The sequence below is a fragment of the Labrus bergylta genome, chromosome 10 (assembly GCF_963930695.1).
Source record: "Labrus bergylta chromosome 10, fLabBer1.1, whole genome shotgun sequence".
Lineage (NCBI taxonomy): Eukaryota > Metazoa > Chordata > Actinopteri > Labriformes > Labridae > Labrus > Labrus bergylta.
Genome location: NC_089204.1, coordinates 9,989,390 through 10,103,556, shown reverse-complemented (window position 1 = coordinate 10,103,556; position 114,167 = coordinate 9,989,390). Strand labels below are relative to the sequence as shown.

The 114,167-nt window shown below is 41.0% G+C and overlaps 5 protein-coding genes across 8 annotated transcripts; 4 read left to right on the top strand and 1 right to left on the bottom strand.

Annotated features, from left to right (window-relative positions):
- Positions 1-1,004: 1,004 nt before the first annotated feature.
- LOC109976060 (cullin-9) lies at positions 1,005-42,458 on the top strand. Of its 2 annotated transcripts, XM_020626277.3 has the most exons (45): positions 1,005-1,146; positions 2,920-3,618; positions 12,652-12,806; positions 14,722-15,327; positions 16,132-16,273; positions 16,361-16,551; positions 17,169-17,355; positions 17,430-17,654; positions 18,690-18,888; positions 19,564-19,765; positions 20,142-20,332; positions 20,405-20,601; positions 21,371-21,543; positions 22,486-22,574; positions 22,661-22,766; positions 22,842-23,069; positions 23,827-23,917; positions 24,086-24,257; positions 24,965-25,070; positions 25,219-25,314; positions 25,425-25,600; positions 25,817-25,950; positions 26,795-26,980; positions 28,318-28,347; positions 29,607-29,743; positions 29,938-30,120; positions 30,792-30,949; positions 31,069-31,267; positions 31,599-31,770; positions 32,087-32,232; positions 32,825-32,951; positions 33,605-33,810; positions 34,745-34,998; positions 35,917-36,034; positions 36,313-36,561; positions 36,644-36,784; positions 37,069-37,233; positions 37,676-37,839; positions 37,932-38,025; positions 38,204-38,278; positions 38,997-39,107; positions 39,212-39,329; positions 39,412-39,545; positions 40,081-40,172; positions 40,372-42,458. In XM_020626277.3, exons 1-45 carry the CDS (start codon positions 1,005-1,007, stop codon positions 40,592-40,594), a joined length of 7,989 nt encoding a protein of 2,662 aa, XP_020481933.1. In that variant the 3' UTR covers positions 40,595-42,458. The 2 variants fall into 2 exon arrangements, with proteins under 2 accessions (XP_020481933.1, XP_065815909.1); XM_065959837.1 differs by lacking the exon at positions 28,318-28,347 and having other exon boundaries at positions 1,012-1,146.
- Positions 42,459-42,928: 470 nt separating this feature from the next.
- Positions 42,929-66,482, top strand: si:dkeyp-121d4.3 (uncharacterized). Of its 2 annotated transcripts, none has more exons than XM_065959730.1 (21): positions 42,929-43,963; positions 44,157-44,207; positions 44,623-44,837; positions 45,077-45,119; positions 45,955-46,080; positions 47,218-47,322; positions 47,404-47,622; positions 47,987-48,133; positions 48,695-48,961; positions 49,735-49,953; positions 50,118-50,264; positions 50,359-50,601; positions 50,984-51,163; positions 51,266-51,508; positions 52,595-52,699; positions 52,887-53,024; positions 53,399-53,506; positions 54,216-54,253; positions 54,338-56,861; positions 57,182-57,287; positions 64,280-66,482. In XM_065959730.1, exons 1-21 carry the CDS (start codon positions 43,178-43,180, stop codon positions 64,330-64,332), a joined length of 6,063 nt encoding a protein of 2,020 aa, XP_065815802.1. In that variant the 5' UTR covers positions 42,929-43,177; the 3' UTR covers positions 64,333-66,482. The 2 variants fall into 2 exon arrangements, with proteins under 2 accessions (XP_065815802.1, XP_065815801.1); XM_065959729.1 differs by lacking the exon at positions 64,280-66,482 and adding an exon at positions 62,785-63,620.
- A 487-nt stretch (positions 66,483-66,969) lies between these two features.
- On the top strand, positions 66,970-80,204 carry znf318 (zinc finger protein 318). 2 transcript variants are annotated; one of them, XR_010667074.1, is made up of 12 exons: positions 66,970-67,359; positions 68,517-68,626; positions 68,785-69,328; positions 69,846-71,091; positions 71,570-71,676; positions 71,790-71,889; positions 72,134-72,465; positions 73,687-73,887; positions 74,087-74,180; positions 74,688-74,806; positions 75,811-79,855; positions 79,960-80,204. XR_010667074.1 is itself a non-coding variant. In XM_065959731.1 (11 exons), the coding sequence occupies exons 1-11, from the start codon at positions 67,123-67,125 to the stop codon at positions 78,757-78,759; spliced, it is 6,039 nt and encodes a 2,012-aa protein (XP_065815803.1). In that variant the 5' UTR covers positions 66,970-67,122; the 3' UTR covers positions 78,760-80,204. The 2 variants fall into 2 exon arrangements, 1 of the variants encoding a protein (XP_065815803.1); XM_065959731.1 differs by having other exon boundaries at positions 75,811-80,204.
- Positions 80,205-82,992: 2,788 nt separating this feature from the next.
- Positions 82,993-101,545, top strand: ppp2r5d (protein phosphatase 2, regulatory subunit B', delta). The gene is made up of 17 exons (XM_020626848.3): positions 82,993-83,124; positions 86,364-86,459; positions 87,888-88,065; positions 89,031-89,230; positions 90,589-90,699; positions 90,916-91,008; positions 91,101-91,231; positions 91,752-91,811; positions 92,334-92,442; positions 93,420-93,473; positions 93,624-93,794; positions 94,897-95,024; positions 96,404-96,505; positions 96,662-96,734; positions 96,863-96,910; positions 97,053-97,166; positions 97,257-101,545. Exons 1-17 carry the CDS (start codon positions 83,098-83,100, stop codon positions 97,392-97,394), a joined length of 1,833 nt encoding a protein of 610 aa, XP_020482504.1. The 5' UTR covers positions 82,993-83,097; the 3' UTR covers positions 97,395-101,545.
- Positions 101,535-107,545, bottom strand: mea1 (male-enhanced antigen 1). Its single transcript, XM_020626858.3, has 4 exons — positions 107,417-107,545; positions 105,462-105,823; positions 105,106-105,214; positions 101,535-103,679 (listed from the first exon to the last, which is right to left on the bottom strand). The coding sequence occupies exons 2-4, from the start codon at positions 105,810-105,812 to the stop codon at positions 103,498-103,500; spliced, it is 642 nt and encodes a 213-aa protein (XP_020482514.1). The 5' UTR covers positions 105,813-105,823; positions 107,417-107,545; the 3' UTR covers positions 101,535-103,497.
- Positions 107,546-114,167: the final 6,622 nt, after the last annotated feature.

Here is a 114,167-nt window from a genome sequence, read left to right as displayed (position 1 = left end):
TTAAACAATCTCTGAAAAGTTTGTTGCAGTCTTAGTTGCTTTTAGCCCATCATGCATTGTGTCTGCCACCAGGTCACACCAAAGAAAAATTATATATGCACTTATGAGTGTATGACTTTTTCTAACGTTTAAATTATTAAGACACTTAATGAAGAAGTCTCTGAAAATGCTTTGCAACTATTTTTCTAAAAAAATGTTTGAAGACATTTAATATTTGCTCCTTTCAGATATTTCATTTTTTTCACAACACGCACATGTTCTGTGATATATGGTTAGAACACCTGAAACACCAGCAGATATAAATGTGAACATTGTTCAGTTCAGTTGATGAATTAAATGCAGGTGTGCAGGTAGCAGCACATCTTCAGTAAAGTGACTGTCGACTTTTTGTAGATTTGAGACTTGAATTTTTAGAGGACAAAATAGTCACTTGTCTTCACAATAGCACAACAACTGTTTTTTTTTTTTAAATGAATAAAACAATAAATTGTGTGAACTACATCCTTATGTTCATGAGCAAGATGATTCCTTAGGGTGAACAGTAGAAAACAATACAACAACTTGAACTAAACCAATGCACACAACAAAAACGATGCAAGAATTGAATTTGTGTGAAGAACAATAATAATCAAGGGCAAAAAAAAAAAGATTAGTCTCAGCATCCAGTTTGCATTCAAATAAACCATTTATTCAGTCGCTGGTTGGTGTTTCTGGTTCATCTCATATTAACTCCACTCAGCCTACATTGTAGATGTCAGAGTTGAGTTTAAAAACAGAATAATGGTGCTCGTTTTATGTCATTATTTTCAGATCATTTTATTCCAGGACCTCCAGCCCATCCTGAATGTTACCTCCAACACAGCAGGTGGCTCTGTGTGCTCACTTTGCGACAGTTTGAGATCCTCCAATAAACAGTAAAGAAGAAAGAAGAAGAAGAAGAAAATGAAGTAGACGTAGAAGAAGAAGAAGAAACCCTCCGATGCTGCCCCTGTTACAGTGCGCAAATGCGCATCCAACAGTACAGACCTCCGGTGGAAAACGATAAAACAAACGTTACGAGGCTCGGAAACGACACGTCGGGAAGGAAAAGGAAACAGCGCGCAAAGGAGACGACAGAAGCGAGGGTTAAAGTGTGTGACACAGCAGGTAAGCCGGACTCTCCTGACGCCGTGTTGTTTATAAAGGGAGTGTGTGTGTGTGTGTGTGTGTGTCAGCAGAGCCACCTTCCTGCCTCACCACAGCGGATGTGTTGGCAGGCCCACCACGACTCCTCAGTGCTGTCATCCTTAGTTACTGTACACAGTATTAACCCCGAGAGGTGCCGTATGCTGTCGCTTCAACACGGAGCACTGAACTCCATTTCAAAACCTACTAATTAAGAGCAATGCAACACATAAAAGACACAATTTGACCTGTGACGTTGTAAACCTGATGTTTTCAGTGTAAGATGAATACACTCTTAAATTCGGCATGCAAATGACCAATCACACAGCACCTTATCGAACAGAAAATCCACTTTTGAAGCGGTTGTGCACGACAATATTACCCGATCTGACAGTATTGTGTTCAGCACGCAAGAAGGTGAAAGTAAACTTTAATCTCATCTGTACAAGTTGAATGCTTATCTAGAAAAATAAAGTTTAAGCGTGTGCGTGTTAAATTTGACAGTAGACTGCGGAGTCGCGTAAAGGTCCTTGATGGTTCACGTAAACAACATTACCTTAAATCTGAAGATTATAAAGTTGAATTTGGTGTGTCGTTCTCTCTACGGCGCCACCGAGGCGTGCATGTTGCTAGCTAGCTATTAATAACGAGTTAACCAGATGACAAGTCCTCTCTGAGCTAGTTAAGTCGCTGGTTATCGGGAGACAGACACAGGTGTAACACTACAGACGTAAGTAAGTTGTGTGTTATCTTGAAACGGAGAGAACAGTAATGACTGCTAACGTTAGCAGCTGCATTTAGCTTTCCTGGTGTGTTGCGTTCAGGTAGCATCACGTTAACATCAAGGGCCGGACTATTTACTGATATTTTACACTATTCCGAGTTCATTTTTCAACAAGATAACATTTATTATTGAGGCGTTAAAGTAAAACATATTTTTTAATACAGGCTGACATTTCCAACAATACGTTGTTTTTTTTTTTCATTTTTGTGCACACTTGTTATGAGGCAGGACTCAGTGGTCAGTCACAGTTTCATCAGATATTAGACTGACCCCTGGTGAAGCTAACTATCGTCACATAAACGCCCAGCAACACGTGTGATGTTCAGCTTTCACATAAAACAGATGCGGTGGCAAGTCCAGAAAGCGGAACTGTTTCTGGAAAACGAAAACGAAAAGCTAATTTTAGACCGTGAGACATTATGACTGCAGGTTAAATGATGGTGTCTGTATGCAGCTTAATAAGAGCAATTTGTAACATGCTGCAAGTTTCTCCACAAGCTTTTATTTTTCTCCTTTCAAATCTTCAAATTTCCAAATTGAAGTTCTGAAATCACAGTCTCAAATGGAGCCGTGGTTGAGTTTTCTAAGTGTATGAGCAGTGATGAAAGCGAGGGAGTTTTAGAAAACGAATTAAAGGAAATGTGAGAATATTGTGGAAAGAAATAGAGTGACAGTACCTCAAACTACTTTTTGTAGCTTAGGAAATGTATTTTGTTGAGACAAATGCAGAGACAGGAAATGTAGTTTTATGTCAAATTTAGGAACTGAAATTTGTGCCAAGAGTTTAAAATATTGTACACACTGATTATTGGCTGTTCCAGACCCTGAATCGAAATTAAGAAGACAATATAATATAACAGGATTTTCCTGCTGTAAGTTAAACTGTTCTGTACGGACATTATTAAATGTAAACTTTAATGTTAACCCTACTGAACATACAATCTTGTGTTTCTCCCCTGTTGTCTCATCAGTAACCATGGTGGGGGAGCGCCGCAATGGGAACCTGCTGGTCCAGCTCGGCCCAAAGCTGCAGGCTTATCCAGAGGAACTGATCCGCCAGCGCCGCAACCATGATGGCCAGACAGAGTACTTGATCCGCTGGTGCCTTGTCACCATTGATGATGGCTCCAGCTCAGGGGGCGGAGCCAGTGAGGCAGGAGGGACAGGTGGTGGCAGCTCTGGGGTAGGCGGGTCCAGTGGCTCCACATCTGGAGAGAGCAAACCGGAGAACATCCTAATGTGGATGTCAACTGAGGATGTATATGCAAACTGCCCCACGCTGCTGGGGAAGAGAAAAACAGACACACAACGTCCCCTGCAGCAGCAGGAGAAGCAGCTGGATGGCGAGTCATCAGGTGGAGGTCAGAGGAGTGGCAGCGAGTTTCCTTCGGACGTCACCTTTGATGAGGTGGAGCTGTCAGACATGAAGGAAGATGTGAAGAACCTGGTGTGTCGAGCCAGGAAACAGATGGCCAAAAAGAGTGACTTCTCCATCAGCATCACGCACACCATTCATGTGCTAAGCGCCTACGCCAGCATCGGCTCGCTGGTTGGTGTTTTTAAGGAGACAGGTGCCCTCAACCTGCTGATGGAGCTGCTGTGCAACAAGGAGACACAGACTCGACGCAGCGCTGGGAAGATGTTGCGAGCGCTTGCCTCTCATGATGCAGGTAACCACAAACTTTCAATTACAACACCACCAGGTGATTCTGCTCACTGATAAGCTGACAGTCTGTTTAAATCATCACTTAAACACAACGCTGTTTCACAGTTTAATTTCTTTACTGTTAGCAGTTGATTTAATTTTTCAACATTTTGGAAAAAATTAGTTAGAAGAGAAAATTGAGTGCTGGCTTAATGTTTAAAGTGGCATCCCACAAAGTGTCTTGTTCTCACAAGGAACAGTCCCCCATTAAAAACTTACGTACAATTTTATGTATGTTGATTCGTGAGCTCTAGAGATTCTGGTTGGTGGATTTTGTTCTCACCTTCTCGATTTCTCCACTAGAGGTAGCGCTAATATTTACCTTAATGGAATAAAAATTAGATTTTCCTTGATGTACGGCAAAACTATAATATTTGTCAGCGAAAAAAGATTTATCTAAAAATGAACGAATGTTTGAGAACAGGACCCTGAAACTGAAGTAAGGTCATCCAGAGCATGAAATAAAGTCAAAATGCAAAATTTGATCACATTTTTGCAATATTGTCTTGTTGACATTCGCATGTAGCTTCACCATTTCCTAAATCTTTCTGCTGATCCACATTAATTACACAGTACCTGAGGTTAGCTGGTGACTAGCTTTGGCGTAGTCTGAATGGCATTTGTTGAAGATGTTCATATTGAAATGGAGATGACATCTGGTTTTTATTGTGCAGCCTTGGTAAAGAGAAGAGGTGTCACTCTGTTGAAGTTGTTGATCTACAGAAACATTGGTCATTCAGTCCTGTCAGTGGTGTTAGAGAGTAGAGCTTCACTACCTCACAGATGATCTTTGATTATCCTCAAACACAAACAAACAACCGAATGAATAACATTGATTACTACCAAGTGATATGAGATTAAGTCCAAAGTGTTGAAACAAGCTGCAAATATACACACAACAAGTGAAAAGAGAAGGTCTCCAATTTTTTTTTGTGACTGTGTGCTAGCTTCAGGGGGAAGGAAATTCAGCTGATCAGCCTGTACAAACTATGGACATCCAACCCTAAACTGTTGCAAGCATTCCTCCTGCTTGCTGTGAAAACATGTCGGGTTTAGAAACATCAGCAAGACTCATCTGTTAATGTAATCTTCAGTATTCACTATAACACTGCGCGGGAATATGCTCTTATTCCCGCTCTCCCGCTGGACTTCTGACCATTACCACCCGCTCAACAAGAGTGTGTCACCCACTCCCACCCGCACCTTCAACGTGTGTGTCCAATCCCACCAACACCTGCACAAATTCTGACCATTCACGCTTAAACGTTAAGAATAACAAACACTTTGTTCAATCAAAGGAATGATAATATCCATGTGTTCACTTAAATTAAGAACCACTCATGACAGATACCTTTTTTCCATCCATCAAAACAAAGCTTCCTTCCTGAATGGAGAGAAAGTAAGGACAACACAGCAAGAAAAAGCAACACTCCCATCCTCACCGCTTGACCTTTGTGTGTCTTTTGTGGCTTCAGTTGTGTCTGATCTTGAAGCCTCACCTCTCAAATCCGTTCTGATTGAAAGTGTCCATAGCAACATTCTCTCTGCAGCATCTTGCTGTATGTCTGCAGCTGGATTCACTTCACTCCTGTGATGCAGCAAAAGTTGTCTTCAGACCTCAGTGCAGTAAATCTGTGTTTGGAATACAACTGAACCTGGACAGGCTATGTGTGTGTGTGTCAGAGGGAGGGGTCTTTTGATCCCCCTCAGCATCTCAACAATGCATAACATCTGCACAGAGGTTTGAGCTCAAATGACTCCACAATGTAGTAAAACCCTCATATTGTGTCTTCCCCATAGTCAACAATGAAGGGATGGATTTCATCTCATAGCGTCCAGTAATGTGACACCCTGATCCTCTTAAGTAAATGTATCCGATAACTTTTGTGCAGTCAAAGTGAAATGTTTATACCTGCAGTGGAGAGGAAGTTTGAAGTATTAATAGTGTTCTAAAGTACACTTAATGCATTACAACCTCTACACAAGATGTTGGGTTTTGTTCAAGTCCAGCCACTTTACATGCAGTGTAGATGAATCAACAAGGGATGTCCTGATCCAACCTTAAAGGTCGGGATCAGGGCCGATCAAATCTTTTTATAGTTTATTAATAGATTTTATTTTTGCAAATCTTTGATGCAGCAACAGAAGGAATTACACCATCTTCATGTTTAATAATAAAAATAGTTGGATGCATATAATTAAGTATTGTCAAGTTGTTTAACTTGTTCAACTAGAAAGACGTTTCCCACGACGACTAGTTACAAACCTGGATCCAGATTTTGGGCAAAATGAACTTGCTCTTTACTTCTCTAGTGTTGCTTCCACAGTCCATAAGTGTCTGTGTTAGTTGACCTCACTGACAGAGACAGAACGCATGAATGAATATTTAAGATGCTGCTAACTAGGGCAACAGGTTGAGCTGCTGACTCAGATGTAATTTGCTAGATGAGAAAGCGGTTTAACCAATCAGGAGCTGCATTGTAGGATTATGATGGAGGAGGTATCTATATTTTATGTGTTCGTTTATTTGGCATAAGTTGATTACAATAATAGATTTAATCACATTTGTCTATTGAAAATGTTTTAAATTATATTTTAGTCTTAAACGTTGAAGTTTTTATTGAGAAAACACAGATTTAAAATGAAACTTTACTGTATTTCGCTTCATGTTTGTACTGTTTATACACGTTAATACGTTAATAATAGAGTACTAAACCATTGATGTTTTCCATAAAACATAATTCAGCCTAGTCAGGTGGAAGACTGTAACTTGTTTCTACATGGTAAATGGACTTAAGCTTGTCTGGCGCTTTTCTAGTCTTTGACTACTCAAAGCACTTTTTACACCGCAGTTCACACCTACCCCTTAACACCCGTTCTGACACTAATGCAGAAGCTACTCTGTAAAGTGAAGTCCATCAATGAACTAATACATTTACACAACTTTAATGTGTGTAAATGTACAGTACTAGTCAAATGTTTGGACACACCTGATTTTCTCATATACATTTTGATCTTAAGGCTTATGCTTAAATGTTGAAGATGTGTTTCTTATAGAAATAGTGAAGTTGATGTATGTATGCATTTCTTTCCAAAACAAATTGAAATTGTTTTTATTGTTTCAATGTCTAATATTATTCTAAAATGTACAAAGTAATAAAACAAGAAAAGAAAAATCCTTCTATTAGTAGGCATGCCCTAAATAAAGCTCATAGTAGCTATATTATAGTAATACAGTATAATATACTGTATTATTGATAAAACTGTTACTGTTGTCTGTCCAGACTTTTCTCTGGTAGTGTATATGTACAAGTTTTACAAATTGAGTCCTCTAATTTGAGCTCCACTCAGGCTGTGCAACAGAATTTGGTTGTTTACACCTGTAATATCACAATAAACATTCTATTGTTCTATTCTAAAAGTTCAGACTTTGAGTTAGAGAATGGTCCATCATGTTGCCTTATAATGTAGACTGATTCTTTCAACCCGACTTATGTTCTTCCTTCATGAGTTTCACTCCTCTCAACCAGCTGTGGATTAAACAAAGTTTCCTTTTCTTTTCTTTTTTTTTACTTTGTCACATGTGGAGAAATCCTGAGCGAGTAGCTGAGAGTTTTACTCATGAGTCATCTGGGCTGGGTGAGAGAACAAACGCTCAAACTTCATCATGATACGTATTCAAACACACCCTATAAAGCCTGATAACCACAAATTGGAGAAGAACACTCACTCTAATTCATTTTTCTAGAGGTCATGAAGGCATTAGAGTTTGTGTTTTTTTTTTTGCTGAATTAGGTTGTCAGGTCAGGAAACCCCGAATTCAGAACAAGATAGTTTAAACCATTTTAAACTTGGGCAAAATCTGCAGAGGCAGATAAAGGCAGCATGATTGACTGCAACCTGTTTAGACTGCATAAAGCTAATTTGTACTAGTATTTGTTCATGGGGAGTTCTGAATAGTTTGGGACATTACATTTCACATTTATACAACATCTTTAGAAAATCTGCACCGTAAAGATCCCTGTGAAACGAGGAAACATCCAATTTCAGGTTTCACCTCGCGAATGGTATCTAGCCCCCAGATTATTTTGATTGTGATTTATCTCATTATTATTATTATTATTATTTAAAAAATATTTACTTTTGTGCCTTTATTTGAGAGATAGGACAGTGGATAGAGTCGGAAATCAGGGAGACAGAGAGTGGGGAATGACGTGCGGGAAACGACCACTAACCACTGCGCCACCAGCGCCCCATCTCATTATTTTCTTTAACAACACCGGGAAATCAGTGACAGAGACCAACATTCTCACCTCAGAACAGTTAGCATGCGAGCGGAGCAGTGCAGCAGAACCGTCACGGCGGCAACAGTTAGCACCCTGACAGTGGGTTTAAAAAAAACAACCTGTAAAGCACCATTTAGCTACAAAAAACATAACAACAGGCTTAGTACTTACTTGATGAATACTGGCCCACAACTCATTAAGTTCTGGATTTTATTGATGTCCCTGCATTGTATCCTCTCTCTGTCTCTCGTTATGTTATGTATTCTGTACAGGTTTAAAAAAAACTAAAAACTGTCTTGCCTTTTTTTTGTTGGCAAAAGGCTTAAGAAGAGGTGATTCTGGTGATAACTGTTGCTGCTGTGACGGTGCTTTGCTCCAGCACCAGAAGCTGTCGACTGTCTGCAGCGCTGTACGCATGCACACTGTTCAAAAGCGTCAATGTTTGTGTCTGTCACTGATTATCCTGGCGTTGTTCTTAAAGACTTTATAAGCAATTTTTTTTTTTTTGATCCAGCAGATGTCGCCCTTGAGCACCAGAACAACTCGCATTGTTGTGTTAGCATGCTAATGCTAGCGATCTTTATTATGCTCGTATCTTCACACTGCATATAAATTTACCCGAAATGAGCGCGATCTAGAAACACAGTTAAGCAGTGAGTACAGTATGTTATTCTTCTTTTCTCTAGCCAGCCGACTGGCCGTCCTGGCAATGTAAACAAACTGAAGATAGTACTCTGAAAACATCACAGACAGCGGGACTCGGGTGTTACACACATTGTAGACAGTCATGACTCACAGAGTTATTTTCAGAGGATATACTTGATTTCTGCTACATTTAAGTGTGAAAAATCACATATAAAGCCTTTAAGAAAATAATAAAATAAAGAATAGAAAATAATCTTGAAGGCCAGATATTATTGCTGCTGATTCACAAAACAATTTACTAAAAAAAGAGATGGGGCGATAATACCGCATACTGCGCTATTGAGCCACCCTGGATCACCGCGGTGGGAATTCCTTCACTGCGACAGCCATAACCAGGCCCATGAGCTCCATCAGCGCTGAGGCAAAACTGGACCAACAGAAAGTCTGTCAGATTCTGACAGAGGCAAGGACGGTCTCTTTTTTCTTTTTTATACTAGGAAACGACATCATTATCCAGAGCGGAGGAGGCTTTGTTTACTTGGTTTCCTAGAAACAAAGAGGCAATAAACAGGTTTGTTCATCAGGCTAAAGAGTTTCCATCAGACTGAACTGTTAATCCTTCAGAGTGTGTTTCATTCATTCAGCTTTCAGAAGCTTTGACTCTGTAGGTGCAAAGCCCAGCAGTCTCACAGAGGGACACCTGAAACCATGAGGCAGAACTGGACAGACACTCCAGAGACTGTTTTCTACAACAGTCAACACTAAAACATTGAACTTGTTTAGAACTTGAGTTTTCTTATAAACAAAAGTTTAGGTTTCTTACCAGAACTCACATTTGTCACAGATCTCAGAGACATTTAGACATTACGTTCCTCAGTGCGTGCTATCCAAAGTACAGATAAGAGATGATCCGCGTCTGATTTGAGAATGCACAGCAACAAGTAGAGCTGCAGCCTCTGCTTAGTGCTGCTGCAGTATTTTGGCAATACACACTCTCTGGATTAAATATGGCTGAATGACGATGTAAAATGTGTCCTCCCGAATAAGACTCTGAACTTCTTCTGGAGGCCATTATCTCTGTTTACACCGAAGTTTCTAAGCATGTGTGTATAAAAGAAAAGAATGGCATAGAAAGGTATTCTTGATATTCAGCTATGACAACATTGCCGCGTTATTCTCCCCAACACTCTTCTGTGGACTCGTCCTGAGTTGCATGTAACAGATTTAACACAATCCCACAGTGGACGGAGAATTTATTGTAAAAGCAGCCAAAACCTGCTTTACTGAGGCTTTGTTCGGACTCCAGACTGTCTAGATTTGCTTTTAAAACAGATCTCTAAGATGTAGAGATATCACCAACCTTTTTGCCGGTTGTAGTAGTAGCAGTAAGAAAAGCCCATGCTTATGCTGGAACTAGCAATGAAGGTGCCATTGAGTGTGTTCATGGTTACTTGTAATGTATCTGAAGTTCCCTTGTGGCAGCATAAGAACAGATCCAGCTTCTTGCCCCTTAAAAACTCACACTGATATTTCCCAATGGAGGGCAGATGATTCAAAAGACACTTTGAAATCTGAGTTCAGTGTCCAGAGCATCCCTACTGAGACCCGTTTGAAGAAATCTCATTAGAATGACCACCTTCTAATGCGGCTTGGATCTGTTTTCTGATGTTTGTTAGTGCACAGAGTTTTTACAAACAGTCTGGATACAGTCCAGATTTGTGCTGCCAGTCTTAATTAGACTCAGAGGCTGTTTGGTTGTGCTCAGTTATTTGACTAGAGTCAGCTGTCACATGAAGGAAGTTCACAGTGCTGCTTCATTGTCGTTCAAATGCTTCCCACGCTGAGAACAACCACCATGACTCAACAGTTTGTTATCACATCTCCAGGCCCACAGGGGGCGCCTAACTTCAGCAGGGTTAACAAGATCTCAGATTGCAGAATACATGAGTACTGATTTCTCTGAAACTAAGTCATAAAGAGTGTATTTGTGAGTGAATTCCTTTCCAGTATCTCTCTGTATGTTTCTGAATGTTGTGAAGGGGAGGTTTTTGATTAATGAAGAGTTAAACAACCTCCACAAGCATGCGTCTGTTGGATAATGGTGAGTGTCTTTTAGAGCTGGGAATCTTTGGGTGTCTCACGATTCGATTCGATTTCCATTCTTGGGGTCACGATTCTACTGAGAATATATTTTTGATTCATTGATCCATGGATTCAAAGTCTATTTTTTAATTAGTACATACTTCAGGATCTACTCCAGTCATCTGTGAGACTGGCTGAATTTCTTGCTGCTCCATTTGGCATGCTACTGAGTTAAAGAGCTAGCCTTAGCACTTGGCAGGGAATGGCTGATATCTATTTAAAATCTCAGAGAAAAAGAATCTCGATTTTTACATAACTCGATTTTTTTGCCCACCTCTAGGGTCTTTGCTGAAGTAGTTTTAGTTGTTGTGACTTTCTGTAAGACAACCATTCATAAAAAGAATAATCATTTTTTAACTTCAAACCAAGAGACAAATCCTGACATGTGATCTCAATCCACACGAGAGCTACCCATGCAGCTTCATTCTGGACCAGTTGCACATTTTGATATCTTTATTGATATCATCAATAAAGATATCTTACCTTAAACATATGCTCAAAGCTTGATTAATAAACCAGTAGTGATGGGAAGTTTGGGTCTTTCGACTCCCAAACGGCTCTTAATTTAGGATCTTTTGTAGCCTCATATTTTAGTTTAACTTTGCAAAAATTAACGGTTTGTGTGTTGAAAACCCTTTTTGCATGCATTTATTCTGTTAAAAAAGCAAACTCTTTTATCAAACTTTTTAATTGCACAAATACAAAAATGTAAATACAAAATAAATACAAAAAACTGCTAACAAATCCACAGCACAGAACCAGAATTCTTTAATCAAACATTATGAATGTCCTCAGTGCATGTTGGCCTTGCGAAAAATTAGATGCCTCAGCTTGGATGGGCTGATGCGATTCCTTCTTTCTGTAAGTATCTGCCCAGTGTTTGAGAAGATTCTCTCGGCAGGAACAGATGTTGCCACAATACACAGTCTCCCCTCCTTCACCAGGCGTGGGAAGACTGAGGCCTTGGCCTGCCACCATCCTCAAGATAGGATCTTACCTCCATTACAGCATCAGCTGTAGGATTTCTCCTAGCAGCATCTCCTGTAGCTCTTTCATCGAGGTTTAGACATTTTTGGTCTATGGCTGAACAAAGAGCTACAACCATTTCCTTTACTTTCTGCACGGTTACTGGCCATGCTGGCCAATCAAAACAAAGTTCTGCCATGAGCAGAGCTGGGGCTAACCCACTGTGTGAGCTAAGCAGTGAAAGGAAAAACTGGGAGCCGGCTCTCACTCGATGAGAGTTGGCTCTTCTGATTCACTACAAAGCATCGGCTCTCCGAGCCGCATCTTTTGAGCATGACACATAACTATAAACCAGTGTTGAAGTCATTCAGGGCTGCAGCTTGTATATGAATAAATGTAATTGTTCACAACAATCAATTCTATACCTGTTTGATCAGCACAGGATACACACACAGAAAAATTGTTGCTTTATTATGTGCAATAACATTGTTCAATATTACGATAACTTCTGATAAAATAACATCATTTGAAGACTATGTTTGCTATAGCTCCCGGTGTTTTTGCTGTTCTAAAAGTTTTACTCTATACCTTCATTTGAAACATTGTCCCTCCTGAATCCAAAAGAAATGCAAAAGGAGTTTGTTTTTCATCAGTATTGGCACCATGTAATCTGAGTGTAGCTAAGAGCTAGCTTGAGCATGGCCATTATACCCAGGCCTCAATACAACAGGTCAAATGTACGCATGCTGATTGATAAAGAAAAATTGTTTAAATAAAACAATTATACATATTTATAGCGATAAATTCAGACCTTCACCATGTATTCATTGTGAATGCTCGTACTGAGATAACAATGGAATTGCGATTAATCGCGCAGTCCTAATTACAGATTGAATATCTGTGGAGTGTTGATGCTGACATTGTGTCCTCCTGTCTGTCTGTGATGTGTTTGTCTGCAGGAAGTCGAGCCTACGTATTGCTGTCGCTCAGTCAACAGGATGGCATCGAGCAGCACATGGACTTTGATAACCGCTACACTCTGCTGGAGCTGTTTGCTGAAACCACGTCGTCAGAGGAACACGGTATCTCCTTCGAAGGGATTCACCTGCCTCAGGTGAACACATGGCACTGTCTTTATGACCTCATTCTGAACTGAAACCTCGTCTTAAAGGGTTATTTCACCCCTAATCTCAACTAGCTGAAGCAGTTTGCTGTTCATCAAAATCTTTTTTTTTTTTTTTTAAACCAAGCCGAACACAAACCCCAGATGATCGATTTGACACAACCAGAGCTACATAGAGAAAGTGCAGGCGCTCAGGGTCACATTTTTTCCTCTCTAGTCAGTGTTCTTGACGCACAAGAACTTTATCAATCAATCAATCAAACCTTATTTACATACCACCTTTCAAACAAATTAAATTGCAGTTCAAAGTGCTTTAAAAGAGTGCAGAAATGTTATTGACGAAAAAGTAGTTTATAAAATCATTGAGCTGTTATTTTAAAACTTTTTATCAATGCTAATTTAATTAAACCCCAATCCCTAAAAAGCTGAGACGTGTGAAATGTAAATAAAAAAAAAATATGATGATTTGCAAAATATTGAAACTCAATATTTGATTGAAAATAGCACAAAGACTACATGTCAAATGTTGAAAACTGAAAAATTTCAACATCATTTTTTTTGGAAAATGATGAATTTGATGTTAACAATGTTTGAAAAATAAATAAAGACACTTTCCTTTAATAACACTTTCTGTAACAACTTTTAAAGGGATACTTCACCCATTTGCATTAAAATTTGCCAGTGTGACGTCTTGTCAGTGTGATATCACTGATCTAAGTCTATTGGCTCGTTGTGGCAAGCCCAGCAGCTCATGTTGCAGGTCCGTTAACTTCTGTGGCACGCCCACGATATGCCGTAGCCTGCGGTAGCACAGTAGTGCTAAGGTGCTAATGTTTATGTTACCCTCGGACGGAGCCAAAGTGGCTGCATTCCCAATATGGTAAAAGGGGCGGGACATTTCCGAGAACCGTGCTGAGCGACTGACCAATTAGGGCAGAGCCGACAGACCGACCAATCAGATCAGACTTGGCACACGTGGGGACTCTGAACGTGGGCACTTCAGAGCCTTAGAGAGAGAGTCAGAAGCGAGCCGGTGCATGGAGCGGCAGTACATGAAAACAGACACTTTTTTCAAACTTTAGTTATTGTGAACATACTTTAGTAGGTACATAGATTAAATATATGAACCCCAAAAAGGGCATAATATGTGCTCTTAAAGCGTTGTATCATTAGAAAACTGCTAGTATTTTTGAATGGTCGTGCATCCCACTCTCATTATCCCCTGAGATGGAAAATCTTTTTAGTATTGCAGTATATTAGTATTTTTAAGTCTGAAAAGGAGCTTCCAGTGACGCAAAAATCGTAATTTTGCGTCATTGGAAGATGTTTCGGTTAGCGGGGTGAAACTACAACGCTAGTTCCTCATATTTTTGACCACTGAAGCTACAGACCAATCACAGATCAGTGGGTCGGAATTCACTCCCAGAATCGGAACTTAACGTCCGCCATATTGCTTGGAAGCTATGCAAACAGGCTCTATGGAGAAAGCTGATAATGGTTGTATGTTTGCATGGATTTATTTGGGGATTCCTTGGCAAAACAACTTAATATCTTTACTACTTTAGTGTTGGTCTCATTCTTCTGTCAGTATTAACCAAAATAAGCCACTTAAGAGATTTAAATTATTACCTGTATGTTTCCATAGTAACTGCAGTTAAAGAAACATGTTAAACATCTAAGCCGAGCTTGAAATCCACTGGATGGAAACGTTACAGAGTATTCAGCTCAGTTCTCATGTAGACAACACAGGGTCAGGATGAAGCAGGAAGCAGATGGAGGTTTTTTTCTTTTCTTGTGGTAATAAGTGTGTTTGAGTGTCATCATTATAGCCACATACAGAGTGTGTATGTGTTTGGAGCTACAAGCTGCTAACACAGGTTGTTTGTTGATATCTGTTAATGCTTAGATTCCAGGGAAGCTGCTGTTCTCTCTGGTGAAGCGTTACCTGTGCGTCACATCTCTGATGGACAAACTCAACACGGCAGGGGTGGAGTCTAACTCTGACAGACAAGATGCAAGCCCCTCCCCTGCCTCCTCCTCAAGCACAGCCCACCAGACAGAGCACCTCCGTGTACAGCGAGAGTTTGACTTCACCATGGCCATGGCAAACCTGATCTCAGAGCTGGTACGCGTCATGGGCTGGGACCGAAACCGACAGCCTCTCGATGGCTCCATCCATCGCTCTGGAGGAGGCGGGATCTCTGGGGAGGAGCAGGGAGAGGAGGCTCGACCTATCCTTAGATCCATCTTCCAGCCTCGTTTCTGCGCCTCACCTGTTGTTCTCACCAGCAGCTCTGCTGTAGCCGCTCCTGCTGCCTTGCAACATAAGAAGAAGCCAGGAAACGGATATAAAACACGCTCTGAATTCGCCAGCCGTTCAGCCTATGTTGAGTACGTTCAGGACAACCTGAAGAGTGGCATGATGGTGCGCATGCTGGAGGACTACGAGGAAGCAAGCTGTGGAGATGAAGGAGAGTTTCGCTACAGCAATGATGGCTCGCCACCTGTTCAGGTGAGGGACAGAGCTATGATACAATCTTTTAAAATAGATGTTGTCATGGGAAAAGCAGTGGGAAAGGGTCAGTGTGCATTCAGTACACAATGTGTTAAAACCAGGGTCCCCACAGATCCTTAAAAAGCTTTCAGTATTTGCAAATTAAAAATGAGTTTTTAATTTTAAGTTTTCCGCCTCATTGTGGTCAAATGTCTTAATATGTATTTCATGTTTGGCTGTTATGTAAGGATGTGAGTTCAGTTTGTTACTGGAGTCTAGACGGTCCCCTTTTTTCAGGTGTTAAAACAGTGAGCAAAATGTGCTGCTTCCTGTTTGAGGCTGCAGCTCCTCCTGCTGTCTGAAGTGTGGTAAACAATGATGAAGTTAGGAGGGATCAGCGTGTGAATGTAGTCCTGGCTCAGCTGCTTTATTGACCTTCCTGCAGTCTTCTAGAAAGCTAAATGGTATTGACTGTTCCATCAAATATTTCTGCAGTCAAAACTTTGCTGCAGCTTCATTAACACAACCATCCAACCACAACTTTATCTGGTGTTTGTTTGTTGAGAGTCAGTGGTGACGTTGCCATGTTGCCTCAGATGTCAGTGAGACATAATAGCTGTTCTAGGAAGTTCAGTTTTAGTTACTGATCCGTCAGATTGAAGGTTTTTCACAAATATAGACACTAAACACAGATTAATGAGACACAAAATCTAAATTTGAAAAAAACAAACTCAAATTCAAGATTGTTGAGAAAAAACATTTGGACTATTTGTGGACCCTGATCTGTACCTGATTGGCCACCTTTATCTGTGTTGTGTTCAGGTGTACTGGAACTCCCTGTCCAGGACTTATTGGGTCCACTGGCACATGGTGGAGATATTGGGCAGCAGCAGCAGCAGTCAGTCTGAGAAGGAGACACAGGAGAAGGCCTCCACCCTGACAGAAACCCTCAAACTTACTACAGGTAAGATCTGATCTGTCTGTCTGCCTACCTGCATTTCTGTCTATGTTACATCAGTTGTCATCATTTTGTCTCTCTGTGATCTCTCAGTGAGTCAGACATTCTTCTCAAAGCCCCCTGGGGGTCTGTACTCCTTGCCATACCTGTCTGAGGGTCTCCAGATGGAGTCGCTGGCTCTGAGCCGGGCTGAGTGGTGGGAGATCCTCTTCTTTATAAAGAAACTGGAACCAAAGCAGCAGCAGGAGGTCAACAGCATCCTGCTGCAGAGCCTTGACGACCAGGTGAGGATGCGGAAACCAAGACATGCCATAAGCAGCAGAATCAAAGCCAGCCGCTGATATGTTGATAAAAGTCTCCTCCTTTTATCATTTGAACATCACTTTTGACCCTTCCCATGAGCCTTCACATAATTTTTTCCTTAGACAACACTTAATTCTTAGCGTAGGTTATCCATTGCAAGTCTTGAAACCATTAACTTGGAATAAATTTAAAAAAAATTAACGTTCATTTTCTGTAAAATAAATTTCCAGCACATGTATTTTTTAAGCTTAGAAAGATGGCAAGATATTGACCTGAGACTCAAAAAGGAGCTCCAAATTTTTTTTAAACAATTCCGTGGTAGAAGTCCTTCACACCTTCGCCCATCACTTCAGAGCTTCTGAATGTTTTTCAAAGTCTTCAAAAGAGATGGATGTTTATCTAAGCTAAGATACTCTTAAAAAGGTTTTCAAAATTCTTAAATCTGAAACTCCAATCATTTTTTTATTCGGTCATAGTTTAGAAATGTCAGTTATCTTGTCAACTTAACTTAACTTAATTATATCATAAGAAATGATCATGATATACAGATGGATAATGTCTGTCTGTCTGTTGTCTCTGTGTCCTGTCTGTCCTCCAGGAGGCGGAGCTAGACGACTGGTCTCTGATTGGCCTGAGTGTTCACGGAGATGTGGCTAAGAAGCTGCTCCACTACCTAAAGCAGAAGCTACCGTCATCATGTCTGAGCGACTTGCTGTGCTCTCACACCTTCTGTAAGCACTACCTGCGACGAGGAGGAGGGATCCTGGAGGACGAGGAGCTGCTGGGTGAGGAAACAGACCGCTCAGTGTTTGTGAGGTAGTCTGACTGACCATGACTGTGACTCTGCTTCGTTTTCCAGCTGAAAGCTCTCTGGGCTCATCCGGCCTGGGAGGAGTTGGAGGACAGAACTCCTCCTCTTCATCGTCAGCCTCTGTCTCCTCTTCCTCAGCGATGGGCTCCGTCTCTAAGAAAGCAAAGAAGGAGATTCCTGCTGATTCAGGCTGCGGCAGCCCCGAGGCAGAGAGCGAGCTGCCTTCAGAGGATGACAGTAGATACCCCGAAGATCTGGAGGACAAAATGAAAGGTGGGGAACGGCTCTGAGGGTTCTGAAAAGGGCGCTGTAGCTACTGTCCGTCGGATAAAATGAAACTTAGTAAAGTTTCACTAACATTTAATTCTAGGCCTGGTCATGTCTTCTAAGATGGTCTTTGTTAGGACAAGACTTTGGTTGAATCCAGCCAACCTTAACTACCAATTTAAAAAAAAAGATATAAAACTAAACAAAAAAAGTTTGAAAATTGGAAAATGAAGAGGGCCCTACACCAAAAACAAGAGTATGCTGACTCCCTCGAAGCCCAACAGTGTTTCATATAAAAAGATACAATCCTCCTTTAAAGATCCAGCCAAGGCAAGAATTGATTGCCCTGAAGAAGATAGATTTAAAAAAAAAAAAGGCTCTTTAAAAACCCCCAGACTGGCAGAGGTCCTTCTCCATGATATCAATTTGTGGCGTTGGTGACATTGTTCTATATTTCTGCAAGATAAAAGTGAATCAATCATTTCAGTGACAACGATTTTGTGGAGGACAGCTCAGCTGCTGTTTTGGTGTAGACTGTCTGGGTGACTATGAATCTCCCCATAGAGACAATAGAACCAAGTAAAAGTAACTGAAGATTAGGGAACTGTCAGGTCCTGTGTCTTTTTCTGTGGCCCATGATGCTGTCCATGGTGCTGAAACGGTGATCAGAAAAGTTCCCCAGAGGACAGAGTTGATCAGGAGGAATGCTGATTCACGACTTAAACTAATTCACCGTTTTGGTTAAAGTGTATTCATGACCTTCTTTGTCACTTTGAATTGAATACACTGGAACATTTACACGCTGTCAAACTGGTTGAAATAGAAACAATCTACATTTAGACGAAACTCCTGCTCCTGACTGGGCTTAACATTCATACCTGCTATGAAGTGCAGCTGGTGTAACAATAATGTCAGAATTAGGGGAGAAGTTAGAACCAACTTCAGGAACACTGCAGGAATACTAGTCTGCAGGAGTTATACTGTGTCAGAAATATCCTGCTACATCTACATGTGTTTCTGGATGTCCTTTCCTCTCTTCAGTGTTTAATAACCCCCGAGTCCAGGGGAAGAAGACGATGCTGGAGAAGCTTGGGGAGGTGGTGGATATCCTGAAGAAAGGGGGGTCGGGCTCAGACCAGGCCCAGCAGCTGGCAGCCGTTCTCTTTATCACCAGGCTGCTGGAGGAGAAGGGGGGCCAGGAGAAGAACTCCATGAGGAGCGACTCTGCCCAGACTGTACGGTGAGAAACCACTGCACAGCGCTTCAGGGCAGTAAAAGGAGCCATAGGTAGTTCAATAAAGTATGGGAGAACATTTGGAGAACCCTAGTGTGATGTGTTTAAATTCATATAGAGCCGTGGTAAGTACAGTGTTTGCAGGGAATAGTCTGAGCGGGAGGGTGGATCTGGAAGTGACTAGTTTCCAGCAAATATACACACCCCTTCTGTGGGTATGTCAAGTGGCCTTGGATTGAACTACTTTCCAGGAAATACTCAAAGTTTATTGGTAGTTGTGTGTACGTTCACAGGGCCTGGGGGTAGTTCAGGAAGCATGGGGGTGTTGAGCAGACAGGTGGCCTCAAGGGTTGTTTATGGTAGTTAGGAGAGTGAGGGTTGTGTGAAACTACTACCTAAACTTTTTCCAGGCCCTCGAGTTTTGATGTTTTATTTTTTCTCAGTAAACAATGAAAATATTCCCCCTTCAGAGACCGAGTTTTGTGTAGCATACAAAGTCTTTTTCCTTTTATATCCATAAGTGTCCAGTTTAATTCATTTTGTGCCCAATGGAGGATTTGTATCTTCCAGTAAATACTGATTTGTATTTCTGGAGATTTGTATCTGTGACATAAAGAAGCAGACAACACTTAAACATTAGACTAAGAATGTGACCTTTTTTTTTTGCTTTGCTTCTGTCAGGGACAAGGTGCTGAAGCTGCTGGTGGAGCTGCTGTCCTCATCCTCTAAAGACTTGGTGATAAGTACGCTAAGACTCACTCACCTCATTATGCTCAAATATGAGTGGAGGGTGTCTTTCGCTTCTGAGGGAGGGGTCAAGGCTGTCCTGTCCTGCATGCAGGAGTTCTCCACAGTCACACAAGTCCAGCAGCTGGCGCTCGCTGTAAGTAACAACCCGCTCATCCTCTTAAATCTTCAGAAATCCATTTTGTGCTTTCAGTACTTCACTCAGTGCAGTGCTGCAACAGCACAATACACACAATTTCAGTTTTTTAATTTAACTTAAGCAATTGCAAATTCGAGATTGCACCAAGGAGTTTTGCCCTACATGACTGAAAGCTGACTCTTACTTTGTGGAGTTTTTTTTTACTCATATGCTTTATATAAATATCAAAATTTGGCTCCTTGGGAATTGTCTGTTCTTTCTGCAGTTAAAATAAAATACTGTCAGAATGACTTTAAAGATTCAGCTATCACATAAAAGTGTACTCACCGCAGCATCCGTTTTATGAGCCTGTGTTGTTTTCGTTGTTTGTCAGACTCTGAAGGTGATCACTGGAGCCAGTAAACACGACCTCCGCAGCGTCGGCAGCAGCCTCCCTCTCTCTGAGTCTGGCACTCAGATGATGTTGGAGATCTTTGCCAGTATCGGCTCGGCCACGCCTGAAGGCTCCAAAGGCCTTCTGGGAGCCATCCCTGCCGCGATTGATCTCATGCTCAAGACTAAAGGGTGAGTTACTGCTGAAGGTTCAGGTTTTACCTCCTCCGACACTCTGATCCTGATCATTGATCCTCTGTGCAGCTGCATGCTGTCGGTTCGTAACGGCCTGCTGGTCATCATCATGCTCATCTCGAACCACAAAAGCCTGGCGGAGCAGCTGGTGGCTTCTGACGTCACAGCAGTCCTCAATAAGTGTCTGACTCTGTCCAGAGCCGAGACCATGCTGGCCATCATTGCCCTCAACCACATCTCCATGGTGCACAAGCTGGACAGCAAAGGTAACATGAGCACTCTGACAGTAGGGCTGTGTGATAACATGATCTTGATTGTGGATCAAGATAAGTTTTTATGTTTTGTCACTGTGTGAAGCTCATCGGGTATTTTTGGTTGTTCCTGTTATTTTGGAGCTGGAAATCTGTAGCATGCGAGTTAAAACATTTTAAATAATATTTTCTAAATAAACATAATGTAGCAGAATGTACACCCATGTATTCTTGACTGCACCCATACATTGTTAAAATACAATGTTGTGAGATGTTTTTTTTTTTTTTTTAAGAAAGTACTGCACCTCTTTAACTCAAGTTATAATTTGAAGTCTACTTTGACTCAAGTCACGAAGTTGTGCACTTTGTCCAACACTGGCTAACACTGATGTTAACCTATGACCCACTGTGGACAGGGCGGCAGCAGCAGAATGTATTTGAGTCACTTACATTCAGGATGATTTCCTCGCTCTAAATGTGGTCCAAGATTTTCTCAACAGTGGAACCTTTTGTATTCCTCCATGTACTGATACTTCTGTCAGCATCACAGATAAGTTTTTAACTCCAAGGCAACAACAGCAAAGCTACCCGGGCCTTAAAGAAAGGGCTACATTTCTCTAAAGTCTTAATGAAGAGCAGAAGGAAAGAATCAGTACAGACATATGAAGAACATCCAACAAGCCACACTTCAGTCTTCACCCAAAAACCTGTAAAAAGTTGACCGTAATAAACTAGAAACTTGTCTCCTGGTTGTTAACTGCAGTGTGTTTGTGTCTGTGTTCAGAGTGTCGGGAACAGCTGGACTTTAAGGACACGGAGCTGCAGATGTTGGTGGTCAGTCTGAAGGAGCTAACGGCCACAAAAGAAGTGATCCAGACACTTGAGCAGCTGCTGTGTGATGACGCGTCGCAGCTACTGTGTGACGATGCCTCAAAGCTGGAGGAGAAACGCAGCCAGGTACACTCAAAGGCTCCTTTCAGATTGCATTTCTGCAACCGCTCCGCAACAAGCCCCACCTTCCTTACGACTTTGTACTTCCACATTGTTTACCCAACGGTGTAATATTGATGTCCCAGTCTGTGATTTCAAATTGCATTACAGCGTTGCAGCAGCATGACATACAATCACACATGGCCCTGTTTTCCCCCGCTGGCTCTGCATCTTTCACTGACCCCGCCTAGCCCCTGTGTCTGTTATTACCTCTGACGCCACAGAGGTGGGACGACTTGGCTCCACCATAATGCCTCTGTGACATTTATAATGAAGGCCAGGAGTGTAAATATGCCTTGAACTAGCAATATAAAAAAAATGATACACACATACACTAGGATTTATAATTACATACAGATGTTTGACAGAGCTGTCAAGAGAATCTCAACCAATGAGACTAGCAAGCTGCAGCAGGACACATCCACATCTGGGCATTGGGTTTTTGTTTTAAAGATGAGAATAGAGACATTCCTACTGTTAATGCAGAAACGGTTGAGAGGGTGTTCGGGGCAAAAAAAGACAAGTGAAAAGGAGCAAACAAGATCTGCACACAAAGTCTTAGGAGGAGGATGTGTGCTCGAAATGTCACTTGTCAATAAATCCTTTAAACGGGAGCTCCTTGGTGTGCGGCTCTTGTTTGCTTCTTTTTCTCTATCCAGATTCCAAAACCTTGTAGGGACAGCCTTTTGGCAACAAAATCTTTAGATATGCTGTGACTAAACAAACCCTACAAAACAAAACAAAAAGTCCTCCACACATGGCTCCCCTGCTGTGGTGAAAAAAACAGATCGCAGGATGAAGATAACAAGAAATTTATGTTCTATTTTCTTGGGTAACTTAATTACTACACTGCGGACGTAAGTGGTGTGTGTATGCCCGTAATTAAGATGATTATGTTTTTATGTTTAGGTGACTCACAGCCGAGAAACTTACCAGGATTTGGTCCGTCTGATGGAGCAGCACCGAGCTGACCGGGCCGTCCAGGTGTCCATCCTCAGGTATTGGCCTATCACAGCCCTGTAACCCTTGACACTAGTGATGCTGCTGCTGTTGATCTTGTCTGATTGGCTCTGTGTTCATGCAGGATCCTAAATAAGTTCTTGGACAACTACGAGGAAGACGTGCTGCCTTGGCACGAGAGCATCGAGCCCTGCTTGTCCTCCATGACGGCCTTCATCAGCGAAAGAGAGGTCAGTACAGTCTAGGACTAGATGGAACAAACCCAACTGGTTATGTGCTTTAACCTCCTGTGATTGGTTGTTCAGGTGGTCCAGCATTTTATCCGCTTCCTGTACCGACTGGCGTCTCTGAACAAAGACTACGCAGTAGTGATGTGTCGTCTGGGGACGAAAGAAGCTCTGGTGAAAGCTCTGGACAAACACAGCACCAACCTGCTGCTGGTCACCGAGCTGCGAGACCTCATCACAGACTGTGAGAAGTACGCCAGCCTCTACAAGAAGATGACCACCAGTGTCCTCGCAGGATGTATCCAGGTAGGCAGAAGGCAAGGAGGGGTGGTCAAGGACCCGTAACAGACACATAAAGACAATTTAGCTTTTTTTTTTTTAGTATTTCTTGCTCTATTATCAATTTAAAAAATGTAAATAATTAAACAGCAATGAAATGCAAGAAATGTGTCTTGGTGTCTTGTTGCAAAAACAATGACAACAGAAATAGAACAAAAAAGTCAAACTTTAAGAAACAGCACTACTCCTTCTGTCAAAGAACTTGAAAAGATTTAACATATAAAAAAACAATGTGGAAAGAAAATGTGTACAAAGATACAACAGAGGAGTCGTTCTGTTGTCCAGGAATGTTTAAGATGATGTAGAGTGCAAATATCTTAAAGAATAAAAAAAACTGTTACAGGCGATACTTGAATCCTGTGTACATATAATATAGATTGTTGTGATTGGCCTAAAACTAAATTAGGCCGCATGGATGTCTGTCTGAACGGGAGGGAATCGGAAAGAATGGGAAAGCAAATAGAGCATGATCAGATAAATGTGGCTGTTAGGCTTTGTAAATACAAATGACAATAGATTCATGTTCTCTGTACATAATATTAAGAAAATTGAATAATTGTAACCCTCGCTGATCCTAGCTATATGTGATTTTTTTTTTTAAATCAGTAAATTAACTCTTTACTAACCCTGTTCCCATTTCATTGAATTTTCTGAATGAAATGAAACAGCCTCTCTGTCGGTCAAGAAGACTATCTCACCTTGTCTACCTCCTGTTTCCTGTTAGATGGTATTGGGTCAGATCGAGGAGCATCGTCGAAGCCATCAACCAATCAATATCCCCTTCTTTGATGTGTTCCTCAGGAATCTCTGCCAAGGTACGATTGAACCAAACATTATGTCTTTATTTTTTTCTGATTGTGCAAAGTAGTGGTGTCTTAAATGTAAAGATGTTGATGTAAAGTCAGTTAATTCAAATACATAAATGTTCTGTTCTTTGAGTGCATGAAGAGAGGTTTAAGATGTGTTACTGGTGCTGTGTTCAGGTTCCAGTGTAGAGCTAAAAGAGGATAAGTGCTGGGAGAAGGTGGAAGTTTCGTCGAATCACCATCGAGCGAACAAACTGACCGATAAGAACCCCAAAACCTACTGGGAGTCCAACGGCTGCACAGGCTCTCACTTCATCAACATCTATATGCACAAAGGAGTCGTCATCAGGTACACACTACTGATGCTACCTATCTTTCAATGGGGAAACACAACCTCCACGTACATCAGCATTCTGAATCAAATTAAACCAACGTGCAGCACCTTTGACTTTGACTCTGTAGATTTGGCTGCTGCAGGACAGACTCCTCCCCCTCCACTCAAAGCAGCCGTAGTTAGCGCACCTATACTTTGTCCCGTGAGAGTGGATCGCTGCCTTTTTGTCCTTCGCCAATCATATCCCTGATTTGTGCAATTTAGACAATGTAATATCCTTGACTCTCTGAAAGATTAACATAACTTCTGCACCTTTACAAGAAGCCAACAGGACTTGAGAAATGTCATCATCTGCCCACATATTACTTTGAATAGACCACTGCTGCTCTCTCTTCCTGATTTTTTGAAACTTCAAAACTTTTATTTCTATATATTATATTATATTTAATTTCTATAATACTTACACTGACAGTACTGCCTAACATATTTTACAATGTTCAAAGTGAAAGTACGTGATCAAAGCTGACATTCTCAGTGTGCATCCTTTTGTAACTGTGGAGATCTCTCGCTTCATTAAATCATTCAGATTCTTTCTTAAAGCCTTTAAAAAAAAAATGTTTTTAATAACTCTGCCGAAGAGTCAAACGAGAACTACAGTCCACAGTCCAGGACTTACGACCAACATTGCTAACAAATGAAGATTGTCATCTGTGTGTTTTCAGACAACTGGCCATTCTTGTGGCAAGTGAGGACTCAAGCTACATGCCGGCCCGGATCCTGGTTCTGGGAGGAGATGAGCCCACCAGCATAAATACTGAACTAAACACGGTGAGACTTGACTTCACTAAAACAAAGGCAGAGTCAGCAGTTTGTGTATCCACGCACCATCGGACCAAGTCTTTTCTTTTTATTAAAGATTATGTTATTTATTGTATCTTTTTGTTTGGTATTCACTGCATATTTGTTCTGTGTGCAGGTGAATGTGACTCCTTCAGCCAGTCGGGTGGTTCTCCTGGAGAACATGACCAGGTTCTGGTCAATCATCCAGATCCGGGTCAAGAGATGTCAGCAGGTCAGACTTTGAGATCAGTCCTTTTTCTGGCTGGCTTCATCAAACCCCACCACTCTATCTACTGACAACTCCCCTTCACCCACTGATCCCGCCTCTCTTCTCTCTGACAGGGTGGCATTGACACTCGGGTTCACGGTTTTGAGGTTCTGGGTCCAAAGCCCACGTTCTGGCCGGTGTTCAAGGAGCAGCTGTGCTGTAGGACCTACCTGTTCTACAGCACCAAGGCCCACACCTGGTGTCAGGAGGTGATGGAGGACAAGACACAGCTGCTGCAGCTCTTCAACAAGTAAGAAACAAATGTTACTGTTAATAATCAGTTCAACCAGAAAAAACTGTATAAAGTGTAATGTCGTAATATGATACAAAGGTTAATACTACAGTTATACTGCTAATACTACTGCTGATACTGCTGCTCTACAACAGTGTTTTATACTCTGAGTACTCACTATAATTACTGCTATGTATTAATACACAACTACTATTTGTGTGTGTGTGTTTACAGACTGAACAGCGCTCTGAGACATGAGCAGATGTTTGCAGATCGCTTCCTGCCGGACGCTGAGGCAGCCGAAGCTCTTGGTCGAACTTGCTGGGAGGCTCTTATCACCCCAATAGTCCATAGCATCACACTATCAGGTACACACACTTGTCATTCCACTCTTACTGTACGTATTTTCACACATACACAAACTCTTAGCGTAAGTGTGTTTCTGCAAATGTGAACACTAAGGGACTAATTCTTCAGCACCACTTCATCAGAATATTTTTCCTGCCTCCCCATTGTAAAATTTCTGCGTGAAAGTGGGGTGTGTGACCGCAACAGAAGAAGTTCTAGGAAACTCACAGCAGGCTAGTTATGACATTTATATCACCCAATCCATGTTGATTGTCCTGTACGTAACTATTGTTCTTGACACTCCTTTTTTTTTGTCTGTAAGTCCACCGCTTGTTCATTGGTACTGTGAATACGTTCAAAAATAAGTAGCATTGGGGCTCTGGTGGTGCAGTGATAAGTATGGAGGCTTTAGTTCTTTAAGCAGGCGGCCCAGGTTCGAATCCAGCCTGTGGCTCCTTTCCCGCATGTCATTCCCCACTCTCTCTCCTTGATTTCCAGCTCTATCCACTGTCCTTTCTCTCCATTAAAGGCACAAAAACCCCAAAAATAAATCTTTTAAAAAAAAGAAAGTAGCATCCATATAAAGGTGAAAATTGTCAATTTCTTTGACATTGTGTCCCGCTTCCTGAGCTTCACCCTACAAGAAAAGTCTTCAAGTCTCAAATATGAAAGAGCAACTCATGAAGATTTTAGGGGCAAGCCTGGCTGAATTTTCTTAAGAAAATGGTAGACACACACACACACACACACACACACACACACACACACACACACACACACACACACACACACACACACACACACACACCCACCCACCCAAACTCAATCAAAGTCCCTCTCCCTGCTCACTTTGTGTTTTCCCAGAATCCGCGACGTCCAGCCCTCTTTCCTGGCTCCTCAGCGAGTATCTGGATAACGCAGAGTCAGCCCGCCGCTGTAAGAGCAGGGCGGCCATCTTTAACTCCAGAGTGAGACGCCTCACACACCTGCTGGTCCATGTAGACACGAGTCAGGTGGACGACGAAGAGCTCAAACCCCCCGTCAAATCAAGTGAGTGTCATTTTCATGCTTTATTTTTTGTAGTTTAGTCCATCATTTCTCTCAGCGATAAGTTTATATCTGTTAATAACGTTAATTTACACCAGTGAAACGGAGAAGATCTTTTACAGAATTTACTGAAATGACTAGATAGCTAGATTGAAGTTAGTATTAAATGTTAAATTCTTCCTTTTAAACTCTTTGTTGGGATCAATAAATTCTCGCCTGATCATTGATGTTGAAGGATCAGCAACATTTCCTCTGTTTGTATTTTCCTGTCAGCTTTTATAAAAGTAAAAATAGACGTTATATAAAGTAGAAGAATGAGGCTGAACAGATCCTCACACGTTTGTTACAGTCGAGGTTAAAAATAGATTCAAAAAGACTTCCAGAGAAACTGAGGTGAGAAATCTCTTTGACATCTTTGACATTTTATCTGTGAGTTAAATTCGTGCTTCGGGTAGAAGAAGAGTCGTGGTGTCAGTTCAGCGCCTTCACCAGATGGTTTCTGTCTGTGCATGTTTTGGTTCCAAATTCGGTCACCATGGCGATAAGTCAGTGCCTGTCTCAGGTGAACAACAGCGGAAGACACTTTCATATAAAGCTAATGAGGTTTTAATTAAAGGACCTTCTGTTTTAAATCCTTTAAGGATCAAAGTCACTGTATCTTACCGTATACTTAGAAACAGTTCTATCTTTCTGGAGAGCCTGTTCTGACAGATCGATCATGTAGTTTGAACCTGACTTTAGCTGAATCTGGTTCTCGCTGTCTGTACTCGTGTGAGATAATGTGTTGGCTTGTTTATTCAATGACAACAATGACAAAATGGAAACTCAAATATTTTGCATGTTATCCAATAATGTAGTTTTGATATAAAGAAAAGATGAATAACATCACAGCTCTAATCCATGTACAGAAGTCCTGCTCTGCTTCCTCACAGAGCAACCTGGTGAACAGAAAGAAACAGATATATTAGCTGCACGTCAGTAGTCTTAGAAACGTTCCTCGACCTAAACCGAAAGAAAGGCTGAAAGGATAAAATAAAGTATTTATAGATTGTAGGTCAAATCTTTTGTCATCGTCTACATACAAAAGACTTGGAACAGTTTTATTTTTTTCAATGCTGTTGTCAACATAACCTTAAAAATGATGTTCAGTAAAAATGTGTCCAGACAGTTGAGGGCAATGACAAATGTAACAATGTTCCATGTTTGAATCAATCAGTAAATTCTGTGATAAAATGTAGAGACAGTTCTTATCAAATAGATGCATCAATGAAGAATGTTGGGATTTAATGCTAAAGTGTATGAAGTGGTCCTCCATGTTTAAAGAGTGTTTTTTGTTTCAGAAGGTCTCAACCGAAGCAAAGAGCTGAAGAGTAAGTAACAGCTGAGTACAGAGGCCATTTTGTTTGTTTACACTCTGCTCTGTGACATTTCATGAGTCCAAATGAGGACAGGAAGTAATCATGTTGCCCCCTGCTGTTTCACACCCCCAAATGTGTCTAAAACATACTAGTCTGCTTATTGATTCCATCTGAAGACTAGAAACTCCTCACAAATACATTATATGGCTGCATGAACAGAGACGACATCATCTCATAAAACATTGATTTATTGTAGTTTTACTGAACAAGCAGGAGGAAAAGCATTTTTTGAAAACTTTTTTTTCAGTGGGAGATGAAAATTCTAGTAATTATTTTAAGTGCAGGGAAATTTTATTATTATATTTAGTATTTGGAAATAATACAAAGTCATGAAAGACCAAGAAAAAAAGCATATATTTACAATAATTTAATTATTTGGTGTACGACACCCAAAAATAATTTATACTTACTTACAAAAATACAACTTAAAAGGCAGGGTTGGTAATTTTCTCCAGATACACTTTTTAAGATTTTGGTTGAAATTGTCTTTAGGTCCTGACAGACATTAATAATTAATGTGCTATGAAAAGGGAACGAAGAAAATCTGTCATCCGTATCAGTTGTAAGCCTGTAAACACTTCGGCCAATGTCTGCCGCGAGGTCCCAATCTGATGAACCAATCACGCCTCCCTGCTCGTTCTCTACCCCTTGCGTGCACTAGTCCACAATCAAAGCGTGTCACGGATGACAGTGAGTTTATACTGTGAGTTCTTCGTTGGCCGTTGTGGGTTTAAAATAGTCTTTTTTATATATTTAGAGGGGAGGGGTGTAGAAGGAGCACTATATCATGCTAGTTTTAAAAAAATACCAACCCTGCCTTTAACAAAAGGGATGTAACTGTTAAAGACATTGAGAAGTATGTTTGATTTGAACTCATCCAGCACGGGGCGTTAGCTGACACTTCCTCCTCCTCATCTGAACAAAGTTTAACATTCAGCTTCCTCCAAACAAATGTGGATTCATAAGGACGCGTTTACACTCCCATCTTTTTCTTTCAGTTTGGACTGCTCTTAATTTGACTGCAGACTTCCTGTTCCCATTTTAGTCATGACACTGATGTGGTTTCTTTCCAGATGGTAAAGAAGAACAGAAGCACTGCTTTATCTTTTACGTGTTTGGCTGCAGTTTTCATTTCTGTTTCATTTTTGGATTCAGTTTATGAGAAATGGGCTTCATTCTGAGATTCAACATTTTTCGATTGTGTCTTCCAGACGGTAAAGAGGGTAAAAACAAAGACAACACTGCGGCCTCTTCTTCCTCCTCCTCCTCCTCAGCTAAACCCAAAGTGAAGAACAACAGCAGCATTGCAGGCATTGCCCTCTGTTGGCAAGGGGTGGTACAGCGCCAGGTAAGACCCTATCGCCATGAACAATGATGATGTTATCTGTGATCTGTCATTTTTGTCTTTTGGCTTCAAATGTTTCCTTAAATGGCTTAAAGCATGCTCTTGCTATAAGTGATGGTCAGTTCTACATTACCGTGTTTCTAGATGGTCATACATGTGGCTCAGAACTCTCTTAAACATGACCCTTCCCCCCTCAGGTAAAGAAGTTTCTTGAGTCGAGCTGCAGTCTGCCAGACTTTGTGGAGCGGTACCGGACTCTGTACCTGCGGCTGAGGAACGCCATGGAAGAGCTGTTTGGACAGCAGACTGCCTTCGTCCTGGCCCTTCGACATGGCTTCTCTGCTGCGCTGCTGCAGCTCTCAATCCTCAAGGCCATGCACGTGAGTACTCGCAGGCTTACATGTGTGCTAATCATCATTTGATTACTCTCATTCTAAGCAGGTCTAACTCAGATCTCCATCTGCAGAAATATTCTATAACAGAAGGTTCCACGGAACCTTTTTTTTAAAGAACTGAATTTAACTCAGGAAAAAAACCTGTCATTGATCTGGAATGAACCAGATGTACTGATTCTACCCTTCACCACACAAATGAAGTCTGGTTTTAGAGTTAAACCTCTCTGCCCTCTGCTGACTAGTTTGATTAACTTAGGCTAATCCCTAAATATATTTAAATACAGTGAGCATATTCTTGGAAATGAAGGCTGAAAATTGTAATGTGTGCAAATCACCAAATATTAACAATGAAAAAACCTTGTAATGTTCACAATGTGCACGAATATGCAGTTTTCTTCTTCTTCTGTGATCATTTGTCTGACAAAACAAAGTTTAGAGTGCTTTAATGGGCTTCAGGGACTTGTATTGAGCACTTTTTTTATTGTGTTGCTACTTTTTGTCAACAAAACACAGTAATGGAAAACGTCCTCTGAAGATCAATGATAACTTATTAGAACTTATAGTTTAAAATGTTTCACAGTCCTTCCTCGTGTTTTTAGTTGAAACGTTTAAACTCAAGCTTTTAAACATGTATCATATGTTGTTATGTTATGCAGGTGAGTGAGCGCTTCGCTCAGTACATCGACCAGATGATCCAGGCCAGTGGAGCGGCGTGCGGCAGTGTGCAGACGCTGGAGCGGCTGCAGCAGTTTCTGGAGCCCATGCTCTTCCTGTCGGGCCTGGAGCTCGCCAACACCTTTGAGCACTTTTACAGGTCTGAATGTTACGACCCCAACTCAGCTGCAAAAAGTGACAACATGTTCTAAAAACATTAAGACAGTATGCAGGAAGGAGCCCTAACCAGTGTCTCTCTCTCTCTCTCTCTCTCTCCAGGTACTACCTGGGCGACAGGCTGCTGGCTCAGGGGAACGTGTGGTTGGAGAGTGCTGTGATCGATCAGATCGGCAGCTGCTTCCCGAGTCGCTTCCCTCAGCAGATGATGAAGAACCTGAGCGAGTCTTCAGAGCTTCAGCAGGAATTTCACCTGTATCGCTTACAGCAGCTGGACCGTTGCCTGCAGGAGCACGATCAGGTCAACAAAACCCCACTAAACCTTCTGGAGCGTCATTTAGTGGGAATTTGATGTTTGATTCTACTTAATGTGGAAACGTTTGATTGCTAGACTCTCTACATCTCCTTTCAAGTTAATTTATCAAAAATAAACTGTATAAGGGGAGGTCTTCAAACTTCCAAGGAAACACACATTTCATTGATAAAAGAAATGATGTGCATCATGTGTAGCTAGGGGACAATAAGAAAATGACTTAATGATATCTAGAGCTAAAAGGCTTCAAAGTCCTGCAGGAATTATCAGTTAAGATGTTGCGCTTAATACAGATTGTTCTTTTGTGTTGTTGCTGCAGATGATGGAGGAGGAGTGGGCCGAGACAGAGGAGGAGGCGGAGGTCCATGTTTTGGTTCTGTCTCCTCGCTGCTGGGCTGTCTCGTCTCTCTGCTTTCTGGATCAACCTGCGAAACATTATCCAGCTGAACTTTGCTCCTACCTGAACCAGTTTACACAGTTCTACACACACAGTAAGTATCACTTAACTCTGTTACAAACCTGGCTTAAATCAGGTTTAAACTAGTCTCTTTTTTTATAAACAAGGCTTTACTCTGTCTTAGAGTAGTCATAAATCAGTTTAAACACCCTTAAACTATGCCTATCATTTTCAGAAGTAGTTTAAAATCTTTTATTTGACCAGACTTAACCCAGTGTTTCACTTCTCTTATTGTAGCTGTTATCCAGACTAACATTCTGCTTATACAAATCTTTCTCTGTAATGTACGTCTGTATGTTTGTATGTCTAATTTTCACATCTCTTTGTGTCTCTTTGTTTATGCGTGTCAGGTCAGTCCATGTACGGTTTGAGTCACTCAAAGCCTCGACGGCTGCAGTGGACATGGCTCGGTCATGCTGAGCTACAGTTCGGCTGCTGGACGCTGCACGTCTCCACGCTCCAGATGTTCATCCTGCTGCAGTTCAACAGTCATGAGGTAACACAAACACTCGATAGACACTTTTATATGGAGTCCTTCAGCAGTGCTATGAGCTGGCTGTGCCCACTGTCTAATGACAGTGGTTGTGTTAGCAACGGACCTCCGTTAGCCCTGCAGCTAGCTCCAGCCATCCTGGGGCTACGCAGACAGCAGCCGCTCAGCTCTCCTGTCCAGGCCCGACTGGCTTCAAATCTCACATCTCGGCTACTAAAATTTTTAATGAATAAGTCCGGTTATGTGGCTGCGATGGTGTTGATAGCAACCAATCCTAAGTGCGGCCAAGCCAGCTTTGGTCTCTGCCTCCAAGTCGTCAAGTCTTTTCTCCGTGTGAGCAGAACTCCACCTCGAGCGAGGAGAGAGATAAAGAGAGAGAGCAGCTGCAGTGATATTCTTTGTATCACCTGTGTTTTATTTCACCCCTGTGCAGCTATCTGTTGATGTTGCTGAATTTGTTCACAAATAGTTTTATAGTTTGCATGGCAGTTAACATCTGCGCGAGTGAAACAATGTAATTTTCTTTTAGGTACATTTAGCTTTGTTTTCTGAACAGTTACCTGGAAAGAAAATGTAACCAACTGTGTCTGTGCAGGAGGTTCAAGTGGAGGCTTTGCTGCAGGCAACTTGCTTGTCTGCTGCCGTCCTGCTGCACGCTCTGCTGCCGCTCATCAGCGAGGGAGGACCACTGATCTGCAGCCACCCCAACGAGCCCAGCCAAGGTTAGGCATGTAACACACAGACAGACACAAAACTCCTGAGATTAGGTCACCCGGAGGGACTTCAGGCTATGTGTGAACGCAAACAGCCGCAATTTTCGCACAGGTCTTTACCCGGAGTTTCTCCGGCCAGACCCCGAGTATTTTATCTGAGTGAACTGATGTCTGAACGCAGCAGCATATACTCCAGAGAATTTATCTCGAGCCAATGGAAAGAGAATGACGTTTATACACAGTGACTGGCTAAAGTGTCTGCACGCGACCACTACGATCTCCGTGCACGTAATTAAACAGCTGCATTATGTTTTCTGTTCATCAGTTTGTTGTTCTCCTCTCTTTTGTGGATGTTGTCATTCCATTGGATTACACATAGCATTGATATAAAGGCAAAAAATCTCATTATAGTGTTGTGTAGCGGACTCTGTTGTTTCGGCCGCGACTTCCGCGTTGTTTATTTACGTCATATCTTCCCGTCATAAATCCCCCCCCCCCCCTCCCCTCTGACAGGGAAAGTCCCCCGCTGTGAGGAGCATATGTGAACGGCTAGTTCGGGAGAATCTCCGGAGCGTTCCTCCTGTAATTATCTAGAAATTATCCGGAGTGCATATGTGAAAACGGCTTATGATTCACCCCTCCCTCCCTCTGTCTGCTCTCAGGTGTGTTGCAGTTAAACCAGGAGGTGGCCTCTCGCAGTCTGGAGAGCGTCCCTGCATCGGTCCAGCTGCTGCCTAGACAGACGTACGTGAACGTGGACGAGGATGCTGCAGGTATGCTGGAGAGGAAGAGGAATTATATCTACTGCCTGATCGTTCACATCATGAAGCAGGAGAAGGAGATGCACATCGACAACCTCGTCTTTAAGGTCAGAGGTCAAAGCTTAGCCAGATTCAAGCCCCTCCCACACTCACTCTGCAGATAATTTTGCATGATACATTTTGAATAGGAAATTATATAAAATGCTTAGATTACCCAATGTGAGCTCTGATTGTGTTAATTAATGAAGTAAATAGTTTCACAGTTTAACAAAACAAACAGAACTTCAAGAGACTCAAACTTAACTGCCAACTGTCACAACAATATTAACAAATGTTTTCTTTCCATGAGAAAAAAACAACAAACTAATTAAGGGAGAGCAACATTTTCACAAATATATATATCTCTCTTTATCTTTCTTCCAGTCGATCCTCTTTCTGAGGAAGCAGTTTTATTAAATAACAGTATATCCAGAAAAAAAAAAATCCAGATCTACAATCAGAAATCAGAAAATAAAACCACAATGTTCAAATTTTCTTCAGGATCAAAGTTATTAAAGTGATTACAGCTCATGAAGCACTGAGACACTTACATTACATGGAAACGAGTGAAGATTTAAAACAGGGCTGAAGTTGTAGCTTGCAGCTATAGTCTGTATAAAGTATGGGCGTAGTCAAAGTGATGTCACCCATTTGTTTTTAAAGAGTGGTTATGAAGCCCAATAGTGGTGGTCGCCATATTGGAAATGCTATCTTCATCAAACTTCCAATCAATGGAGAAAGAGGTAAAGCTGAGATGGGTCTTAAGCCTTCTGGCAAACAGCTACTGACACCTGTCAGTCAACTTAACCCTCCCCTCATTTATTAGTGAATAACTCTTTGGCTCGATAAAATCAAAACAGATGAGTTGTAAAAAAATAAAAAATCCCCCCGCCCCCCCCCGTTCAGTGTGAATTTGTAAATAAATTAGCAATTGTTTTTAACAGGCTGTAAACTTGTATTTTTTGCTATAAAAACCATCGTTTTGACCCCGCCACCCTCCAGGTTCTGGACTCCTGTCAGAAAAAGGAAGCATCTCGTTCACCGGGTTCGGGCCGTATCAGCTGCAGCACCAGCGACGTGTTCTCCTGCATCATGCACGTCATCAGCAAGGGCTGCATACGCCGCAACGAGGACAACCCGCACATTGTGGAGTTCCTGCCGGAGGACCCATCCACACCCCAGAAAGGCCAGGCCCAGTTCTCCTTTAGCCGAGCCGAGATCAGGAAGGACGGTGTGGACAGCAAGGCTGACATCAGGTGTGAGCGAGACCTCTGACCTTTCACACGATCGACTCTGTTTACTTTCTCTAATCTCATTAAACTCTTCAGACAAAAGCATCTTGTTTATGTGAAACAAGTTCTCCTGTTCGTCTTTCATTCATATTTTTGTTAGAGCAGCAGCGTCTTCATCGTCACCTCACGTTAATCCTGTTGCGTGTTGCTGTATGAATCCTCTCCCCTGTTGTCATTTTGTTTCTAAAGGACTGTGCCGCTGTTTTCCCTTTTGTGTTTTAATCCTGTAATACAAACTAGTGTTTGACAGCTGCACTTGTTTTCAAGTTTCTCTTTGACTGCTCAGACTCAGACCACATAAAACGAAAACAACTCAGTTGAGTCGTATGAAAACACGCTGACATCCTGTGACTCCTCATAAACAGTCAAATGTAAAATGTTTAATTTTCTAAAAAAAGACAATAAAGAAAAAATTCAAACTCTAAAACCCTGCTTCTTGCCTTTTGCCTTATTTAGTAATGAGCAATATAAATCAATGATTTGTGTTAATTACCCAAAATCATTAGATACTTTTTTGATTACAGTTTTGATACAATTTCTATTCATCTTTCTGCACACACAAGATAGAACTGTCTTTAAAATAAACTCACTGTTTACAAATAAACAGCTGATCCTAATATGACGACTAGATTTAAAAATAAAAACTGATTTTCACTTTATGTAGTGTGTTAAAAAAGCATTTTACAAAAAGCATTAAAACAAAGAGCTTGAATTAATTTGAATTGAAATTAATTAAAAGCTTCAAGCTTCAAGTCCATTAAAACAAATCTGGTAGGACTTCACCTGAGCAGTTAGTTTTCTTGCACCACTCCCCTCGGCATGATGCTGAGATCTCCACTCTGCAAAAAAAACAATGACTTGTGTGTGTTTGCTTTTTTCCAGCCTGATGTCAGCACCGCGGCAATTTGAGGACGGCGTTCTAGACGCAGTTCTCTTCTCGATGGGTCGGACGATGACGCAGGAGGAAGTTCGTCAGTTGATGCAGAGGACCGTCCAGCAGGTCTTTCAACAAAGTTTGTTTTTTAAAGCAGTGAATAACTTTGAACCTGTTCAGTGTGATCATGGGTGAAGATTTGACAGCAGTGAGGTGTGAAGGTTTGTCCCAGGTATCTTCAAGACCTCCTGAAAGATGAGAGATAAATGTAGCGGCTGCAATGATATTATTTATTAGACCGCAGAGTGATTTCAAACGACTTTGAAAAGACTCAGGACAAAACCAAGGAGACTTAAATAGACTTTGAACAACCTCATAATTATTGCTCCTCTGTCCCCCTTCAGGTATCAGCTACTCTGAGTCTAGACCTGGACTGTGCCGAGCACCTGCTGGTTCACTGTAAGTGGAACATGGACCTGCTGGTGCAGCGATACACCGACGACTCGGACACCCTTGTCATGGCCGCCGGGCTAAAGTGCCGTAACCCTCAGCCCCCTCCAAGCCCGGCCTCTACCTGCCCGGTCTGCTTGGGCCCTTGTACTGCAGCAATGGAGCAAGTCCCCTCGCTGAGCTGCATGCACTACTGCTGCCGGGTCAGTCTCTCTCATTGTGACAGATTCAGGATCACATATACTCTCTTGTTCAGTATCTCATGTCTCACTTTGTGTTGTACAGTCATGTTGGCAGGAGTACCTGACAGCGAGGATCGAACAAAACCTGGTCATGAACTGTAACTGTCCAATCACAGACTGCCAGGCTCAGCCCACCTCAGTTTTCTTCCTAAACATCCTCACAGACAAGGACACCATTTCCAAGGTAATGCAGCATCCTCCTCATTATCTGACAAGCTCAGAGTGTAAAAAAAGCAGAGGTGTGTTTTTTTTTTCTTAGGACTTTTCTCTTCAGGCAGAGCTTCATGAGGTCCCTGAGAAATCTTTACTTTTTCTTTTATTTGTGTAACTTTTCTAATCATATTATTAAATTGTCTGAGCATGATTGATCTCTGCTGTTATATGTCTTTTAATGAATGTCTTTTTATTTTGCATTATGTGGGTTTAACACCTCCTCCTCCTCCTCCTCCTCCTTCTTCTCTGGTGCAGTATGAGAACGGCTTGCTCAGAGGCTATGTGGAGTGCTGTTCCAACCTGACGTGGTGCACCAACCCTCAGGGCTGTGATCAGATCCTCTGTAAGGAGAACATGGGGAGCATGGGGACCTGCTCCAAGTGCTGCTGGTCCTCCTGCTTCAGCTGCAACTTCCCTGAGGTCGGCGCTCCCCACATGCATACACACACACACACACAAATACACACATTACAAAAACGTTGCAGGGTGACATATGCGACAGCAAACTTGTACTTTAAGGCTTACAATCAACAAATATAGAAAAGTAAAATCAACTGATGTTCATACAAAGTATTTTCTCAATCAACTTGTCACAATGTTGATAAATTAACTTAATCTGGATTATTTTTACGTCGGTTGTGAGTGAACTGGTTTCTGAAACTACAGTTAAGGAAACGCACTGACATTACAATCGATAGCAGTGTTACTTTTCCTGATGGTCAGGCTGTTCACAATCAATCTTCTTAAAAACTTCAAATAGAAGAAGAAAGAAACAGTCTAGTTTTTGTCACGAGTGATCTTCTCCATATATCAGGTTTCTAACTAGACACTGGTAGTTATGTTTGTTGATGTCCTCCTCCAGGCCCACTATCCAGCCAGCTGCAGCCACATGTCTCAGTGGATGGATGATGGAGGATATTACGAGGGGATGAGCATGGAGGCTCAGAGCAAACACCTCGCCAAGCTGATCTCCAAACGCTGCCCGAGCTGCCAGGCTCAGATTGAGAAGAATGAAGGCTGCCTGCAGTACGTACACTCAGGATACCTGCTGATGATGAAAAACTCTGATGATGAGGATGGTGATGTTGACAAGTGTTGGTTTATTCCTCTTTCCCCAGTATGACCTGTGCCAAGTGTAACCACGGTTTTTGCTGGCGGTGTCTGAAACCTTGGAAACCAACACACAAAGATTACTACAACTGCTCCGCCATGGTAGGTTCAACACACTGTCGCAATGATCACAGTTAAACATGAATCAGTCCGGCACTCCTGTGTCGTGATAGTTATGCATATTAAGGTTAATCTTAACTTTGGCCCACCAGGGTTCTATTAATTTATTAATTTTTACCCGTGGCTTATTTGATCTGTAATCTTCTGGTTATTCATGCAGGTGAGTAAAGCAGCGCGGCAGGAAAAGAAGTTCCAGGATTACAATGAGAGATGCACATTCCATAACCAGGCTAAGGTAAGACACCTGTCCACTACACATCTGGAGGACTTTTACTTTGAAACAGTTGTAGGGCTTTTATTCTGAAACTATAGAGGACAAGAAAGACTTTTGGGATAAAGCATCTTGAGTACTCTTGTTTGAAGCTGCGATAGTTAGAAGCAGGTTTAAAACAAATACTTGCATTAACTTGTAATGCTTAAAAAGCAGTATGTATGTAAAGTTGACATGTTTCCCTATTAGTGGTATGAGGTGTTAATGTGTTGGAATAATAAGGATGTAACAGAAATACATTCTGTCTCTGATTATCATCATTATCATACTCATCAGTTAACACCACATGCTTATAGAGTAGCAAGCACACAGCCATTCAGGACTTCCCGCCAATATGTTCTTTTGTTAGTTGTCATTGTTTGCAGTTGACCACCAACTAAAGAGGCGAGAATTGAGTTTCTGAGTAAAACTGCCAAAAGATAGTAAGCTGCACTTTAATACAAGCATCTGTTTAAACAGATTAAAATACTAAATCATTGTTGTAGATGATCGTGATGAGTTCTGTGACTACGTCATGGCTGAGTGCATTCTGCCCCTTGTGCTCTTCACATGGAGTGTTTCCCTGTGTACAGCCAGTGTTTGCAGGATCAGTAAATAGGGATTCATCTGATATCAACCTTTTACAGTAACCATAGATCAGATTAGTGTAAGAAACATGAGTCAGTCTGGGTTTCTTTTGCAGGATTTTGCCATCAACCTGGAAAACAAAGTGTCGTCCATCAATGAAGCTCTACAGATGAAGTCTTTGACTTTCGTCATTGATGCCTGCAAAGTCCTCGCTCAGGCTCGTAAGGTAATCATCATCCTTTATCATCTTAATCAAAGACCAGGATCCTGCTGACTGATCTGTGCTGTTTGGATTGTATGTGTTTACTGTTCCCTGCTCTCTGTCTACAGGTGCTGGCCTACTCCTGTGTCTACAGTTACTACAACCAGGAGACGGAGAAGATGGACGTCATGGAACAGCAGACTGACGCTCTGGACCTGCACACTAACGCCCTGCAGATCCTGCTGGGTGAGAATCATATTATCATCGGTATTAAAAGAGTTTCTGATGTTTGAACTGAACTGTTAACCTGTGTGGTCTTTGTTTTCAGAGGAGACTCTGCTGCAGTGCACTGATCTGGCCTCATGTGTCCGGCTACTGAAACCAGAACACCTCAACACCGGACTGGAACTGATCCGACGCATCCAGGAGCGCCTGCTTGCCATCCTGCAGCACTCCACCCAGGTAACTAGTCTGAAGATTTCTGAAAGCAGTGTATGAATGAATATCTTAATTTACATGACCAATCCCACTTGGAATTATTCAGACACATTAGCTGAAAATCAGTCAAATGTTCCAGGATGTCATTTCGCCAACATCACAACAGCACCATTAACATGAACCATCCCCCAAATAACAACACTCCAAGAGGTAGGATACAACCAATACCAACACAGCCCCCCCAACACAAGGCGCAATATACCAATACAAATATAAACAAGACAAAATAGATGAATGAACTCAATCTTAGTTCATCACTTCTAAACAGTTTAGATACAATCCAGTTCATAAACCAATACATTACATGATGAATGGAGTCTAAGACATCTATCAGGTATAAGTTATTTTTATCCTCTTTTGCCACGCTCTAAAGAGATATTCAGACAAAGCAAAAACATGATCAGAGAGATATTCCATTAAAGGATCGTTCTCCATGTTGTGACTTTGATCTGGAATCAGTCATTGAAGTGACAGTTTTCTGAATGTCTGACTTATCCAGGACTTCAGGGTGGGTTATCAGTCCAAGAGCAGCCAGGATCCAGAATCCACTCAGGCCTCCAACCTGTCCAACAATACCGATGCCAACAAAGTGTGAGTACGACAACAGATAAGTCGTATTTCCAGGAAGAAAACTGTCATTCTGCTTTTGTATATTTAAATTTCTAAGTACGTTTGGATATTAAACAAAAAAGATTTATCCCACAAAAAAAAATGAAATAAAGTGATATTTCATTGAATCTAAAAATAAAAACAATACTCACTTTGAGACTGTTTTCTACTATGTTCTCAGGTCAAAGTCAGACCGAGCGTCAGACTCTGGAGACTCAGATAACAACAATAACACTGGGGAGGGGGGTGGGGAGGAGGCAGAGGACGAGGACGATGAGTATGACGAAGAGTACGTACCAGAGTGGCACGAGGACTACGACGAGGACGACATCGACGAGGACGACTTCTTCTCCGACGACGACGAGTCTGAGAACCTGGAGAGGGACTTCAGCCCCTTTGACTGAGGCAAAAACAGACCTCCCCCACCCTCCACAGCCCCGCCCTGCCCCTTCACCTGAGAACGTCAGGAAGGACAGGAGACGATTAGAGGGGCGTCCTCCTTCACCTGAACCCGAAACACCACAGAACACAGCTGCACTTGCTTTTTCCCTATTCTTGTATTTTACCTTCTGTGTCATGTGATCATAAAATCAAAGTCTGGAGAAGATGAGGATATTGTGAAGGGGAAAACGTTTTGGGTTCTATTTTTTCAGTTCTAAGAAATAAAGATTAGACATCCTGGACTAAATTCTCATCGTAGTCTTTAAACGATGGGAACATTTTTGTATTTCAAATTCAGTTTGAAAGTCATGTCAATAACTATTTTTTTTTTTTTTACTAACAAGTCTTGTTGTAACAAGTTGAGAACTGGTTTTAAATCAGTTAAGTTAAAAGGGTTTGAATCTGAAAGCAGTTCAGAACAAATTTGATTCTTGGTTAGAACCTTGTATCTGTGCAAACCCAGTCTGATCTGCACACTGAGACCAACTGATCCCAGTCTAACTTTTTTTAAGTTCTGAAATGTGTGAAACATTTTTTAAAGACAGCCCACATCCACTCTAAAGAAGTCTGAAAATACTAACACAGAGTCTGAAACAAGGTGAGAACTGGTCTACACACATTCAAAAGCCTGTCTTTTATAAGTAAGAGGCGTTTAAAACCACTTAGAACCTAGACTTAACCCAGATGAAAGGGTATAAAATGTCCAAAAAAGTCCAAAAGTCCAAAAAAGTGTCAGATCATTTCAAACCAGGCTTAAACAATCATGCAATGCCAATATAAGATTCTTTAAAACACAGTGTGAAACCTACTTCACATTAGATTTAAGCATTCCTGTAATGAAGTCTGAAACCTGTCAATTAAGATTCAAAAGTAAAAGAATAGAAATATAAAGTACATACATTTATAAATCTAAATTTTCTTTGAACGACTTTGATTCTATGACTCTGATCTAATGTCAGAACTTTTTGTTTTCCTCTTCTTCTCTACTCAACCACCTGTGCTCTGCCTTGTTCTGAATCCAGCTGGTTTCGGTTTCTCTTCTATCCGACAGCGATGAAGGACCTTTTCCAGAGTCAATCTCTTAGTTTGTGATCTTTACAGAACAAATCTGACTTTTCTGTTTCCTGCTGCTGCTTTTTGGAGTTCCAGATACGAGTTGAAACGAGGAAAAAGGGATTAGTAACCAAGTGACTGTTAGTTCACATCTTGTTTATCCTGTTAGCCATTAAGAATATCTATTAGTCTCATCACACGTTCTGCCTTGATTTATGTTGACGATGGAGGCTGCCTTTATTTGAGACTAAAAATAGAAATCATTCAAATGCATAACTTCCTCTGTATTATGTTTTTTTTTTTTTTTTTTTTTTTTTTTTTACACATGTCTAGAGTTGTATGTTTCTATGCATCTGAAGAGAGATTCTGAGGTTTCAGCCTGAGCAGAGCGTCTGTAAGGAGCTGTGAAGTCTGAAGTATCACTGCAATAACTGATTGATTATTGGCTCACTGTCGCATTATTTACTGAGCAAAGACTTCCTCATCCGCCCTGTTTTCAGTTTTTTAAAAAGGACGTCGTTATGGGTCATATTGTTGGGTTTGTTGTAGGGAAGTCTGCGCTCTGCAGGAGTCGAGGGATATCTGATATCCCAGCTCCGTGTTTTGCTGTAATTTTGAGAGATCCTATATTCATAATGTTGATGTTCTATAATGTTCTTTCTTGTTTCTTTGCTGGAGTTAAGCGACTTCAGCAGGCAAACTAAATAAAGCTTTTTTTCTGCTATGCTGCAGAATGACTTTGATTTCACGCTGAAATAAAACACTCTACTTTAACCCCTTAACTGTCCTTCAATTTTCTTTTCAAACCTGATAAATTCCCCATTGAATATTACCAGAGTGTAGACATGAGGGGCGGCAGTAGCTCAGTTTGCGGGGACTTGGGGGTCGCTGAATGTCCCAGTATGGATTGAAATATGGAAGTTGCTCTGCTGGCAGTGTGTAGCAGCCCCACTCTGACATCTCTCCTTTAAAGCATGTCCACAGGTCTTGTTTGTGCATGTGTGTATTTCAGGCCTATGTGTGAGAAGCATAAACTAGAATTTCCTTCAGGGATTAACAAAGTAAGTAAAAAAACGCGTATACATAATAAAACAATGAAAGGCAATTTGGTAAACTTACATGGAAGAATAAAAAAGCACAAGGTGATATGTTATTGTGAGACGGAAGGCTGCAGTTTCTCCCTCCATGCAGAAGGGGCGCTAAAGAGACCAGCGGTCGTCATTAGAGTGAAGTGAAGAAGAACACAGCTAGGCTACACATTGGTTGTGTTTGTTCAGGCAGACGTCAGCTTGGAATTGTTTAACTTTCAGCAAATGCATATAAATATAGCTAAGACAACATTTATGTCGGTTCGCCTTTCTTTTTGAATGTCTCATTCTGATAGAGATAAACTCTCGAGTTAACAGGGAGTGTTTATTCGGTTAGATTCCTGAACTAAGTGCTAGCTTACCCGGCTAGCTCCCTTCCTGCTTCAGCTCTGTTTCAGTGCGGATATGGGACGAGGAGCGGGAAGGGGCCGACCTCCTGTTGGTCCGCCCGGCGAAGACGGACCTCCGCCCGACATGGGTCCGCCAGGTTGGGGTCCCCCGCCACCGGAAGGCTGGGGTCCCCCGCCGCCGCCTGGAGGATGGCCTCCGCCGCCAGGTGAATGGGGACCACCGCCGGCCGGTGGTTGGGGGCCAACACCGCCAGGTGGATGGGGCCCCCCGCCCCCTGGAGGGTGGGGGCCTCATCCACCTGAAGAATGGGACCCGAGAGGCCCTCCTCCTCACGGCTGGGGGCCAAGAGGACCACCACCGCCGGGCTGGGGGCCTCATCCCGATGACTGGCTGCCACCTCCAGACTGGAGACCCCCTCACCCCGACGATTGGAGACCCCCTCACCCCGACGATTGGAGACGTCCTCATCCGGACGACTGGAGGCCCCCCCACCCCGAAGACTGGAGGCCCCCCCATCCCGACGACTGGAGGCCCCCCCATCCCGACGACTGGAGACCTCCCCATCCCGAAGACTGGAGACCTCCTCCCGATGGATGGCGACCACCTGGGTGGGGTCCGGAAGGTCCCCCTGAGCCATGGGGACCCGAGCCTCTTCCACCAGGACCTGTACCACCAGGACCTGTACCACCTATCCCTCCTCCTGTTGGGATCCCTCCTCCTGTTGGGATCCCTCCACCGGACCCCGCAGCCTTTGGACCGATGCCCGTACCTCCTGTCCCCCCTCCAGCCATTCCTCCCATTGGGTTTCCAGCATACCCTCCTCCAGGCTGGACTGGAGAGGTGAGCAGCTTCATCCAGCAGTTTTCAATTTCTAATGGACCGGCCCAATCGCTCTCCTGTGATTAATTATTGATTGGAGATATACAAAGTATTTGTGTCTTGTTATTGTTTCTCCTGCTATTTAAACATTTAAACATATTTAAACATTCTCCTCATCGTTTGATAACTGAACGTTTTCCATCCCTGTGTCTAGCCTGTTGTAGAAGAACCACTGCCAAACCCACCTCCAGATCAGCCTGAGTGGGTAAGTTCAGACCAGGTTCCTGTTAACAGGGACACAGACTTATTCATACCAGTAATCGGTTTCTTCTCAAACCAGTTTTAAAGAGTAAACAAAACCCAATAAAGAATAAGAAGTGTGGAAGAAACTCATTTAAAAATGCACCTTTGTGTCTTCGTTCCAGCTTGAACTCATACCAACACTTATCAACCTAATCAACTGAAGTGTTTTTCATTTTCTCAGTGACATGTTGAATACTTTAGGTGTTGTCTACAGATGTCTGGATCTGTAGTTCCAGCTGTCCAGAACCAAATGAATGCAGCTAAACATCACATCTTAAAGTTGAAAATACTGTAGTCATCATCAGTTGGATGACATCAAAACTCTAAATCTCTTGTTGTGTTTTGGGCACTTCTCATTTCTGACTTCTGTTTTTCAGATCAAAGCGTTGATTTCCGCTCCGGGCTCCGAGTCGACTCCGGGGGACACTAAAAAGTCCACAGAGGAGCCCCCTGTCTCAGCTGCAGTGGCTGAACCTGCTTCTGCCATTGCCCCTAAGCCTAAACCTAAAAAACCCAAACAACCCAAACCTAAGCCTGACACAAGCAAGACCAGTAAGGCCCTTGGCTTGCTGGGAAAACGTATATTTGAAAAGTAAGTTCTTAGGGATGGTGCCTTCAAACAATACTAGGGGACGCAGGCAGGAGAAACTCTGGGTGAAGTCCATGTGAAAAATGTGGCCATTAGATATTTTCAGGACTGCATTATGCGTAAACAGCTTGTGGCTTGTTGTAAACGCGTATAAATGTTTGTACAGATTATGATGTCACTTCCTTCTGTGTGTTGTACAAGTTGGGAACAGATTGTGACGGTCTCTGTGTTTGTTTCCTCAGGCCTCCTCCAGGCAGGTCCACAGGGATTATATCATTCATCGGGGTAAGCGCTTCAACACATTTCCACACATGAAATTATCAAGTCGCACTTTGTTGATTGTTTCTGTGTGCCGAAGCTGCTCTGCACATCAACTCTCGTGTTAATCCATAAAGCCAAAAAAAAAAGCACTGGATGTGATAGTTACTCACGTAAATAAAAGCACATGGCTTGAATAAGGACGCAGTACTTTTAGCAGCAACTCTGAAAGTCTTTTTTTTTTTTTTCTCATAAACTGAAGTTTCTGCATCTCCATAAAAAATCTGTGAATTAGGGAGAGCATCATTATTAGCCACTACTTGCCTTGACGATAAATGTCGGCCCATCAGCAAATAATGTGGCATGTATGGATGTTAAATTCACCAAATCTCATAGCTCAGTTTAAAAACAGACACAAATGATGAAGAAATAAGTATAAAACATCAGAGTCCATATTTGGCTTAATTGATATTTTAAACGTCAGTATCAGGCCTGATTTTCACAGTCTGTGTATTTCATCTTAGAATTATTTTAATTATCAGGCAAGGTCTTTGAAATCTCACTGGAGTTTAAAAGCCACAGTAAGGGGTGGTTTAGTCTAATGGTTAATCAGCTTTTAGGTTAAATTGTTGAAGTAGCAGTCTGAGGTCTGTGTGCAACCAGTCAGCTACACTCAGTGCTGATACTGTTGCCCTGGTGGTTCTGGAGTACAAAACCTCAAAGCAGGAACTTTTTTGGGTGTAGGAGTGAAATGTAGTCTCTGCTTGTCTTAATGCTGTCTCACATAACATGATGTCTGAAAGCTTCCTGTATGGTCAAGGTTAAATCAGTTTTAAGATGTTCTGCTGTCTCTGATCCTCAGCCGACCTTCGGCTACATCGAGAGAGAAGATCTAGAGAAGTTCACTTTCAGCTTCGCCGCCTTCTTTGGAAACCCCAAAGCCATGACGCCCGGGGTCAGAGTTCACTTCACAGCCTGCAAAGAGAAGGTAAGCAGAGACAAATATGCAATGTGTTTAATATTACAAGAAGTAACTATAATAAGTAGTGCTGAAAATAAACACAAATCAAAGAGTGCATGTTGGCTATTTCTCTGTTTCCAAATCTATCTGCTGTTCTTCATGTTTGAAACAATTCTTGTGTTTTGCTACCTGTCCCTCCTGAATCCAAAAAAATCCAAAAGGAAGTTTGTTTTTTATCACTTCATTGGCATCAAATAATTAAGGGGAAGCTCTTTTGATTGACTTCATCACAAAGGTGTCAACGCAAATAATTTTTGAAATCAGTAACCTACATCAAACTATATAATTTAAAAAAATGTTTTTTTCCTTACACAATCTTAACCAATTTAAAATATTCAGAACACAATTTTGTTCCAAATGATAAATGAGTGAATAAACGTGAGTGTTTGATTGTTTTAACACGAGTGAGACTCCGTGTTTGCCCAAAACCATCTTCACAATGCACAGCGTGCGTGTGTGTAATCTGACACAGAGAGACACAGAGGTCTACTGCGAGTCACAAAACTTTGAGAACTCGGGACATTTTTTGTCTGACAGTGTGGTCTGTATGCTACAGGGTATGTGCACCACGCAGAACTCTGTGTTTGCAGCTCAGTTATGCAGTTGATCACTCTACTTTTCTGTTTGTTTGACTTCTTGTCTAACATCAGAGTGCATACCGGCACACTGGAAATATATTTTTCAATTGACTGGAAAAGGACTTTGAAAAATCTAAAAGACGTCCATGCTCTGCTAAAATAACCATTGCCCATAAATGTATTATTTTGTGCCTTTTGGAGTGGAGGGAGCTCATATTGGGGAGGATATTGTCAATCTATTGACAAACATATTGTCATTTTTGAAACAAGAAAAAGAAAAAAAGAAAAAAGATTCATACCCAAAATGTTTTCAAGACCTGAAGACACCACACAATGAAGCCCTAATATTTCTGGCACCAACATTTTAAATAACACCATAAATAATGTTTTGCCTGTTGATGAGAATGTCAGATATGTTTAATTTATTTATCTTCTCTGAAACTGCATCCTGTGGTTTTCCTTATTGTGATGTTTTAAACTCACTGTATTAAATGTCTGTACATTTGTGTTTCTTGTGTCTGAGCAGAACAGTCTCATAGCCACGGATGTGAAAGTGGCTCCAGGTGGAACAGAGAACGTGGACACAGAAATCTACGAGGCGGTGGTCAGTCAGCCCATCCAGGAGCCTCAGGTCAGTTAACACTTTAAACTTGAACACCCTCGACTTCCCTGTTTTCTTGTTGTTCACCCCGTTTGTTATGTCTGTCTGCAGCCTGGCGAGCGTCAGTATCCTGGTCAGGTTCATGTGAACATCGGACCTCTGAGGACGAACCTGACGTTTGACAGGAAGGACAGCACGGTGACGCTGCTGAAGGACGACCAGGTGCTCATCAATCTGCTGACTGACATCGTCAGCGAGAAGAGGAGAGCCACCAACATCAAACCGAAAATCCCTTCAACATTTGAACAAACAAAGGAGGAGAGGGAGGAGGTCAGAGCTGTTCCACATCCTGAAATCAAACACACACACACACACACACACACACACACACACACACACACACACACACACACACAACCAAAGATTACAAACTTGCTGCTTAAATAGCAGTTTAAGGTTAAACTGAGGAATCACTAACTATAATACTATCATTCACGTCTTATCTTCCACTTACAGGCTCAGAGGATTACATACAGTACTTTAGAAGAAGACGTGTATATATAACTGATTTAATTGCTACTTTAAACATCTGAAATGAATATTGCACTTAACCTTCATGAGTCATCATTATAAGTCAGAACCTGACTTTGGTTCTCTTTTGTCTTTGAGTCAATGTTTCATTCTTTCTCTGCAGGGAGTCATCCTCAGCCTGAAGGACAGTGAAGGTGTCATAAAGTCTGAGAAACACGGTGAGCTACCTTTTGATATCAAAGAGAACTTCAGCGACGTCGAGTTTACTGCTGAGGACGTCAACGAGGAGGTCGAGTTCACCCTCATCACGGTAAGGACTTCACGATACTTTAAAGTTTCAAGGATGCTTTTGCATATTTTTTAAAAATGTTCTTTTATGGAGATGCTCCACTACTGACCTCTAAACCCAAAAGCAAATATTTGCAGTGAACATCTGCCACAGGCATGGCAACAAGAAGAATGAATCAAATCATTTTGCATAAAAAAGTGCGACTTGGGTAATGCTGCAAGAACTAACCAATCAGAACCCAGATTTTGTTCATGCCTCAAGACTAACCCAGATATTTGAAGCTTAACACAAAAACAATACAGGCATCTTCGGCCCACAACACAGGCTTTAAGTTAATAAATAAAAATAAGCGTTAATTAATGAATCAGGATTATTTAAGTTTCATGTATTAATTGTTATTAATAGCAATTAATCAAATGTTATTTTGTATATTTAGAAGCAGCTTTGATAAGCCTCTGCATGTCTCCCTGTAGTCACAGTGATGGAAAAAAGTGACACTGCTGCATCTTTGAATGTCTCATTTCACTCAACACCTGAATGGCACTAAAACCACTGATAATAATTTGTTTTGTTTCACTTCAGCTTAAGACAGGGAAGAGGGCCATCAGGATAAGGCGGGTGAAGGAACCCCTCCTCCTGACACTGTGCTCGGCCACTGCAGCCGTTGCTGCCACCCCTGACGACGCTGGCGCACAAAACTCTGACAGCGACAGTGACAGTGACAGTGACGATGAGTCTTCCAAGCCACTGAAGTTTAAGACCACTACCAAGACGGATTTGGCCCCCAACATGAAGCTGGATACTGAGCTATACGAGGGCATCGTCAGCCAGACAATTATCGAGCCCACGGTGAGAGAGACCGGAGATAAGAGACACGTTTTAGAGTCAGATAACACAGATCTCTGTTAGAAATGAGTTTTGATTCCGATGTCGTCTAACTCCCACTTGACTGGCTTTATTTAATCAGTTAGTAACCATTTAATGATGCATGAAAATATTTATTACCACAGCCAGTTACAGGTGGATAATAAACTCTACATCTTGAAGGTATCAACAAAAGCTTTAAAATCGCTGTATATTGAAAAAATCTTACTGTCAACGAAGTGCAATAAAATCCACCAGTATGTCTCTCTTACTGGTTCCACTACAAGCACTTCAACAAAAAACACTGGTTCCAGCTTTCTGTACAGCTAATGATGTTAACTTTGAGCTCACTTTGCATTAAATGTACAGCTTTCTCTAAACAATAACTTTAAGGCCTTTCAGTCACATTTCACAAAATGTGTTGACTTCTTGTTGTCTTTCATAATGTAACCTTGAAAAGTCTACATTAATGTAAATAATGTCCTGGTTTATATTTCTGATTAATAAGCATGTCAGTAGCATGTTACAATATCCACAAAAGGGTAAACTCATCATGCGGTTTGTATTCTGTAAAAATAGGCCAACTAAGGGTTATAAAACTAACCACTTATGTAGAAATGAAGCAGAAGAAAAATCCGACTGTGTGATTTTGAACGTACGCTAAATGTATTTTTATTTACAATTGATTGTTTATTAAAAATGTCGAGACGGTCTGTTTGGCCGCTCTTCTGTTCTGACGCTGCCCTCTCTCTCTCTAGCCCACCTTGCCAGGTTACCCGGGTCAGATCCACGCCAACATCGGCCCTGTGAGGACCAACGTGACGTTTGACCACCGGGACTGCGGAGTCACGCTGCTGAAGAACGACCACGTGTTGATCAACCTGCTGGTCGACGTTGTGACCAGGAAGAGGAGAGCGGCAAACATCAAACCCAAAATCCCGTTCACCTTCAGCTACACCAAAGAGATCAGAGAGCTGGTAACGTGACATCTGATTCTCCATCAGTCATGAAAAACTCACTGTAATATTCTTAATACTCAGTGTCAGGGTTTTTTATTTTTAATGAGTTATTTGCATGTAAAAACAAGATGTACTGTTTCTTACTTTATTTATTTGTATTTATTTATTTATTTTATTCACAGGGCATCATCACTTTTCTGGGACCTGAACAAGGTATTGTAAACTCTGAGGAGCACGGGGAACTTCCTTTTGACATCTGGGAGAACTTCAGCGAGACAAAGTTCAACAGCTCGGACATACACAAGGAAGTGGAGTTCACGATGGCCGTGGTGAGTCCAACAACCCCTCCTGGACTGCAGAAGATTTAGGGAGTGAGTAAGTTTCATACCCTTGACACTGTTTGTTTTGTTCTTGCCCCCACAGGTCAAATCCGAAAAGAGAGCCATTAGGCTACTGAGGACAAAGAGGGTTGAGGACAAGATCCTGGAGGAGCAGAAAAGACGAGAGGAGGAGGAGAAGAGGAAGAAACGGGAAGAGGAGGAGAGGAGGAGACACGAGGAGGAGGAGAGAAGGAGGAGGGAGGAAGAAGCGATGGAGCGAGAGAGAGAGGCAGAAAGGAAGAAGAAGGAGGAGGTTGCAGCAGCGCTTGCTGCGGCTAAATGCAAGGTGATAAACATGAGGAAAAATGAAAGCATTTACTACACAGCTTTTAATTTGGTTTAAAACTTTGTTGAGTTTAAAACTTGGGGTTCAGTTTAGAGTTTTCAAAGTTTGATCTTTGGTTTTGTTAACGCTTTAACGCAAAGGCCTGAGTTTAATCATTTGATAGGCTGAGTTTAGGCTTAGGAATACAGAACTCTACTTTTAACTCGCAGTTTTGTAGAAATATGTCCGCAAAGGTTTTCTACCAATAGTCCAGACTAATCTTCAGATTTCACAAACATGTAAAACAAGTTAAAATTTAACCGCACATGTTTTTCTAAATTTTTTGTTTTTTTACTTTTAACATACTGATGTGACTTCTCTCCATCATCCTATCTTCGTTTAGTGGACGCCGCTTGGTTTCAAAATAAGACATCCTGACACATTGGACGACATCAGCAAGGAGCGATTCGAAGGCACCGTCCTCAAATCCATTTCTAAAAATCCACACAAGGTGATCAAGAAGGAGCCAGAAGAGGGAAAACAGGGGAACTATGATGAGAACGGGAAAACTGTTCCCGAACAGGTACCAGTGAAATACTGCAGAAGTCTTAAATATCCAGGACTTGTACAAGAGGGTTTTAATGAAGGTGACATAGCCATTTCATTAGAATGTATTTCTGTGCAGGTCAAGATTAAAGTTGAAAAAATGGATGAATCTGAGTCAGAGGGCAAACCTGAAGGAGAGGAGAAAAAGATAAAGGAGGAGAATGAAAAGGAGAATAACGATCAGTCCAGTGACGCTGGAGGTGGAGTGAAAATCAACCCAGATATGGGTCGACTGGTCATGACCATCAACGGTCAACAGAAACAGCTTCCATTTGGGCCAGATGACATGCTGAGCACCGCCACCATGATGGATGGAGACAAGGTGAGAGGAAGAGGTGGTGTAGACACTCAAAGACATTACTAAAGATTCACCCAGATTAAGAGACCCTTTCAAATTCAGTTTAAGATGTACCCAAATAAGAGGCATAAAAATAATAGAATAAAATCTCCTTCCAACCACAGAATAAATCAAACAGACAGAACCTAGTCAGACAAAACTAAACCATGTTTCATTTTTAGATGGTTCACACTCAGACACTAATTACTGGATGTTCTGACATCACTAACTGAATGCGTTTCCATGACACAGAGAGGATGAGAAGAAATGTTTGATGAAAACTATGTCTGACGTTTTTTCATGAAGAGTGAGTTAAAAAAAATCTCAGGCACAAACAAGGAAGCACTGAAAGAAATAAAGAGACACATGTCACATACTGTAGGTGATGAGGAATGGTTATAGATATATGTCATGTGCAGTCCTTTCACATGATTACAATGTGAAAGTCAAAGTAACCAAGTGACAATTACAAACTAAGGTCAGAGTCTAGGCGTGGAACTTCAGGAGTGAAAAGGCTGCAGGTGTTAGACAATAGTAGCATAGCACAAAACACAAGACAAGTTTCCCCTTAAAACAGCTAATAAATCAATGACTGATGTAGTATAAATGTCCTTTATTGCAGGGATCCGTCTTATTAGCTATTTCTTTTGTCCCCGGTTCTTCGAGAGCACCTGATTAATTAAATTTTTGACCCAGTGCAGCACTCACTTCCATCTTTCCCCTTAAAACCATTGAACCATTCATTCAGTTTCTTCATATCTAATGTACGGATATCTTTAGGATTAAGAAATACTGTATCTCTTTGAAACCACTGTGATTACATTTTATACATAAATAGCTTTCAGTTATGACACCCATCTTATTTAAAAAACAAGACTTTTTTTAAAGACAACTATCTGCTCTGGTGAACAACTTGATATATATTTCATTGAGAAGCAGCAGCTAATAGAGGCTGTGCTAAAATCTGACTTATTAAAGCCCAGCACACTAAATTAACTTGTAGCTTCAGGAAGGGTTTCTTTAGTACCTGAATTTAAGTTTCTGATGCCGAACTGTGTCTGATCTGTGAAGGTACGCTTTAACATCGCCACCCATCAGGAGACCAAAGAAGAACGAGCCACCTTCGTAGAAATTCTTCCCGACTCCTTTGAAGAGTCCATCGAACAACGGCGACACGTAAGACTCTCAAATGACCATCTGTACGCCTCAATATTCTGAATCTTACAGGATTAAAAGTTTATTTTTTTAACCGAGCTGAGATCAGAGCGGCTGTAGAGCCAAGATTAAACTAAAGTGAGGCATGGATGTGAAGCAGCCCAAACTCTATGATGTGTATTTATAGTTTGTGTGTGTTTCTAAACAGGGGATTGTGATCGAGTTTATGAAGGACTCTGGGCTCATCAAGTGCTCTCAGAACCCTCAGCTCTACTTCCACATGGCAGAGGTGATTGAGAAGAAGAGACTGGAGCTGAACGAGAAAGTCGAGTTCAGTGTCGTCCCGGTGAGTGCAGACATTTATCCTCTTCTTTTATTCCTTTTTCATGACATCACAGTTCTAATGCTAAAGAACATTTTTCACTGTTGCTTTAAGTCAGAATGGCTCGGGGAGAGAAGTATTCAATGTTCATTTAGGATGCAAGATCAGGCGTGTACTCTGGGTATTTTGACCATTTATCAAAAGACACCCTCATGTAGATATTTATTACCTGAAGTACCCAGAGCTTGTGTTACAAGTGATTCAGAATAACAAACACTCATTTTAGTATTTACCTTTATTTATCTTTGTCTATCACAAAATTCAAAGTACTGTATTATAGTTGCCCTCCTAATATTTCTGTCCAGTAAGACGTGTCTTTTTCATCTTTTTTCTCAAAGCATGAAACGGCGGAGGGAGGGAACCAGGCCATCAGGATAAAACGTTTCACTGAGAACGTTTTCCTTCCAGTAAGGAAATTGGGCGGTGTCGGGGCAAACAAAGGCAAGGTAAGAAGTATTGGATATATATATATATATATATATATATATCACTGTCTGATCTGTGAAGGTACGTTTTAACATCACTCAAACCTAACTATTATCTGCTGCAATCAGTGTGTAGCGTTAGATGTTTATTCTTTCAGAGGCCCATGTAATAATGCTTCTGTTGCTTGAAATGTCCATTGCTTAATGCCAGTGGGTAATATGGGACAGCTCACTGAGCAGAGAAGTCAGACAAGGTTCAGCATTTTTTTCTCTGACATTTGGTGAACAGTACTGTAAGAAGTACTCAGAATATTCGGCCCGGTAGCTATCAGACGTGTTGGATTTTGGTACCCATCCCTAACAATGAATACTCACAACTGAGAATAACAGAAAATCTGCCTACCTACCGCCTTGACACTTGATTTAAAAATCCCCAGTTTTTCTTTCCTCTATGATTTCCCATGTTAGAAGAAGATGGTGTGGGTTGGCAGTGCTCAGGAAATGAACTGGCCCCTCTCTAGCTACCAGACCAATTAGTGTCACTTAACATAAAGGTTTAAGAGTCTAATCCAAGGCTGATTCAATGCTGCCACGGTGGTTTCAGCACAGTATCACATTTACAAGTGTCTGTTATCAGTGCTGTGTTAATGTTTCAAATTATAGAGCATTTTGTCACAAGATTTTTGTAGTGATAATTTAACTTAACTAATGTGTTTGTCTCCTTTGGTAGATGACCATTAAGCTGACAAAAGCTTCAGAGGAAACCGAGTGAGTATTGATTTTTTTTTTTGTGTTTATCTTGTCAAAACACAGTCAGGTGAACATTGTATCTTACTCAAGTCTGCCTTTCAGGAAAGAAAAACCAGAGGCAGACAAGATGAAGGCGGTGGTGAAAAACCTTCGAACTCAAGACAGCAAGAGTAGTATTGGCAGAAGAGATTACAATACCCCTCGACATAGATATGGTCGAAGCAGGAGCAGAAGTAGGAGCAGGAGTCCGAGTAGGAGTCGGGTCAGGAGTAGAAGCAGGAGTCCACGCAGAGACCATTTTGGACGTATCACCAAAAAGAGACGCAGCTCCAGCATTGAACGTAAAAGCAGCAGATATAGACGAAGCAGAAGCCGAGAGAAGTCTAATAGACACACTAAAAGCCACACTAAGAGCCGCAGCAGGAGTAGCAGCAAAAGCAAAAGCTCCAGCAAGAGCCGCAGCAGAAGCCGCAGTCGGAGTAGGGAGAGAAGCAGGGAGAGAAGCAGGGACATGTCCAGCAAGAAAAGGAGCAAACTTAGCAAGGAACGCGAAGAAACTTACAAGAGGAGAAGAGAGTTGAGCCCTCCTCCCAGACGTGCCGTAATGGATGACGAGCTGGCAAGGAAGAAGAGGGAGCTAGAGGAGCTCAATGAGATGATAGCCTACAAGAAGGCCCTTGTTGATGTAGACCCAAGAGGCCTGGACCCTGGACAGAGGACTTGCATAGACTATGACCATGGCAGGATCTCTGTCCCACTTACTGAGTACAAACCTGTTCGATCCATCCTTAAGAAAAGACCAGAGGAACCTGAGTACCTCCATCGTCCTCCTCAACCTTATGATGATCGTTACTATGATGGGCCATATGATCCTTACTCAGATCGACGTTATGGGGACCGCTATGGTGAACCATACACTGGCCGTCCCTACTCTGATCGGCCTTATGGTGACCGTCCTTATGGAGATCGGCCCTTTGAAACTCGTCTCTATGGTGAAGCTCCCTATGGTGGCCCTCCGCCTTCAAGCTCCCGTTATACCGATCGTTACGATGTTTATGATGAACCCTATGATGATCGCTACTCTGACCCAGCATATGCAGACCGACGACCAGATGATCTGTATCACCCAATAAAACAGAGCCATTCTCCTGAACCTCATAGTTCTTCAACTTCTCACCTTGAAAGAGGCCCTGTTGCCACCAACCAAGCAGCCCTGCCACATACTGTTGCAAATGTATCTTCCCAACCCCCTCTTAGACCTCCTTCTCCCTCTGAGCCGCCTCCTAGAAGCCCTTCTCCCAAACTGAGGACAACAACACGCCAGTCACCTCCAGCTGAGAAACCACCCCTTGATCGCTTTCTTGACATGCTTAATAAAAAGGCGGATGCAGAAAAAAAATCAGAACCGGTTTACATGAGTGATGACCTGTTGCCTCACGAGCGAGCACTTCAAGATGGAAGGGGTTTTTCTCGTATTGTGGGATTGGCTCAAGAGCAACCCACCACAAGTCTACCTTTGGAAGGAGAAAATAGCCAACCAAGGCCTATGCGGTCTTCATATGAGAGAACAAGTGAAGAACCACAGAGCAAGGCAGAACCCTACGACAAGATCCAGAGTCTACTCCGCACAATTGGCCTAAAGCTGAGTACGGGAGATATGTCCAAACTGGCAATTCGAGCCCAAGAGACAATCTATACCCCAAAATCATCATCGACAGAGCGAGAGGCTTTATCCTCCACAGGAGAAGAACTGCGAAGATGTAGAACTGGTTCTGTTGAATCAGATCACATCCATTCTATCTCCTCAGCAAGGTCCTCCAGTTTGGAGCCACTCAGCAGACATAAAGCCTATTCAGAGTATGAAGGATTTTTGGACCAGCAGGAGTTGGGGGCATTGAAAAAGGCACAACAGATGCAGAGTCTTACCAAGACCATGGGAAGCACACCCATTGACAGTCCTCAAGTGAAACCTCCCCCAGGGCCTCCCCCACCAGTCAACTGGTCCATTAGAGTTACTTCCCCAAATCCCCCAGCACAGAGCCCCATACCGCCCAGCATGGGTACTGTAGCTCCTCCTGCTGCAGATAAACCTACTCTAGGCCCTCCGCCTGGACCGCCTCCTGGGCCTCCTCCACGGCGTCCTGGACAGCCTCCTCCAGGTCCTCCTCCTGGACCGCCTCCTGGGCCTCCTCCACGGCGTCCTGGACAACCTCCTGGACAGCCTCCTCCAGGTCCTGCTCCTGGGCCTCAACCCCATCACCCTCCAGTACAACATCCTTTCTCTACACTCTCAAGTCATAGTATCTCTTCTTACATTAGCCAGTCTCCTGCAGCTTCACTCCTTAGTTCCTCCAGTGCTTCACATCCTGTAACAACTGCCTTAGTAACCTCACCATCATCAACACCAATAACATCCAGTTCTGCAAGTGAGGAAAAATCAACGATCTCTACAACTGTGGCCAGATGCCTGAAGGTCATTGAGACAGTGAAATCTCTGGCTCTGCAGCCACCGGCGAAACCAATCAAATCAGTCCAGTTCAGTTTACCCACAGAGTCCCCATCAGCCTCCAGTCCTCAGACATCTGCAGAGACTGATGATGACATAAAGAACAAGCAGAAGGAGAAGGTATGGCAGGCAGTTGTGTTACTAGAATTTTATTACGAAAAATAAAAAAGGAAACAGGAACTGATGTACTCCAGAATAGAAATAAAGAATGATTTGAAATGACCATGGCTTCTTGTAAACACCTAGCCATCCTTGCGACAAAGTGATTTGTTAAGAATATGCCTCTTCTGTCAGTGATTGAAAACATTCACATTTTCTGATACATGCAACCTATTCAGATTCTGCTCTAGTTGTATAGAAACTTTAGAAAGAATTTAAGATCTCCCTGTTCAAGATACTTTAGACAAAGCCTTGACAAGGTAACTATCTTTGTTTTACAGCTTGATATGTATAACCAGAGGATTCTTGAGAAGAGGGATCAGCAGCACAAGGAGATGCTGGCCCGCAGGAGAGAGAAGAACAAGGATGGCACACTGATCTCCCCAGGTATAAAGCTTGTATAATAACCTGCATTAATCTAAACTAGCAACCTTTAAATTACAGTGATCGGTGTTCAGCAATTAGTAAGGTTATGTTCGTGGCCTGCTAGTTCTTCAGAGATGTGAATGACTATTTAAAGCACTTTTAATAGTGCTAGTCCGCAACAGCGCTGTAACGGAGCTCAGCTGTCATCACGCCCTAAGACATTCCGCAACGGCATACTACTGGTGTCCCAGTCTAAATTCATATTTCCTTACAGCATTGCAGAGTGCCAGAGAGCACAACATAGTGGGAGCTCCACATACACACACCAGTCAGACATGGATACACACACAGAGTTGCGCTTCCTCGCCGGCTGCGCCGATCCAGTGTCACCCCTGTAACGCGCCTGTTATTACCTCCGAAAGCGGCAATGACAATGAGGGGGTATCACTTCTTCCCCATTACGCTGCGACGTTCAGATTGTAGGAGAACCATCACAGGTTGTAAATATTGTACCTTAAAATGGCAGTCTAAATAGAGCTTAGGTTACATTTTATAGCTGCATGTCATATTATAATCACAAGCTATAAACTAAGCTGAAGATTTGGTTCTTCAGCACAATTAGCAAGGATATGGTGAAAAACGCATAGTTCCTTTACACATCTCTTGAGATGAGGTAGAAATGTTAATAAGATAATGAAAATAAATTCCAGCTTTGTTTTATCTGATGATTAGCAAAAACCATGTAAAGACCTGAGATAAAGATGAGTCTAGGACTAAGCTAGATTTATGCCGCTCTTACTGTAGATTCTCACAAGGTAGGTAGTGATCATCAATTTGAAATCCAGAATGTTTGTGTAGAATTAGCTTTGTTTTCAGTCGCACAATCATATTGTTGCGTTATTTAGAAGTTGCAGTCAGCCACAGTGGAATCTCTTGCGAAGTAACAGAGGCGCCACACGTACGTATGCGGCAAACCTCACGTGGAGCCATAAAACTGTCTTTAAGGTTACATAAACATGTTAGAAGCATTGCTGATATACAAAGATCAGAAGTATTTCCCCCACACAAGTTAGCTGTGCCAAGTGGTTCATCTCAGCAATCAAGAAAAGAAGCCAACTGCATTTTCATCTCTGCAAAGTAACATCGTTTTCCTCTTCATATGGTAACATCTGGCATCTAACTCTTCAAGTTGCACATTCAGAAAGTTAGGTATCGTATGGAAGTTACATACACCAGTTCCCTCCCCACCCCCTAGTTTCAGTATTGGTACTTGATTAAAAACATTGTATGTTGAAATACCTAGCCCTAGTAGATGGCTAGAAATGAAGTTACAGTGATACAGCTAAAGCAGGGTTAGTTTTTGCTTGGTTCAACTTCTCACAAACCATTTCATTCTATCGAAAATTAAAGTGTTGTCACTTAGTTGGTACTGGTACCTCTAGATGCAATTCCTGCACCTGAATGTAAACGCTATGTACTCGGTAGATAGGTTGTATGTAGTACTTTATTTGTACTACTCATTTGTATTTAAGTTGGTTAGATGCTCTATCATGTCTACAATCTATGTAGATGACTTGATGCTATTATAAAGAAGGGAAATGCATGAAAAATGCTTGCGACGCCAGGTAAATAATGTTTTCTGCAGCTTCATGCTGACTGTCTTTGACGAACACGTCTGGTCTGGGACGGAGTAGGAAATTTAAAGTTAAGTCCACCATTTGGCTTTGATAGTCAGGGTCCAACATTTTTTGTTAAAATTGCCTAGATATGATCATCTAGGGGCATATTGTTGGGAGCAAGCAAATGTTAGGGCCATACCAAAATTATTTTAGAACTTTTTGATTCTGCTAGAGAAGTTTTTCATTAACAATTTCTAGCTGTGCTTTTATGGTCCTTTTAATGATATAAGAAGATTTTGCGATCCAAGTGTATTACAATTTAAGGTGGGTTGTTTGTTGCTTAAATGTCAAATTCTCCCAATGTTAATTTTTTTATTAGCTAGAAAAAAATTTGTTTACACATCTTATATACAAGATAACACATAGTTGACTGTGATAAGTCTTTGGGCCAAGTCTAAATGAAACCACTGAGGGTAAGTCAATATTGCTGAAACGTGATTTCTTGTTAAACAAAGTGGAGTGTTGCTTTGTTCTGTGGATATCCAGAAAGGTGATGTTTTAACAGAAGATCCAGAAGACTGCAATCGATCGTGAATTAGCCTGGCACTGAAGATTTTTGCCAGAAGTTAAAATGCAGTTTTACTTTATTTTAGATGAAAACAGTGTAGTCCAGCTATGCGTCCAAATCAAGTTCCAGTCCTTCAGTGTTTTATTTCGAGTCCATTTCGTCAAGATGATATACGTTAGGGTAAGAGTCGTCAAAACAATGTTTTTGGCCTTGAGTCATAAATTGGAAAATGAGGTAAGGATGGCTTCTCTGGAGACATTCCCACAACACTGAGGTCCTTTAAGTTCCTTTTTCATCCAGGTACTTTTATTTGAAATTGTCCGTAAGGTAGCTTGTCTTTCCAATCTGTGAAAGCACATTTGAAGAGCTTTTTACCATTATTATTATTATATAGTTGTTCAAAACTATCAGATGTGACCTATCAGTCTTTCGCTAAGACAGTAAACGGTCAGGCTAAATACCTGCAATAAGAAAAACATACTATGCTTCTTTTTAATCTAATGGACATAAGAAACAGCTGAAACTGTTCCGTTTTCAAAGTTTAGATCAGTTATAGCATACCTGTATACCAACCATACAGCATATCAGATTACAAACTTTCTTAATGTTTTAACTGTGAAGTAATATAACTTGGTTATTTGTATTCTGGGCTGCTGTCTAGTTTGCTTTTCAGTCTGAAACTATTGTTAGCTTAGGAAGCTAACATAGATAGCTTTTTTTTTTTATAGTTGTCCTGTGTGAGTGTGATGTCAGGTTCATTCTCGTATAACACTATATTTCATGATTATTAAGTACATGGTTGCGTTAGACTGCGTATAAGCAACTCATCTATGTGTAATTTGTATACTTTTATCAGTTTAGCATTTAAAGTAAGTGTCTTAACCTCATAAACTTAACTATGTATTCTAGGCTATGAACTCCCTTTCCTTTAAGTTTGTGAAACAATCTACGTTAGCTCAGAAGGCTAATGTAGGGAACGTTTCACAGCTTTTAGGAAACTGTTTTAACGCAAGTGATTTCAAGAAATAGTTGGTAGTCTGTCATCAACGCGGTAAGTAATTCCATACCTACCATAAATATTGAAGCCAAATTTCCAATATCTAAGTGATCATATCTAACTGTCACTTTAAAGTAATGTTAAGCAATTTGCATGGGCTAAATTGACTGTTTTAGCCCTCTCAATGAATATATTGCATCAGAATATTTAAGCCTTTTCACCTTAACACCTATTAGCACACCCCTTGCGGTACTGAAGTGCAAACTAGCTTTATCCCTTAGTCTGTGAAAGTAATGTGTAAGCCAGGGACCTATATAGAAAGCTTTTGGTAGCATTTAGAGGTCTCCTACTCTTAGAAATACTCATCTTAAGAAGTTAATCAGTGGTGTTGAATGTAGTTGGTGAAAGTGGGACTCATAAGCTTCGACTATGGGTCCAGTAATTCAGCATTGCAATGTTGTTATACACCTAAGGTTCTTTGTGAGGTCAATGTGTTCTTTCATTATGTGTTTGAATGTTATATCAGTTTATGATAACAGTTTTTGGACGTTTCAACAGGGTTGAGGGCTATAACCCAGGCAGTGGTTTGGATCCATATTTTTGCATCCGTCATTCAATTAAAGTGCCATTCCGAACATGAATGCTGAACTTTGCGGTTATATCACCCAGACAATATTAGGCCACCTGTCACTCCTCTCACTTATTCGCATTTAAATCCATTGTGATCACAAAGCGAGTCGCACCTTTGCCTTTAAACGTGCTGCTCAGGTAACTTCTTTTCACATGTTGGACCTGTGAATATGACGGGATGGAAAACTAGACAACCAGCTTAGATTATTTAAATTTAAAGTGGAGATAATGAGGTCCAGTATGGAGTAAGGGAACAGAGATGGAAGAGCCAATCACAAATTCAAATTAGTATCCTTAAAAATAATCATTTGGACACAATCACTGGTCTGCTCACTACACTATAAACCTTACAAGGTTTGATCATAGTATTTGTACTTGTTTCAAGAAACAAAATGCCATTTTTACAAAACTGATTGAAATGGTTTAGATCCATTGTCATTCTTGATACATTTATTCAGTGACTTGATTCCATTGCTTTTTTTCTCTATGAAATACTGGACTTCAATTGTAGAGAATTAGAAACTTCAGGCAGAGTAGATTAACTTTTTTGAAACCGAATTTGTAGAAAGTGTTAAGTGAGTCAAAGCATTGTGATTTCATTTAGTGGAGTCATTGTAACATGATTTGAAGAAAGTAAATATGTGGGTTTCCATATCGTTTGGGAATCATGTTGGTATTTTTGTTGCATGTCATCTCCGTTTACCGCCTGCATTGACAAATGTGGTATGTACTCAATCGCAGCAGTTAGCTAGAGAGAGACGATTTTAAAGACAAGCTAAAACTCATCAAAGGGTACTTAGTTATTTTCTTTAATGTTAATAGTATTTTATCATAACGTGTTTTTATTTTAAAGTGACTCAGAAGGGTTTGAAGTGATGAAGACAGATTATACATTGCATTATTGCTAAATTTTTCTTGCCAGTGGAGGTAGGTAATCATATTGAATTCTTTATTGCATTGATCAGGCTCAGAATCTTTGGATTACTTTTTATATATAGCATGCTATTTTCTTAACTCATACATAATTACTGGTAACTTACTCAAATTAAACTGAACAAATTCCTAATTACAAGGAAAACACTTATGACAGGTTTCTTTCTTCGGCAGGTTTTCTTTTGGTCTTACATTGATACGTGTAGGCTTAATACTACAAGTGATTAATTATAGAGCCAGATTTAGTGCTTTTTCAATAACTTTGAAATAACATAATGTAGATGGTGAGCTAGAAAGCGTCAATGAATAGGTTGCTAATGGGGGAATATAAGGCAGTTTTTTACATCACAAACAGTAAGAAATTATATGATGGAAATAAAACTGCATCAGAGGGCTTTTGTATGTGCAAAGTATTAAAGGTACTTGTACAAATGTAAAAATTGGGTTCTGGTTTCACAAAGACCGACCGTCAGGCTTAAATCTTAACTGCCATAAAATGATACAAGTTTGTGAAGTTCAGCTGGTTTTTATTAATAATGTTATATGTTATAAAGATTTTAAACACTGGATAAAGTATAGACCATCTTTTACGGCTGTAAACAAATGCAGGCCAAAGTCTAAAGACCAGTCTAAGGTTTTTGTGAATCCAGCTCTACAGTAATCTGCAGTCCTAGCTTTAGAGGTCCAATGTGAGAGATAGTTTGGGATATCCAAGTGCAAATGATTTTAAAGCCTTAGTGACTTATAAATGTATTCTTTTAAAATTTCTAGGCAAGCCCATCACCACTGAACCCAAGAATGTTTGGATATGTGGTCATTCGCTGGTGTATTGGGCAGAGTCAAGGGCCAAGTCACCGGAGGTAGGTATGCAGCTGGGCATGGACCCCAGCAAGGTGGCCATCTGGTGGAAGGGCACCCAGGGGATGACTTGGTCCCAGCTACTTCCCCAGCTGCACCAGTTGAAGGTCACTTGGCCCAACCCCGACATCCTCATCATACACTTGGGTGGTAATGATCTGAGCACTGATAGCCCCACCAACCTGCTGGCCTCTGTGAAAAAGGACTTGACCTCAATGAGGAGCATCTTTCCACAGTGCGTCCTTGTTTGGTCAAACGTCCTCCCTCGGCGGGTGTGGCGCCACTCGGCTGACAGCCACGAAGTAGATCTGGTCCGGACAACAGTGAATCGGAGGATCCAAAACGTCATCTCAGAGCTTGGTGGCACCTCACTGACCCACGACAACATTAGGTGTGGCACAAACACGGGTCTGTATCGGGCAGATGGTGTCCATCTGTCCCCTAAAGGCATTGATGTTTTTAATCTGAACCTGCAAGATCTTCTAGAGAAATGGGAAATGGAGGTGAACTCTTCTTCAGAGAAATGTTAAGAGGTGCATCATTTGTTCAGTGTTATTTTTTTTTAAATTAGTGATAGATATTACCATAAGTCACGTTAACAAAAATCTCTGCAAAAACTTTGAAGGTCTTTATTCTGTTTCAGATATCCAGTCTTGTGTGTAGTTTTAGTTTCTTAGATGGTAACTTCAGACTGTTTAACATGGCAAAAAGTAAATCTGTTTTGAAACAATAAATTCAATATCAAGGGATCTGCTGTTGTACTTCATTTTTTCCCCATTGTCTTTATGAACAGGATGTAAGAACTCGACATATTAGATGTATGTACACAACGCTTAATGGTAATAAACAAATGTAGATTCGTAATGCTATACAACAGAATTTCAGGACATCTGTAACTGTACATGGACAGCTGTATCAACTGCAGATTTGTCAGTCATCAACTTTTTAATATTATAATTTTTTCTTGCATTTGTGTTAATTGGAAAAATAAATTAAAGCTTCATAAACCTTCACCTACTCCCACAAGATGTTGCACCAATATGCTGCTGTTACAGGAAACAGGATTTTAAAATTGCTCAGAAATTACATATCACTCGCATACTGCACGAAGGATTATAATAAAGTACTATATAATGCTTGAGTTAATATTTAAGGGGAAAACAGAACTGTTGTAAATCTAAGTTGCAAGTACCAGGTTGCTGATTGAAGAAAAACATACCCAACAAGTACAAATAAATAAAACCTGTTTAATGCAAGAGCAAATATTGTAGTTTATTTGATGTCTCAAACATTGGGATAATTGCATCTTCACCCATCACCAGAGGCAGGCACTTTACTCTTCACTGGCTTTTCAAATCTGTGTTGTACCTGTTGGAGCCGACCAGGTGAGTTTTTGTTTTCTCTGCAGGTTCCAGCCCAGGTGAGGCCCAGGATGAGTCCAGGACTCAGCAGATGAACTGAATGCTTCCATCAGAAACCTCTACTCAGTCTGCGCTGCAGAAGAATCTCAGACTTATCCACAAAATGTATAGAAACTTTATATTGTCTTTAACATTTCAGACCACACCACCACAGAAAACAGCACTTTATAAAGGTGCTAATCATTCACATAAAAAGATCCACAGATGTATATTTTCTTCAAAGTGTTGCAGTTTGTTCCTCACTTACTTAACTACATATCAAATCATTTTAGCTATCTGAATAACAACTGTCAGATGTGTCAGTTAAACTACTTTACATATGAATATTCTATATAAGCACAAAACCAATGAAGAAAAAGGTTTTAACACAGGACAAGATATTAAATAAAATGAGCACACAAAGCAGTGATAAACCGTAAATTTGCCGCTCTAGGGCTGTGAAGGTTAGTTGCAGTTTCTGCCACTGATGGTGGTTCTAGCCTTGGGTGTTCTGCACCTTATAGGTTGATGACCCACTTGACCAAAACAGTTTAGTGTTTCTGGGTTGTGACACCACAGATTTCCATTCATAATTAGATAAAATGGCCAAGTGAACCTGGATTTTGATATAAAACATCTGACAAAAGTTTAAAAAAAATCAGTTTTCTCCTTCACCACATATCCCGTCGCCATATGAAGGGAAAAACTGAGGAATAAGAAGTGATAAGCTTCTATTGTAGTTCAGGTGAATATTAATGTACTAGAAATTAGTCCATTATGACTCAGGCTAATTTACAGAAAACATCAAACAATCGTGAAAATGTCAGTCACCTAACAGCTCAACAAAGTTACTGTATAACATTCAATTGTTTGTGACATTAAATGAGATATGCACCTCATAATCAAGTATGACAAAAGTGACAAATCTTCACTTTCAAGAAGGTGGAGCTCGGTAATGTTTGTGAGACAATCAAATATTTAAAGGAGGCTTAAGATTGACTTTCTTTCAACTGATTGTGTTCTGCCACTTCGCAGTGATATTCAACAACTATTAGAAAGGCAGAAGTGTTGAGCCTGTCACTAGCATCTAGATAAATGGAGAATTCACTACAAACTAATTTCCAGTGTTGGACTGTGTATGAATATTGTGGTCTCTTTAAATGGAGATGGCATCCAAACACTATTTGATTAATCATAATGACATTAAGTGCCAATAAAGACAGATCTATTTACCTTCCTGCAATTTACACCCCTATGGGCAAGTTTACTGATATTCTGTTCAGAAACTAATTAGTAATTTATTCATCCTGTATTTTTTGTGTACTGATGAGGGTATGTGTTCATTTTGTGTACAAATCAGTGTGTTTAAATATCAAAGGAAAAGTCCACACACACTTCCACATTTTCTATACATTTTAAATGATGAGACTCTTAAGTATAGCTTTCAGCTTTTATTTACTGAAACAAAACATGTACCTGTAAGTGCAGTGTAATTCAAATTTTCCCACATCAAAATTGCCCACTTAAAGGAAAAAAATGATTCTGCATACTTATTGACTAAAGTGTATATATTTTGATGTCCTCTATGAGGAAGTTGTATTAGTTATTTGTAATAATTGTAATTAATGACTGCAACATCAGATGTAGTTTAAAAAAAGCAAGCAGCCTTCAGTTCAAGAGCATTTTTTAAATACTGTACTTATGTACGGTTGTGAGGGTATTTTCCATTTCCCAAGTATATTTGTAATTTTTGTGCCACTTCTATTCCACATTTCCTCAATTATCTGATGTGTTAGTTACTTCTTGTAACTTAAATCTTAAACAAAAATGATGATCTTTAAAATGTACAATTTTAAAAATAAAAGGTTGCAATTGTAAAGTAACACATCAATCCATTCTGCTAACTTTCTGAAAACTTCCATCTCTGGAAAAATGGAGGGATTTTAAGTACTAGATTATTGGTAATTGACAGGTGGCTAAAAGGTTCAATCAACGTACTCTTGGCAATGCTTTGATGCATTGTGAAAATACATGGGGATGTCAAAACCTTTGTACTGTCTGATGTATTGATATTTGTTTGTTTTTTAATTAAAGAAAATCACTTAAGCAATAAAAAAAAAGCATGAATGGTTCTTGAATGAATTTTTCTGTTTTCATTTATTTCAAACATATTTTGTGCCAATTAATAAAATACATTAGAGTTCAATCAAATGTTTGTATTCTGAATGAGCCTCAGCATCAACTTTGAAATTGTTTAATCTTTAGATGTTACACTTCACTTATGTTTCATCAAATATATTTGATAATTTATTTCACCACATTTACTCCAGGTAGATTTTCTTGGGCTTTAACTCATTAGGTGCCTTCCCTGGTGTCCTAGATCTATTTAACATACAGCATGTGAGGGAGAAATGTACCTGATTATATCAGCACAGCTGTGAATAGATCATAGGAGGCCAAAGTAAAGTACGGATATTCGTGAGGATATTCAAACATTGACATGAAATTCATTCAAGGGTATCATTGTTTTTATACAACTGTATAGTATCATGAGATGGGGTTAAAAGGGCACAAGAGTAGCCTAGTTACTAAAATAATTTGATATTTGGGGTTGGGCTCAAAAGTCGTCATACTGTATTACTACTGTAGGGGGCAGCATCTGTGTATTTCGTTCAGTAGAAGAAGAAGTTATCATTGTGTGCATGGAGAGACAGACTCCAGAGCCGAGTTTTTAGAAAATACCTTCATAATTTGACCGAGCATTAAGGAGAAGCGTCCCTAAATTTGCATTAAATAAAGACTGCAAATGTCAGCTGTTTAACCGCGGAGAGCAAAAGCGTTTTTGCGGGAAATGTACCGCGGTCGACCGCCACCGAGAGGGGGCTACAGGCCGCCGCCGTCCAGGCCTTACCAGGCACCAGGTTACAGAGACGACAGGGGCCGGCCCAGGGCTCCGTACCATCCTGGATACCCAGACCATGGTCACCAAGAATCCTACCGTCGCTCTCCGCCCCGCAGGAGGTACCCTTCCCCCCCATCAGGAAGTCACCCAAGCGGAGAGTACTGGGCCGGTGGTCCACCGAGAGACGTGAGTCCATCAGCCTTAAAATGTGGATAAGGTTAAAGTGAAAGAAAATATTTCCCCCAAAACTCTGATTATTCAGCGTGACTTTCTCTTGATGACGTGAACACTGTCCGACAGATTTAGTAACATCCATTAGTTAAACCAAACTACTTTCAAAATAGTGCTGATCTTCTGCAGCCTTCCTGGTCCATTGTGTGTAACACTTCAGTTGTTATGAGGCCTACATTTTAGCTTCAATTCTTACATTTTCCTGACCAGCACATACTATAAACCACCAATGACTTAAATCCATAAATGTCCAAGTTTAACTTCTTGGTCCTTTCTCAAAAACACAACGTGCAGCTGAAAGTAAACCTACCCTTTTCGTTTGTGTTCACTTGAATGTTGATGTACAAATATCTGATATAACATCTTTATGTTTGCAATACATGTCAACTAAATTAATGGCAGATTCAATTCTTTAAATGATGGAGTAGTTATCTAGCTGACTTTAAAAAAACAGGAACATGATTACCTCAACACTGGTGCGTTATTTTTGTAAACGGAGACTTTTTATTGAAGAACCTGAATGTGTTTCCTGTATAACATGTCTATATGTGGCCCAGAACACCACCTCCAAAATGTGTTGAGAATTGTGCAACTTACGACGTGATTTAAGGTTGAAAGTGATACCAGTTAACAAGATGAAAAGTACATTTAGTCAACTCACTGTGTGATCATCACAAAGCTCCCAGAATCCAGATAAAGGACAGCAGAATGAATTGTCCATATTTGTATTCAGAGTTTCAGTCCATGAATCAATTACTCAATTGACAGAAGGTCATCTGAATTGTTTTTTTTAGGGAAAAGTGGTAAAATTGCAAATACTTTGCTGTTATAGCTTCTCAGTTCTTGTCATATTTGATTGTTAACTAAACCCATTCAAATGTAAAAGCAACTGGCGTTTTATGTATGTTCTTGTGGTATTTAAAGTTGATTATAAAGGACACAGGTGGAGGGACAGAAAGTCCCACCTGGTGGGTATCTAGGGCACTAAGATGTCTGTACAGGACAGCAGCCACAGGGATGATAATACTGTTTAATGAAGCATAAAAGTGTGATCAAATCACATAAGTGTGAAAGACTTCTACAGCAGGTATCTTTGTGTGCATGTGTTGCAGAGGTCTCCATCACCACGTGGATCTGTTCCCCTTGATCACAACTTGCTCATCACTGTTGGCAATGAGCTAACAGGACCTTCTGGCTCTGCCCCCCCACGCCACCATGAAAGGTACTGGTTATTTAGTGTAAATGTAAAAACAGTATTTTTTTGCAACTGGTGCTGGGGAAAAAAGCTTTGTCACGTGAATGCCCTGAGGTATTTAAGAACATTTAAGGATATAATTAGTTATACAGTATATGTTCAGTAAGAGTCCTGTTTTTGTGCAGAGACTACCCCCCTCGTCCCGCGTATGAGCGAAGCAGAAGCCGAGGCCGTAGCCGACCTGGCAGCCGAGAGCGGAGTCCGGACCGAAGCCGGGCCAAGAGTCGAGGACGTAGCAAGAGTCGGGCGAGGAGCAAGAGCCGTCCTCGCAGCCACAGTCGGAGTCTGGATAGGAGCAGGGCCAAGAGTCGAGGTCGGAGCAAAAGCCGCAGTCCAGATCGGAGCCGGGCCAAGAGCCGGGGCAGGAGCAAAAGTCGTCCCCGCAGCCGGTCTCGAACTAGGTCCAGGTCTAGGTCACGAGGTCGGAGCCCGGGGCGGGGCTACAGCAAGGCAGCGAGCCGGGGTCGCAGTAAGAGCAGGCAAAGGAGCCGCAGTGTGAGCAGCAGCTCGAGCTCCAGCAGCAACGATGACAGCGACAAGAAATCCAGAATAGAATTCAAAGAGCTAGAGACAGCTCGACGCAGGAAGGAGCTGGAGGAGATGCTGGGTCAACCCACCAAATCTATCCTGAAGAAACGCAACGACTCAGAGGACTCGCCTTCACTGCGGGTAAATCCTCTAACAAAACACCTGCATTACCATCACATTTAAATAACATTTCTGACAGAGATGCAGATGTGTGCCAGTTAGTAATTCTGATCAGGAATATCTAGCTTTGTTTCATTTTGATGAACAAAACCTGAATCTGTTTTAAATGTAAAAAAGCTGGATAATGGAATAAAGGCTAACTTTAGTGGAATGTTTTTATATATATATATATATATATATATAAGTTGTTGTAGGACAGGTGACATTTTTGCATCTTCAATTTCTACAATTATCATATGTAATAAAAAAATATCTCCCTAATATCAGCCAAAAATAACAATCTGTTGTTGAAAATTAGGATTAAACAATAATTTAATTTGCTCTGTTCTAGATAAAGTGATTAGTTTAATTGATATAAAATGCAGCAGATTCTCAATAATAGTCACTAATTTAAGGTTATCCCACTCGAGTCATGATGTCATCACAGCTGTACGAGGTGTGCATGGAGGCATCACTCTGCTCTGTCTTTGTGTTCCAGAGCTTGGACTCTCCCCGAGGTGAGAGCTCGAGCTTGTCTCGGGTGGCTGAGCAGCTGCTGCAGGCTGTTAAAGGCATGGAGCCTCACATGGTCGCCACCATGTTGTCAGAGCTGCGCTCAGACCCACACATGGCTCACCGGGCTGGCCTGGATGCTGAGATCAAGGAAATCCTGAACCTGCTTGGGGGGCAGGCAGAAGGGGGCAACGCTCCGGAGAAGAATGAAGATGACATCGAAGACGAGGAGAAGTTCCTGTATGGAGACGCTGAGGAGCAAAAACCACCTCCCTCATCTGAGCCACTCAGGCACCACGGGCTGGATCTGTACGGAGACGTGACAGAAGATGCACTGTATGGAGACTACCCTCCACAGATGGCTGTCAGCAGTCAGATGTATGGCCTCCCACAAGGGGCCTCCCCTCACCTTTCAGTCCCCCCCACAATGGGGGAGGTGGACATGAGGTACGCAAGCCGGCCCACCATCAGCCCAGAACAGAACATCAAGATCCAGGTATCGAATCCTGCCTACCCGCCGGGGACAGAGCCTCTTGAGGAGGGTGAGCGCCAGGCGGTTGAGGAGTATGAGAAGATCCAGGACCTGCTGAAGACCATCGGCCTGGACCTTGGTGTGACTGAGATTAGCAAGATGGCTGCGAGGACCAAAGAGCGTCTCCATGGTAACAAGCCCCCTCCAAAGACACCAACACGCAGACGGTACTCTTCTGACAGCTCTGATGACAGTCGGCAAAGCCGGGGCCGCAGGAGGAGGAGCCATAGCGGCAGCTCCAGCAGCAGTAGTAGCAGCAGGAGTCACAGCCGTGGCAGGGGAGCAAGCTGGAGCAGCAATAACAGCAACAGGAAGAGCTCTGCTCCACCCAAATCACACAAAGACAGAGACATGAAGGAGATGAAGGCTGGGCGGAGCGAGGCAGCTCTGCCCCAGCCGCCACTTAAGCTGCCACCACAGCAGCTAACACAAACGACTGATCCCAACGCAGTTCCCTCTCACCCTGGGGTGCCCATACCCACATACCCCCCCTCACAGGTCCACAGCATGATACCCCCAAACTACCCCCCGCCAGGGTATGGCCAGTATGGAAACTATCATCCCTACATGCACCAGCAGTGGCCACCCATGTACCCACCCCCTATGACAATGCCTCCCCAGACTGGCTCCGAGGAGTTCCCCCCCACGCTGCCGTACAATCAGCAATACAACAAGCCAACCCCAGAGCCAGGGGCCAAAGGTCAGTTTATTCAAGGTGATCCTTTATTAAAGGAATATTCCACCTTTTAGAACCTGTTAGTGATGTAGAAACAGCAGCAGGAAACCACAAGTTCAGCTGGGGGTCCATTTGAGCAGTCACATTTACCAATGTGTGAAAGATATTTACAATGACATATGTGTTTATTACCAGTTAGTTGTATCTCAAATCTATTAGTTTAGGGTTGTTAGTGATTGACAAATCCAGACCCAGGTAAACCTCAGAGCATAAGACGTATTAGGTGACAAACAGCCTGTGTTTAGGTTTGAAACTGTTAATGAAACAAGAAAGGAATAGCGTTTAGTGATTCAATAATGAAAACTATAAATCACTCTTGAAACATATCATGTAAGTTAAAATGTCAGGATCAACTCAAAAGTAAGCAGTTGTCACTAGATGTTTGTTTTCATGTAGTTGTTGCAAAACAACGTGTAACTGGTGTTGGTTGTTGTGTTGGCAGGACTGGGAAAGAGCTCTGTTCAGGACGTGGCGAAGGGAAGCTGTAAAGTAAGCAGCCATGACAGGACAGTTTCAGAGGAGCAGAACAACGAGAGCCAGAAACAGAAGGTTTGATCCTCATTGATAACATTGAGCCATGGATGAAAGTGACAACCTGGTTCAGCTTCAGGCAGATAGGCGTATTTACCATCAGCTGAGATGATTTTTTTGTCTGTATTCAGGTTCTGGAGGAGAGAGAGAAGCTGAAACAGGAGAGGGAGACCAGGATGAAGAAAAAAGAATATCTGATGAAGGAGCTGGAGAGACTCAGAAAGCAACAAGGTGAGCTCACACAGAGGCGTAAACATAGACATGTTGTTCACCTGCCCAATGATCTTTGGTCCAGATGTTAGTCATTCACATGTCAGTGCTGTTATATGCTGTTAAAAGCACTAAAACAGAAGTATTACAGGCAAAACATTAGACTTGACATGAAGACTGTTAAGGTGATCAAAAGAGCGTTTAGTTAAGATGACAAATTACTGGATACCCCATTATCGATGTAGACATGTTTTCATATTCCCAGGTGAGCTCCTCAGAAAGAAGCGCCGGGAGAAGGACGGGCACAAAGACCCCCTGCTGCAGGAGATCAGCCGCCTGCAAGAGGAGGTCATGACTCAGATCTCAAACCTGCGCAAAGAGCATGAGACTGCCGAGAAGAAACGCAGCGAAATCGACAAGGTAGCACTAATCCTAGGCCTGAACCCGTCTGACCGACCACGCAAGACGGTCAAGCAACCCGAGGAACCTGAGGAACCGGAGGTCCAGCCACCAAAGCTGCCCCCACCAGAGAAGAAGAAACGGTTGGCTGATAAGAGTCCAGAGAGAAGACAGACAGCCAACAGTTCCACCATAAAGGTACAAAGATCTGCAGAGGAGGTAAAACAGAAATTAGTTCAGAAAGAATTTCTGTTCTCAGTCATAGCTAGGGCTCACTACTCTGTGTTTACTTGTACGTAAATATCTCCTCAATTATCAGCATGTTGATTTATGTACGTGTTCAACATAAAGGATTATGTTTAGTTAGCTTATTTCACAGTTATCAGTCAAAGGGATGGATAGGATTTATGATGCAAACAGAAAAAATGTAAAGCTAAGTCTTAAAGAATTGGTATTAATTTACCTGTTGAGAACCGTGTGTCTGCTTTATGTTGATGCTACTTTTATACATCATTTTACTTCGCATTCAAGTTTGTTGCTTATTTGACGTCATTCTGCCTCACTGCTAAGCCGCAGTTGAAACATGTTGCAGCAAGAATGCTCAAAACAACACCGACAGTGAAGCTTTAGCACTTCCTCTTTTATCGTTCAATGTTTCCCTTTGTACAAAGGGACAGAAACTAGCACTTCATAGTTTTACAGTTTGTGGCGACTTTTTGTGTGAACCTCCAAGTTGGCAGCTTTCAAGTAAAGCAAGCTAATGGGGTAATAACGTTTGGTGAATTAATCAGCCTTCTCACATTAAAGGCCTCTTAGGAAATGGAGGGAATGTGTTATTTAAAAGACTAAAAGGCTTTTAATTTGAAACAGCTGTGTCGGCAGTGTTTTACTCTGCTGAGCTTTTCAAAAAACTCCCCCTCGGTTTTCTTTTACTACACCCACCATACTATTTTAAAAAAATTAAGTTTTTTTCGTCCTACAGAGGAATCTGCAGTCAGTATTATTTTTAGACCTGACAAGACTTAATAATCTTAAACCTTGAACATAAATATACTCAGTAATACAATGTGGCGGAAAGTCTTTACAACTAAAGTAAAAAAAAAACAGAAAGGTAAAGGGAGAACAGGATACGGTATTCAACATTTTGACCAATTTTATTATGTTTTTTACTTGTTGTGACTTCAGAACTGAGCTTAAACTTTAGAATGTGAATCAAATGTTACACTCGGTATAAAAGCGATGGTCGGAATTTTGCAAAATACAACTTGCGTCTTCGAGGCTGAAATTCAACAAAGGTAAGAAACTTTTATCCTTTCAAATATTGTGGAGCTGAGATGTTTGTTTTTTTCCTGTGTGAATCCTGACTGTGTTGGCTTGTTTCAGCCATATTGACATTCCACCATCTTTGTTTCTTGGCAGACCTCAGTGGAACCACCGTTGGCGCCAAGAAGACCATCCTTGGACAAGACACCTGTCAGCGCACCGCCTCCGCCTCCAACCCCGCCGCCAGATCCATTTGATTACTATGATGCTGGAAACCACTGGTGCAAAAACTGTAACGTCACCTCTGGTTCCATGTTTGATTTTTTCACGCACTTGCACAACAAAACGCATCGCAAGGTTTGTCATAGTTTTCATTTTTCATACATTTTCACAAAATGTCTTTGTCCTCATGTCAGATGTACAATATCGTATCTTCATTTTGATTGTTCTTTTTCTTTTCTTTTTTGCTCTGAAATGAGGTTGGTTTGATATTCTCGCACGAACAGTGCTTATATGTAGGTTCTTTTAACATTTAAATATCATGTTCTTTTTACAGACTCTGGATCCATATGACCGGCCGTGGGCTCCCACACCTACTAAAATCGCAAAGAACACTTCATCAGTAGAGAAGCTTACTAAACCAGCCAAAGGTATTTTGTGTTTTACTGTCATCATTTTCCTTCAAAGTCATCATCACTTTTTTTTTCCCCCCAATGACCCGCTGAATTTTGTAAGCCGTCTTCTGATTCCAGGTGGAGCTCAATATGGATCTCTGCTGCACTTTTTCTATCTCCTTAATGAAAACATTTTAACGAAGTGACAGACTCATCGATACCACAGAGGAGACTCCCGTCCACACATCTCTGATGTCAATTCATTTGTTTTTCATGTCTCAACTTAACACATTGGAAAAGTGTTGATGTGTCAGGCTACTCATGACCTCCACTTCCTGTAGGAACCCTGGTATTACTGAGCAGTATGCACTTTTCAGTATACATCATCTGTTTTCAAATATTTTTATAATGAGATGTTCCTTCTCTAACCACTTCCTGTTCTGATAGGTACTTGCAGTCGAGACATCCACCAGGTAAACATGATTGACAGTTAATTTATCACCACTAGAGGGTTGAAATTGTGTCGCTTGTGTTTTGCTGCAGGCTCGGAGTTCTTGCTACCTGTCAGAGGATTCTTCTGCCTCTTGTGCAAAGAGTTTTATGGAGACGCCATCTGTGCAGAAGAGCATGTCACCACACATACCCACAATGAAAACTACAAGGTATAACAGTTAAAGCAGAAAATCGCCAGATTTGAATAAACATGCATAGTAGAAAAATCACACCAGATAACTCCAGGATGCTATTTACGAACAGATTAAATTGTGGATTGGAAAGGATTTCCTCTCTAACGTTTTTGGCTTCTTAGTTGTACATTTTATGTCTGAAAAGACAAATGACATTTAAAAAGAGTCCAGGTTATCCAAAGGCGACACTGGAAGAAGACGTTGTCCCTTTAGGTACAAACCATTGGTTTCAGACAACTAAATGACTGCAGAGTTAGTGGAGTGAATTTTTCAGGCAACTCCTTTAACTAGTGTCATATTTACTTTGTCAAGCTTCCTGTCAGACAAATAAGCTTAATAAAAAGTCTTTGGGTAAAAAAATGCATAAAAAAAATACATCCCTTGGTCACTACAAATTAGGCGGTTTAACAAATGTGATCTGTAATAGTTGGGTTGTTTTTAAGGTAGATATCATGAAAGCATTATTTACCTTTTTCAGCAACTCACCACAGAAAGTGATTTTGAATATTTAGAAACCTCATGAAAAAATATTAAAGGTTATTACTGTCCAAAGCACCCATTCTAGTAGTTAAAACATTTGGGCAAAAAAGTTTTGAAAGTTGTTAAACTGTAGGAACAATTTGCTGGCCCTCCAAAAAATACATCATACATATTTAGATGTATATCACTAGCAATGCAAAAAAGGAAGAACTGTTATTTTCTTACAATAACATTGTGTGGAAGTGTAAATGGAAAGTGAAACAAAAAATTGTGCAGCCACTTGACATACCAAAGTAGTATCCAAAGATTTTCATTTGAATATTGCGCTTAGGTACTTGTGAGAATATTGTGAGCTTATAAATGAAGTGCATAACTCATTGAGTTAGTATGTACATTATTTCAGTTGTTCTTCCTTAATAGATGTTGTGGTTACAAGAATGAAAGTGTTTTTGATGCATTTTCATCTTTGTCTTTATTTTCTGTTTTGCCTCCTCCATCAGAAACAAATGTATGAGAATCCATTGTATGAACAGAGGAGGAACCTTGATCGACAGGCAGGGCTGACCTTAGAGACAAGTGGAAAGAAACGCAAACATGAGGACAGTGAGAAGGGCAACAATGACAAAGAGGAAAAGTCCAAACACAAAAAGGAGAAAAAGGAAAAGGACAGAAAGAAGGAAACAGATGACACTCTTCAGAAGGAGGAGAAACTTCAAGTAAAAAAGGAAGAACAGGAGGGAAAAACAAAGCCAGGCAAGAAAGAGCAGGATTTTAAAGATCCAAAAAGCTCAGATGGGGAGAGGCCTATCTACAGCAAAAAAGATGCAAGTGAAAAGTATAAATTCATCAAAAAGGATGATAAATACCGCTACAACAGAGAAGAAGGGGAGGCTGGTAAATACAGCAAAAGAGAAGAAGACCGATACAAATATGGTAGAGAAGAAGAATTCCGTTATCGATATCGCAAGGATGAGGATGACAAATATGACCATCCAAAATATGGGCCGAGAGACGACGAGAGTCGGTATAAATATGGTAAATCTTCAGATTTCAGATCCAAGAATGACAGAGAGGAAGGTAAACCTAAAGCGGAAAGGGAAGCTTTTAGAAAACTTGAACCAGAGAAACCAGCAGCAAAACCAGAGGTTAGCAAGGCTGAACCTCCAACAAAGCCCTATGACCTGCCCAAAGTCTTCTGTGGACCCAGCCCTGCCATGAGGGCAAAGCTTCGCAAGCAGAGTCTGGAAGCAGGCAAACCAGCTACCCCCGCTCCAACCACTTCATTCGGAAGGTTCACATGGAAAAAGAAGGAGAATGTTCTGGCAAAGGAGGCACAGAAAGCAGCTGCAGAGTTCGTCAAGGATGACGAAGATGCTTCAATGCAGGAACCTGCATCGGTGGAAGATTCTTTTGCTAAATCTATGGCTGTTGCTAAGGAGATTGCCCAGAAGCTTAGTGGTCATCAGACAATGCCTTCTCCCTGGGTGTCAAACACTGGCAACAGAGGAAGAATAAGGCCAAACCTGCCTGCACCAGCAGCAATAATGCGGAAAGCAGCAATGATGGGTAAACCTGCCCCTCTTAATACCTTCCTCTCCATCAGACCCCAAAACACAACTTTACAAGGGCCTTCTCCTAAAGACTTACCAACATTAAATGAACTTGCAAATACTGTTAGTTTACCATACATACCAACGCATGCAACATCAAGGGCTGAACCTCAGGTAGTTGGTGTAAAAGCTCTTTCCCAAGCATCAGGACCTGAGCCTTTTAAGCCTAAAACTGATCCACCAGTCTTTGGACCTGTCCCATTTCAAGCCAATCCTGCACCACCTGTTTCTAAATCTGCAATACCTGAGGTCAAACCCCCACAACCCATTTCAAAACCTCCACCATTCGAGGTGCAGCCTGCACCCCCAGTTTCTAAACCTGCTCAAATTGACACAAAGCTTGTGCCATCAGATTATAAACCTTTGCCATTTCAGGCTACCACTGCATCATCATCTGTAACCACCTCTGCCCCTTCTGCGTTTAAACCTTCACAGCCAACAATGATAAAAATCGTGTCTGATGTGGCAGCTCCTGGTGTACCAGAGAGTGAGCAAACACGTACTGTGTTTGTTAAGCCTCCACCTTTTATGAAAATTAGTGAAGGAGCTCAAAAGTCTGAGAAACTTAAGAGTACCCTGGCTGCTGCCAAGGCCAAGGACTTATTTGACATATTCTATAGTAGTGTTGGTAAATCAAACTCCTCAACTGTCACCAAAACAGCAACAGACACAAAAGCTGATGGGAGTAGTACCAATAAAAGTGAGCTTTCTACCCTCCAAGTACTAAAAACTCAACCACAGCATCAGTTAGTTAGTCTGTCCCAACCCCCAGCTGTTGTCTGTACTGCTCCACAACCTGACTCAAACAAATCCAGTCCCCAAACCCAGCCAGAAATGTACAAGAATCCACCAGGCCCCCTAATCCAGACAGAAACAAAAAAGAATCCACCAGGTCCCCAAATCCAGCCAGAAACAGACAAGAATCCACCAGGCCCCCTAATCCAGACAGAAACAAAAAATAATCCACCAGGTCCCCAAATCCAGCCAGAAACAGACAAGAATCCACCAGCTCCCCTAATCCAGCCAGAAACAGACAAGAATCCACCAGGTCCCAAATTCCAGACAGAAACAAACAAGAATCCACCAGGTCCTAAAATCCAGCAAATAACTGAGAAAACCCAACCAAGTCCTCCAATCCAGCCAGAAACAGACAAGAATCCACCAGGTCTCCGAACCCAGCCAGAATCAGACATCCAAATTGCATCTGTTTGGTCGTTGCAGCCTACCCTAGCTCCAAAACCTGATGGTGGTCCTTGTGAAACAACTTCACAATCCAACCAACCTATACTGAATCGAACATCCTTGTCTGAGGCTCAGAATGCACCCCAAAACCAGTCCTTGATTTCTAGACCTGCTTCCCAAATCACTGCACGAACAGATGCTGAGCTAGAACAAGCATCTCCAATCCAAACCGACCCACAATCTGATCCCCTAACAAACCAGGACACCCAGCCCAAGTCTTATCCAGAGACTCATCTTGATACAGTTCCAGTTCCTGAACCCAAAGCAGGCCGAAAAACTAGAGGCAAAATAACTCCTACAAAGAAAACTGCTGCAGCCCGCCCTGTTCGACAAACCAGATCCCAAACCAGATACCAGACCCGACATCAGCAGCAGAGCCAGTCTGAGCCTGAGCATGAGCTTGCCTCAGGAGATTCTGACTCGGCTGCTTCAGACTCAAAGGGGCTTGACACATCAGATCCTGGCCCTGGTTTGCAACCTGGGGAAGCAGCAGCTGGTGAAGGTGAACCCACGATGGTGGAGATGACCCCTGAAACCTTGGGCCTCCCCTCTGACATGACCTCTCTGGACTTTGAATATGACTTTAATTTTGAATAGGAACTCACCAAACATCCATTTGTCCAAGATGTACAGAAGATCAGTAATTTACTGGACATAAAGGCAGCTGGAAGTGGTGAGAATGGCACTCACACTGACAGACTTGTGACTTTTAAAACACCAACCTTCATCTGGCAAGTTTGCCATATACCTTTTTGTTGTCAGTGGTCTTTGGAGTCTAATATTTTGATGGATATCAGTTCAGTTTTACAGCACATTGTTTTAGAAACACAAACCAAAAATTCAAAGAATTGGAGTATTCAATTCATGCCTCTGCCTTCACAGTCTGACATAAGAAATGATGCGTCTGTTGTAGACATCCCTTATGAAACTTTACTGGAAACAGACAATTTAACCCAATGCAATTGATTGAAAAAAAAATGCACTCGTTAACAATGAACATAGAGGTAATACTTCTTAGGTTGTGTTGCTAGTCAGTGTTCCTGTCTTTCCTGTCACAATGAACGCAAAGAAAAATGTAATTGAGTTCAATTGTCTACTTTTTGGACAACAGTGGAGCTTTTTGAAAGTTACAAGCTCGGTTATGTGCCCAAATGGTCTGGATCTAATTGTCACGGTTCAGTGGCTTCCAATCTGTGTTGAAAGGAGAAGTGTAAAGTGCAAGACCTATGACTTATGGCACCATTCTTTCAATACAATGACGCAAGTTAAAAAGTTGGGCTCATAGACTATATTTAAGAAGTGGAAATAGAAAGAATTGTACTTTTCTTGCAACTGAAAGAGCTGAATTGGCTTCTCGTTTGAAACCAAGAGATGCACCTCTTTTATATGCCATATGATTAGGACCATCACCTTAGTTTCAGTGAATTGTTATTTTCAGAAAGAAAATTTGAAAATCTCATCTTCAACTCTCACTCAAGGCAGCATTACTCTGCTGTCCACCTACGTTTTGGTCATGTAGCATATATCAGACTCAACCGACAGCTTTTTGTCAGTGAAATAAATTGATCAGGCTTTGACCACATGGATATTCACCTTTCCGTCTGGACTAAGTGGAAGAAAGATGGACTTCCTCAGAAACAGTTTTGTCTTTTGTCACGTTCGTAGACTAAATCGCCTCTTCCTCCTCATGCAGGTAAAGTTATGTAATCATTTTTTTTCTTTTTTTCTATTCCAATTCAGACTCATATACGTTTATGTTCTTCCTCTTTGAATTATTACAATGTGTTTCTGATGCAGAGTTCAGGTGGTGAAAGAAAAGTGGCAGCATGGACCAAATACAGCACAGTTAGTTTGAAAACTGCATCTTTACGTGTTCGAAGATCCAGAAGGGGATTCTTTTGAAACTACATCAGGCTTCTCCCGATGTGTTTGAAGCACTGAACTGTATCTAGTATCTCTGTGTGGGTCAAAATAGAAACAAACTGCTAGTCAGTAAAATTTTGTTGCTTCAAGTAGAGTTTTAATAAAGTTGATGAAAACAATCGGCAGTGTTGTGTTGCTTTTCTTACATCCAACATTGAAAATGGACTCATAATCCAACTATATATTCAGTTACTACCGACCAAGTCATCTGATTAAACAAAAGGATATTAATGAGTGCTGAAATGGTGCAATTAAGTACATCTCTCTGCCTTGGCCAGTTTTTTTTTTGTGAATGCAGTTCATTAACATTACAGCAAAATGGTTTTGATGAGTCCCATTCAAGTGGCAGAAATAGCTATGAAGATGCAGTCTAATGAATTTTATGTCAACTAAAATGACTCCTGTTAATCAGTTTTAGTTTCATATGCAGCTTGTTTAATAGTTGTATTTAAGCAATGTCACACTTGAACTCGCAAATGCTGTACTGAATATATGCACACTTTGGTCATCTGTTTACCCATTATAGCCTGTTGGATTGAAAGCCAATTTTTCTTATCTTGCCTTACGAAGGGAGGTTAGCAATAGAGGATTTCCAGCCAAGACTTAATTTTCCGTGCGCTGCATTGTTTACAGTCCGACTGGCAGCTTAAGAAGTGAGAATGTGGTCGGTTTAGGCAGAGAAACTAAATCTAAGGCAGGATTGTTAGCTGCACTTGCATGTTGACATCTCTATCGACATTAATTAAAGTAAATCGTCCTAAAAAATGACTGCTGATGGGTTCTAGGTTTTCAAAGTACCTGATAAATATACTTATTCATTTCAGTGAAATGTTATAGTCTGAACCCATCTCTATGTTCCCACAACTCAAGTTCTCTTTCATGTGAGCTGAAAGTGTCAGTTAATCAATTGGTTATTTTTACGCAATTTTTAGTTGTTTGAACTGTAAAGTCAAACATTTTTATAGTTTGACCATTAAGCTGTCGTCTTGGAGGAATTACCAAAAATAATCATATATGAGGCAGATCTGCTTTTGTCTTAAATAAAACTAATATAATGAAGTGATGAATTGCTGCAGCTTGATGTACCAAGTAAAGCTCCAACTGGCTGTTTATTTGTCTCATAAATGTCTGACTATGGATTTTTCGGGTTTTAACAATGAATGGAAATAATCTGTGTGAGGAGTGCAGCAGTTTTTTGAATGTTTCTTTCTCCAGCCTGAACCTGAGCAGATTCACTGACACTGAAGACAAATCTTCTGCAGAAAGGTAAGACAGCCAGCTTCATACAATAATGAAAATGAGAGTTTTAATGTTTTGTCAAAAACAGTAGACTAACATTAACATTTGTTTCATATCTATTGTTCTTTTTGTTGTTGTGATGTTTCCTATATTCTTATACGTTTACAGTTAACAGATAACATGCTATGCATACACTGTGAAAGGCGTTTAATAATGAATTTGTCTAATGAAGTGCGTTTGCATCAAGAAACGTTCTGTTTTTTGTATGAACAAATTAAATTAAATAAAAGCTGACTCAACCTGATGACAGAGTGTCTGTGTGTTTGTAATGTAGCCTAAATAAAAAGTAATTACGATGTGTATAAGAGTTAGGATACCGGTGCTTCATGTCAACCTGCTCTGAGGGATTTGACCATAAGAGGTGTGTCAGGTCTGGGATTTTAAGTGGCAAGTGTTCCGATTGACGTAGTTAGTGAACTCTAAAGTTCAACATATTGACCTGAAGGTGGCGCCAAAGTTTTCTGTGAGCAGGGAGGCCGACAACTATACTGTGTCGAATTCATAGACTGTACATTAGAAGAGATCCGGGTCACTGTTTATACATCCTGATTTTAAATATAAGTACTAAAAGAAGAAAACGTGCTGTTACATATTCTATCATTAGATTGATTTATTTTAAATCATGAAGTAATGTAAAGGTTAGCCTTCTTATAGAGCTATATTTATTATTGTTGGTAATATGTATTGTTTGGTTTATAAGAAAGGCTATCACAATGAAACCTTCATAATGTTCATTTTGACGAATTATATTAAACCCTGTTAATTATTATTAATGGGCAACATTCAAGACTTAAAGGAAAGTAGTAAAAAGCTCAAGAAAGATCTTTATTTATTCCGAAGGGAATTCTTGTGCCAGATTGCTCCGACTAAAGCAACACACAGGAGCATCAAATAGGCCTATGTAATCAGAGAATTACTAAAAGTGTTTTACAAATTCAAACAAACTTTTCCTTAAAAGGATCATAAATTAGGCCTATAATACGTTCAGTATCTGAGTAAGTTAAGTACAACAAAAATGGTTTTATTGACGGAAATAGCTGACAGTTCAGAAACAGACCTAGGCTCATTTTATTCAAGACTGGGTCTGAACTGTTGATGTTTTTCCCATTTGAGATATTTTAATGAAATCTACAGACTCAAATAAAGTTTGAGAGCTTCCAATTTCTACTTAAATTCTTATCTTGAGTCAGTATGGCCTATGAAGGTCCATTATTTATGCAAAGGACATTTAGTAGGCCACTGTTGGAAGTTGTTTCAAAGAAGAAAAGTAATGAATTAAATGAATAATATCTTTGTTGTTTTATAAATAGTTTTTCAGGAATTCAAATTGCATCTCACGGTCCTCATTACATCAGCTATAAATCAGCTCCAGCTGTTATGCCTGCTGATTAAAAATTAATATAATAAATTATTATAATTGTGTGTGGTAAGACGGTGTTGGAATCATCAGGTGTTGAAGGTATTTTGTTGCTGGGGTAGACTCAGGTCCTGTCTCACCTCCCTTCAGCCTCACCCTCTTCACTCAACTCTCAGGTAACCAATCAGAAAAATCATTCAACGCGTCGCTAGGCAGGATTGTGCGTCCGCAACCAATCGGATTGTCGGTGTCGATAACGGGCGCAGGGAGCCGAGACAGACCGAGTGACAGCGTCTGATTCCCGGGGACGACCATCAAGGAACGTCCGTGGAAAAGGACCCTGCAACACAGCCAAGATGCCTAACAAAACCAAGAAGGAGAAGGTTAGTGGGTGTCTTCGTGGCTGCAATATGAATGAATCGTTTTAGAGTTTTGATGTAACAGGGTGGTCTTGAGGAAAACGCTTTTTTTTTGCAATGAAGACTTCAGACGTTTTATTTTATCGAGCAGCAGCTACCTATCTAATCAAGCTAACCTGCTAAGGCCCCGCTAGCAGAGGGTGGGGAAGCTGCAGGGCTTCTGGCGGCTTCATTAATTTGTGTCTTTGCCTTGGTATTGGTTGAAAGTACATCTTAGCAGTTCTGTCAAGTTGCTTAAATGTTAAATTGACAGGTTAGCTCGCCGTCAGGATGAATCCTTGCTGACACCGCTAGCTGGTGACATTAACGGGATGCTACTGCTGCAGCTCCAGGGAGGAACTGCTGCCTATTCCCCTAAATAATTTATCTTGTAGAAAACAGCCTGGGCTCGGAAATGGACTCTTGCTGACTGTGGATCATCCATGCACGTCTGCTTACATCAAACATGTAAGATGTTGTGCTAACCAGCTGAGAGCAGATCTGATGATGACCGCAGGCTGTGTTCATCATGTACTTCATGTACAGATGTTGTACTTCATGTACAGATGTTGTTCTTGTTAACACAGATTACAAACAGTCGGTATGACACTTTTTAATATTTTTAAAGTATCCACATTAATATTCACGACAAAATGCTTTGTTTTACTCCCATAGACTGTAAATATTACTCCACATCCCTGCTGATAGATTTCCAATAATCCATCACTTTTTCGATAGAAAATCCAACAATGGCCCCATGAGCTAATAGTATGGTGTTGCCATTATGATTTATCCTTTTCATGATGTATCCATGAATTAAACATTTGTTTAATGTATCAATTTTAAAAGCCAGAAAACGGTGAAAGGGTCTTGAATATGAATATGCAGTTTTAGATCAGCCTAATACAACTGAAAAATGCAAAAACTAATACACAAATAGCCCAACACAGTGGATGGCTCTTCAACTGGAGTCTGATTCTGCTCAAGGTTTCTGCCTGTTAAAGGATTTTTTTTTTTGCTTTGCCACTGTGGTCTGCCAAATCTTGCCAAGTGCTTTGCTCATGGTGGATTGTTGTGTGTCCATACTCACCCATAATGTTGTTTTCCTGACATTTTCTCATGGTAGTATTTAATGGTTGATCTAAGTAATCTGTGTCACTATCTCTGGAAAACAACTAATGCTAGTTCAGGGTTAGAAATAAAATGAAAAACAGAGCAATAAATGAAATGCAACCCATGAACAAACATGTTCTCTTTCTTAAGCCCTCATGTTATATTTAAGGTATGCCATTAACAGTGTGCTTAGTGAGTTGTTAGCTGCCCCTGTTCGATGTGTACTGATGGATGTACAGGCAACTATCACTTGATTGCTTTGATACAAAATAAATCTGAAAAACTGATTGTCTAATTTTATTTTGTGGATGTTTACTCTGGATGACATTCAGAGATAAATAAAGATTCAATGTGTCCCTAATTAGAAAGCTTTTATGTAGAGAATAACTGTCATATAAATTGATGATAACAAATGGTGGGTGGCATCATAGACCGAGGGTAGCACTGTAGCCTCACAGCAAAAAGCTTCTTGGTTTGAACTTGCAGTCCAGCTGGGGCGTTCAGTGACTCTAAAGTGCTTGTGAATGGTTGTCTGTCTGTCTGTGTAAACCATGTGATTGAGTATTGACCTGGCCATAGAATAACTGTAGGAGCAGTGCAGAGCGGTCTTAGTCTCTAAATGTTGACAGCTTTTTTTCTCCTGGGCCAGCGTGTCCTGATTCCTGACTCATTATGCACAGATGTGTGCATAATGAGTGAATAAGAACATTTCTAAAGTGTGGTATTTACCAACTTGTACTTAGGAATGGGTGAAAATATAAACACAGCTCTTTCTTATATTTTTAATTATAACTGAGCTTATTAACAAACCTCCTCATTTTGATTTCATGAAGAGTTTCTCGTCTGACCCAACAGAATAAACAGCATGTGTCATCTTCTCCCATGCACCATGTTTTCTTTTGTTTGTAGCCTAACTCCCCCACTCAGTGAACAAATAAGACATTTATCTGGTTCACTTAGTAATACAGTTACTAATCTTTTTTTCATCTTAATTCCATTTCGGTTGCTATGAAGCTCCTTTTCTTTGCTCTCCTAGCCATTACTCTCGTAAATATAAAGGGCTGCGTTGTTACCACATTTGGTTTTATTGGAGGCGTTCCTAATGCAGATATATCGATGAACATGCCTGAGCCTGCTGGGTACGAACATGTGGGATTTATCGACACTGATTACTTATTGAAGTAGAAGGAAACTCTTGCGCTTCAGCTACTCCACTAATGGAGGTCGGCGCTCTCAGAGGAGGACTTAAGACGTACAAAAAATATAATTCAGTGGATACCTTCTTCAAGACAGGAAGCAAAGAAAATACTGGAGCACACTTAGGTTTCGGCGCACTGCGTCTTCTTCAGGGTCAGAACTCTCACTTTTATATTTTTTGTACTGATTACTTATTGATGTGAGACCGCCGTCCACCTGTTTAATTGATACGGATTGTAGGAGCCATAATGTGCATTTTTTACCTCAGTTGATTATTTCTTATATTTTGCTCCTTGCATAGGTTTTATATGATTTCCTGGTAATTAACAGTGGGCGTGGTTTACCTTATTTTTACCTGTGTATTGGGGGTGGCGGTAGGCAAGACAAAGAGGGTGACTGAGTTTGAAATATTTCAAGTTGACTGTCACTGTCATCTTATCTTTATCAACATCACCATCATCATCTTTTGGACTCTTCTTTTTTTTTTTGAAATACTTTTTTCCCTATTTTGTTTAATAAATGTACAAACATATCTGGACATTTTTTATATGAACGAGTCACAGGTACAGGCCCACTCAGTCTCTGTGCAGCATTTTTATATTGTACCGCAATACGGATTATTTGTTTAAATTATGCACATTATAAATGTCATCTGTAAGACAGAATTTAGAACTTTTTCTGTGCACTGTTGATAAATGTGAGTGACCCTTGGCTTCTGTTATAAGATGTAATTTCTTCTTCAACTTGAACTTTCTCCTCTCTCCTTCTGCACTTGGTGGCTGCACACAAATGTGTTCAAAATGAGCACTGACAATGTTTACATTTATCTGTAAGCCTGAAATATTTCAACATTTAAATATGGACTTAATGAAAGTTGTTTTTTCTTTCTGTTCTGTTTCTTGTGTGTGTAACAGGAAACAACCAAATCTTCCAAAAGCAGCATGAAGAACAGTAACAGCAGTAGCAGCAGCGGTGGAGGGAAGGAGGCTGCTGCTGAAAACTCAGACGAGGTGAGTCTCTAAAATATGAAACACACTGTCATCTCTGCTTCAGTAAACACACGATGGAGTCACAGCCAGCAGTAAGTTAAGGGTCACAAGTTGTTGTTGAGGCTGCAGGGCGATTGAAACACTGTTGCTGTTCTTTGCACAGCGATGGCATTCTGTTGATGTGAGCTTAGTTCATATAAACAAGGAACATGAACATATCCTTCATACGAGGAGTTCAAAAGATGATAAGGGGAAGAAAAGTTATTGGGCTGATAAAGTTGGGAGATAAAACATTTATTGATTCAGTTCACAGAAAGAAGCTTCTGGAAAGAAAAGTTGAACTGATCATTCGGATACACTCAGACTCGAGTACACACAAAAGTGTATCTGTACGACTCATTTCATACAATATGCATCCATAATGTTATAAACCGTAAATAAATAAGAGATAAACCCTTTGTTGTTAAAGATTTCCAGGCTGAGTTACTGTATCAGTGTTCCACTTAGACGCTCATTTAGGAGGTGATGATTCGGTTCAGGTGTAATTTACCCTTCTGGCTGCTGCTCAGGACACAGACCAGGTTTACAGTCAGATTTCCGTCAGCATCAGGGATTAGTCGGATCAGATTTTACATCCTGAGGAGTTCACACAATCGCTTCTGAGCATGTGTTTCATCTCATGTCCTTCTTTTATAAACTAACAAACAAACACATTCTGTCATTTTGTCGCATCACAGAGTGACAGACTGTTACAGGGATGGTGTGATCAATGATCCACAGACTGAGGGAGCTGATGTCCTCTTCTCTCAAACACTGAAGGACTCTGTAAAGAACAAGCGAAACCAAATGTAAATCTCTCCCAGGCTTGTAGTTCAAGTTATATCGAGGTTGAGTTGAACCACAAAGAACAGCCCCTTAATTAGCTTGAGACTAAACTGGGACCACTTACTGCTCATGCTCTTTACATTACATCAGTCTGGTTTGTTCAGAGCTGTAGCTACTACAGCTGTGAACAGATCTCAGATGAGTTCCTGTTGGTTAACAGCAGTTAAACAGATTTGTGGGAAGTCTGGCAGACCAGAAGAGTTCGCATGACTGGAAATAACTCCAATTGATTTTTGTTCACCCCGCTGACCCCCTAACACACGGAGGACCAATTCATATCCCCCACTGTACTATATTGAACTGCATTATAACACAAATGTACACTACTGACCTACAGGGCAAAACTGCAAAACACTATACTTCTCTGGAATACAGTACACAATTGATTGTATACTCTTTGTAAGTATAATTGAATCTATTCTGTTGTTCACATTTCTTTTTCTTCAATACAGATTTCTCTCTTCTTCTGTTTATTTTTTATTTTTTTAATAGAAAGCTGAAGTTTAAACTTCCTCATTTTGAAATCTTTGTGTGTTTCGTCTGCTTGTGTGTTTGTGTGCACAGTCCCAGCAGCAGCAGAGTGGCAGTAAGCGCCCCAGTAACAGCACGCCTCCGCCCACTCAGCTCAACAAGATCAAATACTCCGGAGGTCCTCAGCTGGTGAAGAAGGAGCGTCGCCAGAGCTCGTCCCGCTTCAGTCTGACCAAGAACAGAGAGCTGCAGAAACTACCTGCACTCAAAGGTAACCAATCACATCAAGTAGAAACTGGCATTAATGTAAATCTGACATTCATCTAGAGGTAATTAAACCTAAAAGGGGCCATGCTGACTGACATCTCCTGGAGAAACTTCAGTTACTATCCACAAATACCTCATACAACCCCTTAAAAAACAAATATCTCTTTCAGCTCATCAAAGCTGCTTTTGCATCTTCTTGGTTCAGTTCAATCTAACTCAGGTGTGTTTGTCAAGTTGTGTCATTTGTTCAGGTTGATGGATGTGAATTATACTGTGGTGCAGATTAAATAATATATTTTAAAGCTTGTTGAGTTAGCATCACCTAGCAACTCTTAGCATCCTCTTTTTTTTAAACTAATTGAGACAAGACTGTACCTATCTCTTTCTACACACTGCTATTACATTGTGTCAGTCATTTCGTATAATAGTAAAATTCAAATGTTCATGATCAGTTTGTCTTTGTGAAATCCTTTCAGTCATGTGACGTCTTGTTTGTGCTGTTGCTAAGTTTGTTTGTGTGAAGCTGAAGCAGAGCACAACTAGCAGACAGCATTGATTTATTGAAGAAAAAACGTCTAAACTGTGTTTTCCAGAAGCTGCAGCAGTGATGATTTTGAGTTTCTCATTTAATCCGTCAAATCTGGCTGCTAAAATAGTTTGTCAACACTTTGACAGGCAGGAGGCCACAGAGCGCAAGTATGTTTTTTTTTTTTTATTCTGTGAAAAGACCATCACACATGCTGTCTACAGATTTTCAAACACTTATAGGGTCTGAGAAGGTTTTGAAATGTGGGAAATCTGTTTGGCTGTCCTTTCTGTTTGTGAAAGCTGGGCAGGCTGTCAGCAGATGTTCTCCTGTGAAGTAACTTGCTTACAATGAGCTGAGCTTTCCTTTCTAGTGGGGACCATGATTGTGTGAAGCCTAGTCTGCTCATGTGGTGTCGGCTCATTTCCACTTCTCCTCCTCAGACTCCCCCCTGGTTGATCGTGAAGAGCTTTTTGTCCAGAAGCTGCGTCAGTGCTGCGTGCTGTTCGACTTTGTCAGCGACCCGCTCAGCGACCTTAAATACAAAGAAGTGAAGAGAGCGGGACTCAACGAGATGGTCGAGTACATCACACACAACAGTGATGTGGTGACGGAGTGCATCTACCCTGAGGCCGTGCTGATGGTGAGATCGAACTCACTCATTTATTCAACAAAGTTGTCATGACAACTGTCTTGACAATTCTGCAATGGAATGAATATAAAACTTTTCATGAGAAAAATTGAGTGGCTACCTTCAGAAACATGCTGAGCCTGAAAACCTTCAGAAATAGTACTTAAATCACAGTGAACAAATACTCTTACAAGTAACACATCTGTATTCAAAGGGGTTCTTCTTTAAGTAAGAAAACAACTGTTAAAGGACACATTCATTAGATTAGTACGTATTGTATGACTTATTAATTATTATTGCTGTTTTCATATTTGTTTATATATTTTATATAAAAATGTAGAATCTGTATGTGAGGTTCTTAATTTTGGTCTAGGATTTGATCTTGTGTCTGTTTTAGTACATTTGTAGTCTGAGTAGTATTGACCAATCGCATATCAGACAAAAATGATCGAACAGCATGCACATCCGAAAGAGTTGATTAAGTTGACTAAGGCAGCACACCAGAAGCTGCCCCAATTCACATTTAATGGGAATTATCACCACATAACACACACCTCCACACATATATATATATACATCCTCTGAGTTCACCTGACAGGTCATGTGATACAAAGCAGGAAACAATATACATTATTCATAATGAAGGTCCACAACACCTTTGACACTTCAAATACACAAGAATTTACACCAAAAAAATATATATACACAACTCCAGCAGGTAAAAGCCTGCAGTGCTTGGAGCATTACCAAAATAACTTGAATTACATGACTGGAACATCAGGAGAAACCGTCATCATGACAAGTAAAGCTAGGAGAAAACGATATAATAGAGACGGCTCGATAATATAGAAGTAATTATAAAGACAAATGAAAACATATTTAAAAAATCAGAGCAATGCGCCATACAAGTCTAGAGAAAAATGTAATATTTATCAAATGTAAAATCATGTACACATCACACCCACCCCGTGGGAGCACTCACGCTAGTCAACTGAACTGGACTTTCTGGGTGAAGCGTGCTTAGGCAGGTACGGATTGCCTGGCGTGTGTGCACCCTAAGTAAATTAGAACAACTTTAACTTGTAAAATTAAGTTATTTACCAAATAATATTGTGTGATCAGTGTTTTTAACCAATAATGTAAAAAAAGTACTCAGAAGATAGAAGATAAAAGTAAAAAAATGTGTGTGTGTGTGTGTGTGTGTGTGTGTGTGTGTGTGTGTGTGTGTGTGTGTGTGTGTGTGTGTGTGTGTGTGTGTGTGTGTGTGTGTGTGTGTGTGTGTGTGTGTGTGTGTGTGTGTGTGTGTGTGTGTGTGTGTGTGTGTGTGTGTGTGTGTGTGTGTGTGTGTGTGTGTGTGTGTGTGTGTTCAGTTTTCAGTAAACTTGTTTCGAACTCTTCCTCCGTCCTCCAATCCAACCGGAGCTGAGTTTGATCCTGAGGAGGACGAGCCGACCCTGGAGGCCGCCTGGCCTCACTTGCAGGTACATTGGTTTATTGTTTTTGTTTTTTTTCAATCACATGCAGCTTCACACTTCATCCAACTGTTTTTTATCATGGTTATAAGCTGCTGGAAAGCATGACTGATCTGTTAAACTGATGATCGTTTTTTCTCTGCTAATTGGACACCTGCATGTTTTTATGTAATAGTGATCTGGGGTTGTGTTTTCAAAAACAAACGTTTGTTTTTGTCTTCACAGCTTGTCTACGAATTCTTCCTTCGCTTCCTGGAGTCCCCAGACTTCCAGCCAAATGTTTCCAAAAAATACATTGACCAAAAGTTTGTTATGTCGGTAAGCTGTGACCTCTTAGGCTCATGTTGAGATGTGCTTTTGTGTAGCCTCAGATAGAACCCTAACTTTCTGTGTAATGATTTTTTTCAAAGCTGCTGGAGCTGTTTGACAGTGAGGATCCCAGAGAGAGAGACTTCCTCAAGACAATCCTCCACCGGATCTACGGCAAGTTCCTCGGCCTCCGTGCCTACATCCGCCGCCAGATCAACAACATCTTCTACAGGTCAGAACAAGATTGATGAACAGATGACACCAATCAACTAACACAGAAGTTACAAAGAAGAAGTCGCGCAACATAAAAAGAGCTTTAAACGTCTTGAACTGATCTGTTACCACTATGACATCATGTATGACCTATGAATTCAGTCAACGTGTATGACCTGATACTTTTACATGGGATATATCTGTTTGGCCTTGTGTAAAGCAAAAGAAAAACTGAAACCAACCAAGGGCAGTCATGGTCATTTTCTTTACAGTCACCAATCAGAATCATGAGTTAAAAATATAAGAAAAAGGTATTCCGCAGGTATCAATGTTAGTCCCCCTGTGATTCACTGCTAACTCGTGGACCGAAATGAAGCTTCACTCTAAAAGTTCCTTCTTCTTGCTTTTGACTTGTTTTGTTTTTGACTTCTGATAGTTGAACATATCACTTGTGCACCCTGATGTATGGGTAGATATCATTGACCTTAAAGTAAACCCAGTGATCTCAATGTGTGTGACTTACTGTTGTTATTTTACAGATTTATTTACGAGACAGAACATCACAATGGCATTGCTGAGCTTCTGGAGATACTGGGCAGGTAAAAGACACTTACACTTATCACTTCATCTCCCCATTATACCTCATTCATAGAGAAGGCGAGATGGCACAGGGACATAAATATAATGTGTGAACAGGACTATAGAAGCACAACTTCTAAAGCTGAACAATGTGCCGTCTAAGTTTTTCCAGCAGCAGTAAGGATTTAAAATTTAAATGAAAACAAATGAATTGGAAACAGATATTAGAGAAACATTTAAGCATCACACTTTTAAAGTGTTCCTGCAGCCGAAGCAGAACCTGTAGTTTAACCAGAATAACTTCTTAAGGGCTTTTTGCATTTCTTGGATTGGACAGCTTGAGAGAGGTTAGAAATTATAAAAGTGAAGAGTGGTGGATGACATACACCAAATAGTGTCAGGATTGGGCAACAAACCCACGACCAGTGCGACAAGGACTGTAACCTCTGTTCATTGACAGCCTGCCCTACAAACTGGGCTAAACCTTAGACAACATCTTTAGCCCTTTTAACATGAACATGTTTCTATTGTCTCTTTGTCAGCATTATCAATGGCTTTGCTCTACCACTCAAAGAAGAACACAAGATGTTTCTGATCCGGGTTCTGCTGCCACTTCATAAAGTCAAGTCTCTGAGTGTCTACCACCCCCAGGTCAGAGAGTCAGTAAATATTGTATGTGTCTTTGTGTGTCTGTGTTTGTGTGTCTGTCTGTCTGTCTTATCTCTTGTCTGACTGTATGCGTCTCTGTCTAAGTGTCTGTCTGTCTGTCTCTCTCTCTCATTGGATCTTGCTTCCTCTCTGTCTGTCTACAGTGGTGTATGGTGCCTGGAAAAGTACCCTATACCACAAATGCTTTTGTTTTTTTAAAGCCACTCGTCCATCTCTGACATGTAAGACTACTTAATACTTGCATATTGAGTTCACCTAAAAATGGGCTTTCAGCATTACTCTGCCCCTATTGACCCTGATTTTCTTACTTAACCAACCAACCAACCAATGATAGCGACAACAAGTACTAGCCAATTAGAGATGGAGTCTGTCGGGTCTTGCCTTTGCCATCCTAGGGAAAAAAATAGCAGCAAACTACTGAATGATGGACATCATATGGGATTATGAAGTTGGTATACGCCATGGTAGGTTAACAGAGTATTGGGCGCTGTACAATGTGAACTTTGTCTGATGAAGAGCAGGTGTGCTACTACGTGAACCTGGTGAAATACATTTCTGGAATATTGTCTTTGGTTTAAGTTTTTTTTTGCTCGACTCAGCACCTGCCTGATTTGGTTTGGATGTGCGTGTTTTTCTTGATTGATGTTCAGATTAACACAGTATACCTGCTTATACCTTGCACTAACCTATATATGGACAGGACAGTGGATAGAGTAGGAAAATCGGTGGAGAGAGTGGGAAAATGACAAGCAGGAAAGGAGCTGCTGGTTGGACTCGAACCCGGGCTTTCCACTTGGAGGACTATTGTCTCCGTACATGGGGTGCAGCCATGCACCCCTTATGTCTTTCTGTCCATCTTACTGTCTGCCTGTTTGTGATGTTTCCCACCTATGAATTCAGACACCTTCAATGTTATGTAAACTCTGTCTCTACATCTCTCTCTATATGTCTATCTGCAGCTGGCATATTGTGTGGTCCAGTTCCTAGAAAAAGACAGCGGTCTGACTGAGCCGGTGAGTCTGCTGCTGACATTCCTTCTGTTTCCATGACAACACTCAAAATGGGTTGCTGCTGCTGGTGATGGGCAGTTTTCGGTTTCCATAGTAATGTATAGTAACAACTTGATGTCACCTCATGATGTCTTGATGTCTGAACCCCCACAGGTGATCATGGGTCTGCTCAAGTTCTGGCCCAAGACTCACAGTCCAAAGGAGGTGATGTTCCTGAACGAGCTGGAGGAGATCCTGGACGTCATCGAGCCATCAGAGTTCGTCAAAGTCCAGGAGCCACTCTTCAGACAGCTCTCCAAGTGTGTGTCCAGCCCTCACTTCCAGGTACCAATATCTGATCCAGAAGCTGTACCTGAATTGTAATCAGTAACATTACTACAATCAGGGCTTCAACCAAAACCCAGAACCTGAAAAAAAACAGAATGAGAAACACAACCTACCTACCACTACCATAAAATCTGGTGTATAAAACGCACTTTTAATACCTATTATAAATCGAAAAGGTGTGCTGTGCTATACACCGCTGTGACCAATTTACCAGTATGTAATGCTGACACACGCACTGTCATTACCACTGGAAGAGTGCAGCCCATCATCACACACTGCAAACAACCTGACACGATTGAAAATTCATCCCTATTCATTGTGTATTGCACGCTGTGCTGGGAAACATATTGACACAGACCAGGCTGGCTGCGCAACTTTTTAACATCTTTTTTCATTCAGTCATAATCATGCATTTAAAGAAAAGTGTGGTATATTGTTCTGTAAATAAACCTTGTGGAGTACACTTTCAATTGAAAGAGTCCTATATTAAATCTAACGAGGGACCAGTGATGGTGGTCAGTACGACTTGGGTCTGTGGGCTACTTCACAAATGTCACCGTAGGCTGAGAGCTCAACTACCGTAGTGCAGCTAGTAGGACTTCGCTGAACACAATAGAAATAGTCACGCAGGAAAACAGTTTAATCTTTTTTCTCTCTGGGAGATCTTCAAAATCAGACTGCGTACCGAACTTTTACAGTAGATCAGACAATATGAGAGCCAGGTCATCAACTACATCCTGCCCAACATTAAGAGCCAGATCTACTTCTTGTTTAATTTAGTCCAGAATTTAAAAAATGGATCTCTGTTGTTGTTTCCATTTTTGTGGTGGATAATTGATAGTTTGTGTTGTCACGGAGGCGAGCCAAGGTGGTAAAAGTCAAAGTAAAAACCAAATTGTCAGCTGTGCTCTGTGTGATAAATGCCCTGAACGTTAATCTAAAAAAAAGTAAATATGTTTTACTCTGCGGGACAAGAACTCGAACAAGAACATTTGTAATTCATGAAGATGATGATGATGATGATGATGATGATGATGATGATGATGATGATGATGATGATGATGATGCTTTGTGTGTTTTTGTGTGTGTGTGCTTTCAGGTGGCAGAGAGAGCTCTGTATTACTGGAACAATGAGTATATCATGAGCCTTATCAGTGACAATGCTGCCAAGATTCTCCCCATCATGTTCCCTGCCCTCTACAAGAACTCCAAGAGCCACTGGAACAAGTAACACAATTACTCAGACCAAACACACACACACACACACACACACACACACACACACACACACACACACACACACACACACACACACACACACACACACACACACACACACACACACACACACACACTTACACACGTAATGAACCCTGCAGACTATACGCTGCTGACGGAAAACCATTGCTGGTCCATAACAGGATCAATACTCCACATACAGATCAGAGTTTGCTGCTCTGACTGATGGCTGCAGGCTTAGAAACACATTCAGTGATCTAATTCATGACAGCTTGTGTGTCTGACCAATTGTATCATGCCCACATTGTGGAAGCAAAAAAGAAACCCATTTTCATTCTGATTTTTAAAAAATAAAACTATAAAATCAACGGAGAATCTGTCACACTAATAAAATTCCCGTCCAAACCAAGGTTAAAGCCCTATTTCAGATATAATCTCCATCAGATCAAACATGCCTCAAAAAACCTCTCACATAATATGTTCTGTTTGAATGTGTCTCTGTGTGCGTGTGTAAACAAGTGGCCAGCACTCCACGTAGGGCTGATTGCACAGCTAGCCTAAACAGTAAGGTCAGAAGCCCATTAGATTAGATGGTAATGTTGACTTTATAAAACCTTAACATGGTTTTCCTTTAAAAAACAAGGAAGTGTGGACGTAACCCTGAAGCTTGATTTATTCTTTAGTTTAGTTTATTCGCACATTGTTGAAAGAAGAGTCAAACAGGTAAATGCAAAAAATAGAAATAAATCACATGTGCAGGTTCTTCTGCATCAAATCTACACCATAGCATACACCTGCTACCTACACAGAAGCCTACTTATGTAGCCCAATGTGCGCCGCCCAAAACATTGAACTAAGCGTCAAACAAGGCAGACCACAAGCCCTGTGATTGGCCCACTGGGTAGCATATTATTTACAGCTTTTCTGGTATACGCTATTTATTAGCACCATATCCAACATTACACGCTTGGTTTCAGTCTCCATTGTTTCCTGTTTACAAACAAGCAGTGAATGTGGTGGAGCCAGATACTGGTGATATAACTAGCTTAGATATAGCACTGCCAACTAGCGTTTTAAAGGGGAGTATTGCAAAGCTACACACACCGGTGAGTATGTGTACTCACGGCCGCGTAGGCCACTGTGGCGCAGCTACGGAATATATTCAACACAGAAGTTTAAACCAGGCTTTAGTCTACAGTAACAGCTGTGTCATCACAGTTATTATCCAGTCCAGGTTAAAAAAGATTGAATTTACCTCGGGAACAGGTTAATTAAGAAATTAACACCTGCTTCTCCTGGGTTGTGTTTATGATGGAAACAATATTCTTGGCTCAGAGGGTTAATCCATGGTTTTTACTTTTCCTCAGGACGATTCACGGTCTGATCTACAACGCTCTGAAGCTCTTCATGGAGATGAACCAGAAGCTGTTTGATGACTGCACACAGCAGTATAAGGCTGAGAAACAAAAGTACGACACACACATATGCAGTCGCCTACTACTGTTCAACAACAAATATCTCACTTTTGAGGGACACTTTGTGTCACTAATCACCATCAAAAGTGTCAACTTTATTTGAAAGCAAATGACGTAAAATGTTCTATCTGAATCTGTTTATGTCTGCAGAGAGAAATATAAGCTGAAGGAGAGGGAGGAGATCTGGCACAAGATAGAAGAGCTGGCCAGACAAAACCCTCAGGTACCAACCTACATCTTTATGTGTCCCCTGACACCTCAGCACACCTGCCTGCTCATCTGTCTTAATCATGTTAATAAAGTAGTTACATTTTATTATCTGTGTGAATGTGTGTTTGTCCTCTCTTTCAGAGCAATAAACTTCACCCTCTCCGCCCTGGACTACACCCACAGGACGAGGTCAGTCTTTGATGATTTAATTTGTAATGGCTTTCGCTCCATGTCTTCATACCAAAAGCGATGCAATTTTTTGATTGGCATTATTTAACACAATTGAATTGTCTTTTTTCTAACATGTAAACACTTCAATGTGTATCTGCAGTACATGCTGTACAGTGACAGTACTACTGTGACTGTGTACTCCATGGAAACAGAGACTCCAACGGCTGAAGACATCCAACTGCTAAAAAAGACCGTGGAGAGCGAGGCCTCTCAGGTAAAGCGTGAGAGCCATAGAAACAACGACAAGTGTCCACTTAATTTGTTTATTTTGACTTCAATAATCCTATGATGGATTTCTCTTCAGGGTACGAAGGATCTGAAGAAGGACAAGGTTCTGATGAGGAGGAAGTCGGAGTTGCCGCAGGACGTCTACACCATCAAAGCTTTGGAGGCTCACAAAAGAGCCGAGGAGTACCTAACAGCCAATCAGGAGGCTCTCTGACCGGGGGAGGCGGCCCCCTCTGAGCCCAACTCAACCCCCCTCCAGTATGGTCTCTCTGGGGAGGAAGTTAAAGCTGTCATGGAGAAACTGGTCCTGGGTCAGATCAGGATGGAGCTGATGCTGTGTTGGAAAGAAAACAAAAAAAAAACTACACCTCCTCACCTCTGACCCCTGGTGGCCAATCACATGTAGGACACTGTAGAAGCTGTTTGTCCCAAGTGCTGTCTCAGTGTTTCAGTGGTCACATGGCGATGACATCATCAGCTTCATGTTGCACTAACACCTTCACCTGCAAATACCTGCTACTGTCTGTTTTCAACCAGTGCAGTTGGAACTAGCTCTTTGACCTGAGAGACAGAAGCTCCTGAATGCATCACAAAAAGGCCTTTTCCAATGTAGTGACTTAACCACCTAAGAACTACTGGATGGTCTGGGTCTGAGTCTGCTTTGTGTCCATCAGGCATCAAAATGTACCAATTCATCTTTTTTCCAGCCTCCGTCCAAATGCTGGTTTACATGTTGGATGCTTTTTTGAGTTGTTTGCTGACCGTTATGTTATGCATTCAAACAGTGATGGAAATAGAAAGCATCCTTTTAATGGCTGCAGTTTGCTTTTCGGCAGGAACTGAAGCAGCAAGACGGTTTATAGAGAAACATGCTGATGTTTAGAAATGGCATGTAAACAAGAAACATCAAGAGTAGCTGCTTCCTTCTACTAAACCATCATAAAACCAGACCTTTAAAACCTTTGAATGAGACAAAGTGACACAGAGAACCCAGAAACTTCCAGGATCAGTTTCTGAGATGATCCGTTTCCTGCAGTTGGGAAAAGCTCCAACACATCATGTCTGTGCTATGACACCTAAACACAGCACCTGTGATTTCACTGCCTCGCTTGGTCCTCCTCACACAAGAGCCCCGCCCCCTCCACTTGACGTGATCACTGATCTGTCAGCATGGACCTGAGGTGGACTGCGGGCTGAAGCAGCTTCAGATGGACTGACGATGAAGATGATGTTAAAGACGGGGAGACACATGAATGTAGACGTCCAATTAAATCCAGCAGGACCAGCAGGAACCAACTGAACAAGAGCTTGACTCCAACTGCTTCTTATTTCTTATTTCATTTTACTGTGCGATGACCATGATGTCATCGTGTTTAAACCAATGAGAGAAGCTGTTTGCACGAGGAAATCATGTCAGAAACTGCTTTAGTGTTATTTTGTTGTTCAAAAAACAAAACTGTTGTGAACTGAACTGAACTGAACTGAAAACTGAATGTTTCTGTGTGTAGCCATGTCTCGTCAGGTTGACACAACAAAAGGCGTAGAGGTTGTAGGAAATTATGCAAACAGTTAAAGAAGCTTTTGGTCTTAATGTTTGGGTGTGTAAGCACAACTCTCTGATAACAAAGACACAATATGATGAGTTTGAATGCTGTTACGAGATCTCTGGTCAGTTGTCCTCCCTCAGACTGAAGCTGTGACAGGTTCAGACCTGTAATTCAAGAAGATTTGATTAGACAGGCACAGAAAGTTAAAAAGTGTTATTATACTCAGAATCAGTCTAGAGACCATGTTTGAAGGTCTCGTTGTAGACTCGGATGATTACGGCCGCAACCTTAATGGTGTTTTAACATCTAAGCAAGTGACACGCCCGCTGCACACAAGTTGATGATTTTTCAGTGATATTAATGGTCTTGGTCTTGTCTCGGCCTCAGAGCACTCTGGTTGCGGGTATGTCTTTGTCTCAGTTAGTATGGTCTTGACTACAACACTAACTGAACAGTCCAGGTGCTCTGTTTTTTTTTACAGGACATAATGACCCCACGTCTGGTTTGACGGGAGAAATGGTTAAAACTTCAGATTATTTCAAAAAGCAAGCAACATGTTATGTTATGTATCTACTGTATAATCATCAATCTTTATTTGTATAGCGCCAATTCATAACAAATGTTATCTCAAGACACTTTACAAAAAGAGCAGGTAAAAGACCTTGCTCTTTTTTATGTTACGTTACAAAGACCTAACAGTAATCCACCATGAGCAAAGTTACAGTGTGAAGAGAAAAACTTACTTTAAAAAGAGGCAGAAACCTCGAGCAGAACCAGACTCATGATGAACGACCATCTGCCCAAACAGTGTTGGGCTTGGAATGTGGGAAAGTGGGATAGAGGGAGAAGCAAGAGAGTGGAATTAAGACCCATCAGTGCTGGGAAACCTACACGTTTCAGATAAGAGTTCACTATTCTGGTCACCTCACTGCTGAATTTAAGATTAAAGTATTTCAGAGTCTCTCCATCATGTTCTGCTGCCTGCAGACTCAGATTCCCATGATCCTCTGCTTTTTACAGTCATTTTACATGTAAAATGCTGCGTCACATTTTTGGTCACAATGTCATATTAGAGAATCTAAAAAAAATGTTTCAAGCCATTTACTTACATAAATTATTAAGAACATTAAGAACATGACAGCATTTTGTTTAGGAAATTAAATCAAAGTGTCAATAAAGTGCCCTCAGTAAATACAAACATTAAAGGTAGTACAAAGTGCTTTTCTTAATTTAAACATTAATATGTTTGGAGTTTCTTTATCTCAACTCCCAAGTCTAAAAACTGTCATCTAAAGGATTTAATTTTAGCCTCTAAAAAAGATGAATGTCCTAAAAGCACAAATTCTCTATTACAAATCATTCCAAAATAATGCATCCTGGGAAAAACGCACACATAATGCAACTTTTTAAATTTAAAGAAATGTAATCTACAGGTTTCTTTCATTCTTAAGTACCCACTCTTCTCTGTACTTGTTTTTAATTAACATAATTTTTTTATATTGTGACACTGACCCATCTAACCGTACTGCATCACTGAACCTATCAGTAGAACAACTGTGAAGCCGTAGCACAGATTCAGTTGTCCCTAAAGAAACATTCACAGACAGTTTAACGTAAATATTTAAAAAGATAATGTCTCTCAATTCTTAAGGTGGCTCGTGTGGAGAAGAGAGATGGAATTTCTGCGTGTGGTTTTTGTTGTACTATGACTTGGCTCTTTGCCACGCCCCCTCACACAGACCACACCCACCATAATGCTGAAGCCTTTATTCTTTAATGTGTATTTCTATGTTCTTGCTGTTTTTAACTATTTGAACATTCCCCCTCTGCAGTTTGTCTTATTGCCATCATGTGATTTGCTGTCAATTTAAGACTAGTTGCCAAGACTGGCGCCAGGCGTCAAATCGTAACAATAATGAAAGGCATAAAGCCTAGTTATATGTTTATTAGCAACATGTTCACACATGATTTCCTTAAGCGCCCACGAAGGTTCATCGAGAAGGGAGCATGTCTAAATTGTTCCTGACCGACACCAGACTCTTTAAGGAACTCGTGGTTATCAACAGAAAATGGAGTAGTTGTTACTTTTAAGATCTGGATCATTCAGCTTCTTATTTCCCACTCGAGAAGAAGGAAAAAAATCTCGTGTCAGAAAGTGAAATGTCAAAGGATACTTAGTTGTGCCCTGCAAATATGAAGAGCTGACGAGCTGAAATGACAATTTATTGTCATGTAGCTCCTCTGCATACACATCTGAGAAATGACAAGTTAAAGTTTTAAGACACTTAACAGTGCTATAATCTGGTGACTCTCAGGTAATCCTCCAGTTTTTAATCTCCTTGTATCCCAAATTCACCCCAACCCAAATCTGTTAAGCAGAATATCATATCTGTGATGCCGGGGTGTTTGAGCACAGCAGATGCTGCTTATGATCTGAACAGTTTTCAGCAGTTCTCTTTCAGATCATCTTATTCCTAGATCAAAAATGACACGTTTGATTCCTGAAAACTTAAGACGATGGAGACTTTGCAAATGCTCAGAACATGATAAATCTATTTTCCTAAACATTGTGAGGAGCTCTAATGAAGAGAGGCTGGACACAAAGGTCAAAGTATTTGATGAAAGAAAAAAAGAAACATGGCGGTGATCTCTTCACTCGAGTCTTGACACGTAAACCTGAACGCTGCTTCCTGTCATCTTGTACATATGTTGTACTTTAATTAGAGCATTACATAGTGTGAAAGTGTGATTTTGTACAGATGCCGACGTATGTACAGAACAAAATACAAAGAAATAAAGAGGACATGTTTGACAATCAGACATCTTGTGTTTTATACAAACACATTAATTCATTTACAAGTTCAACATTTCACAATTCTTTAAACAAGGTGAACATTTCAATAAAAGGCTTAAAGGTGGAATGTTGCTTTTTCCTAACTATGTTACTTTTTACACTCAACAGAAACCTCAGGGAGACAAGCGGCTGTGTTTGCAATCAATTATTACTTTTTTATCACTCATCGTTTGGCTTACAAACTGAAAGAAAACAAGGAATCCAAATATTTCCCACTTCAAAATCGTGACAGGCCGAAACCACAAACATCCAGTTCACTTTCACAGAGGAGGAAGAAAAGCAGCGTATATGTAACAAACTAACAGCGCGATCCAGTTCTTTTGATTTACATTTGTACTGATATCTAAAGATCACAGGTCAATTATCTGCTGAAGAAGTCTCCACCATGCCTCTGAAGTTCAGTCAACATCACAACATATAGAACTGTCAGATACTTCCCCTGTGAACAGACATCCTGAACTGATGAAGTCAAAGCAGCAGGACAGTGAATGACATTCAATAGAAATGAAAACAGAAGAGTATGGGATCAGAGAAGAGTCAAAACTATTTAGTTTGTAAAATCATGTCAAGATTGTTTCTTCAAACTAGTCTGCATGTCAGTCGTATGTCAGACACAAAAGATCTTAAACAAAAAATTGTGAATCTCAGTTAATTAACTGCTGACATTGAAATTACTTTTTACTCATTCGTCAATTGATAGTTTTTAAATCATATTTTTTTAAACATCCACTAACCTCTGTATCCTAACCCTAGCTGGGTTTTTATGTTTTTTGTATTAGTGTAGCTTATTAATGTTAGCCTGTCATTATGTTAGGTAATGTTTGTGAGAGTCATACATCTGAAGAGAAATACAAATATTAAACAACCTCTGCTTGTTAGCAAGTCAGTCTGGGCAGCACCTTTGATTGAGCTGAATACAAGTTAAACATAACAAAATTGACATTAGCTCTTATGCTAACGCAAGCTAACCTTAATAAGCTGATAGAAGAAAAGGAGCATTTCCTGGTCTGCTAGCTAGAAATATCTGGTTAAGTCTCAGTGTTGTTTAAAATGACTTAAGGCTTGTTTCTTTTTTGAAAATGTTAAGTCTCACTTGGTGGTACCAATTGAAAATCGAGTACTTTCAGTAAGCTAAACAATTTCTGAGCACCGGAGAGTAAAACTGAACAGAATGAAGCTGTAACCTGTTGAGTGAGAAGAAATGAGCTAACAGGCTAATGTTAGCACAGCTTGCCCTTGTTGAATTTTGATGAATACATTTGTGGTTTTCTTTTTGTTAACTGCAAGAACATTTTTTTGACATTTTCAACATTATTTCATCACCTTTTTACTGACTAGAATAAGGTTACAGCAGGAAACTTTATGTTCACAAACTTAACTGAGTTTAACTCCAATTTTTTAAAATGTATTTGAGTTTGTTGGGTACTTTTAAAAGAAATAAAATATATTTCTAGACTAAAACCTTACAAACAAGACTGTCTGACTCTGTAGCGAAAACTGAGGGATTCAATTACACAAAGGTAATAAAATCAAAATCTTAAAGTTTAATTTGTTAATGGAACTAAAATAAACAGGTTCACTTGATCATCAAAACACACAAAAATCAGACTCTCATTGGTTTTCACTGTCAATTAAAAAGTCACCTTCATCCAGTCATTCCCGTCCTTTAGTCAGCTTCAATGAAGAGCTTCTAGTGCGTTAAGGACAAGCTGTTGAAGCAGTGGTGGTGCATTCCAGGACTGAACAAACTGTTGAACTATAGTGATGGGTTCAGGGACACTGATGCTATAGAGGTGAAATGAATGCCAGCAGAGGCAGTTAAAGCTGCGATGTTGCGTTCAGGGTCAAAAGAACTAGATGAAGCTGTGTTGTTGTAATCAGGGTAAGAAGAGGGGATTTGAATGGTTGTGGTGTGTTCAGGGTCCATTGATGTTATTCCTGCAGGGGAAGCCCATGGCAGCAGCGCTCTGCCGGCTCTGCAGTGTGGTCTGGACCATGTCCGTCCACTGGTCATCCGAGATCTCTCTGGCCCATGACGGCACACCCAGAGACGGCAATGCGATGGCAGCCATCGTCCTCTTCACCAGCTCCACGTGGTCTGCAGGGAGACGCAGGAAGTGATGTCAGTGGAGAGTAAGTAAACTGAAGATTACATTTTATTTTTTTCATTCTATAAATGTTAGTTTTTATGTTGATAAAAACATTTTCATATTTAATTTATAACATCAACAGAAACAATAGTTTGAGTTTCTTGCTCGGATGTATTATTAGGACAGTTTGAGCCTTATTTCTTACAGTTGTGTAACCCTAGCTGTGTCAAACTGACTTGTGACACAAATAAATAAACAAAAAGCATAAACCAAAGCAGTAATAATACCTAAGACTGAAATCACATAGCTGCAGGGACAAATGGAGGAAGAACTGACGGAAATATATCAGACATTGTAAATGCACACATTAAGGCTCATGATTTCATTCAATAACCATTAGTGCACAATGGATATGAATACCATCCATTAAATGAATTATTTTCTCACGTGGTGTGTGACAGTTTAAGTCTTCATATTCCAGCTGCAGCCCTGGAGTATACAGAGCAGTATGTGGCTTATAAAAATAATGTAAACACGTAGTTCAAAGAAGAAATCTGATTGGTCAGAAAACAAAGTTTAAGACAAGTTGATCTTTAATCTGGAACATTATCCCAAACATAACCTGCCCCAGAGCAGGTGAGGGGTTCAGTTACCATGGTGATCTATCCCCGTAAGAGGAGAACCACTGCGTAAAAATAATAGTTAACCCTGAATTTACTTTTATGACTGTAAACAGGTTGTAGATCATCAGTTGTGCCTGTCATGAATTAATCTCTCATGAAGAGGCTGCACACAAGAAAATGCCAGCCGTGGGTTTGCTGTGCTCAAAGTGGCTGCTACTGAAAAATTACTTAAGATGTAAGAAATTATGTTTTTAAAAATTATTTTTTGGATGTTTTGAATTGATTCAGAATCTTAGAAATGAATAATTGCAATTCTGACACGCATCATTTAACCCCCACACCTCTTCACCTCTACCTCCTCCCCTCACATAATCTGCTCTCCTAGCTCCAGGATGATAAGAATCAGTTGGTCAGTGGGCCATGTTTTATCATTCTTTTGTCTCTTTTCTTGAACCTAACTTGCTCCAGAGAAGGTTATGCAGTGTTGTGCATTAGAATTACGGTAACTGAATTGACCTCCTGGTAGAAGTTAATGGCCACTGTAGTCCTGAGAAGCCTTGGTTGAATGAAAAGTAACTAGATGGCCTTAGTAAACCTTGACTCTGTTATATGTCAAACACACATTTTTTCCATGATACTTCTTATATCAGTGTCCAAATTATATGAATACTCCTAAAATAATTCAGTGCAAATTCAAAATGACTGAATAATTTTGTATAAGTAATGACTGATAAATCTAATTAATGATTATAAAACTGGTTAAAAGGTAAAGAAACCCTAAGAGAGCCTAAAGAAAAGTTGGAACTCTGACCTGCATCCATGGGGATGGATGCTCGGCTCCTTTGGGCTGCCGCCCCCTCAGGGTCTTCCTCCTCATCACTTTCTGGGGGAGGGGCTTCAGGGAGGTGGAGCCCCATCACCTGCAGCAGACGGACAGGTGAGACAAAGGATACTGCCTTAAAACCTTTAAAACCTTCAGCAGGTAGACATAACAGAAGCAACCAGTAAAAGTGGTGTGGTCAGATCAAACTGTCACATCCCTTCATGTGAAAGTCTGTTTCAGGATCAGCTACTTTTACAAACAATGAGACCTTTTAAAATACGATAAAGGCACAGTCAGACATCAGGTGTGTAGCAGTTTCTCAGCCGTTGGCATGCAGAACTCACCTCTATCCTCTGCTGCACCTGCTGCAGCTGCTCTGTGTGGGGGGCGGCCTCCTCCTCCACCCTCTCCTCCCCCTCCTCCCCAAGCTGCTCACTGCTGTGAACACCATCAGGCTCCTGGTTAAGAGGTTGGTAATAATATCCTCCATTGATTACTTCCCCCTCCTCTTCCTCCTCGCCATCAAGCTCCATTTCTCCCCCTCCACCCTCCCCCTGTTCCCCCTGTTCCCCTGTGTCCCCCCCACTCCACACTGGCATCAGCGCTCCGTCAGCGGGACGCTCATCCTCCCTAAGCTCATCTTCAGTGTTCGGTAAGACTCTCTCCGGTCCCATGGCTGAGCTGCACACTTCCATCCACAGACACACTGAGAGATAGACAGGCAGGGGGAGGGGGAGACAAAAGGGGGTGGAGGGAACAATCAGATTATCAATGGAAACAATAGTGAGAGTAAATAATCATGCTGACAGAAACTTGAATCAGTCTCTTCTGCTGCTTCTCTCTCAGCAGCAGCTGGTAGTTTCATGCTGACTGTTCCAGTTAATTAACATTTACAGTCCGTCAAACCCCCGGCGTAGGACATTTTCTAACCTCTTAATTTGAGTAAATTATCATTTATATTTTCTGTAAGTAGCTGAGAAAGCATTTCCACAGGAACAGCTGAATATGGATCAGCAGATTGTTAAAAAGGCAGGAAAGCATCCTTTAAGGTCTCATCCTTTCTTATTCACATAAATCCAAATACAGAAGGATAAAACTGTCTCTATGCTCATTTGAGGTCAAATTAAAGTCAGTAAAGATAAATAAAGATCAAATTGAAAGCATCACTTTCAGTTCCTCTATCCTTGTACCTATTTATTTAAGTAGTCGTCATGATTAGTTTTGATCATGACAAGAGATGAAACACTGTTATGAGTCAATTATTATTACAGAGACATAAAACTAATTAGACACTAACTCAATATAAGTCAGGTTTCATCTTGCGGTGTTGCCTTCCAATGTAAACTGATGGTATGTTTTGCTTGAACTCTGTGGCTCAGTTGGTAGAGTCGGTCGTCTCTCAACTAGAAGTTTGGGGGTTTTTTGATCCCCAGCTCCTGTAGCCACATGTCTGACGCAAGACACTTCAACCCCAAGGTTGCTCCTGCTGCTTTAGCGGTGTGTGAATGTGCATGAATAGATTTATACTGATGGACTTTATATGGCAACCTCTACCATCAGTGTGTGAATGTAAAGCGCTTTGAGTAATCAGAAGACTAAACCAAGGCCATTTACCATTTTTAACTAAAAGCATTAAAACAACAAATGCACCTGATTCTGATGATAACATAATAACATTAGCAGCAGCCATACAAGCTTTTGAAACCCTAAATAAATAAATCAAAAATAAGTAAATCACAAGCACAATGATCTACAGAAGAGGAAACAACCCCAGTAAGTGCTAACAAATATATCTACTACATCATCATCATCATCATCATCATCATAAACCACAACAACATCGACAGCTTCTCATGAGAATTATATTCAGCATCAATAACATCATCATCATCATGATCATCATCATCATCATCATCTTTGCCACCACATTTACTTAATTCTGTAATAATAAAACTGGTCACATTACTATACAGAAAAACTAGAGATTAAATTCGTCAGCAAAACCAACTTGATTAAAGTCTGAAAGCTAAACAACCACAGTTTGACATTTTGCAGGTGTACTCTCAGGTGTACTCTCAGGTGTACTCTCTTCCTGGAGAAGCTTCAGCAGGTACATAATGATGATGATGGTCAAGAACATCTGGGGCAACTCAAAGCTAATGAAGCTAGCCGCTGTCTGTTTCTAATATTAACGCTAATTCTCCGGGTGCTGATTTAACCTAATTCTTCCGCTGCTGCTGTTTCGTCCATTTATATCAGAAAGTAACAGGAAACCACAGCTACGTGTTTAATTTCATACCTGTCTGTCTGTTCTTCTGCTTAGAGCTTCAGCTACCTGATATTAGCTGTTAGCCGCTGCGAGTTGCAGCTGCTGATCAAACACTTCCGTAAACGTCACGGCGCCGCAACAAAAAAAACGACGTCATCTTCTTCTTTTTTTTCCTTTTTGTGGTGGCTGGCAACAACCGTGAAGGTGCATTGCTGCCACCTGCTGTGTTAGTGCGGTCATCAACGACTTCACATATAAATACTATAAATAAAAGTGGCCAGTTCCAAATAACATTTTAACTAATCGGGTTCGCTGTAGTCCGGATGTTTTAGGCCTGTGTTCCAAAATGTCTGCTACAATTGTCTGACAAGGCAACCTGTAAACACATTTTGTAAACCATAGACTGTAAATATTACTAAACTCATGACCACATGGATGTTAAATAAATATTTGAATAAAGCTTTATAAGTCAGTTATTCATGTATCTCTTCTATCGCGGCCCTGGGATGCTGAACATGTCTGTATAATTTATTACGCAGTGTCACCTGTAGGTGGGGCTAAAAGGATTTTAAAAATTGCTACTGCAGCAGGTTGCAGGTTGAAGTCTTTTGGTGCATTCCAGTTGATCTCGTAAGTGGGAAATTCCCAGTTCCCAGTCGGAAGTGTCAACTGGAACGCCCCCTGATGTCGTAATTACGACTCGGAAACTCGGAGAAAAAAAAGTAGCCCGAGTTCAGATCTGATATGGCTGCAAGCTCATCGAAAGGGATGTTTAAGATGCAATTGTTGAGTTCATTAGCAGCTTAGTCGTCTTTTTGTGTAATTAAATCAATCAGACCGATGGTATCGTGCAAGTCCTATCTGTGGAGGTGTTTTGATGTTATTTTCGGTCAGAAACTATCACGTAGTGTGTTGTTATCGTCTGGTATTAGCTAACAAAACAAAAGGTTCATTTTGCTTTTCCGACTTGCAACTGGAACACAGTTTACTCAGGTGTGATGCCATTCAAAGTTCCGAGTTCATTTTACTGAGTTTCCGAGTCGTAATTACGACTTCAGGGGGCGTTCCAGTTGACACTTCTGACTGGGAACTGGGAATTTCCCACTTACAAGATCAACTGGAACACACCAGTACAGTGGTAGAGAGCCTTTCTTGCCCTCCAGGTGGGCGGTTCCATAAGAGTGTGACGTCACGCGAAAGCTATGAATACCTCTAGGAATCACACATTAGGATAAAAAGAGAGGAGATTTGGATTATTGTAAAGCTTAACTTATAAACACTCAAACTTGTTCTGCTTGTTGGAAATCGGGGATGCAGCCCCTTTTTAATGTAGACATGGCTGTTGTCATGCAAATCGTTAATACGTCCATTTGTGGATATGTAAAATTTAGAGATATAATACGCTATGGTACACTTTATTAATTTTGGATCTTATTATTTCAGTGTGGTCCCGAAATGACCGTGATCTAGAAACGCTTACGTGACATTCAATTAAGCAGTGAGTACAGTATGTTATTCTTCTTTTCTCTATTCCCTCAATTAAACAACTTTTATATGCGAGGGGAGGAGCCGACTGGCCGTCCTGGCGATGTAAACAAACTGAAGATAGGACTCGGAAAACTCTGAAAACATCACAGACAGTGGGACTCGGGTGTTACATCCATTCTAGACAGTCATGACTCACAGAGTTATTTTCAGAGGATATACTTGAGTGTGAAAGTGTGAAAAGTCGCATATTAAGCCTTTACAGGATGAGATCGGTGATGAGATCAGAATTGTTGTGGTTAATAATTGTTCTACAAGCATGCAGCGTGCTTGTAGAGTTTATAAATGTGCTTGAGGTTGGAATCTTGAACTTACTGTCATTAGGCTGTGGTAATCCTATAACTGTTTAACAATCAGTTAATGTTCACACACTTAGTTTTCTGTCCAGTATCTTTTGTCATTTCAGCTCCTGCCTTTAGTTTCTCCCAGCATTGATTTTCAGCTATTTTATTGTTTAGTGATCTTGCAAGTTTTGACCCTGCTATGAACTAACCTGTGATTATTGTGGATTTCACACATGAAGACATCTTTTGAAAATGTCCCAATATTTTCTGAGTGAGCTGCATGTGTGAAAGGAAGCAGCTGAATTTTTTTACCCCTGAGTTAACCTAGATTTTTTCCTGTCAGCCCACTAGTAACATCTCTGTCTGGGTAAGCAAATTTTTGAACGGAGCAGATGATATTCGGGAAAATTCAATGCTAGCGAATTAATTTTCTTTGTCTATTAAAGCTGCTTCATACTCTTTTCTGCTGTATGCTCTTCTCTAAATAACAGAACTGTAAAGTGCAAAGCTGCTTTGAAGGTACTTTCTGAACATAACATTGTTGATTTTTTTTTTACTTTTCTGAAGGGTATAATGGTAGGTATTTGTTTTGTTGTGTATCATGTAAAAACAGAAAAACAAATACATATTTGAAACACTCCTGATGCCCCAGGTAAAAGTACAAGAGGAATAAGACTCATATGTAGTGAACGTTATAGTTTAACTTTGTAGTATCCAGTTATGTCACATATGGTCAAAAAGTTGAACTATGATGTAATTCTCTCTCCTACAATAAAAGAAGGGTGGGACAATGCAGTCTAATAGAATAAATCACTTCCCAATCCAACACAGATGTGCTTTTATTATTTCATCTGCTCTAGAGGAATTAATTCCAGAGAACAGAGACACATGCTTTCTGTTATCCCTATCTTCACCTCGACTGCAATAATTTCAGCCAAAATACACAGACTCAGAGTCATCGGTAAACAAGCTGGACTCTGGTGATCTCTGTGAAGTCCAGCTTCTCAGGAACATGATGAACTCTGATAATATTATGGAACCTCGAGCCCTGCGTGGCTCGCTCACCACAGGCCAAATCATACATCATCCACTCCAACCTGCAGATTGGTTCTAGATCAGGGCAGGGCTGAAGGATTAACCCTTTAAATACTGCGTTAACATGAATATACTTTAACAGTCACTCAAGAACAGTAGTGTTTGCATTATGAGATTGTTTCTCTATGTAATGTTCACAGAGGTCAAAGTGATGCCAGTAAAAGCAGTGTATACTGTGGCCACTGTGAGAGATAAATATGTCAGTTTCACTTGATTAAGAAAACAATCCTGATTTATGTTTGTTTTATCAACAATCTTATTCTAACAAGTAGGTTTGTTGTATGACAGGGAAACCTTTCATTTATGGTTGTTTCATACAAAAAAATGAACTTTTAAAAATGATCTCTTAAAAGATGTTTGCTGCATTATGGACATGTTGTTGGTCATTTCCCAGGATTCTGAATATTACGTGATAGCTCTTGTTTAATATTATCATCATCATAACCATAACCACAACAAACAAAACACATTCCAGAGCTACAAGTGAAATAGGCTGTTGATCCGTGTGTATTTTCTGGTTTAGGCTCTGGCTGCATGACAACTTCTCCTGATTTTTTAATGCAATGCAATGATCTTGAACTGTCCATAAATGGTGATGATTTTTAAGACAATAGTAGCCTATAACAATACAAGTTTGTTCCTGTGAGCATGCTTCATAAACTCTCTTGTTTGTGGAGCGCCGGTTGAAAACAAAGTGACTCCAGCCTCATGTAATTACAGACTGGGTCAAACAAGCTCAAACAGCGACACAACACATGCCAAACACTAACGGAGCCACTTGTGTTTGATGTTACAGAGACGTTATTAGATGCTTTTTTAACCCTGCCAGTTTAGCGTGCAGCCTTTGACACCTTCTTCTAGTTAGAATTACAACTGAGTCCTCAGCATGTGTTTATTATTTTCTTTATTTGTTCTTCATAGTTAATGATGATATAACCTTGTTTAATGTTACTGTTGAAGCAAGATACATTTCCAGCCACCTGCTCCCCCAGAATATAAGAAGCTCATTTTGATTCAACACTAACACATTGATTTACTGGGGCTGCACGGTGGTGAAGTGGTTAGTGCTGTTGCCTCACAGCAAGAAGGTTCCTGGTTAGAATCCCTGTCGGACAGGACCTCTCTGTGTGGAGTTTGCATGTTATCCCCGTGCATGGTTCCTTCCGGGTATTCCGGCTTCCTCCCACAGTCCAAAGACATGCTAGTTAGGTCAATTGGTGACTCTAAAATTGCCTGTAAGTGTGAGTGTGGCTGGTTGTCTGTCTCTTTATTTCAGCCCTGTGATTTACTGGAAAAAAGTCCCGTATGTACCCCATCTCTCACCCAATGACAGCTGGGATCGGCTCCAGCACCCCTGCGACCCCAGACAGGAAAATCGGTAAAGATAAAGAGTAAAAGTAAATATTCAATTTCTGCCAATGGACCCAATGGTTTTATCACCTAATACATTTAACTCTGAAAGACAGTTTGTGTCACATAAAAACCAAACAAGCGAGCTAGTTTGTTTACTACAAAGTGATGTCATATTTGTGATTCTCCTCTTTCTATAATGTGAGAGCTTGTACTCTCTGATTACAGCGTCAGATTTTGATCCTAATATCATCAGACACTTTAATCATTTCTTTGTAGGAGAGTGCATAATACATGTGTAGAAAAAAGTATACCAATGTTGTAATTCTTTGACCAGCAAAAGCTGTCCTTACATCCTTGTCGAGCTGCTCTCCTGCTCACAGAGCAGTTTATTTTATCAGCAGCTCACCCTGCAGCTCTGAAAGGTTGCTCAGATAAAGGAGCAGACACATTCTGATAAAAACAACAGCAGCCTTTACTGTGTCGGGTCACTCTTACATTTCACGAGTTGTAATCATTTTAAGGGGAACTTGTTTTTTTTCTAACTTAAGAATAAGAAATAGTAGACATAAAATTAGTCTCATCAACACTTATACCTGATGATGCCAATCTAGGACTAAGATTTACCTTCATATCAAAAGATTATGCATCAGATAGATCTGAATTTAAAAATATAGTAGCCTGCCAACAGACACACCTTACTTTCACAAGCTACTTGATCCATATATTGGAGGCCCTGCTTTAAGTCTCAACTTCGATCTGTTTCATGTCGTCGTCACACATGGATAATGTCACACGATCTAGTTAGGATAGATGAATGGCAAAGTTATCATTTGGGCCTTTTGCCTTTATTGTATTGGATACAAGAGAGACAGGAAATGTCTGGAGGAGGGACGACATGCAATGGGCCAACTTAAGGTCGGATTTCAACCCATGGCCAAAACAACGAGGCATTCGGGGGCCCCAATAAATAGCATAGTTAAGTGTTAGGCTAAACAAATAAAGCTCAGCGTATACTCAAGAACCTGATTCTGCCACGACCTCTATCGACTGATCACCCTGCTGCTGACATCTTTCACTGTCAGTTTGCAGGTTTCAGTTTGATTGCTGCAACCCTCCTCCCCCCCCCAGTCACCTCTAATCCACCTCAACAGTGTCCTGGATCAGCTCCTCCAAAGTCCACTCCTCATCACATCATACATACTTCCACCACCACCACCACCAGCAGCAGTGTCTAGACTCCATCAGGAGGAGTTCCCTATTCTGCTGTCAGCCTCACTACCCATTTGAGTTCATGAAGACATCACAATGGAGTTTAATCGCCAAAAACAGTGAATATGTTCTTTTATTTCTAAGCTTGTAAATGTAATAATGGTTCATTCATAATGAAGTCTCTCCTGATTGAAATAACATTTCTTATCTTGGCCTTACTGTACATGGGACTCAAGCCTCTGTCTTCTGGGTAAAGCATGTATGTGGCTTATCCATTCATTGTCCCTGACTCTATACTTTGAGTGGCCTTTACATATTTGAATGCAGTTTCTCATAGCTTCTTATACTGCCTTTGAATAGTTAATGTGATGATCAATCCTGGCTAAAAAAGAGAAGCTGTTACCTGAATGTTTAGTTCTCTTACCTACAATCTTAAGAAAGAGAGAAGAGAGATAGCAGAATGATCTGAAATACTGTATTTTTAATGAAAACCATTATCCTTCCCTGACCCTGACCCAACAAGCTTTTTATGGGGTCTGAATATGAATGTTGATGAGTGCACTCTCATGTCATGCACGCTCCCCTCAGCAGCAGAGGAAACAGGAGAGCTCTGTGAGAGATGAGTAAGAGGTGTGTGTTTTAACCAGCTGCCACAACTGATCCTTATGATGTAATGACCTTCAAAATAAGACTTGTATAACAATGACTGCATGTGTCGTCGCTGCTATTAGAACTTATTCACAACTGCCTCATTCAGCCGCCACTACAAACATTCCTCACATGACAAAGATGGCTAATGTGGACAGAGACGTTACACTACAGCAAAACGTCTCATTAGAACAAAACACAGGATTGAAGGTGACTTCACTTGACTGAATGTTTCTCACACAGATGGAAACTTTCAGCTTTTGAAACCGAGGCCTTGTCTCAATATTAAACTTCACAGATTGTATTCAGCGTATCTTTGTTTGATTTAGCTCTACAAAACACAAACAATGGACACTCTGGCCTCACACATCTCACAGTGTGGGGTATCAATTATGTGTGTATTTTCAGAGTCTTCCCCACCACTCTCTGATGTTGTTTCAGTCTTTATGAAACTTGGCGGGCTAGTTACATAACAGCTGAATGTCAATACCTGCAGAGACTGTTCACATCCACATGAGCTAAATCATTTGGGAATAAATTGTTTGAAGAGCTTCCAAGCAAACACATGTGTTGGATGACTCTGGATGAGCACACTGTAGTCTGTGTATTTTTTTATTTTTTTTGGCCTGGGTACCCATATGCTTTTT

Excerpts from the sequence above, each read along its gene's own strand:
- si:dkeyp-121d4.3 (XM_065959729.1), top strand. The coding sequence starts at position 43,178 with ATGGGACGAGGAGCGGGAAGGGGCCGACCTCCTGTTGGTCCGCCCGGC. Across the intron at positions 44,838-45,076 it reads GGAAAACGTATATTTGAAAA|GCCTCCTCCAGGCAGGTCCA; the intron begins GTAAGTTCTTAG and ends TTGTTTCCTCAG. Across the intron at positions 48,962-49,734 it reads AGACAATTATCGAGCCCACG|CCCACCTTGCCAGGTTACCC; the intron begins GTGAGAGAGACC and ends CTCTCTCTCTAG.
- znf318 (XM_065959731.1), top strand. The coding sequence starts at position 67,123 with ATGTACCGCGGTCGACCGCCACCGAGAGGGGGCTACAGGCCGCCGCCG. Across the intron at positions 67,360-68,516 it reads CCGGTGGTCCACCGAGAGAC|AGGTCTCCATCACCACGTGG; the intron begins GTGAGTCCATCA and ends CATGTGTTGCAG. Across the intron at positions 73,888-74,086 it reads ACAACAAAACGCATCGCAAG|ACTCTGGATCCATATGACCG; the intron begins GTTTGTCATAGT and ends TTCTTTTTACAG.
- LOC109976060 (XM_020626277.3), top strand. The coding sequence starts at position 1,005 with ATGCGCATCCAACAGTACAGACCTCCGGTGGAAAACGATAAAACAAAC. Across the intron at positions 1,147-2,919 it reads TAAAGTGTGTGACACAGCAG|TAACCATGGTGGGGGAGCGC; the intron begins GTAAGCCGGACT and ends TTGTCTCATCAG. Across the intron at positions 17,655-18,689 it reads TCTGGAGGACAAAATGAAAG|TGTTTAATAACCCCCGAGTC; the intron begins GTGGGGAACGGC and ends TCCTCTCTTCAG.
- mea1 (XM_020626858.3), bottom strand. The coding sequence starts at position 105,812 with ATGGAAGTGTGCAGCTCAGCCATGGGACCGGAGAGAGTCTTACCGAAC. Across the intron at positions 105,215-105,461 it reads AGGTGCAGCAGAGGATAGAG|GTGATGGGGCTCCACCTCCC; the intron begins GTGAGTTCTGCA and ends CGTCTGCTGCAG. Across the intron at positions 103,680-105,105 it reads ATCCATCCCCATGGATGCAG|ACCACGTGGAGCTGGTGAAG; the intron begins GTCAGAGTTCCA and ends GTCTCCCTGCAG.
- ppp2r5d (XM_020626848.3), top strand. The coding sequence starts at position 83,098 with ATGCCTAACAAAACCAAGAAGGAGAAG. Across the intron at positions 88,066-89,030 it reads GAAACTACCTGCACTCAAAG|ACTCCCCCCTGGTTGATCGT; the intron begins GTAACCAATCAC and ends TCTCCTCCTCAG. Across the intron at positions 96,735-96,862 it reads TGGCCAGACAAAACCCTCAG|AGCAATAAACTTCACCCTCT; the intron begins GTACCAACCTAC and ends CCTCTCTTTCAG.